General features: G+C 44.7%; 2 protein-coding genes across 2 annotated transcripts; one reads left to right on the top strand and one right to left on the bottom strand.

Annotated features, from left to right (window-relative positions):
• Positions 1–28665: 28665 nt before the first annotated feature.
• FNDC11 (fibronectin type III domain containing 11) lies at positions 28666–29556 on the top strand (the record flags this gene model as incomplete). The annotated part of the gene is made up of 1 exon (XM_082272879.1): positions 28666–29556. The coding sequence occupies one exon, from the start codon at positions 28666–28668 to the stop codon at positions 29554–29556; it is 891 nt and encodes a 296-aa protein (XP_082129005.1).
• Positions 29557–43752: 14196 nt separating this feature from the next.
• HELZ2 (helicase with zinc finger 2) lies at positions 43753–126437 on the bottom strand. The gene is made up of 20 exons (XM_082271525.1): positions 126316–126437; positions 121065–122019; positions 113181–113364; positions 108545–108661; positions 106688–107220; positions 101557–102186; positions 92030–92807; positions 83766–83841; positions 77864–81257; positions 76682–76767; positions 73077–73208; positions 70129–70299; positions 66240–66381; positions 61461–61577; positions 54526–54718; positions 53048–53182; positions 50998–51210; positions 47415–47568; positions 45431–45598; positions 43753–43884 (listed from the first exon to the last, which is right to left on the bottom strand). Exons 2-20 carry the CDS (start codon positions 122009–122011, stop codon positions 43766–43768), a joined length of 8289 nt encoding a protein of 2762 aa, XP_082127651.1. The 5' UTR covers positions 122012–122019; positions 126316–126437; the 3' UTR covers positions 43753–43765.
• Between the last annotated feature and the right edge of the window lie 17742 nt (positions 126438–144179).

Raw genomic sequence — 144179 nt, 5'->3', positions numbered from 1 at the left:
TCACTTTGCCTGTGAGGGGCTGACTGCCGACGTAAATCGTCGTTAGGCAAGTGGATAAATACCGCCAAAAGAAAGCTCTATTTGTTTGAAAAAAATGATAAAAATGTCATTTGGGTACAGTGTTGCATGACCGTGCAATAGTCTTTCAAAGAGCGACAGCGCTGATAGCTGAAAATTGGCCTGGGCAGGAGGGGGGTTTAAATGCCCAGTAGGCAAGTGGTTTAAAAAAAAAAAAAAAAAAGATTTTCTTAGTTTGAGGGGGGGGGGGGTTGCATGCGTCCCAGCATCCCAGGAGCAGGGCCATCTTACTGAATGGGCACGCTGGGCAGTTTGATTGGGGTGCCCCACATGCCCAGCGTCCCAGCCCCAGTCAAGCATTAGTCCTGATTCCTGTATGCATTCCACCGCTGAACTCAGCAGGTTGGGAGCGCCCATCGGCCCTGCGCTGCTGTCAGGCCACTTGGGCTATGGAGGGGGAGCCCGCAACTGCAGGAATGCCTGTCCGCCTCCACGGGAACAGGCACACACAGGACAATAGAGTCTGACTCCCATCTGTGTGTGTGTTCACCAGACCCAGACCCCCAACTTGGAAGCTGTCATTAGCCTGGCACTGCTGTACCCATAAATATCGCCTTATCAATGATTTGCATTTTTATTCTTGTGGGTGATTGTGTAGGCGGGGCCCCAGTGCATTACATTGCCCGGGGGCCCTATAATGCTCTTAAGATGCCACTGCCCAGGAGAAGACAGGGATTATCGCTAGTGGCTATAGGAGCTGCTTGTAATAATCACAAGTGACTCCAGCAGGCTGGTTGTACCCAAGTTAATCGATCAACTTGGTACATTCAGCCTGCCCGTTAATGGTTCAAATCTCAGTCGGTTCCTGCTGAATCGGCTGGGATTCAAACTGTGTTTGGCCGGCCTTAGATGTATATTGTTGCACCCCCACCTCCATCCAGCTTTATTTACAATGATACTTACACTGGGTACCCTTAAGCGGAGTTCCAGCCATTTACTCACCTGTCCAACGGTCCAGCGATGCGGCCGCCCGAAGCCTCGATCCTCTCCCTCGGCGCCGGCATCACTGCTGTGGGCACCCGGCTGTTACAGTTTGCGGCTTCACAGCCGGGTACCCACTGCGCATGCGCGAGTCGCGCTGCGCGCCGTGATTGGCCAGCAATCTTCTGGGACCTCTGACGTGTCCCAGAAGATTGCAGGGAGGGAGGGGGAGAGGAGAACTTCCGCTCAGGGCGCCGTGGCTCTCCCCCCCAAAAAATGACATGCCAAATGTGGCATGTCGGGGGGTCAGGACTCCGCTTTAGTAGGATAGTTCTACTAAGATGGATGCTGGCTTTGGTTGCCCTGGTGACAGTTGCTACCAATCAGTGGCCTGACCTCACACATGGAAGATTGGTGTGGGAGATCAGGCGGTTGACAGCAACTGTCAGTTCAGACGGCCTCTGGGATGGGGATGGTTGTGCTGCCCCACATATTGGTAAGTTTTTCATGAGATCTTATGAGAATCGGGTAAACCATATTTGCATATTTCTGGGTATTTAGTGCTAGAAATTGTATATATTGGTCATATCTGAACTCTTTTCTACCTTGCTGGAGAATCATTTTTTTTGCAGATGAGCTTCTGGGAAATGCTGGTAGGAAAATCCTTTGATTATAATGCCATTTGTCTGCTGATCCTCAATAATGTGACCACCCTGCAATCATATAAATCACATTAAAATCCCAAAGCGCACACTTTGTTGAATAATGGATTTCAGTCATTGATCATCCTTTTTTTTTTTTCCAGTATTCAGCATATATTTTTTTTCACTGACCCATGTCCCCACCATGCACTGCCTCAGGGGATATCGGTGGGCTTTTGCTGGCATCAGACAGGTTTTGGGTTCCCATACAAGTCTATTGAAGTGCAAAACCCGCTTGAAGGAGGTGCGGGCCTGCTGACCACGGCTGAAGAAATAGGTGGAGAGGTGCCACAAAAATCTCCAACCCCGCCACCTCCACTGTATACATTGGCAGGGCAAAGGGGGTGGAGTCAAGGGTGTCAAATTGAGGTTTTGCCTAGGGTGTCAAAAATCCTTGCACCAGCCCTGACTACGTGACTGGTTTTTCTAACTGCTGCCTCTTGGTAGTTGGAAGGGCATGCACAGAGGTCACTACAGAAACGTCATTTAGGGGTGCATGTAAGACTACCACTCCTCTGAAGAGCAATCCCTGTTCAGAACGCTTTCAGAGGGTCAGATGGCATTTGCAGCTTAAGGGGGGGGGGGGTCAGTGGTGCTAAAATCACTGCTCAACTGTTCTATTTTTCTGTACCCCCCAACTGCATGTCTAAGTTAAGCTTGGCTTTGGATTAGCACCGCCTAAAGAACACAAGCGATTTTCTTTCGGGAATAAATATTGATGGCCTGCTTTAGACAGGCCATAGATGGAGCGATTTGCTTTCCTGTGACCAGGGCTGGGACAAGGGGTGGGCAGGAGGGACGGCTGCCCCAGGGCACTATGGTTTTCATGTAAGACAAGGGGCACCACAAGAGAGGATGTGTACTCGGAGGGGGGGAATTTTGAGGAGTAGAGGATTTGTGCTTTTTTTCTGTTTGGGGGGGGGGGGGGGGGTTCAGAAGGGAGGCAGATTTGTCCTGGGAGGAGGGGAAATTTATGCTTAGGGGGTATACATGCAGATTAGAGCTTAATTATTCTTTCTGGGGGGTAGGGGGGGATATACATGCAGATTAGAGCTTAATTATTCTTTCTGGGGGGGGGGGGTCAGGGTATACATGCAGATTAGAGCTTAATTATTCTTTCTGGGGGGGGATATACATGCAGATTAGAGCTTAATTATTCTTTCTGGGGGGGGATATACATGCAGATTAGAGCTTAATTATTCTTTCTGGGGGGGGGGGGTCAGGGTATACATGCAGATTAGAGCTTAATTATTCTTTCTGGGGGGGGATATACATGCAGATTAGAGCTTAATTATTCTTTCTGGGGGGGTATTTTTGCTAACACATAAAGCTCATATATCATGGGGGGGGGGGGGGAGCAGTTTGGCATGTTCGCCCCGGGCTCTAGATGGCCTTGTCCGGGCACAGGTTGCAGGAAAGAAAATAGCTCAATTCCGCCATCAACACAGTCCTGCTCCTGCAGAGCCATTGTGTTCTCCCAGCAGGGGGAGCTGTCCCCACCTGGAGAACACAATAAATACTGCTAGCAGCTATAATAGCAGCTAGCAATAATTAATCACATGTAAATTCGGACAGGCTGGTTGTACCCAAATTGATTGACTGATCACTTTAGGTACATTCAGTCTACCCATACATGGTCCGAACCTCGACCGGTTCCTGCTGAACCAACCAAGATTCTAACTGTCTATGGCCGGCTTTAGCCCTAGATGGGACTGCATTTATTTTATTTTCTTTCTCAAGTAAATTTTCTGCAAGTCCAAAAAAAAAGGTGGATTCTGCCAGAAATCCTCCTTGGGCATTCTCAAGCATTATCAGCCCTGCCCAATTCACCTCTGCCACCTACAAGACCACCTTCTCTATGTTATGGGGATGAGAAGGGGAGGAGTTTGATAGTTTAAACCAAAAGCAAGCTACCTAGGGTCAAAGTTCCATTGTCACACCCTAGGACTGGAAGTGCGTTAGTCACAGATCACCTGGTTCAAAATAAAAAAACATCTAAGGACTGGTAAGCCACACTACATTAAATATTTGACTTTTCTTTTACTTGCTGTTATTGTACCATGCCTTTTCTTCAATAAAGTGCAATCCTTGTTAAATTAAATTAAAAAATAATTGTTTTGCTTTTAGATATATTGCAACAACTGAGCTCTTCATCCTAATTGGCACTCCAGCTCTTCTCTAATCTAACCTGCTCACATCTGGTAAGAAAAAGGTGAGTGAGTCTTCCAGCGAGCAACTCACATACACTATATTGTCAAAAGTATTGGGACGCCTGCCTTTACACACACATGAACTTTAATGGCATCCCAGTCTTAGTCCATAGGGTTCAATATTGAGTTGGCCCATCCTTTGCAGCTATAACAGCTTCAACTCTTCTGGGAAGGCCGTCCACAAGGTTTAGGAGTGTCTATGGGAATGTTTGACCATTCTTCCAGAAGCGCATTTGTGAGGCCAGGCACTGATTTTGGAGAGAAGGCCTGGCTCGTAGTCTCCACTTCATCTCTAATTCATCTCAAAGGTGTTCTATAGGGTTGAGGTCAGGACTCTGTGCAGGCCAGTCAAGTTCCTCCACCCCAAACTCACTCATCCATGTCTTTATGGACCTTGTCCATATCATTTGGTGGAGGGGGATTATGGTGTGGGGTTGTTTTTCAGGGGTTAGTGTTCCAGTGAAGGGAACTCTTAAGGCATCAGCATACCAAGACATTTTGGACAATTTTATGCTCCCAACTTTGTGGGAACAGTTTGGAGATGACCCCTTCCTGTTCCAACATGACTGCGCACCAGTGATCAGCTTTTATTCATAAAACCTTCATTCTAAAGGGGGAAAAAAAAGCATTAGATGGAGTTTAGCTTCAATTCATTGTTGTACCTAAATCTGCTTAGTAAATCTAATACTTCCCTACCCCCAGGCTGACAATGCTGCTGTCCAAATGTGCCTCCTGTGCTCCTTCATCCAGATCTGGGCACTCTAATGTGTTACTGGCCAGATTACCAGGTGAAAGCATAGGGTGCAAAAAGCCTAAAAAAGAAAACCAATGCAGCCACACATCTATTAATTGGTAAGCTGCAATATATGACATTTTGGGTTTAATAACACTTTAAGCCTTCTATATATGTAGCAGCTTTGTATGTTTTCACTCTGCTTTCAGCTGCAGCACAATGGACGGTATCTAATATGCCCCAGCACATTTGCTGTCCACAAGAAGTGAGGGTTACCAATTTTTGCGCAAACAAGTTTTCAAGGTTGCAATGGAAATTGATTGAAAGTGCCATTCAACTAGCATTGCAATTTAGTTTTCATCATCATTTGGTTGCTGGAAACAGGGAAACAATTAAAGCCATGAGAGGTAGGTTACATGCCACAGGGCCACATGTCTAGTCCAAATGACGAACACACCAGGATAAGGATATCTATTTTCACTCAGTGACAGGTATTTTCAGCCGAGTCCAATGAAAATGTAAAATTGCAGTCACTAAATGTAAAGAAAAATAAAGATCCTTAATCCTTGTGTTAAATCTTTGTGAATTGAGCTATGCTGACTGTTGCGAATGATAACCGAGTCGGTTCTCATGTTGCTTCGCCAGCCTGTGCCCTGGGTTCAGCGCTGCCCTAGTTCTTCCTGAACCCTCAGTAAGGACATATTACACTGATTGAGATTTGCATTGGCGGAGGGGAGGGATGATGGAGAGATGTTCTGATCCTTTATTTCTCCCCCTAATGGGACCAAGCTCCTCTCTGGCACAGATTCAGGTACTGTCTGTCCTGTGCAGTCTCCGGGAGAGATAAAACCCAAATGTGCAGCCACCATAAAGGGGGTTGTGTACACTGGCAGAACTGGCCTCACATGGCACACTGACCCACATACATTCCTAAATATAAACCTAGCACAGGCTGTCACATAGACCTGGCATGATGACCCAGTTACCAGTTCTGCAGATACTTTGCTGCCCTCTGCTGTTCAAAAAGCAAAATGCGTTGCTTGCGTGAATTATATTTTATTTAGGTAAAAGCTTTTTTTTTTTTTTTTGCGTGTTTTTGGTTATTATTTTGCCTGCCTTCTTTTATTAGTTTTATTCTTTTCTAGAGTTTTTCTTTAAATGGAGGCTTTTCATTGAAATAAAACCTCATAAAGCAGAACTTTAGCAGGATGACTTTCTATTGCAGAAGAAATATATTACACAATTTTTTTTCTTTATACCTTATAATCAGTGCTTCTTATAATCAGCTTAGTGTACAATCTTGGAATACCTTGGTGCTAGTCCAATACCCGCGATGTCTCTTAAAGCGGGTATTGGTCTCTTCCGCTTCCCCCTCCAAAAATTAAAAGTCAGCTTAAAGCGGGTATTGGTCTCTTCCGCTTCCCCCTCCAAAAATTAAAAGTCAGCAGCTACACATACTGTACACATACTGTAGCTGCTGACTTTTAATATTAGGACACTTACCTGTCCAGGAGTCCAGCGATGTTGGCACCACAGCCGATGTTTCCATTGGCTGTCGGGTGCTGCCTCCGCCATTGCTGGTAAGGGAACCCGGCAGTGAAACCTTGCGGCTTCACGGGCGGGTCCCTACTGCGCATTCGCATTCAGACTGGCTCGGCGGCGAGGGAAGGAGGAGGACCCAAACTTCCGAGGGGCGGCACTGTCTCCAGGAAGTGGGGAAGGGTACCTGTCAAAAACAGGTACCCGTTCCCCCCTGAAAGGTGCCAAATGTGGCACCTGAGGGGGGGGGGGGAAGCAAAAGAGCGGAAGTTCCACTTTTGGGTGGAACTCTGCTTGAACTGTGATGGCACCTTCTGCCCGGCTTCTTCTGGGTCCCGGTCTTTGGCCATCTTGATTGGCCGCATGTGTGCCAGAATGTAAACTGAACTGCGCATGCGCAGCTCAGTGTGTATTCTACAAGGTATTGCGAATAGGCAGGTAAGTGTATTTTATTGCAGAAGAGACATTCTTGGCGGTATTCTGATGGAAGCCCATAAGCACAGTGTGGGTCGCGGTTCCGTTTCATAGGGGAACACAACAATGCCCACTGGGAGAATCAAGATGCCATGTCGCTTGTTCAGGGTCAAAACACATTTAACTGGATGGATTTTAACTCTTGGCTTTTTCCATCTTCAAACAGAGCTTCTATACTCTGAGTCATCCCCTTTTTCATGATAGAGCAGGTAATTCTCCAATTTCTGGAATATAAGGCATTCACCAACTAAAAAAAATACTTAAAGTGTAACTAAAGGCAAAACTTTAACCTTTGGAAAGCGTGGAGATGGATTAGAACCCCTATCAGTTTTTATTGCCATCTGTGTCCCCTTTCGGGAGAGTCACCCTCTCTATTTGTCCTGATTACCATTATCCTTGAAAGTAAAAGAAAATTTTGGTTGTCCCCAGAAAAGTAATAGAGGGGAAATGTTCCAATGGGGCCACTAGTTCTGGTGACCTGGGGGTCCCCAAGGAATACCCTTAATTTGCAGGGATTTCCTCTCACTTCCTGTTTGGCTATGGGACAGGAAGTGAAGGGAAATATCCAAAATGAAAACAATTGGCTTGCCCTGGGTCACACAGCTTTCACTCAGATGGGTTTGAACTCTTTTGAGCAATTACATATTAGCTATTATCCTTAACCTGTGAGCTATCACATCCTCTCAGCTACAGACCTATTTATTATTATTATTATTATTTTTTATTATCTTCTAGATTGTAAGCTCTAGCGAGCAGGGCCCTCTAATTCCTCCTGTATTGAATTGTAACTGTATTGTCTTCCCTCACATTGTAAAGCGCTGCACAAACTGTTGGTGCTATATAAATCCTGTATAATAATAATAATTATCCTGTTTCTGGAAAATAATGAATTACCCAATTAGACAAAAACTAACAATAGGGGAACACAACTACAGTGGGTACGGAAAGTATTCAGACCCCCTTAAATTTTTCACTCTTTGTTATATTGCAGCCATTTGCTAAAATCATTTAAGTTCATTCTTCTTCCTCATGAATGTACACATAGCACCCCATACTGACAGAAAAACACAAAATTGTTGACATTGTTGCAGATTTATTAAAAAAGAAAAACTGAAATATCACATGGTCCTAAGTATTCAGACCCTTTGCTCAGTATTTAGTAGAAGCCCCCTTTTGATCTAATACAGCCAGGAGTCTTTTTGGGAAAGATGCAACAAGTCTTTCACACCTGGATTTGGGGATCCTCTGCCATTTCTCCTTGCAGATCCTCTCCAGTTCTGTCAGGTTGGATGGTAAACGTTGGTGGACAGCCATTTTTAGGTCTCTCCAGAGATGCTCAATTGGGTTTAAGTCAGGACTCTGGCTGGGCCATTCAAGAACAGTCACGGAGTTGTTGTGAAGCCACTCCTTCATTATTTTAGCTGTGTGCTTAGGGTCATTGTCTTGTTGGAAGGTAAACCTTCGGCCCAGTCTGAGGTCCAGAGCACTCTGGAGAAGGTTTTTGTCCAGGAAATCCCTGTACTTGGCCGCATTCATCTTTCCCTCGATTGCAACCAGTCGTCCTGTCCCTGCAGCTGAAAAACACCCCCACAGCATGATGCTGCCACCACCATGCTTCACTGTTGGGACTGTATTGGACAGGTGATGAGCAGTGCCTGGTTTTCTCCACACATACCGCTTAGAATTAAGGCCAAAAAGTTCTATTTTGGTCTCATCAGACCAGAGAATCTTATTTCTCACCATCTTGGAGTCCTTCAGGTGTTTTTTAGCAAACTCCATGCGGGCTTTCATGTGTCTTACACTGAGGAGAGGCTTCCGTCGGGCCACTCTGCCATAAAGCCCCGACTGGTGGAGGGCTGCAGTGATGATTGACTTTCTACAACTTTCTTCCATCTACTGACTGCATCTCTGGAGCTCAGCCACAGTGATCTTTGGGTTCTTCTTTACCTCTCTCACCAAGGCTCTTCTCCCCCGATAGCTCAGTTTAGCCAGACGGCCAGCTCTAGGAAGGGTTCTGGTCGTCCCAAACATCTTCCATTTGAGGATTATGGAGGCCACTGTGCTCTTAGGAACCTTAAGTGCAGCAGAAATCTTTTTGTAACCTTGGCCAGATCTGTGCCTTGCCACAATTCTGTCTCTGAGCTCTTCAGGCAGTTCCTTTGACCTCATGATTCTCATTTGCTCTGACATGCATTGTGATCTGGAAGGTCTTATATAAACAGGTGTGTGGCTTTCCTAATCAAGTCCAATCAGTATAATCAAACACAGCTGGACTCAAATGAAGGTGTAGAACCATCTCAAGGATGATCAGAAGAAATGGAAAGCACCTGAGTTAAATATATGAGTGTCACAGCAAAGGGTCTGAATACTTAGGACCATGTGATATTTCAGTTTTTCTTTTTTAATAAATCTGCAACAATGTCAACAATTCTGTGTTTTTCTGTCAGTATGGGGTGCTATGTGTACATTCATGAGGAAGAAGAATGAACTTAAATGATTTTAGCAAATGGCTGCAATATAACAAAGAGTGAAAAATTTAAGGGGGTCTGAATACTTTCCGTACCCACTGTATATAAAAAATAGAACATTATTTCTAAGAGTAGAACTATTAGCAAAACATTTTTTTTCTCTCATGTGCCCCAGTGCATTTAGTTATGTTGCCTTGATTTATCTTTTTTTTTTAATATATATCTAGTTTGCTAATGCATTATATTCCAGAAATATGAATGCACTTCTATGTGTATGAGATAAGATGATAGCTTAGAGGATACAAATGCTGGCTAATAAAATAAAGACTAAGGCTTCTATATACTGTATATATATATATATATATATATATATATATATATGTGTGTGTGTGTGTGTATATATATATATATATATATATATATATATAACATTTGCTGCAACAATGCCTGAAACATTCCTGTAGGTTGAAGTGAATTTCACCGCAGGTGTTCAAATTGATTAAAGAGGTTGTAAACCTCAGAAAAAAAAAATAAAAAAAAGAAAGACAAAGGCATAATAAGCTAGTATGCATCGCATACTAGCTTATTATGAAATACTTACCTTAGAATGAAGCCCCGCAGTGCTGCCAGCTCACCGGTAACACGGCAGACATGTTTTAATCCGTCCTGGTTCACGTCATCCGGCCATCTAAATGGGCCGGAGGCGCAATGACATCGCTCCCACGCATGTGCGCGGGAGCCGCTGTTCACGGCACAGGGCTTTAAAGAAACGGCACAGGTGGCCGTTCCTTCAGAGCGCAAGCGCCAATGACGTCATCGGCTGCATGCAATGTAAATATCTCCTAAACGGTGCAAGTTTAGGAGATATTTACAGTACCTATAAGTAAGCCTTATTATAGGCACAAGTCATTAACCACCTCCCACCTGGGCCATTGTAGATATACGGCCGGGTGGGAGTCTCGTCCTTCTGAATGGACATTCCGGAACGTCCTTCAGAAGGAGCGAGATCGCGCCGCCGCGGGCACGCGCAGCGGCGCGATCCCGATGTGCCTGTGTCCCTCGGACACAGCGCAACAAGATGCGTCAGGAGGGCCCTGTGATTGGCCCTCCTGATCACATGACGGCTGTGTCCAATCACAGCCGTCATGCAATGTAAATACAGCCGTTGTAACGGCTTCGATCTCTTCTCCTCCCTGACAGATCCTGTCAGGGAGGAGAAGAAGAGGATCGATACTGGAGCTGGGGTGATCAGTGAGTATTTCTAAGTACTCACTGATCACAGGGGGGGTCTGTGCTGGTAATCAGATGATTGATTACCAGTGCAGCCCTGGGGGGAGGGGATGCCAATAGAGCCACCAGGGATGCCCACCCATGACCACCAGGGATGCCCACCATGGCCACCAGGGATGGCAAACAGCCTGCCAGTAGTGCCCTCCTATCAGTGCTGCCCACCAATGCCATATATCAGTGCTGCCCACCAGTGCCCGTTATTGCCATCCACCAGTGCTGCCCACCAGTGCCCATTATTGCCCACCAGTGCTGCCTATCAGTGCCCATCAGTGCCCCCCATCAGTGCCCCCCATCAGTGCCGATCAGTGCCCACCAGTGCCCATCAGTGCCGCCGATCAGTGCCCATCAGTGCTGCCTATCAGTGCCCATCAGCGCTGCCTATCAGTGCCCACCAATGCTACATATCAGTGCTATCTATCAGTGCCACATATCAGTGCTGCATATCATTGCTACCTATCAGTGCCCATCAGTGCTGCATATCAGTGCCACCCCATCAGTGCCACCCAATCAGTGTCTCCTCATCAGTGCCTGTCAGTGCGGCGTCATCAGTGCAGGAAAAAACGTATCTATTCACAAAATTTTATAACCTAAACAAAAAAACTTTTTTTTTTTTCAAACTTTTCTGTCTTTTTTTATTTGTGCACCAAAAAAGAAAAAACCTGGCAGTGATCAAATACCACCAAAAGAAAGCTCTATTTGTGGGGAAAAAATTACACAAATTTGGTTTAGGTACAGTGTTGCATGACCGCGCAATTGTCATTCAAAATGCAACAGCGCTAAAAGATGAAAATTGGTCTGGGAAGGAAGGGGGTTTAAGTGCCCAGTATTGAGGTAGTTAAGCAGGGTTTACAACCTCTTTAACTCCTGTTTCATCAGCTCCATCTATTGGCCAAAATGAGGTATCCTTTTTTGAAATACTTCAATTAGAAAACACACTGCATTTTGACCACTAGATGGAACTGGTGAGACAATAATTAAAGTATAACTAAAGGCAAAACTTTTTTTTTTTTTTAGTTTTCCATATAGAGATAAGGGGCTAGTACACCTTTCAGGTTTTTGTTGCTGTCTGCGCCCCATTAGGAAGATTCACCCTCTCTATTTGCCTTTCTTACCTATATCACCAAAAGTGAAGGTATAAGAAAAAAAAAAAATTTTGGGTTGTCCACAGAACAGCAATAAAGGGAAAATCTTCCAATGGGTTTACTAGCTCTGATGACACTGGTTACAACCAGGTATTCCCTCGCTTTGAATGGATTTCCAATTAATTCTTGTTTTGAATTTGGGACAGGCAGTTAAGCTAAATCTCTCCCAAGGGACACAGATGGCAAAAAAAAAACTGACAGGGTTTATAACCCTCCCTTAGGCTGGCCATACATGATACAATTTTCTTTCAGTTTTCTGTCAGATTTTCTTGAAATTTACCTTCAAGTATGTAGTACGAAGGCCTGCCTAATTTGGATACAAGTGAATGTGTTGTTTAGCTTTGACCTCACATTATGTGGTTTGTGGTAGATCTGACAGAAAATTGTACAACAAAAGTTGAACATGTATGGCCAGCTTAAAGCCCCGTACACACGAGTCGAAATTCGGCCGGGAATTTTCGTCCGACGACCGATCTGCCGATTTTCGGCTTGTTAGTATGGTGCTTCCGACAACCGACTCCTACTTTTCGGCCGAAAAAATCCTGGTGTGCAGGCTATAAAATTTTTGTCGACCATCAAAACACGTCAGATTTTCGACTCATTAGTACAGATTTCAATGGGGAAAAATCTTATGAGCAAGACTAGGCATGCTCAGAGATGAAAGAACACAAAGAAAGCAAACCAACACATGACATCACTTCTGAAGTAGAATTCTGTCGTACGGGAAAATTCGTGTGCAGTCTAGAGCACATTCCAACCAACAGACACCACTCTGGACAAAAGACGGACGACCGGTCGGCGGAAATTCGTTGCGTGTGTATGAGGCTTTAGGGTATGATCGATAGATCATTCAGGTCAACATCCCAAATACATAGAAAAAAAAGAAATCCCCTAGCGGGACTTTTCCGGCCTGTCTTAGTAGTTCAAATCATAGTAAAATGTAGTTCATCAACCGAATGTAAAAGTTTAGGTACAACGTTTTTTTTTTTTTAAACATTAAAAACAATTAGGGCAGGTGTATGTTTTGGGCCAACAAAATATACAATACACAAATGCAATCAATACTATATACCACAGACTACCGTAATGTCTAGCACCATGGCATTGAAACAAAGGAAAAAAACCCGACACGTTTCAGAAAATTATTTCTTTCCTCAGGGGTGTATGCTTTAATAGAACAGAGCACTTCTAGAATGAAGCAAAAAGGAATTACTGGGTATGTAAATCCTAATAGTTATACATACTTAGTAATAGTCATTGTTCTGCAACTTGCAAAATACACTTACGTATTGATGCAAGAGAACAACATATACATCAGCCAAAACATTTATAACCACTGGTAATATCCATCATGTTGCCCCAGGAATGAGATGGTTTCAGTAGGCACAGGCCCTCAGTGAGATCTAACAAGACCTGCCAGAGCGCATACCGCGAAAGGGGAAGGCGTATAATTACAACAAACTGGTCTGAAAAAGGAAAACCGATCTACATAATAAAAAAGGAAGAGAAGGTGCAGCAATTAAAGAGTGCCAAAAAATCTATTCCTGATATTGGTAGTCCAATCTTGCCGATTTTAGGTATATATGTAAATATATGAGTAAGGGGGGCATATAAGACAAAACTGAAGCCAGATAATAGGATTGCACAAGTGCTAGGGGTACCTAATTACTTGGATACAAGTTATATACATATATATACTGTATGCAGTGGCCAATACAAATTAAAATACAGAGAAATAGTGGCTGCTGCAAAGTATAAAACACCACCACAGAAGCTACCTATAAATATAAAAATTAGCACATATGCCTAAACATAAGAGACTGCAGGTTTCGGTAAGGATCCTGGTAAGTATAAAGGCATGGAACTATATGGAAGACTAAGGGGATAAAGAATGAAGGTGCATAGAGGTCTACCTGATGGAATATGCTGCATCAGTTGTCCCATTGAGTGAAGAAAATGGATCCAGGGACAATGTGGATAGCTCCACTTTATATAGCCATCTATATAATCAATATAATCAAGAAAAAAGATAATAAACACACCTCTAGTCTACAGGATGTGCAGTGGATAAAGATGTAAAAAAAAAACCACAAAAGAGTTCAGATCCATCTGGATGAAAGTTCTGCAGCCCTGGGCCAACGATCTCACCTCTCATGTGCCGGTAGTATAGTTTTATTTCCTTGGTTTATCTATTTCCACTTTGCTAATGCCTTATGTTCTAGACAGGACGGGCCCTATCATGGGCCCTGCTGGGTCCAGTGGACCCAGGCGGAACTTTGAGAGGGGCAGCAAATTGACGCTTAAGATTTTTTTTCCAGCAGTTTTGTGAGTCATTCAGGGGCAGCACTCCACTGCCCTGTAAAAAGGCCGCCCTGCTGCCCTCAACACACATATTTATAGTTGGTGGTCGCAGGGGCCCGCTTTCTTCTACTCTGGTGCATGTGTGAGGCTAGGCACTGAACACTGTGGGAGCACTCGGAGAGAGCAACAGAGAGGTAATATAAGTTAGTTCTGTGTAAAAGGACACAAAGGGTGTCCATTTTTTCTAGTAGTGGCTGCTGATCTGCTGGATGGCCAAATGTTGCATTACCCGTCATGTTAAAAAATCACTATACAGCCCTAGCTTGCCATTATATTACCCTAGCCCGCCCCTATACTGCCCTAGCCTGTCTATAAACTACTTTTATCCTGCCCCTCTACTACCCTTGCCTATCCCTATACTACCCTAGCCTGTCTATAAACTACTTTTATCCTGCCCCTCTACTACCCTTGCTACCCAAGCCTGCCCTATAATGCCCTAGTCCGCCCCTATACTGCCCCTATACAGCCCTATCCCAGTGGCATATCATCAATGTGTTCACTGCTCACAGGCCCTGAGGGGTGGGGGGGGGGGGCACTGTGCTTGCACACACTGCCCCCATAAATGCCCTAGGGCGCCAGGATGGGGGAGTGGTAACATGGGTGTATGTCATATAATTTTGTGTATAGACAAGGTGCTTTTGCATGTAAATCTGACTTCCTGATAAATTGAATTTTAGTTTTAATTATCCTGATGTAAAATAATGGATGTGGGGGCCTTTCGGTGGGCGTGATTTTTTTTTTGGGGGGGGCAGTATTTCATTCTTGGACCCAGGCAGCACAATGTCTTGGGCCAGCCCTGGTTCTAGACATATGAGAATGAACACTTTTATGTACAAGCGGAGGTGATAGCGCAAAGGATAAGAAGGCATGCTAACAGCCTCAAAGTTCAAAGTTTTGCGACCTATGGCAAGCTGCTTCACCTCCCAAGTATCAACTGTTGTTTTCTTGACTTTAAGTTTTTTTGTTTTTTATTTGTTCTAGTTGGCTAATGCATGATAATCCAGAAATAGGAGAATAAACAAAACAGCTACTTAGAAAAGTCAATAGCTCAGGGGATAAGAACTCTGGCTAATAGAAAGTTAATGACCAAGAGCTCAAATCCATGTGAGTGACTTTTCGTTCTAGTTGACTAATGCCCTATATTCCAGAAATAGGAGAATGAGCAGCACTCTTTCTGAGAGAAGGATTTAGCTCAGAGGTTAATCTCCAATTACAGACGAAAAGATCCAGAGTTGAAAACCACCCAAGTAAAAGTGTTGCGTTACTGTGGATTTTTTTTTTTCTAGAATTCGAATACCTAAAATTCCATAAATATGAGACTGGAGGCTTAGACATATGAGCATGGGTATTTGGACTGGTGTGGTAGCTCAGCAGTAGGGTATAGTTCACATAATAGAACTTCTTGCTAATTTAACAGACCAAGGGTTCTAAACCCTTCAAATTAAATCTTTATGACCCTGGACAAACCACTTCACCTTTTGAGTCTCCTAGTGGATAGAGTTATGTTCCCTTAGTTGATGTTTTTTTTTTATTGGCCAATAATCTTTATTCTCTTATACAAAAGCAAATGCATAACCTGACAGGAGGTTATATTTCAGAGGCCAAGATCTCTGCCTCTCTATGTAAAAAAAAAAAAAATAGTTCTAATTCTTATATAGTTCCCTTAGTTTTATTTTATAACTAGTTGGCTAATTGCTTATACTCCATAAATAGGAGAATGCACAGTTTTGCAACTGAGGGGACGGAATAGCTTCTACAAGACTTTGGTTAAGAAAGTCCAAGAGTTTAAAGCCATTTGAGTGAAAGACTTGTGTCCCTGGGCAAGTATCTTCACCTTTCAAGCATCTTAATGCAATTAGGGGCGTTCCCTTATGTGACGGTATTTACCGTCACTGGAGGTGAGGAGCAGATACTTAATGGTTTGAATTGCTTCAGATGGGACAGTAATATTTGTCAGCAATATCTTCATATAGAAATATGAAGATTTAATCCTATTTTACACTGGGAGACTTAGACTGTTATAGACAATTGCCATGAAGTCTGACTCCTAGAAAATGTGTGTATTCCATGTCCCTGCATGCCAGTCAGGCTTCCCTGTTGTTTGTGTATTGAAATGGAATGTGTATTGTGTTAAAGTTTACCTGTCTCATTGTTAAATGTTAATAACCTCTCTTGTTCTGTCTGTCTTAAGGTAAACTTATTATAGGATGTATATGTGTACACTGTATGGGAGTGTAAAACTCTGTTTTCATTGGATTGTGAATGTCAGGGTCTGTTCTCAACAAGGTCCACCTGGGCGGTAACCTTGTGGGGGAAAACTGTATAAAAGTATGTTTCTTGTTCAATAAAGTGAGTTAGTTCACCCTCAATCTAGAGTCCTGTCTCTCATTGGGGGAATCGGCTACAAGGGATTGCTATGTCCTCCATACTACCTTGAATAATCACTAAGCTCTTTTAAGAGCTTGGGTAAGAGCTTGTTCTGCTGCACTCTCTGGGGAAAGAGAGGTTCACCCACGGGAACCTGGAGCCTTGTCGTAGGTCCAGGGTGGGTAGGAGACGGCAAGACCCTAACCAAGCTGTGGCGGTTCGTGGGGTCTGAAGTGGTTACGGTGTCTGGTGGAGTGCTTGGAGCCCTCGGGAAGCACTAGGAGCATTCGTCAATGGAGGTACCCGGTCCGGGTGCTGGTTGATCCATTACACCTTAGTTTTAGTTTTCTTTCTAGTTGGCTAATGCCTTTCTGTTTCAGAAATGTAAATTAAAGTCGGCCATAGACGGATCGCAATTCGGCCCGTTGTATTCTTTTAATTGACATTTTTTTTTCTTGATGTCCAATAATCTTTATTTATTAAGTATGTGAAGAAATGCATCAACACCTGACAGGAGGTTTTAGCTCAGGGGACAAGATCTCTTTCTAATGTTGGTAGGGATTTGATAGCTCAGAGGTTAGTATGCGGTCTAATAAGTAAAATTCGAAAATAGATCAAATTATTTGAAAGCTGTGGCCCTGGACAAGCCATTTTACCTCTCACATGCCCTAATAGATACAGTGGATAAAACAAACATATGAGTATGAGGTGACAGCTTAGAGCAGGGAACCTCAATCTACGGCCCTCCAGCTGTTGCGGAACTACACATCCCATGAGGCATTGTAAAACTTTGACATTCACAGATATGACTAGGCATGATGGGAATTGTAGTTCCTGAACAAATGGAGAGCCATAGTTTGAAGACCCCTGGCTTAGAGGATAAAAATACTGGCTAAAAAAAGTGAAAGGCTACAAGTTTGATTCTATCTAAATGAAAGCCTTGAGGGCCCTGGGCAAGTCACTTTGTGTCTCAGTAGATATAGTTGTGTTCCCTTGCTTCAGATTTTTGACTAATGCCTTATATTCCATAAATAGGAGAATAAACTCTCACTTTTACAGATAGAGGTATACGAGAGTATACGAGCTCTAGCTAATATAAAAAAATAAAGGCCAAGAGTCAAAGCTGTGTAGCCATGGGCGAGCCCCTTTACCTCTCACGTAGGTCTAGTTGTATTCCCTTAGTTTATCCTTTTTGCCAAAGCCTTATATTCTAGAAATTGGAGGATGAACACTTATAGCGCTTTTCCACTGATGGAACTGAACGGTTTGCTTGCTTTTGCGCTTTTCCACTGCATGGTACCACATGGTACAGTGTTGGAACGGTTCGGTTCGGTACGGTATGGCGGCGCTTTTCCACTACATGGAACCGAACGGTACGGCTCGCTTAAACAGTACCACCTCGGTTGTGGTTCCAAGAGGGCCGTACCGGTACCATATCCCACAATCCTTTGCATGCAGCCTTTACTGTTTGTCACTACTAGCCACTGATTGGTCAGAGAATCGTTGTTATACCACCCACTTACTATTAGTGGAAAAGCAAACCATACCAAACCATACCGAACCGTTCCAACACCGTACCATGCGGTACCATGCAGTGGAAAACCAAACCGAGCCAAGCAGGGCCGAGTGGAGCCAAGCCGGTACCTGCAGTGGAAAAGTACCATTAGGTGTGCAAAAGGAGGTGATAGCTCAGAGGACAAGAGTTCTGGCTAATAAAAATTATCGTGCCAGAGATCTAATACATGTAAATGAAAGCCATGCGGCCCTGGACAAGCCACTTCACCTTTTAAGTAACCCAGTGGAAACAGTTGTACTCTTTTGGATTATTTTTTTTTTCTAGTTGGCTAATGTCCTATATTGCAGAAATGGGAGAAAAGAAGAGGATATACCTCAAGGATTAAAATCTTTGTTTAAAAAAGAATTGGTCCAGCGTGAAAGCCTTGTGTCTCTGGGCAAGCCACATCACCTCTCATGTGTTTCCTTTTCTAGTTTGAAAATGCTTAATATGTGATAATATGAGAATGAAGGCATAGGGGTGTGAGAGGAGGTAATAGTTCAGAGGATAAAAATTCTGGCCAATTAAAAAAAAAAATGTGGTCTATTTATAAAAATTTTTTTGGACAAATCTCACACACATTCCTGCAGGGTGCATGAATTTTGGCTGTAATTTCCGTAATAGATTATTTAATTATACAGCACCAGTAACCCATTACCTGCAGGCTGCTGCCTCCTGTAATAATCATCCCCTCTGCGCCTGTATAGATATTGGTACTGTACTAAAATACTAAACTTTAACTTTATGTTTTATTTCTACAGGATGGGGCATGTATGCTTTGATGTGTAGGTGCCAGGAAAAGAAAATTATGATTGATTAAATTTTCTTTTTTTATTGAGGGTAATAGCTCAGAGTTTATTGACACCAGCTAATATGTCATAAAAATACTAAAAAGTACAAATTCCAAGAATAAAAGCCGTACGGCCCAGGCAAGCCACTTCATCTCATAGGAGTCCTGGTGGAAACAGTTGGGTTCCCTTGGATAAAGATATTTTATTTCTACTTTCATATGCCTTATATGTAAATTTAAGAATGAACAGTTCAGTGTATGAGAAGAGGTGATAGCTCAGAGTGTATAGACTCTTACATTTAGAAAAGGAAAAAAGTCCCAGTGCTCAAATCTAGTGAAAGCCTAGTGGACCCACTGCCTGTTTCAGTAGTCTGCAAACTGAATGTGGCCCTTTGCATGCCTTTATCTGGCTCTTGGAAAACTATTTCAACAACGGACAGCAATAATTGGACACCTTTCTCCCTATTGACACCATCAATGAGGCACTATTCCTCCCATTAAAACCAAAGATGGGCCTCTAATGCCTGGGCATTATTACTCCCACTGGCCACAGTCCGTCCCCCCTAAAGCCTGAAGGAGAGTTAACTGGCTCTTTGCTTAGAAAGTTTGGAGACCCTTGGCCTAGTGGATCCATTTTTAAGCAACCCAGTGGATATAGCTGAGTTACCATGGCTTAATGTCTTTTTTGCTAGTTGACTAATGCCTTAAAAAAGGCAAAAATAGGAGGAAGGTAAAGGAGTGGGAATGGCGCTGCCTACTAATGGAACGATAATGGTATCTAGACAGGATAGATTAAATGAGTGAGATAAGATAAGAGTATTGTATATGGACACAGAGGAATATCCACAATGTACAAAGATGTATAATATCAAAGTAACAATAAGGTGAATACTGGATATAAAGTGACCAAGTGCTTGAAGTGAGTGAATAATATAAGTATGTATCCCCAGTATATATACACACAATGAAAATTAGGCTAAACCAATAATATCAAACAATAAAAAATGGTATACGGAATCAAGCAATAAATGGTAAAGTGACAAGTGCCAACGTTAAAAGTATTAAATAATAAAAATATATAAAGTGCTAATCATAAATAAGATAAAATATGTGAATCAATAAAGTGAATAATTATAATTAATAATCAGATGAGGTGACTAGGTGACGTAAATAGTATTAATAGTCCAATAAGGTGACTGGGTGACGTGTAAAGTCCATTTAAGTGAGAAATATCTTCATAGATATCTTCTTAGAAAAATAATAAATAAATAAAAGTCAGTGTTGGGTGATGAGTGAGGTGCTAAGTGCCCCCTAGGGTAAGTAGCCCACTCACCGGACGTACCCACTCCACACAGGGGTAAAGAGGGGGTATAATGGTTAGGATAAATCCCTCCGCTGGGTCTTGTCCTCCTCCAGTGATCCTGGGATATAGGTGTACCGGGGGATGGCCAAAGGTCCTATGGAAAGGCCCAGGGAACAGGGGGGTCCGCTCTTGGATGGGGTATTGACTCCGGTGTCAGACAAAATGTAAGGGGGCCATGTAGGTACAGTTATAGCATGTGGGGCAAGAAGAGGCCAATAGTGTAATACTGCAAACACTATTCTTATTGAAATAAAATAGATGGGTACTCACAATTTGTATGAATCAAACGAGCATGTATGCGGAGCTGTGGAACGCAATGCGCTCCAATCAGATGCCGGAACTGGAAGTGATGCGACGGCGCTGTACGCGTTTCGTCATTAAACGTCTTCACGCGCATGTGTCCTCAGACAATGCACTTCTAATAGCGTTGTGTTCCCTTATGTTAAGTTACTTTCAATTTGCGAATGCCTTTTATTCCAGAATTAGGAAAATAAATGCTTATTTTTCTGAGAGGAGGTGATAGCTGAGGGGATAAGCACTCGAACTAGAAAAAGGACTTAGCTTGAAAAAAAAATGCGGTCTCTTTTCAGAGTGAAGGACTGTATGATGGCCGTCATTAATAAAGAACATATGTCTTGTATTTTGAAGGACTCTCACTCCAAGTTTCTCAAAATAAGGGAACTTTGGATTGAATACTCTTTTTTCCCATCATTACATCTGGCTAGCATTCGACGTCGCGAAAGCATTTGAACCAGTCATGAACACATTTTCTGCTCACAGCTTCCATCCCGTACACTTCCACCAACATTGTGTCTCTGTCACTGTTTTACCCAATTTGTAGCAGTATTTGATGTTCACTCGTTGCTCTGTTGCACTGTAACCCTACCTCTTATACTCACTATGTTCAACTGCCCAAAGGGGCTTACCCTGATGGTCACGTGTACTCCTTGCTAGGTGGCGCTTCTCAACATATCTCTGGTTGGCCATGTGTATGCGTGCGCACCTGGCCCATGTTGCCGTTAACATATAACTTTTTAGACACACCTCCTATGCTTCGAAGTGTGGGTACCAGGAACGGAAAATTATGATTCATTCAGTTATTCTGTTTTTAATACTTGTGTGGTGTGAAAAACAGTTCTGATATGAAAGCTGTTTAGAACATTGAAATATTTCAAGGGCAAAAACTTATATGTATAGCTTAGGATGGTTACAGTACATTCCAAACACAGCAGGATCATTCACAGGAGAGACAGAACTGCGGTCTACCTATGTAAACAAGGCAGACCGTCGGTTCTGTTAGAGAGGAAGATGGAGATCTTGTGCTTCTGCTAAGCAGAAACACAGATCTCTGCCTTCCTCCAGTTAAGCCACCCCTACACAGTGAGAAAGCACTCCCTAGGAGCACACTTAACTCTTTGATCGCCCCTGGTGTATTTTTTTTTAGCACAAGTCAGTTGGGTGTCCAATTTGTCCAACGCAATGTCCCAGTAACTGATCACTGCCATTACTTGTAAATAAAAATAAGAAATTCCATGAAAATGTCGCATACCTTGTACACGCTGTACCTTTTGTGCAAACCAATCAATATACGCTTATTGAGATTTTTTTTTTTTTTTTTTTACCAAAAATATGGCCTAAATTGATGAAGAAATTTAGATTTTTTTAATTTATTTTTTATTGGGTAGGTCAGTGATGGCGAACCTCGACACCCCAGATGTTTTGGAACTACATTTCCCATGATGCTCATGCACTCTGCAGTGTAGTTGAGCATCATGGGAAATATAGTTCCAGAACATCTGGGGTGCCAAGGTTCACCATCACTGGGGTAGGTGATCAAATACTACCAAAAGAAAGCTCTATTTGTGAAAAAAAGGACACAAATTGTATTTGGGTACAGCGTCGCACATCCGCGCAATTGCCAGTTAAAGTAACGCAGTGCCGTATCGCAAAAAAATGGCCTGGCCATGAAGGGGGGTAAACTTTCCAGGGCTTAAGTGATTAAGGGGCGTGGCAGGGGGTGTGCACTATGCCTACATATTTTTGCTAATACGTGTCCCTCATTCCTTTCTCAAAAAGTTGGGAGGTATGCAAGGCACTATGATGTCATTTCATCCTTTAATATACTGCAATTACTGTCTTTGTATCTACCTTTCCTTGCTCATGTCATAACTATTGTTTCCACTGTAGCTTGTATGTATCCTTTTTTTATTTTTATTCAATGAAAACTTGTTAAACTAAAAAAACAAAAAACAAACAGGTGTTCTCCACTCTAGCCAGAACTAATAAAAAGGTTTTGTCTGGACATATATTTTATAGCGGTACTAAACTGTATCTGAGCACCACAAGCCAAAAACATCTATTTAATTCATCTTTAACCACTTACAGACCGGAGGATTTGGCTGCTCAATGACCAGGCCCTACTTTGCGATTCGGCACTGCCTGACTTTAACGGACAATTGCGCGGTCGTGCGACGCTGTACCCAAATGAAATTGATGCCCTTTTTTTCCCCACAAACAGAGCTTTCTTTTGGTGGTATTTGATCACTGTGCGATTTTTATTTTTTTGCACTCTAAACAAAAAAAGAGCGACAATTATGAAAAAATAACAATATTTTTCACATTTTTTTATTTGAAATTCTCAAAAAAAAAAAGTAAAATCAAATTTTTTTTGACATTTTAGGCCAATTTGTTTTCTGCTATTTTTTTAAAGATTTATGTCATTTTTATTGTTTTTTTTTTTAAACTAGTAATGGCGGCGATCTGCGATTTTTTTGCGGTACTGCGACATTGTGGCGGACAGATCGGACCCCTAACTAAAATTTTTGACACTTTTGGGGGTACCAGTGACATTACTGCAGTAATCAGTGCTATAAATATGCACTGTTACTGTACTAATGACACTGGCAAGGAAGGGGTTAACTTTACTGGTGATCAAGGGGTTAAGTGTGTCCCTAGGGGCGTGATTCTAACTGTCAGGGGGCGTGGCTTGTGAGATCATCACAGAGACATGCGATCCTATATAGCAGGATCGCATAGCCTCTGTGATCATCTAAGGGAGAATGACTGACGTCTGTCTTTCTCCTTCAGCTGCGGGAGATTGTGAGTGACCAGCGGCCATCGGAGCCCCCGGTCACACGCGCTGGGTCCCCAGCTAATGAGCAGGGGCGGGAGCGCGCCGCCCCCCTACAGCCTCCTGAGCGAGCGACGTAGTACTACATCACTTTGCCCAAGAGCAGCTGCCTGCCGCAGTAAAACTGCGGCGGGCGGTCGTTATGTGGTTAATATTCAAAGCAAACTCCCCCATCCATCCATGACTACATGCTTTCATTTGAAGAGAGCTCTCTTTGAAAAACACCCCCTTTGCATTTCTAGCCGGTGCCATCTTGAGTAAGAGCAGATGTTTCATGCAGCATTTACTTTCTAGAATCCTTTTGCCCTTAGCTCAGGCATGCAGTCAGGAGGGTGTGCTTAGCTATGATAGCCTCTCCTCCCCATAAAAGAAAAAAAAAAGCCAGAAAGTCTCCTGGACTGAATGTCATCATTTTGGCCTAGGCCAAGAACCAAGAATCAACTGAGGAAATGTAGGAAACAAAAACTATAAAACAAATATAAAGCTATCAGCATAAGGATTAGACATGGTTCAAGTGGAACTTCATTCTCCCAATTAAATGTATTATTTTTAATCCTCACGTTGCTAGCATCAGTAAATAGATAGGAAAGTATATCATATTTACCGTATATACTCGAGTATAAGCCGACTTTTTTAGCATGTTTTTTTATGCTGAAAACGCCCCCCTCGGCTTATACTCCAGTCACTGTCTCACTTACCTTTTCTCCGGTCAGTGCGCATGCACCGCCGCCACTCGGGAAAGCTTGTACACGTTCGACTATTCCCAGGTGACGGTGACGTGTTGGTGCCGGGAGGTGCCATTTTTAAATGTAAGGCGGAAAGGTGAGTGAGCCTCCTCCGCAGCACTGCATGTCCTCAGGATTCTCATGTACCTGAGATTCTCCTGTGAATCTCCTGAGATTCACAGGAGAATTCATTCACAGGAGAATTCAAATGAGATTCTCCTGTACCATGCCCGCAGCACTGCATCTCCTGTACCATCTGTGCCATGCCTGTACCATCTCCTGTGCCATGCCTGAACCATCACCTGTGCCATGCCTGAACCATCTTCTGTACCATCTCCTGTGCCATGCCTGAACCATCTTCTGTACCATCTCCTGTGCCATGCCTGAACCATCTCCTGTGCCATGCCTGAACCATCACCTGTGCCATGCCTGAACCATCTTCTGTACCATCTCCTGTGCCATGCCTGAACCATCTTCTGTACCATCTCCTGTGCCATGCCTGAACCATCTCCTGTGCCATGCCTGAACCATCTTCTGTACCATCTCCTGTGCCATGCCTGAACCATCTTCTGTACCATCTCCTGTGCCATGCCTGAACCATCTTCTGTACCATCTCCTGTGCCATGCCTAAACCATCTCCAGTACCTTGCCCACAGCCCTGCATCTCCTGTACCATGTCTGCAGCCCCTGCACCATGCCCCCAGCCCGTTTTGGGTCTTGTGGTGGTCCAGTTGAGTCCAGTAGCTGCTGCATTTCCCACCCTAGGCTTATACTCGAGTCAATAGGTTTTTCCAGTTTTTTGTGGTAAAATTAGTTGCCTTGGCTTAAATTCGGGTCGGCTTATACTCGAGTATATATGGTACTTGTTTTAAACTTTTTTTTTGTTTACATTTCTTCAGTCACTTCCTGATTTATGGCCTAGGCAAGTGATGTCATAAATCCCAGGAGTCTTCAGGAGAAGAGGAGGGGTTTTCTCAGCCATGCACACTCTCCTGCATGCATGCTGGAGCTAAGGGCAGGAAGTAAAGTCTACATGAATCATTTGCCCTTACTCAAGATGGCCACGGCCAGAAATGCAAGGGGGTGTTTTTCATAGTGATTTCTCACCAAAAAAAATCATTGAGACATGGACGGATGAGGGCGTTTGCTTTGTATATTAAAAAAATATTAAATAGCCTTTTTCATTTGTTGTGCTCAGATGCAGGAAAGATCCAATTTAATGTTGATTGAGAGAGTTTAGTTCTGCCTAAAGCAGGGATCCTCAAACTACGGTCCTTCAGCTGTTGCAGAACTACATATCCCAGGCGGCATTGTAAAACTCTGAGATTCACAGACATGACTAGGCATGATGGGAATTGTAGTTACTGAACAACTGGAGGGCCATAGTTTGAAGACCCCTGGCCTAAAGGAAAAGTACAGCCAAAGCTCATTTGACTGTATTTCTCCTGTGATCTGGAGTGCAGATCGTTTTTGCACTCCTGTGACCCGTTTTCAGCAGACAGTGGGCTGAAGTCCGCTGTCGGCTGATATCACAGAGCCAATCCAGGCTCGGGCAAGATTGCGACACTGAAGTCGGGATCCGCCCATATACCTGGACCGGCACCCAGCTCAGTGTCTTAGGGAACAGCTGAGAGCCTGAACCAGCCGCTCCTACCCCCTCCACAGCTCAGCGCTCCAGTGAGTGTGGAGAGGGGACACCAGGATGCTGCTGACTGACAGTTAGCAGCTCTCTGCTCAGGAAGCTATGAAAGCCAAGCGATCAGCGGTGTTTGATTGCTCGGTTCTCAGTGTTAGAGCCGGCTGGGGACCGATGCTGCATCCAGCTTGGTAAGTATGATTAAAAAAAAACTGATTCCAATACTTCTCTTTTAACCACTTGCCGACCGCCGCACGACTATATACTCCGGCGGTCAGCCCCTCCTGGGCAAAGTGACGCTCCCGCCCCCGCTCATTCCCTGACATCCCCGCACGAGTGACCGGCGGCTCCGATGTCCGCCGGCCACTCGCGATCTCCCGCAGGAGAGGGAGAAAGGCAGATGGCTGATGTAAACACAGCCGTCTGTCATTCTCCCTTAGATCATGACAGAGACTATGTAGGATGTCCTGCTATGTAGGATCGTATGTCTCTGTTATGATCTAACAAGCCACAGCCCTTGACAGTTAGAATCACGCCCCTAGGGACACACTTAACCCCTTGATCACCAATAAAGTTAACCCCTTCCCTGCCAGTGTCATTTTTATAGTAACAGTGCATATTTTTAGCATTGATTACTGTAGTAATGTCACTGGTAACCCCAAAAGTGTCAAAAATGTCAGTCAAGGGTCCGATCTGTCCACTGCAATATCGCAGTCCCGCAAAAAAAAAAATCGCAGATCGCCACCATTACTAGTTAAAAAAAAAAACAATAAAAATGACATACAGTGGGTACGGAAAGTATTCAGACCCCCTTAAATTTTTCACTCTTTGTTATATTGCAGCCATTTGCTAAAATCATTTAAGTTCATTATTTTTCCTCATGAATGTACACATAGCACCCCATACTGACAGAAATACACAGAATTGTTGACATTGTTGCAGATTTATTAAAAAAGAAAAACTGAAATATCACATGGTCCTAAGTATTCAGACCCTTTGCTGTGACACTCATATATTTAACTCAGGTGCTTTCCGTTTCTTCTGATCATCCTTGAGATGGTTCTACACCTTCATTTGAGTCCAGCTGTGTTTGATTATACTGATTGGACTTGATTAGGAAAGCCACACACCTGTCTATATAAGACCTTCCAGATCACAATGCATGTCAGAGCAAATGAGAATCATGAGGTCAAAGGAACTGCCTGAAGAGCTCAGAGACAGAATTGTGGCAAGGCACAGATCTGGCCAAGGTTACAAAAAGATTTCTGCTGCACTTAAGGTTCCTAAGAGCACAGTGGCCTCCATAATCCTCAAATGGAAGACGTTTGGGACGACCAGAACCCTTCCTAGAGCTGGCCGTCCGGCCAAACTGAGCTATCGGGGGAGAAGAGCCTTGGTGAGAGAGGTAAAGAAGAACCCAAAGATCACTGTGGTTGAGCTCCAGAGATGCAGTCAGGAGATGGGAGAAAGTTGTAGAAAGTCAACCATCACTGCAGCCCTCCACCAGTCGGGGCTTTATGGCAGAGTGGCCCGACGGAAGCCTCTCCTCAGTGTAAGACACATGAAAGCCCGCATGGAGTTTGCTAAAAACACCTGAAGGACTCCAAGATGGTGAGAAAAAGATTCTCTGCTCTGATGAGACCAAAATAGAACTTTTTGGCCTTAATTCTAAGCAGTATGTGTGGAGAAAACCAGGCACTGCTCATCACCTGTCCAATACAGTCCCAACAGTGAAGCATGGTGGTGGCAGCATCATGCTGTGGGGGTGTTTTTCAGCTGTAGGGACAGGACGACTGGTTGCAATCGAGGGAAAGATGAATGCGGCCAAGTACAGGGATATCCTGGACAAAAACCTTCTCCAGAGTGCTCTGGACCTCAGACTGGGCCGAAGGTTTACCTTCCAACAAGACAATGACCCTAAGCACACAGCTAAAATAACGAAGGAGTGGCTTCACAACAACTCCGTGACTGTTCTTGAATGGCCCAGCCAGAGCCCTGACTTAAACCCAATTGAGCATCTCTGGAGAGACCTAAAAATGGCTGTCCACCAATGTTTACCATCCAACCTGACAGAACTGGAGAGGATCTGCAAGGAGGAATGGCAGAGGATCCCCAAATCCAGGTGTGAAAGACTTGTTGCATCTTTCCCAAAAAGACTCCTGGCTGTATTAGATCAAAAGGGGGCTTCTACTAAATACTGAGCAAAGGGTCTGAATACTTAGGACCATGTGATATTTCAGTTTTTCTTTTTTAATAAATCTGCAACAATGTCAACAATTCTGTGTTTTTCTGTCAGTATGGGGTGCTATGTGTACATTCATGAGGAAGAAGAATGAACTTAAATGATTTTAGCAAATGGCTGCAATATAACAAAGAGTGAAAAATTTAAGGGGGTCTGAATACTTTCCGTACCCACTGTATATCTTTCCCGTAGTTAGTAAACGCAATAACTTTGCGCAAACCAATCAAAATACGCTTATTGCGATTTTTTTTTTTCAAAAATATGTAGCAGAAAACAAATTGGTCTAAAATGTTAAAAAATTTTGATTTTTAAATTTTTTTTTTGAGAATTTTATATAAAAAAATGTGAAAAATATTGTTATTTTTTCAAAATTGTCACTCTTCTTTTGCTTATAGCGCAAAAAGTAAAAATCGCACAGGTGATCAAATACCACCAAAAGAAAGCTCTGTTTGTGGGAGAAAATGGACTTCCATTTCATTTGGGTACAGCTTTGCACGTCCGCGCAATTGTCCGTTAAAGTCACGCAGTGCTGAATTGCAAAATAGGCCCTTGGTCTTTGAGCAGCCAAATCCTTCGGGGCTAAAGTGGTTAATTTCCATTCTTGCAGAATACACTAAAACCATCATAAAAAAAAATAGAAATGCCTACTTTGACTAGCTTTATACTTTTCTCAAAAACCAAAGACACTTTTTAATTCCAATGTACAAATTGCTTTTTTTTAATATATATATATATATATATATATATATATATTTATATATATATATATATATATATATATATATATATATATATATATATAAATATATATGTATAAATATATATATAAATATATATGTATAAATATATATATATATATATATATAAATATATATATAAGGTTCAATATGTCTTGCCTTTATCTTGGATAGGGTTACGGTGATACAGATCCTCAAGATAAATGGCTGAAGCTCCAAGCGACAGTGACATGTCAAGCAGTGTGACATCTGTCAAAACAGAACAGGATGAAGAAGAAGAAGTGCCTGCCGTTTCAAGCTTCCGGGAGGCCTACCTGAAGCTCATAGAAGATCACATGAGCATCGCCATACTCAGACATTTTGAAGATCGGCTGGATCTGCTCAGAAAAAGTTCTTTTTTCATCATCATCCTGCCCAAAAAAATATTTTTTGGACTACAATACGTGCAAACCATAAACACATTGCTTCTATTAGACCCTGTGAGATTCAAACGTATGAAAGAAATAGGTACTGACCAGACCATGATGCAGCTGTTTCTCCTGGAGAAATACTTGGAAGAGCTGAGGAAAAGACGAGCAGAACTGGTGGAGATGGTCCCGTCAAACGACCGAGAGTTCACTCTGACAAAACAGGCCTCCCTCTATGAACATGTGTCAGGGCTAAAGGGTTTACTAAACAATTTTAAGTACTTGTTAGTGTGTGGGCCACTCTACATTAAACACAAACTCATACCACCAACTGCAGTCCACCACCTGCCCTCCTTAAGGATGTTCTTGAGCACTAAAGGGGCAGTAATGTTTGATCGATCGGAGTCAATGGCTTTTGACAACTGGGCTTTTCTGAGTTGGCATGTTTCCGGGCAGCGTCTGCTGAAAGACAGTTTTGAAGTATGCTTTCAACTGCTAAACGTACAATCAAATGAGGTGGCACACAGTGGTGAATACACTGTGAAGGACAACACTCTCAAGATCGACAATCTCCGGCCACAAAAGACGTACGAGTTTTCCATAAGGAGGACCAAGATGTGCAATCTAGTGTACGATGAGTGGTGCGATGTCATTACATTGAGTACAACGGAAGTCTGGGCCCATTAGGTGACTAAGAAAAACAACGTGACGCCTAATAAAATAAGTGAAAGTAACTGAAAAAAGAAAATGTTATGTCTGACAGTTTTTGCGCTACCCACAGGAATGTAGACTTGTCTAAAGGGTTATGAACAATAGGAACTAGCCTCATTTTTGTCTCAAACCCCTGACCCTGCTCCTACTTATAGGTGGATGGTGACAACACACTTTAAACCTGGCAGTTCTTAAGATGCCATGCCACCAGGGCTTTTTTCAGCAGGAACGCGGTGGAACGCAGTTCCGGCACCTCCAGCACTCCAGCACTGAATGTATGTAATAGCAAGGGGTGTGGGGTGTTGGAGGGTCTCTTGATGCTGCCTGCTTGGGGATCTATTGTCACTGGTAGGGAATTGGGTATTGTGTGAGGGTCTATTGTTGCTGCTGGGGGATCTATAGTTGCTTAGGGGGTCTTATGTTGTTAGGGATCTCCTGTTGAGGTAGAGGTCTATTGTTGACTTATCTATTGATAATTATTGCTGGGAGAGCCGTTGTTGCTACTGGAGGGGGTCTAATGATGCTGGGGTGGATCTTTTGTTGCTGGGTGAAGTATTTAGCAGTGCGTGGGAGGTGGGTAGGGGGCGGAACCAAGAGACAGTGCTCAGAGGTGGGTAGTGAGTGGAGACAAGGGGTAACTCAAAAGGGGGGGAGTTCCTGCACCTATTCCCTGAGAAAAAAAAAGCCTTGCATGCCACTATCCCAACTCCAATATATTCTATGGACTATTGGAGAACATGAGCAAACTAGTAATGCACTATGAACCCCCCCCACAACCCAACAACACACAAGCTTCATTTCCATTTTCAGCTGGCATGTGGCAAATCAAAATGTAGCACCCCTCTTACACCCTAAAGGCAGGATAGCACCTCCAGAGGAAGGGCGGTCTACCATTTCACGCCAAAGTCCATGGTTAAATTGGAAGTACCGAAAAAGGATTTTGGGCGCCAGTCACTTTTGTCTTTTTAAAGAGTTTTTGCAGAACGTTTAGGGAGGTGAGGGTTAGCGGTCTCAGATTCTGTAGCAGATCACTTACAGACTCTCCAGATCTATGTCCAACTTCACAGTTTAAGGACCTTTAGGCTGGTCTTACACTGATGTGGATTGGATGCGGGTAGGTAGGGGGAGAGAGCACAGAGGAGGACAGGAGAGCTGCGGATGATGGAGGCACATAAATTGACCAAGGTGTCAGGGCTCAGCAGCCATGGTATACCGTGGTCAGTTTACAGAGGGGAGGACATAGCCAGGCAGGATCAGCCAGGTATTTTAGGTGACAAAATAACATGCTTTAAGGGAACAGGATCAATATTTTTTTTTTTTAGGTTTACAAAAACGCTATAAAAATAAATTCTGCCATTTCCCCTTTAAAAATAAATACTCAAAATAAATATGACTAAGCCCCTCTCCTTCATGACATTGTCAAAAAGGGGCGGAGCATGTGTGACCTTAAAATGATGCCCCCCAGAAAAAAGTTCTGCGGATGCCCATGACTGATGGAGAACAGGGGAGCACTGAACCCCTGCTGTGGGCCACGTCCGCACACAGTGTGAACCCAGCCTTAAGCCGATCTGGCAACACTGTAAGCATGTTCCCAAATTTCAATGCATCCAGTGAGTCACCAGGCCCTTCTGAGCCGGCCTTCTACCTGGCTCTCTCCGGCAAGGGGCCTCTCTCAAGCCTCCTTCTTGGCACAGCTTTCTCCAGACCAGGCAGGACAGCTTCAGGACCACTTCAGCACACGTTAGGGCCCACGACAGGCTATTGGGCCAAACAGCAGAGCTCCATCCAGCAGCATCTCCCCAGGACTCAGCCCAGGGGAAGTGAGCAAGCACATGGCCTCTCCTAAATATGTATATCCTCCCCCAGCATGCACTAGTGCAGCCTTTTTCCACCAGGGTGCCTTTTGGATTTTTCAGGGGTGCCTTGACAAAATGCCTAACAATAGTCCTAAATTGCCCAAAAATTGTGCACAACCCAGCGGGTGGATCAAGCCTGCATTTCTGTTACAAAAGGCCACAAGTTTTCAATGTGTGGCCAGCCACAATGCATTCCAAAAAACTTCTGTTGTCATCACTTGGTACAGGAGACGTCTGGCACCTGGCAGCTCTCTCTATCAGCATTGGGTCTACATTAGCTGCGTAGTGGAGAGAAAAAGAAGAAAAACGAATGCTGGAATGTAAGTCAGTGGCAGTGTGCAAAAGTGTTTTTGCTTTGCATATATATAGATATATATATATATATATATATATATAGATATATATATATATATATAAATCATGTTATGATATTATCATGTTGTGTTAAATAATGTTGGGTGCCTTACGTGTGGGGATGCTGCTACAGTATTTTAAATCTATTAGGGGTGCCTCAAAAATTGTGCATAATTTTAAAGGGTGCCTTGACTGGAAAGAAAGTTGAGAAACACCACAGTAGTGGCATAAACCTCCTACTAGATTAACTGAAAGAAATATACATTTTAAAGTGATTGTAAAGGTTCGGGGGTTTTTTTTTTTGGTGCAAAATAACAAACGTGTTATACTTACCTACTTTTATGCAAGGGTTTTGCACAGAGCAGCCCCAATCCTCCTCTTCTGGGGTACCCTGCAGAGCCGCATCCATGGGGGCACCCGTGGGGGCACGCTCACGAATCCCATTGCTGCATCCATTAACACAGACAGCGGGACGCAGCCCCGCCCCCCGCCCCCCGCGTCACTGGATTTGATTGGCAGCAGTGGGAGCCAATAGCTTCCTGCTGCTATCAATCTATCCAATGAGGACCTGAGACAGTGGCTGGAGCCACTGGGAATGTGCTCGTCGCTGCAACGATCGTGTTCAGGTAAGAATAAGGGGGAGTCTGGGGGACAACTGCAGCACCAAAGGTTTTTCACCTTAATGCATAGAATGAAAAACCCTTAGACTTTACAGCTCCTTTAATAGCTTGGTTTTGTTTGTGAAATCTCATATTTTGACCAGTGATACTAGAGATCACAAGCCAACTTAAAGGGATATTAAAGGTTACATTTTTTTTTTTTTTAAATAAAAAACATCTTATACTTACCTGCTTTGTGCAATGGTTTTGCACAGAGCAGCTCTGATCCTCCTTCTCGAGTTCCCTGCAGGCGCTCCTGGCTACTCCTCTTCTCCGAGTGCCCCCATAGCAAGCTGCTTACTATAGGGGCACTCGTATGTGCTTGCTCCTGAGCCCTGCTCTGTGTGTCCATAATGCATACACAACGGGGCTCGGCCCCGCCCCCCGCTCACTTCTCATTGTGATTGACAATAGCCAATAGCTCCCTCTGCTGTGTCTCAGCCAATGAGGAGGTAGAGATGCGGGAGAGCAGCCGCTTTCGTGCACATCGTTGGATCGTGATTGGGCTCCGGTAGGTATTAATGAGGCTGTGGGGGGGTCGTGGGTTAGAGCTGCATTCTGAAGGTTTTTTACCTTCATGCATTCAACCTTGAGGCCCGGTTCACACTGATGCGAAATGCACTCTGAGCACAAGTCGTGCCCCATTCAGTGTAATGGAACTTGAGTCGCTCCAACTGAGTAAAAGGTTACTGCACTACTTTTGGTTCAACTTCCGCAGGACTTCTGCTAAAGAATTTGCATGCAAGTCCTGCCGAAGTCGCGCTAGAATGTCAGCTTCATCAAAGTCACGCAACTTTGAAATCGCGGCAGTGTGAACCGGGCTTTAGAACCACTTTAAGCTTAGGCAGGGCCGGTGCTAGACTATTTTATGCCCTAGGCAAGACCAGTTACTTGCGCCCCCCCCCCCCAAAAAAAAGGGAAGGGGTTAAAAACTCCTCTATGTGACCCTGATCTAAAGGTTCCTCCATGTTATGCTGTCAAACCCAGTGACCCCCATATTCCTCCATTTCACACCCGGGGACCCTAATGTCCCTCAATGTCACACCAAGGGACTTTGATGTTTTTCCATGTCACACCCTAGGACCCCAATATTACTCCATGTCATGCTGTCATACCCACTGACCCCGATGTACCTCTATGTCAGATCCTGATGTTTTTCCATGTCACATTTGGGGACCCTAATTTTCCTCCATGGCACACCTGGGGACCCTGATGTTCCTCCGTGCAGAGATGTATAGTAACGAAGTAGAACTACTTAAGTACTGTACTTAAGTACCGAAATGCAGTATCTGTACTTTCCTAGAGTATAATTTTTTTCTCCTACTTCTACTTTTACTTCACTACATTTTTTCGATGATTTCGATACTTCTACTCAAGTATTTTTTTTTTTTGTGCTGCATAGTTACTCGTTACTTTTAAAAAAATCACCACTGCCAGAACAGTAGATGGCAGGTTGCATAAAGCTCAAAAAAATGTGTATAATGTCATTTGTAAATCAGCGCATACGAAAATAAAGGCTGTGTATAATAAAAGCTGCTATACCAAATCTTTCCAATAAAAAGAAAATATGAAACAAACAAATAAATGGTGCTACAGCGCTTAAAGTGCATCAAGAAACTACTAACAAACACAGGTTAATCATTTGAATAAATCATTTGAAATAATAAAAACAATATGATGTTCATACTTTTGACTTCTTTCTTTAATAACTACATAACACAGTACTTGTACTTCTACTTTCAGTACTTGAGTAGAAATTTTTTTTCAAAACTACTGGTACTTTTTACTTTTAGTACTTAAGTAGCAAATTTTTTGAAAAAACTACTTGCAATACTTAAGTAAAAAAAATGTTGAATACTTTAGTACTTCTACTTAAGTAACTTTTTCTGCGAGCACTTCCACTTCTACTCAAGTAATTTTTTGATCGAGCACTTGTACTTTTACTCAAGTAGAAATTTCGAGTACTTTATACAGGTCTGCCTCCGTGTCACACCTGGGGACCCCAATCCCCCATGGCACACCCAGGACCCCTATTCCTCATGGCACACCTGGTGACCCTGAACCCCTGTTAAACGCGGTGGCTCCTGGTGGAGGGAAAAGTAGCAGTTAGAGAGCTCCACACATCCTCCATCACCATCCTCCTCAGACCATTCTGGTGCCTCGTCGCTTCTGCCCCAGTAAAGGTTCCGCCCTCCAGTGCCGAGCTCTGGCTCAGGTTCAGCTCTCCTCCGCTCCCTGCTTAATACCGACCCAGGGAAATAAATGGTTGCCCACCAGCTCAGTGCAGAGAGTCACTTCCTGCCGCTCAGCTCCACCTGAAGAGGATCATCATGCAGGACGCACTCTGGGGGGCTCCCTTCTTGCCTTTTGGGGCCCCTCCAACAGTGGTGGAAAGCCAGGGCCTAGTAGTTCCACCACTGCCCAAGACACTTGGCATCTTCCGCTGTCCCTTCTTTCCCCCCCACCTCCGCCCCTCGGCTCAGCTCACAATAATCATTCATGATGGAGAATTTATGATGGAGAGAGAGTGCCGACTCCTGGCTGCGTCCCTAGGTGGCAATGCGCCCTAGGCGGCTGCCTAGTTTGCCTAGTGGAAGCACCGGCCCTGAGCTTAGGGAAAAAACAGTTGAGAAACTACACAATCAGTCTGAGCTAACTACAGCCTAGCCAAAAACTAAATTGACATAGTAGTCCCTGTTTAGGATATGGGGGCTACAAATATAAAGTACATGTAAACCCTGACAATGAACTCCTTTTTTTAATACATCTCTTAGGCTGGATACACATTATACAACTTTTGTTGTTCAATTTCCTTTAGATTTACCTTCAACTATGTAGTGCCTGATTGCATACAAATTAAAAAGTGTTTGACCTCATATTATATGGTTTTGGTAAATCTAATGGAAAGTTGTACAAGACAGTTGTATAGTGTGTAGCCAGCTTCACTTATAAACACAACTTTAAAAGCTTTTTTGCTGTATATGCTCTACGAGGGCAAAATTCTGCCAGAAATCCAGTGAGCTTGTAACTTCCATTGTTCTCTGCTTGTGCACACATTCTTATTAGTTATTAACTCTAACTCTGCCCAGTTCACTTCTGTACCTTCCTCCCTGTGTATGGAGATGAGAGGGGGAGATGTGCTGTTGTCCTAAAAGACTTCCTGTCCTAGGCTGACAACACTGCTTCTCAATAGATACAGTACATTAAGTGTTGTCACCTTAGGAAGTGTGGAAGGATCACCAGGTGAAAATAAAGGAAAAATGGTGTTGTCACCTTAGGAAGTGTGGAAGGATCACCAGGTGAAAATAAAGGAAAAATGCCGGGGAAAAATAAAAAATGAATTCAGACACCCCATAGATATGAGCAATGCAGACCACACTGAAAAACAGCAATATGGCATTGTAGTTAAAATTTATTTCAAGAATTGAAATCTAAAAATACATTTCATAGAAAACAATTGTGGAAAATATTATTTTCACTGCTAGACTAAATACCAAATGCAACAGTTGCACAATTTTACAGTACACAGAAAACCCTGGTTGTCTTCAATGTATGAGTTTGAATATCATGTATGGAAAGAAGTGGACCACTATATTAAGTAGCATGTTCCAAGTCAGTTCCGGCAGCTGTTTTTATGGCAAGCTAGCCATCTGGAATGTTGATAACACGCATAAAAAATTATTCAGCTGGCCCTTGAGGAATGTATAAAGAGAGTCTGTGGCCCTAAGAACCCAAGTGGTTTCCTGCTGTGACCAACAGATAAGACATGACTGGATATAGCCAGTCTCATGTGGGGTTGCAGTAAAAAATGTCAGGGGGGCAAAGAAGGGGAGGTCAGCAGGGCTGTGAACAGGGGTCAGCAGGGCTGTGAACAGGGGTCAGCAGGGCGGTGTACAGGGGTCAGCAGGGCGGTGTACAGGGGTCAGCAGGGCGTTGTACAGGGGTCAGCAGGGCGGTGTACAGGCGTCAGCAGGGCGGTGTACAGGGGTCAGCAGGGCGGTGTACAGGGGTCAGCAGGCCGGTGTACAGGGGTCAGCAGAGCGGTGTACAGGGGTCAGCAGAGCGGTGTACAGGGGTCAGCAGGGCGGTGTACAGGGGTCAGCAGGGCGGTGTACAGGCGCAGCAGGGCGGTGTACAGGGGTCAGCAGGGCTGTGAACAGGGGTCAGCAGGGCAGTGTACAGGGGTCAGCAGGGCAGTGTACAGGGGTTAGCAGGGCTGTGAACAGGGGTCAGCAGGGCGGTGTACAGGGGTCAGCAGGGCTGTGAACAGGGATCAGCAGGGCAGTGTACAGGGGTCAGCAGGGCGGTGTACAGGGGTCAGCAGGGAGGTGTACAGGGGTCAGCAGAGCGGTGTACAGGGGTCAGCAGGGCGGTGTACAGGCGTCAGCAGGGCGGTGTACAGGGTTAGCAGTGCGGTGTACAGGGGTCAGCAGAGCGGTGTACAGAGGTCAGCAGGGCGGTGTACAGGCGTCAGCAGGGCGGTGTACAGGGGTCAGCAGTGCGGTGTACAGGGGTCAGCAGTGCGGTGTACAGGGGTCAGCAGAGCGGTGTACAGAGGTCAGCAGGGCGGTGTACAGAGGTCAGCAGGGCGGTGTACAGGCGTCAGCAGGGCGGTGTACAGGGGTCAGCAGGGCAGTGTACAGGGGTCAGCAGGGCAGTGTACAGGGGTCAGCAGGGCGGTGTAAAGGGGCCAGCAAAGTCGATGATAGAGGTCAGTAGGGCAAAGGACAGGAGCTCCTCAAAATATCAAAAATATATTTTTGTTAAAAATACATTAAAATAGACACAACCGCAACATAACGCAATACTGTTTTATCTATACAGTTAACAAATAAAGCTGTGTGTGTGACTGAGGTATTGTGGCTCATTTATATGGGTGCTGGGGTCTGTACAGTGTGAACCAGTGTTTTTTTTTTATGTGGCTGTGTGAAGGCATTAGTTACGATTTTCGGATGCAGCGGCTGTATGAACACAGCCGCAGGTCCTGATTTGACATATGCAGGGATAAGAGGCCAGTAAATTACATATTTACTGGCCCCCTTCCCCTGCTCTGCATCCTGAAACATCCCCCACAGCAGTCGGCAGGATTGAAGATGGCAATGCTGCAGGGGGAGGGACGGGGAAGAGGATGGTGGACAGATGGGGAGGAGGGGGGGGGGGATTACAGAACCGATCGCCTGTAGGGCTCCAGCTTTCAGCTGCTGCAGAGAGAAAGAGAGTCAAATAGGGAATCAGTTCTGTATTGCCCCACATCGCCCCGATCATCCTCCCTATGGGCACAGAGTCTGAGGTGGGGGGACAGAGGGTGGATCAATCAAACTATAAAACAGAACAAACAAGTTAGCATGTACGTTTCTTTTCAGAGATGTCAGGTAATTTATGCATAATAAATAAGAGGAATCCATCAAGACATAATTATGGCAGCTGTTGCTCCAGGTTGTTTTATGGAGGTGCCTAGCAAAGGTGCAAGGTGCTTACACCTTTGAAGACAAATCAGCATGCAGCATTTGCCATAGCGTTTATTCTGATGATTTCCAGTTGAAATGTGTACTTGCTGGCTATAAACCATGCAATTAAAATGGTGCATTGTCAAAGAAACCAAAAAACATTTCTAACTTCCATGCTAGGATGCCATTCCCACCAAGCTTTAGGTCATGATTAGTACATGTCAAAAAGTCAAACACACAGATTAGGATGCAGCTGTCCCAGAAGATAACATGCCCAAGGTAACGCATAAAGCTATAAAGTATAAAAGAAAAAAACAGAGGGAATCTTTACAAAACCCTTTATGAAATGATAATTAATACATTCATTTGAAAAAAGTGTTTTATTGCACAAGATTTGCTGTTCTGCCCTCCATTTTTTTTTATTGGCATAGAAAAGAATGTAATAATAGCCCGGCTAGCTCAGTCGGTAGAGCATGAGACTCTTAATCTCAGGGGTCGTGGGTTCGTGCCCCACGTTGGGCGCCAAAAAAAAAGAATGTAATAATAAGACATCCCTTTGGTGGATCCTAGTTTCCAGCCTACTATAAAAAAAACAATTAACTGCAATATAATGCCTGAGGCCCCGTTCACACTGGGGCGATCCGACTTGGGGGGGCGACCTCGGAGGTCGCGGTGCGAGCAGCGCTGCGACCTCGTAGCGGCCGGCACGGACTTCATAACATTGAAGTCTATGACGGTCGCTCCGGGTTGCCCCAAAGAAGCTCCGGACCCTTTTTCTAAGTCGGAGCGACTTGTGTCGCTCCTACTAGAACGGGTCCGCAGCTTCCCTATGGAAGGCGACCTACGGCGACCTGTGAGGCGACCAGGTCGCCTCACAGGTCGCCTTAGTGTGAACGGGGGCTTAGCCTATTGAAAATGAGACCATACTATTTAATTTATGTAAAGCTTGTTTAAGTTTTTGCTATAAATAAAGAATTTAAAAAAAAAACATACTATTTTCTTTTTTTTTTTTTTTCTTTTAAATACCCTTTCTTGGGGTTAAAAAATTAAATAATTATAAAAGAATTACAATGCATTAATACGGTAAACTATGCATTGGTTGATAGAATCAATCAACTGAAGCCTAAATGAAGAAAAATACATAAACTAACTAAAATACTTATAAACTAACTTCCTCCATACTTTATTGCACTACCGGTAGTTTATTTAAATATGACTGGGCAGTCGTATAGTCATCAGGGTGTGACCACACTGCCAAGTGAGCTACATAGTCTAAAGCTGGTCCTACGTTTTAAGCCTGAAGGGCTGAGCAAGAGAAAACACTCATTTCTCCCCCCCCCCCCCCTCATTCAATGGGTGGGATCCCTCTTGCCAGGTATTGTAGTCTGACAGCTATCACCCGTGGCTGTCTTGGGTTCCAGGGGGAGTATGGTTGCAAAGCTGAAACTTAAAGGAATTGATGGAAGGGCACCACCAGGAGTGGAGCCTGCGGCTTAATTTGACTCAACGCGAGAAACCTCACCCGGCCCGGACACGGAAAGGATTGACAGATTGATAGCTCTTTCTCGATTCTGTGTGGGTGGTGGTGCATGGCCATTCTTAGTTGGTGGAGCGATTTGTCTGGTTAATTCTCCATTCTCCTGTCCAACAATCTGATAATCGAAGGAGCCGGGCAGAAGATTGTCCGCTGAGCAGTGGTAACATTCAATCAACATAAACAAATGCAATGTGCATACACCACGTGATAACAATGATGAGTGAAGGTAGAAATTATGTTCGATCAACACTGTGACCCACAAAAATCCAAAAAGAATAGTCCAAAACTCAAATATATTGTCCACCAAGTGCAATGCCACATATACAATGAAAATAAAGATGTGCTGAGTCTACAGCCCGATGACACCGACTGTTCAATGTTTCTGCTGAACAAACTCAGTCTCCAACAAGTGGTGATGTGCAAACGAAAAATGAACTGGTGATGAAGTGATGTACCAAGTTGGTGACAGTTTCCCACCACCTTCTAGATGTGCTTCTTACCAGATAAAGATAATAAAGGGCATATATAAGTGATCGCTACCCAGAAACTTCTGATAACACCTCCAAACAGCTTAGGGTGAATCAATATCCCTTCACCAAAATTTCAGACAGCTCCTTACCAGATGTAAAGAGTTGAAGAGCATATCAAAATGACCCTTGTCTTCCTGAACTGGAATGATGGCACTTGTCATCGGTTTACCATCCACAGCATTTCCCCATGTGAAAGAAAAGCAAGGAAGGCCACAGATAGTGCATTATCCCCAGAATAAAATTTATTTAAAATGGAAATACACTTACAAAAATCTGTTGTTAATGATGCCTGTAACGATCAATACCGCAGATTGTCTGCAGCACAATACCGGCGGTGTGTAGAGTGGCGGCGCGACTCCTCCTACTTCTGACGCGGCGTTTCTCCTCAATAGGCTTCCACGGAGACAGGAGGGAAGTCAGCGCCGTCACTCATGTCCTTTTACATATGTATGCAAGTTTACTTCTGGTGTCATTCGCATTACAAACAGGAAGTGTACCATAGATTGTGGCCGCAATGAATTAGAATAATTCCTCATAGACAATCTCTTACTTCTATATATTTTGCGGACCTATATGTAAATCTTCGTACTCTTCTTATTCTAAGCTGTTTTACATGTTTTATTCACATCTCTCATATGACCTTTGCACCGGAAGTAAAATTACCTTATACATCTAAAACTTAACCCTGTCGTGGTTTTCCACAGGGTTTGAAATGTGACCAATATGCAGGGATAACCTTTAAAATAAGTGATTCCCCTTTTAAAATCTAAGGATTTAAATGACATATTAAAATCCAATACATTTACATTTTAAATATATTAAAATATTAAAACTTTATTAAAACATGTAAAAACAATAAACATGAGGAGGTTGATATAGAGAGACCATAATATCCCATTTCTGAAGGTCATGCATTAAAAGGTTAAACAACCCACCCCCCATCAACGCACCTGATTAGGAGGTGCTGATGGGTAGGGAAATGCATGATACTTCCACTGGGGACACTGATCCCCCCCCCCCCCCCCAACCTCACCATATAAATATATAAATCAAGATATTGAGAGTAGATTTGTGATAGAGAGGAAGAGGAAAAAGATTGTGTATATCTACTCAACTCTTGTTAATATATGAGTTTATGTCCCACTCGACATTGTGACCTAGAGGTCTAAAGCATTTCATTTCATAAATCCAGTAGACTTCTCTTCTGGAAATGGACCTTCTTAGGTTACTTCCACGCCAGTGGGGATTGTATTTTTCCATCACTGTAATGGTCATAGCTCGTGGATCTTTGTTATGGCAGGATGCATAGTGCTTAGGTACGCTGTGTCCTGGAAAACCTTTATATATATTGGTCAAATGTTCACCAATTCGAATACTGGCAGTCCTGATGGTTCTGCCAATATATTGCTTCCCACAACTACATGTGAGTAAATAGATTTACTCACATGTGGAAGTAACCTAAGAAGGTCCATTTCCAGAAGAGAAGTCTACTGGATTTATGAAATGAAATGCTTTAGACCTCTAGGTCACAATGTCGAGTGGGACATAAACTCATATATTAACAAGAGTTGAGTAGATATACACAATCTTTTTCCTCTTCCTCTCTATCACAAATCTACTCTCAATATCTTGATTTATATATTTATATGGTGAGGTTGGGGGGGGGGGGGGGGGAGATCAGTGTCCCCAGTGGAAGTATCATGCATTTCCCTACCCATCAGCACCTCCTAATCAGGTGCGTTGATGGGGGGTGGGTTGTTTAACCTTTTAATGCATGACCTTCAGAAATGGGATATTATGGTCTCTCTATATCAACCTCCTCATGTTTATTGTTTTTACATGTTTTAATAAAGTTTTAATATTTTAATATTTTAATATATTTAAAATGTAAATGTATTCGATTTTAATATGTCATTTAAATCCTTAGATTTTAAAAGGGGAATCACTAATTTTAAAGGTTATCCCTGCATATTGGTCACATTTCAAACCCTGTGGAAAACCACGACAGGGTTAAGTTTTAGATGTATAAGGTAATTTTACTTCCGGTGCAAAGGTCGTATGAGAGATGTGAATAAAACATGTAAAACAGCTTAGAATAAGAAGAGTACGAAGACTTACATATAGGTCCGCAAAATATATAGAAGTAAGAGATTGTCTATGAGGAATTATTCTAATTCATTGCGGCCACAATCTATGGTACACTTCCTGTTTGTAATGCGAATGACACCGGAAGTAAACTTGCATACATATGTAAAAGGACATGAGTGATGGTGCCGGCTTCCCTCCTGTCTCCGTGGAAGCCTATTGAGGAGAAACGCCGCGTCAGAAGTAGGAGGAGTCGCGCCGCCACTCTACACACCGCCGGTATTGTGCTGCAGACAATCCGCGGTATTGATAGTTACAGGCATCATTAACAACAGATTTTTGTAAGTATATTTCCATTTTAAATAAATTTTATTCTGGGGATAATGCACTATCTGTGGCCTTCCTTGCTTTTCTTTCACATGGGGAAATGCTGTGGATGGTAAACCAATGACAAGTGCCAGGAGAAACTTCCCATCATTCCAGTTCAGGAAGACAAGGGTCATTTTGATATGCTCTTCAACTCTTTACATCTGGTAAGGAGCTGTCTGAAATTTTGGTGAAGGGATATTGATTCACCCTAAGCTGTTTGGAGGTGTTATCAGAAGTTTCTGGGTAGCGATCACTTATATATGCCCTTTATTATCTTTATCTGGTAAGAAGCACATCTAGAAGGTGGTGGGAAACTGTCACCAACTTGGTACATCACTTCATCACCAGTTCATTTTTCGTTTTCACATCACCACTTGTTGGAGACTGAGTTTGTTCAGCAGAAACATTGAACAGTCGGTGTCATCGGGCTGTAGACTCAGCACATCTTTATTTTCATTGTATATGTGGCATTGCACTTGGTGGACAATATATTTGAGTTTTGGACTATTCTTTTTGGATTTTTGTGGGTCACAGTGTTGAGCGAACATAATTTCTACCTTCACTCATCATTGTTATCACGTGGTGTATGCACATTGCATTTGTTTATGTTTATATTTATATGAACACCTATCACATTGTAGCGCACCAATTATTTTTCACAAACATTTATTTCCACACATTGGATCTTGGTAGCAGCACAATTTTACTGTCAGCGCACTTTTTTCCATTAACATTCAATCAAGTGCTCTGTTTGGGTGCTCTGACAAGCCCACCCATTGCCTGAATTTTGGCCGGATTATTAGGAACCATCGGGAATTTGCTATGTGTATGGCCAGCTTCAAAGACCTGGCCAGACACACCCACTTACGTCCTCAGCACTACAAGTCTGTGTGAGGACATCCGAGGCGTGTAGACGAAAACCATCTACGACAGTGATGGTGAACCTTGGCACCCCAGATGTTTTGGAACTACATTAGCCATGATGCTCATGCACTCTGCAGTGTAGTTGAGCATCATGGGAAATATAGTTCCAAAACATCTGGGGTGCCGAGGTTCACCATCACTGATCTACGACAGCACAGACCATGGGAGGGGAATGCAGGAAGGGCAAATGTATTTAAGGAGAACTCCAAGTGGAAATTGCGATGAAATGATAAAATACGGCGGTACAAGACTACAAAGAAAAAAAAAAAGCGTGAGATTTAAATATGGCTAAAAATTTGCTCTTTTGTACCCACCACCCTAACCCTGTAGCATGCATTCTCTGAAACAGTGTCAGACTTTATTGTACAGGTGACCAGCACCATTATTTGGGGGTTTTCAGAAGCTGAGAATAGGTGAGATTTGTTTAGCGTCGGCGGTTTTGCACAACCGTGATTTCAGCAGCACGGACACGGGCCCCCCTCTGGTTGTAGTGCTGCAGAAGTCTCTTCCATAGAGGACAGCACCATAACAGTTTAGAGTTTCCTGTGGAAAATAAATTTAAACATTTTTTTTAATGGCACAAAACAGAATCATAACTCTATGGGTTATATATTACATTGATAAAGAGAATTAGTCACAGATATGCTTATGCAACTATCCAAATATTCAGTATTAATTACAATTGTGCAGACTAATTTATGAAAGATTCATATTTGCTTCACTTACTTTGTCTTAGGATGGTACACCAGCTTGGGAGTCAGGGTCAAAAGTCATTTCTCATGCTCATATCACTGCCTGACCTTGTAGCTGCCTCCCAGCCTCTGAGCGTGCATAACAGAATCAAATATTATAGTGCTGTTTTTTCATTTTTGGTTAAGCAGAGTTGGTGCCCAGACTTTGTATTGTTTAGATTTTTGTAACTTTTTAAGTGCCTTTTTGTATAATTTTGCATTAAAATCAAAATTTAAAAAAATAACGTGCTGTAGTTGTTTACGTTTTCCTTAAAGCCAAACTCTATGATCAGCATATATCATTTAATTACAAGGGGCATTTACTGTATATGCTTATTTGAATCTTGGTGAACTTTGTATATTTCTTCGATACATATGTGCAGTAATCCAGTGTGAGACTTTTCCTCTAAGCAGGAGCCTCCTGTAATAAAGACCTCTCACTACTGCTCTCCCTCCTTGTGCAGGGTGACTGGTTTGGTCTCCACCCCTCCTGTAGTTTTCAGCAGGGAGTCTGTGGTGGGTGGAGCCTGTTGGGCTCCTCCCACAGCTCTGCTCTCTATACAAGCTATGTACAGCACAATGATGTCACTACTCTTTTTACAAAATAATTTCTGGATTTGCAAAGGTGCACAAAATTGATTTATATTCACTGAGTAATATATTTTAAAGGAACATTTTGCACCTAGTGTTCTACTTTAACAACAGGGCCTTGATATTTGATAGAATTAAGCAATCACAGGAGCTGGGAGTCAGGAAAGGAGGCTAGGCAGATAAAAAGACAAGAATTTTCAAACTGGTAGCCTCTGACTTTCAAACGGAAGGTCAGAGGTTAGTTAAAGTAAAGCCCGATAGAGGGGCAATTATTATTTTTATAAACCAGTTTTATTATGATAATTTTAGATTGAGTATTTCAGTTCTTGTATGAGACCAGTGAATGTTTATTCCTAAAAGAAAAGGAATTGGCAGCACTCCAGGTTGAGTCAAAATCCAGATTTATTGACTGGACATCCAAATTATGACAATCGTGACAAGGTAGACGTGTTTCACACACTGACTGTGTGCTTAATCATTAGGTAATGATTAGGTAATGATTAAGCACACAGTCAGTGTGTGAAACGCGTCTACCTTGTCACGATTGTCATAATTTGGATGTCCAGTCAATAAATCTGGATTTTGACTCAACCTGGAGTGCTGCCAATTCCTTTTCTTTTATCAAGTTTCCACGGAGGCAAGCCGGGGCATGCACCTGCGTGAGTCATCAGGCAATTACACCACCTTGAGCAGTGAGTCCTTGTCTCTTCAATGTTTATTCCTATATGGTGCTATATACATGAATATCTAAATGTGTCACCTCTCACCTAGTATACAAAGGCCCTCCTTGGCTCTGGTAAGTGCAACGTTAATCTGGTTTGGATCACCCAGAAATCCAAGATATTTCCGCTGCCAGCCGATGGTGGGGCGACTGTCCAGATCTTGAGCGGAAGCAGAGCGCACAGTGGAAAAGATCACATATCGCCACTCGCTCCCTGCAGAAGTAGACAGACGGGTGAGGAATCATAGCAAAAGAGAAAGAAAATGATAACCCTTTTTAAAAGTGTCTAGAAAGCTTTCCCTGTAGCTGGTTTTATCTCAGTAACAAGGGTGCTAACTTTAGATTTGAACCATCTGTGGCTGGCTTTAGTCTTTCAATGAGGAAGGAGGAGGGGGCGGACATGTCATCGGAATGCTGCCGGCTCCTCCAGCTTCCAGTGCGTCCTGAAGATGTCACCAAAGAAGATGGCGGCGCGGGACCAAAGGGAGGGGGAAGAAGAGAAGTCAATCTCAGCAGGACAACGCTGGATCTGCTAGGCAGGTGAGTGCCTTAATTTTATTTTAGGACTGGAAACAGGTTAAGCAGGGGGGGGGGGTTAAAAAAAATTGAGGGGGGGGTACCGAGTGAAGATCTGCTTTAAATTTGAATTAAACATTTATGCCATAATGTGTTTGCCTTACAGACTTACCAGTATCTGTCAAAGAATGCCCTTTAGTACTGCAGTCATTGCTCAGGTACTTCCATCTTCCAGGCTGCAACACTTCGCACATGTGCACGGCAGTCACTTCATTACAGTACAGAGTGGGTGCTGTAAATGTACTCTGAGCTACGCATGCACAGCTCAGTGTACATTACGGCTTACATTCACAGGGAAGCATTTATGACAGAAGAGACCATTAGGTCAGAAAAACCCTGCCTGTCACTGTTTATGTAAATTTGCATTAACCACTTAAGGACCTTATACTGCAGCAGGCAGCCCCTCCTGAGCCAACCGCCGTATGGGTACGTCAGTCGCGCGCCTGGTGCTGGGGGAGGTGAGCGTGCGCTGCCGGCGGCACGCTCCCGCACCCACTTGGCAGCAGGGATGCCAATATATGGGGCCGGCGGCCGCGATTACCACCGGCCGCCCGCGATCGCTCCCCGATGAGAGAGAAGGACTGTCAGCTGTTAAAAACACAGACGACCGTTCTTCTCTCTAGAATGATCACAGAGCCCCTGTGCTCCTTCTATGTAGGTCACAGGTCTCTGTGATCATTTCAAAAGCCCAACCCCCCACAGTTAGTAAACACGTCCCTAGGCTTACATTTAACCCCTTTGATCACCCACTAGGGTAACCCCTTCCCTGCCAATGTCATTACAGTAACAGTCCATATTTTTAGTGCTGATTACTGTAGTGTCGCTGGTCCCCCCAAAAGTGTCAGTTAGGGGTCTGATCTGTCCACTACAATGTCGCAGTCCCGCTAAAAATCGCAGATCGCTGCCATTACTAGTAAAAAATAAATAAATAAATAAAAATTACATAAATCTTTCCCCTAGTTTGTAGACGCAATAACTTTTGTGCAAACCAATTAAAATATGCTTATTGCGATTTTCTTTACTAAAAATATGTAGCAGAAAACAAATTGGCCTAAAAGGATGAAAAATTTTGATATTTACATTTTTTTTTTTGGGAATGTTATATAGCAGAATGTGAAAAATATTGTGTTTTTTTTTTTCAGAATTGTCGCTCTTTTTTTGTTTATATCACAGAAAATGAAAATCGCACAGGTGATCAAATACCACCAAAAGAAAGCTCTATTTGTGGAAAAAAAGGACATCAATTTTATTTCGGTACAGTTTTACTTGACCGTGCAATTTTCCATTAAAATAACACAGTGATGAATCGCAAAAAAAATGGCCTGGTCATTAAGGGGGAACTGGTTAAACACTGTTTTAAAGGTAACGCTACAATACTCAGAGTATACGCTCTCTAAAAAACACACTATACTTTTATAAGGAAAATGCACGGTAGTATACAATGACACACTAACCTTGGCTCTTCATTACAGTGGACACGGTCACATTGTTCAGTCTCATGTCCTGCAGCCTCTTGCTGATCTCTGACACCTGTGCATTGTAAGCGGTCAGTATAGCAATTTCACTTTGTTCTACAGACTGAGAAACCAGCAAGAATGCCAAACGAACCTGGCACAAAAAAAACAAAAAAATAAAAATTCACTGATCAGACTGGAAATTGGCATGTTAGCAATGACATGTTTATGCAAACATACATATAGAGGAAGGTTGCCTATATTAAAACCCTAGCAACACTCAGTCCCCATTATAGTAGAAAAAAAAACAAATAGAGCTTAGCTCATGGGACTTTTATGAGTGGTGCATGATAAAAATTCAACAGCATATATAAAAAAGTACAACATTTATTACAACATATTGAAACAAACTAACAAAAAATATGTAACATTGATATAGCTCATAGTCATGTCATCAATATCCACATAGACATGTAAGCACAAATGTAGCGATCATGATTATTTAAAATAAAACAATGCACAATTCATGAAGATGTAACGTTTTCAAGCCCTCTACGTGTTTCATGAGGCAATGCCCACTTCTTCAGGAGACAGACTAGATATGATTTTTTTATATGAATAAATGTGCAGGAAGAACCATGTCATAAACAACCATAAATAGAAAATTAAAAATTGGTGCATTTTAACCACTTAAGCCCCGGAAGATTTTACCCCCTTCCTGACCAGGGTTTTTTGTGCGATTTTTTACTGCGTGACTTTAACGGACAATTGCACGGTCGTGCAATGCTGTACCTAAACAAATTTTTATGTCCTTTTTTTCCCCACAAACAGAGCTTTGTTTTGGTGGTATTTGATCACCTGTGCGATTTTTTGATCATGCGCTATAAACAAAAAAAGAGCGTAAATTTTGCAAAAATAACCATATTTTTCACATTTTTTTATACGAAATTCCCCCAAAAAAATGTAAAAATTTAATTTTTTTAACATTTTCGCCAATTTGTTTTATGCTACATATGTTTGGTAAAAAAAATTGCAAAAAGCGTATTTTTATTGGTTTGCGCAAAAGTTATCGCGTTTACTAACAAAGGGAAAGATTTTTGTCATTTTTGGTGGTTTTTTTTTTAACGGGTTTAAAGATTTTTAGGTGACAGGGTCTCTTTAATGAGACATGCTTGGTCTAAAAGACCCCCAATGTCTCCCCTGGGCTCCACTGAATGTATTGAAATTCCCATCTCATTCTAGCGGGGGACACAGAGGGGCTGACCGGGAAGTGATGTCATAGACATCGCTTTCCGGATCACAGCAAGAAGGGGAGGAGAGCAAACATGTGTGTTCCCCTTCCCTTCCACCCGCCAGCACCTGCCTTATCAGTCCCAGGCCCACAGATAGGCAAGTGGAGCCCAAGTACATTGGTGGGGCACGTGGGGGGGTTCGTTGCAGGCACTGGGGGTGTGTGGAGGCAATAGGGTGGCAGGACAGGCAGGAGTCTGCCTGTCACTTTTACATTCAATCCCAGTGGCTGTAGCCACTGGATTGTGTATGAAACATCCCGCTGTCTGATTCGTATGACTTACTGGCAGTGAAAGGGTTAAAGAGGGAGCAAAAACAGAGCAAACGGCTGCACCCTATGGCTAGGTTTACACATGTGACAATGCTTTCTGAGGCGGATTGCTTTTCAGAGGCATTTGACAGGCGGTGAGGAGGAGATATCGCTCCCTCACTGCCTATTTTAACCTTGTAAATGCCACAATGCAACAAGGTTTGATTTGGCATCAGCCTTTTGCAATCCCTTGGACAGAAGAGCTTAGACTGGGAGAGGAAGAAACCGCACAAGGCCCAAATCAGCTGTGCTGCAGCGCTCATGTGTCAACAAGGGACATTAACTGTTCACTTAGAGACAAGAAAAACAAGACCTGTAGGAAGTATTACTTACATATACCCAGTGAAGGGACTATCCTCATGTGATACACAGAGAATTAAAAAAAATCCTCCTTCATAAGTTGTACCTGTCTACCTGCAGTATCCTCTTTTCTACATCCATTTAATGTGCTGAATTTAAAAGCTTGTCTGAAATTTCAGAAAAAAGGGGGCAGAGAGCTGCAGTTACACTCTGCAGACCTCAGTGAGGAGAGCTCTGAGAGCTGATTGGAGGGAAGGGACACACCTCCTCGAAACAGTACACAGGAACAGTGCTGAGGCTGTCAATCTGCTGGAGGTCCTTCCCCTGTCACCTTTTATCTCTTGGTGTCAGGAAAACTTGTGAAAAGTGACCTATGCAGATAGCAGAGGAACGAAGCAGCAGACAGAACTGACACTTAAGCCCCGTACACACGTACCGATCGTCGGCCGAACGATCGGCCGTCTTTTGTCCCCGGGCTGTCGTGTCCGCTGAAAAGTGCAAAAGACTGCACACGAATTTTGTCCGCCAACAACAGCCGACTGCAGAAGTGATGTCATGTGATGGTTAACTTTCCCTGTGTTTTTTCTTTTCTGAGCATGCCCAATCTTGCAAATCTGCTGTCTGTCGGCCGAATTCTGTACTGACTGGCGAACAATCGGCCGTTCTGGTGTCGGCATACAAAAATTTTAATGCTTGCACGACAGATTCTGTTCGGCCGAAAGTGCGCTGTCGGCTGTCGGAAGCATCATACTAACAAGCCGAAAATCGGCCGATCGGTCGTCGGCCGAATCTTTTCGGCCGACAATCTGCACGTGTGTACGGGCCTTTAGTGCTTTTAATTGAGACAAGTACACACTATAGAGGAAACTGCTTTGTTCAAATTTCATGTCTGAGGTTTACAACCACTTTAACTGCATTGAAGAACTGCAAAGACTGTGCTATGTACCACAGCTGTCTAAATCTCAAAGGCGAATGGAAAGAAATACATATTGATTGGCAGGTAAAAAGTCCCCTTATATTTATCCATCTGTGTATTAAGCTGTCTGGAGCCTGCCATTAAAGTGTTACTAAACCCAGGAGCCTGCAGTCACTATATCTGGTCTCCCACAGAACACAGAAAATGGAAATGCAATTATTTTAGTAAATATAAACTTTTCTCATCAAAAATACCTTTTCTCATCAGCAGTATATAGCAGTCTTGTGACTTTTATCAGTGCCTGGTTAAAGCTTGTAGGAGGTGTTTTCATATTGCACTGGCTGTCCTATCAGGATGCAGGACCCCTGACCCTCTGTCTGGACAGTGCTGATTGGCCCTGTGCTGATGACATGCACTCTCCCGAGAAAAGAAAAAAAACTCTCTACCGGTAGCAATACAAACTAAACTGAGCATGTGCAGCCTGACTCCAGTAACTGTGTAATATCTGGACATGTTTTCGGGACAATGCACGAAAGGGAGGCTCTGTGCATACAAGCTCAAGCAGCCTTTTTACACAATGCAGAGGATTAACCCCTTAAGTTCCACAGCGAGTATAAAAAGCATGCTTTACTGCATATACAGACTGATTTTACTGTTGTGGGTTAAGTAACACTTTAAAGTCTAATGGTCATTTAATTGAGATATTGCAAAAAACTAAGAAGACATCTAACAAGGTAACAAAGACAACATAACATATCTATGCATACCGCTTCTTTGGCCTCTTCTAGGTTCGCCTTTGAGCTAATGTTCCCTTCTGCAGTGGTGACCATCAGGCTTTGCTCCTGCCCATTCACTTCCCCAAATAATATACGGTGGGACATTCGTGAAAAAAAGAGGCTGTTAGGCAGGTTCATCTGGGGGCTGGTACGGAGGCGATTATCATAAAATTCCCGAGATGGAAACGTGCAAATATCTAAATGCTGGAGATAAAGAAGACACAAAACTGGGGTTAGCTACAATGCACAGTCACAAATGTCCTCATCCCCAACACATACCCCCACCCCCTGGAATTTAATGGAGACGAAGATTTGTTTGTAGCAGTGGTGGCTGGTGCATTGGGGGCGCAGGGGCGCCGCCCCCCATCCATGAGTCCGGCCCCCTAATCTACATGCAGGGTGCTGGACGCATGGAGTTCAATTGGGTTTTTTTTTTTTTTTGAAGCACGTGATTAAAACCAGAGGCTCTAATAGGCTTCAGAAAAGGGTGGGCTCAGGACGCAGAGCACTGCGCCCTGAGCCCACCCAGTTGTGTGACAATAGCGAATGAATATTTGCTATTGTCACATGGATCCTCCTCCTGGCCAATCAGGAAGCGGGTCCTGAGACCCGTTTCCCGATTGGCCGAAAGGAGAAGCCATGCCATTGTCCCTAGAGAAGGAGGGAGGAGACACAGAATACTGAGGGGGAAGAAGCCACCGCTGCCGATGCTGCTGCCTGCCCTCCCTCCATATGTCCAGGCAGGGTGAGTGAGCCGGTGACTGGGGGGGGGGGGGTATGGTGTGCGGGCTGGTGTGGTCCGGGGGGGGGAGGTATGGTGTTGTGGTCCATCTGCTGCCATTAGGATAACAACCATGGCTCCCTCCAAAGATACAGTACAGTGAGTGAGCAGTTGTCACCCTAGGACAGGTAGAGTGTAATTCCCAGGATTACCAAAAAAAAAAAGTTTGTATAGCTACAATATACAGTATGAGTTTTTTGGTGTGGATATGTCTTCAAAAAAATCAGAGATATAAATACAAATTTAACATTTGAAGACTAGGCCTAATTCTGACACTGAATCTGCTTTTTTTTTTTTGCTAGAAAATGACTTAGAACACTGAGGATTTAGTCCCACCATTATCCAAATTATTGTTGGTACATTTATTTTTCCTTGCTCGCAAACTCATAGCACAGAGATGGCTGTCTCCTAGTCCCCCCACTTTCAGTGCCATCTTAAGAGCATTAAAGGGCCCCGGGCAATGCAGTGCACTGGGGCCCTGCCTACACAATGACCCACGAGAATAAAAATGCAAATTATCAATAAGGCGATATTTATTGGTACAGCAGTGCCAGGCTAATGACAGCTTCAAAGTTCGGCGACTGGGTCCGGTGATCACACACACGGACGGGAGTCAGACTCGCTTGTCCTGTGTGTTCCTCTTCCCGTGGAGGCGGACAGGCATTCCTGCAGTTGTGGGCTCCCCCCTCCATGGCCCAAGTGGCCTGACAGCACCGCAGGGCTACCAAGCTTGCCACCTGCTAAGTTTGGTGGCGGGATGCACACGGGAACCAGGACTAATGCTTGGCTGGGGCTGGGTCGCTGGGCAGGTGGGGCCTCCGAGCAACTTCCCAGCATGGCCATTCAGTAAAATGGCCCTACAATAGCGTAACACAGTCAATCCCATATTAGAAAGGGAAAAATGAATGTATCAGCATACAGGTTGCCTGAAGAAATATAAAAAGATACGGTCCTCCCCAGGAAAGAAAATCCCTCAATTCCCCTATCAACACAGTCAGTGCTGATGGGGGAATCCCTCCCACAGAGCCCTTGTGTTCTCCCAGCGGAGGGAAGGAGGGATGGGGTGATCGGTTGCGGGTGGGCATCCCATAGCCTCCAATGCCTATCCAAGTTATTAACCCTCAATAAATATCAAGTCACGGACTCTGGAGTGCCTGTGAAAATTCGGTGTGCCTGGCTGTGCAGGAGTGGGGGATCCTGTTCATCTGCAAGCTCCTAAGGGGGTGCACTACATACATAAGATACAGACATGCTTCTTACCATACGATACTGAGTGTCCAGAAACAGCGCCCTGTCCTCATACCTCTCGAACAGCGAACGATCCGTTTTAAGAAGTTTACAAACTTCATTTATTACTACAGGGCGAAGCTGACGATGGTCCCCAATCAGCACAATCTGGGACAAAAAACAAGAAAAAAAAAAGATTAACTTTCACTGTTTTTGAAGGACTTAAACTTTTTCGGCTTTTTCCCCCCTTTATTTTCACCTGTTGATCCTGCCACTAACACCTACTCAGCATAATGTACCTTTGAAGGAGCAGCTTTGTCTTTTCACTAACATAAATGGAGGTGTTTTGTAGTTCCCAGAGATAGCTGGTAATGGTATAACTCAGAAGAATGCAGCAAAGGCAGAAAGGACTGGAAGTTATCACTTACAAGATTTCTGAAAGGATCAAGGTTTTTGTTGCAGGTCACAGTCAGGTGCAATGGAAGACTTTTATTGAAGTAATGCAATACCAGTTCACAACAAACACTGTGGGAAGGCTGCCCAACTGGGAAAACTCAGGGTTTTCAATAATGTGAAGAGAGCAAGTTTCAGCGGGACTGACAGCTTTTGTGAAGAGAACAGAATGAGGCCTTGCTATCTCTTGCCCAAGCGGGACGATAACCAAAAAAATCTACCCTACGCTTTCCTTCCTTGTCAGGAACCTTTCCCTAGTACTGTCCCTATTAAGTTGGGTACCTTTGCCTGCACTACGTACTTGCAAAAAGCGTGCCAAGCCTGGGAGCTAGGGCTTTAAATAGGTTCTGCATGACCCAAGATGGCTACCAGAATCACATTGGGGGGCAGCATCCAACCACATTGCTTTCCTAGTGACCCAGGAAACCATAGAGGAACCATGTTCTTCTTGACTTCCTCTCCAGCTTCATGGCTGGGATGAATGAGCGCCGCCTGTAGTGGAGAAAGTAGACTGCACCTGCCTACCCAGAGGTCACAGCCCAACACACAACAAACTGCAATGCCCTTTTTTTTCTGTTTTTAATACATCAACTTCAAGAACAACATTTTTACTTGCTTCCCAATATATCCCTCCCTGTTTCAGATGCCATAGTAATGGGATAATCAATGTTATTCACATAACCTGTCAGTGGTCAGAAAATTTCAGCTGATCAGTGTATATTGGCTTTGGCCTTTAGCTTCTGAATGGCTCACTAGTTCAGTCTGTCAAAATATTACCAGTGTGCTCCCTGGTTTCAGAAACCCCTCATTCGCACAGATGGGAGCAAAAGAGGGAGATGGCACAGCCTAAAACATGGTGATAAGATGCTGCTGTCCTAACCCAGAAGTCATGTGGGAGGTCTGCTGAAGGCAGCTGCACTGGATTTCAAAAGTATAGCTCAAAGCCCATTCCCAGGCAAATTAGTTTTCCCCTCAATCCCACCCACTTCTGTCCCAATATTATTATTTTTTACCAAAAATACCCTATTTGCAGCACAGCCCATGGCGTTTCCACTTACCGACTGTACACCTTTGTGGCTGACAAGTGGCACAAGAGACTCCGGCTCGGTGCACATCCCGCACTCGTCAATGACCACCTGCGTGATAGGCACCTCTGTCAGCATATTACTGGAAGATGCCACGCAGGTACACAAGATGATGTCATGATGTTTCAGCTCCTCTTTGCGGGCAGCAGATATCAGGCCCTTGTACCTGAAACAGGAAGAATAAGACACAAATTAACATCTTCAAAAGGGCAATAGGGTTGATCTACTAAAATTGGAGAGTGCAAAATCTGGCGCAGCTCTACATAGAAACCAATCAGCTTCCAAAAATGAATCGAACAAGCTGAAGTTAGAAGATGATTGGCTACCATGCACAGCTGCACCAGATTTTGCACAATCCAGTTTGAGTAAATCAAACCCAATGTAAGTATAGCGTGCTCCCTAAGGGGCCACTAGTGAAAGGTGATCCCCCACCCTGCACAGCCAGGCCCACCGAAGTTCCACAGACTCACTTAAGACAGGAAACAGTCCAGCAACTTTGTTTTTTGTATTTTATTAGGGGATAATATACTTGGATGGGGATGGGATAATTATGGGATGTCCACTTGACTGGAACAAACTTATTTAGGGGCACTTCAACTATATACACTATCTGTATACACTTGCTTGCACAAACAACACAGACCCATAGGTGTACATAGCCTATTGCATTACGGTGTGCACCCAAAAGCTCAAACAGACATGCCTTTCTCTGCTGCCAAGCCGCTTCTTGTTTATTCACAAACTGAAGCATAAAAAACACAGTTTACTATGCTTCAGCTGTGAATGAACACAGTGAGTGAGTGGGATCACTGTGTTCATTTAGAAAAGGAAGCCCCCCCACTCTCCATCTCCATCCTGAAACATCCCCTGCAGCAGCTGGGGGGGGGGGGGGGAGTAGGGAAGCCAGATGCACTGTGGGGCAGGAAGGCCAACGTGGGGGAATCAGCACTGCACCTAGTGATTAGGGTGTGCACACCTGGCATACCCCCTGCGCACGCCTATGCACAGACCCAGCAGGAACAGGGTTTCATGGATCTGGCAAAGCACTCAGCCAGTTAACGCAAAAAGCCCTTTACAGGCAGGCACAGCAGGCCCCTTTGGTGTACAGAGAAAAGTCCAGTCTTCAGCTACATTCCTCTGGTTACTGATCCCAGCACCACAACTTCAGGCACTGCTAGCCCGCCTGGCTACAGCTGCCTCTCTCACTAGCTACTTCCCACAGTCCTCTCAGACTGCCCACTCGGCTGTCTTCTCTCTGGACATCTCCTGGATGTGCTGGCTGGCTCCTGCTGTCCTCACTCTTGCTCCAGTGCCTCTAGACAGGACTCTGCTGTGTGTATTGAGAGGATCCCTCCAGTACCTGAGCCCCAGGCCTGAGTTCACATCCCAGTTTAGGGGGCTATCCTCAAGGGCCACGACAGCCTCCTCAGCACTCCATCTCCAGCTTCCACCCAGGCCCGTCGCGTCAAAGCAGGCAAAACAAGCAATTGCTTGGTGCCCCCAGCTGGCCTGGGGCCCCAAGACCCAAGACACAGACTGACATTATCCCAAAAACACAAACGCTGCGGCCGCACGCCACGCCTCACACACACAGGCCGGCCTTACAACACACAGGCGGCCTGTGACAGGCCGGCGGAGGGACGGACAGCGGAGGAGCGGCATGACGTCACGCGGCGTCGACTCGCTAGGGGGAGAGTGTGTGCGGCGGCGGAGCGCATCTGCGCAGTGCGCACCAGCCCTGCCCCAGCCTAGGCGGCCTAAAGCGCGCGCGGGAGTGGCGCCACCCTACCAGGCCCGCAAACTTCGCCAGAGAGAGAGACACACCACGAGTCATCACATCCTCCTTACACACGTGGACCGGACCAGGCCAGCGACAGGTATGATCACACTGACAGTCTGTCACCCCATTTTTTCGTGCAAAAATTGGATGTTAATGTGAGTGTATGTGTGTGTGTAAGTATGTTAGATTTAGTTATTGTGCACTTTTTAATGTATATTTGATTTTATGGTACTGTAGTGTTTTTTGCAAATGTTCAATTGTTGAAAATGTTCAAATTTCAAATATTTTTTCAAACAGTATTTGCACTGTACTCATTTTTTATTTATATAAAGTGTGGGTGAACTTAAACTGTATGGCTATGCTGTGGTTCCTGTAGGCTTTGCGTGTGTGCGGGGGGCCTCCATGTCCATTTTGCTTGGGGCCCCCAAATTCCTTCAAACGGCCCTGCTTCCACCTGACTCCACACTGCCCCTGCTGGCCCGGCTCTGAGTATTTAATCACTTGCCGACCGCCGCACGACTATATACTGCGGCAGTCAGCCCCCTACAGGCAAAGTGAAGTAGGGGTACGTCACTCGCCCATGAGCCTGTAGGGGGCGAGCGCGCGCCACTGGCAGCGCGCTTCCGGCCCCGCTCGTTCCCTGCCTAGCCAGCGCATGTGACCGGCGGCTCCGATGTTCGCCGGCCACTCGCGATCTCCCTCAGGAGAGGGAGAAGGACAGACGGCTGATGTAAACACAGCCGTCTGTCATTCTCCCTGAAGTAATGACAGAGGCTATGAGATCCTGCTATGTAGGATCGTATGTCTATGTGATTACTTCACTAGCCAGGCCCTCTAACAGTTAGAATCACGCCCCTAGGGACACACTTAACCCCTTGATCACCAATAAAGTTAACCCCTTCCCGGTCAGTGTCATTTTTACAGTAATAGTGCATATTTTTAGCACTGATTACTGTAGTAATGTCACTGGTACCCCCAAAAGTGTCAAAAATATCAGTCAGGGGTCCGATCTGTCCGCCGCAATGTCGCAGTCCCGCAAAAAAAATCGCAGATCGCCGCCATTACTAGTTTAAAAAAAACAGTAAAAATGACATAAATCTTTCCCGTAGTTAGTAAACGCAATAACTTTTGCGCAAACCAATCAAAATACGCTTATTGCAATTTGTTTTACCAAAAATATGTAGCAGAAAACAATTTGGCCTAAAATGTTAAAAAATTTAGATTTTTAATTTTTTTTTTTGAGAATTTCATATAAAAAAAATGTGAAAAATATTGTTATTTTTTCAAAATTGTCGCTCTTTTTTTGTTTATAGCGCAAAAAATAAAAATCGCACAGGTGATCAAATACCACCAAAAGAAAGCTCTGTTTGTGGGGAAAAAAGGGTGTGAATTTCATTTGGGTACAGCATCGCACAACCGCGCAATGGTCCATTAAAATCACGCAGGGCCGAATCGCAAAATAGGGCCTGGTCATTGAGCAGTCAAATCCTCTGGGGCTTAAGTGGTTAGAGAGGACAACCCCCTGCCAGCCCATTAGCTAGGCATTGGCTGGAGCCTTCCTCAGTACTCCAGGCAGCTCTTCCTAACCTCCCTCCCATTCTTCTGGAAGCTTCCCCAAGGTTCCAGCAAGCAGGGGGAGGTCTCAGAGGTGCTGCCTGATGAGTCATCCAGCCTCCCTGAGTCACTCACCATGACCCAGATTAAACACATGCTTGGTTGCTAGCACATTCTAGCACACTAGAGGGTGCTACATAAGCAAAGGGGAGGTAGAAGTGTTGGGAACCAATCAGAAGCCATCCCAGCATTCAGAACAATTAAATTTGATTTACCGATTGGTTGCATTTGCATTACCTCTACACATAAACCTCTGCACTATATGGTAGGAACACCAAAAACAAATATTGGTTTTTGATTGGCGCTGGAAGAGCCGACTCAACTGCCAGTATATACTTTTAGAGAATTCTGTAGTAAAATTATCTTGCTGACATTAATGTCTTTGGCCCTCCTACAAGGGTATAACAAAGATTTGGTGTTAGATTAATTCCACTTTAGGTGCTAGGCTGCTTCCAGTCTATGAAGAGTAGAACATTTTTTTCTGCATCCCCCTGGGACTCAAGGCAGGTGTCCTTTTTGCAACCTGGCATAATCAAAGCAAGAGAATAGCTAATTTTGCCTTTTTTGGTTCTTCTGAAATGTTGCATTTAGATCTGTACTGTCACCATTTGCAATTTAGGATTTCTGTTTCAATATGTTTATTGTTTTGAAAATGAACAAAAAAATTAAAGTAAGCTTAGGAATAGCCCGTGCAGGTGCTAAATCATGGTTACATATTACAAAGCGCAATAAAGAGTGTAGTTATGTCAATTGAAGTGGTTGTTAAGCCACTGAGTGTTCTTTCTACAATCCCCTCTGTTATAGTAAATGATGTGCCCCAGCGTATGTGGTTAAATCACATGTGCCCTGGTGTATGTGGTTTAAATGATGTGCCCCAGTGCATGTGTTTTTTTTTTTTTAAAATAAGCCGCTATATACCTTTTTCATATCGCCGCTCGGTGCTCACGTGACCAGTCGCCTCTCTCCTCTCTTGATTTGACAGCTATAGCAGATGGTGCTGACATCAGCCAGGAGGAGCAGAGAAGCAGGAGAGTGGCGGGCGGTCACGTGAGTGCCGAGCGGCACTACGAAAAAGGTTTACGGCGCCTTTTTTTTAAAAAAAAAAACACATACACTGGGGCAAATCATTTACTATACCAGAAGGGATTGTAGAAAGAACACTCAGTTATGATAGCAGCAGGAGGGGAGGGCTGGGGAGCGGGCGGAGCTGACAGTCAGGCAGGGGGGAGATGAGGACAGAGGAAAGCTGCGGATGATGGAGGCATGTAAACTGACCACAATGTCAGGGCTCAGCAGCCATGATGAACCATGGTCAGTTTACAGGGGGGAGGGCAGAACCAGGCAGGATCAGCCAGGTATTTTATATGATACAGGGGGCCAAATTACACAGCAAAAGCACTGTGCTGTTGTTCATGCTTTAAAGAAACAGGATCCATTTTTTTTTTTTTTTGGGTTACAAACACTTTAAGAAAAAGAGATTCTGGAACATGGGGATGTTAATAAAACACTGAAAATGCAAAAATGCCATGCCCCCAAAACCAACTCACAGTCATCGGGGTGAGGGCTCTTCTCCTGCAACCAACCCCGCCTGGGCGGAGACTGTGTGAGATTAGAAAGAATGAGTAATGGAGAGAAGAAAAGAGCACAGACAAGAGAAAGGAGTAGGGAGGGGGTGGTTCAAACTTGGAGACCCTGGGGGGAGCGGTCAAACAAGGCCTGAACAGGGTGGTTGGCAGAGATGTATAGTAACTAAGTAGAACTACTTCACTACTGTACTTAATTACCGAAAGGCGGTATCTGTACTTTCCTAGAGTAGAATTTTTTTCTCCTACTTCCACTTTTACTTCACTACATTTTTTCAATAATTTCAATACTTCTACTCCAGTATTTTTTTTTTGTACTGCATAGTTACTCGTTACAATTATAAAAATTACCACTGCCAGAACAGTAGATGGCAGGTTTCATGAAGCTCAAAACATGTGTATTATCAGCGCATACTAAAATAAATGCTACTGTATGTATAAATAAAAGCTGCATTTGAAATAATAAAAAACAATATGATGTTCAAACTTTTGACTTCTTTCTTTAATAACTACATAACACAGTACTTGTACTTTTACTTTCAGTACTTGAGTAGCAATTTTTTTCTCAAAACTACTGGTACTTTTACTTTCAGTACTTGAGTAGCAAAATTTTTAAAAAAACTACTTGCAATACTTAAGTACAAAAAATGTTGAATACTTTAGTACTTCTACTCAAGTCACTTTTTGATTGAGCACTTCCACTTCTACTCAAGTCACTTTTTGGTCGAGCGCTTGTACTTTTACTCAAGTATGGGTTTTGAGTACTTTATACAACTCTGCTGGTTGGAGTGAAGGAAATTCATAAGAGATCCATGATTCCCAGATCTTGATAAACTTGGCATGTGAATGATTCACAATACTGGGCATTTGTTCATGAATCATCATTGTGGTCAGGTGCATATTTACCCCCTGGAAGGCTACATTTTGGGTCTTCTCGGCTAAACGGGCCAATTTCTGCTGTGATGCATATTGGCCGGGAATTGAACAGTGTAATAGGGCCAGCCTGGCGGCCCTGCGGATCGTTATATAAGGGTCTGGAGTAAGCCAAAAACCCTGGACCAGAACCTCACTAGTCTTGGGCAGGATGCAATTTAGGATTTCAAGCACGATTCATGGATTGTATGATTCTCTGTAGGATGGATGATTCGGCATGCACATATAGAGGTGATTAAAACAAGATCTAAGTGTGTTTATCACCAATAAAGACATTGTTTCATCACAGTCAGGATCCCCTAATATTTATTTTATACTATATGTGAAGGGGGGGGGGGGTGGAAACATTGGGTTGCTTTGTAATCAGAGATGTATAGTAACTAAGTAGAACTACTTCACTACTGTACTTAAGTACCGAAAGGCGGTATCTGTACTTTACTAGAGTAGAATTTGCTTCTCCTACTTCCACTTTTACTTCACTACATTTTTTCGATGATTTCAATACTTCTACTACGACATTTTTTTTTTGTGCTGCATAGTTACTCGTTACAATTATAAAAATTACCACTGCCAGAACAGTAGATGGCAGATTTCATGAAGCTCAAAAAAATGTTTATAATGTCATGTGTACTTTTGACTTCTTTTGACTTCTACTTTAATAAACTTTTGACTTCTTTCTTTAATAACTACATAACACAGTACTTGTACTTTTACTTTCAGTACTTGAGTAGCAAAATTAAAAAAAAAAACTACTTGCAATACTTAAGTACAAAAAATGTTGAATACCTTAGTACTTCTACTCAAGTCACTTTTTGTTCGAGCACTTGTACTTTTACTCAAATATGGGTTTTCGAGTACTTTATACAACTCTGTTTGTAATGGACACAACATCTTAACAGAGGTGAGTGCAAAGGAGTTGAAAGAGAGGGACAGGAAAACACAGAACACAGTGAAAGAAGATGTATGAGATACAAGTAACCCCTTCTGTTTTTCCTTACATATCTATGTCCTCTTGGCTCATCTCTTCTCCGTTACGGATTCTTTGGTCCATGTCTCGAATTTGTTTGCTGTAGGGTTTTGAGGGCTCCCGGATCAAGTGATGCAGGGTAATAGGTCTGTTTGGACAGACAACCATCAGTCACCTTGCAGAACATTTTAACCTGAGCACTAAGCCCTAATGGCTACAGAACTTACATCCTCTAGAATTTGGAGAGCATTACAATCATTTATATCCAACATCCTGTAAAACAGCCTTACAGACTCTTTATAGTAATATAGCCTCCAAATGTTATAAGGGGCTACACGCTTAAAGCTGTATTAAACCTAAAAACAAATATTTTATTATATTGTTAAAAGTATATATCTTGCATGTCAAATCCAAATCTCTACAGTCATAGTATCCCCGTCCCACAGGACCCGCTAATGATGGAAAACCACAGCTGCTTGCAGTGCTCACATGGCTGGAGGAGATGTAGGAAGTTCTGGGACCCCTGTGAACCAGCTTGGAGCGCAGGCATGGGTAGAGGCCAGAAGTTGTGTCAGCTTGGGGACGGATTGCCTATACATGTCTATACATCTCCTCCAGCCCCGTGAGCACCACAAGCGGCCATGGGTTTCCATCTTCAGTGGGTCCCGCGGGATTGGGATACTATAACCATGCAGATTTGATTTGACATGCGAGATATGTACTTTTAACATGTGAGTTGTTATAACATTTTTTAATAAACTGTTTGCCCACTTAGATAGAGCTTCCCTGTCTTTCTATACTGGGGTCACACAAGAGCGGTGGGGTAAACAGCGATTCAGATAGGAATCATACCACGTTCCTGTTCAAATCACATGAGATTTTTTGCACTGCAATTTGAGCCCATTTATTTTGTATGGGCTCAGATCGTACCGAGAAGTTATCCGTGCTCAGTATCAGGGAAGACTTGAGCGAAAGTATCGGTACTCGTACTCGCCAGGAAAAACGGTATCAATACAACTCTAATTTTTGGTTTTGGGTTTAATACCCCTATAAAATCTTGCAGAGCATTAAATTCTCCAGCATTCAACAGTCTGAAAAGATGGAAATCCAGTCCTGCATAATTCTATTCTATTTTGAAGTTATCGGTACTCAGCATCGGCAAAGACTTGACCAAAAGTATCGGTACTCGTACTCGCCAGTACAAAAGGTATCAATACCACTCTAATTTTTGGTTTTGTGTTTAATACCACTATAAAATCTTGCAGAGTATTAAAGCGGAGTTCCAGCCATTCACTCACCTGTCCAACGGTCCAGCGATGCGGCCGCCCGAAGCCTCGATCCTCTCCCTCGGCGCCGGCATCACTGCTGTGGGCACCCGGCTGTGACAGTTTGCGGCTTCACAGCCGGGTACCCACTGCGCATGCGCGAGTTGATTGGCCGGCAATCTTCTGGGACCTCTGACGTGTCCCAGAAGATTGCAGGGAGGGAGGGGGAGAGGAGAACTTCCGTTCAGGGCGTCGCGGCTCTCCGAGCGGAAGTGGGAGCGGGTACCTGTAAAAACTAGGTACCCGCTCCCCCCCCCCCAAAAAATGACATGCCAAAAGTGGCATGTCAGGGGGTCAGGACTCCCTAAAGCGGAAGTTCCAATTTTGGGTGGAACTCCGCTTTAAATTCTCCAGCTTTCAACAGTCTGAAAAGATGGAAATCCTGTCCTGTATAATTCTATTCTATTTTGAAGTTATCAGTACTCAGTATCGGTGAAGACTTGACCGAAAGTATCGGTTCTCGTACTCGCCAGTACAAAAGGTTTCAATACAACTCTAATTTTTGGTTTTGGGTTTAATACCACTATAAAATCTTGCAGAGTGCTAAATTCTCCAGAATTCAACAGTCTGAAAAGATGGAAATCCTTTCCTGCATAATTCTATTCTATTTTGAAGTTATCCGTGCTCAGTATCGGCGAAGACTTGACCAAAAGTATCGGTACTCGTACTCGCCAGTAAAAACGGTATCAATACAACTCAAAATTTTGGTTTTGGGTTTAATACCGCTATAAAAAATTGCAGAGCATTAAATTATCCAGCATTCAAAAGTCTGAAAAGATGGAAGTTACTGGTTTCAAACTCAGGTGGGAACTTTAATATACATATATGTAAATGGTATGACTGGCTCTTTTACATGTTGACAAATTGTATTGTAATGGTAGCAGTGGCGTAGCGTGGGGGGTGCAGGGGGGGCCACTGGCACCGGGCGCAACATTTAGGGGGGCGCATCCCACGCCCGCAATCGGCGGGATCAAAGTGTCCCTTTATTCTGAAGTTGCCCGTCCGGCGCCCGCCCGCACTCTTGGCTCAGTGGCCGCCGCTTTGTGCAAGACGAGCGGCGGACCGCTGAAGGTGTCATGCGGCCAGGGGGGCGGGGCTGGTCGTGGATGAAGATGCCAGTCTGTGGCTCGGTGCATGTGCAGCACCGCTTCAGGAGTCTCCCCCTGCTGTCCGGCCGGCCACAGACATGCTGTCTCTCCCCTCCTCGAGTCGCCAGTGTATTGGCACAGTACAAGGTAAGTGATGTCTTGCCTGCCCCCAGGGCCCAGGGAAGTGGGGGGGGGGGGGTGTCAGTGTAGTAGGGGGGTCAGCACAGGTGTCAGTGCAGGGGAAGTGGACATGGGAGGGAGGGAGGGGGCGGGGTCAGTGTAGGTGTCAGTGTATGGGGGGGTCAGTGTATGTGGGAATGTAAGGGGGTCAGTATAGGTGTCAGTGTAGCTGTCAGTGCACGGGGGGGGGTCAGTGTAGAGGAGGGTGTGTCAGTGTAGGGGGGTCAGCATAGGTGTCAGTGTAGGTGTCAGTGTATGGGGGGGGATCAGTGTAGGGGGGGTCAGTGTATGTGGAAATGTAGGGGTGTCAGTGTAGGTGGGTCAGTATAGGTGTCAGTGTATGAGGGGGTCAGTATAGCTATTAGTGTAGGGGTCATTGTAGTGGGGGTCAGTGTATGTGGAAATGTAGGGGGGAGTCAGTGTAGGGGGTCAGTGTATGTGGGAATGTAAGGGGGCCAGTGTAGGTGTCAGTGTATGGGGGGGGGGGTTCGGTGTAGAGGAGGGTGTGTCAGTGTAGGGGGGTCAGCATAGGTGTCAGTGTAGGTGTCAGTGTATGGGGGGGGGATCAGTGTAGGGGGGTCAGTGTATGTGGGAATGTAAGGGGGTCAGTATAGGTGTCAATGTAGCTGTCAGTGTACGGGGGGGTCAGTGTAGGTGTCAGTGTATGGGGGGGGGGTCAGTGTAGAGGAGGGTGTGTCAGTGTAGGGGGGTCAGCATAGGTGTCAGTGTAGGTGTCAGTGTATGGGGGGGGGATCAGTGTAGGGGGGTCAGTGTATGTGGGAATGTAAGGGGGTCAGTATAGGTGTCAATGTAGCTGTCAGTGTACGGGGGGGGGGGGTCAGTGTAGGTGTCAGTGTATGGGGGGGTCAGTGTAGAGGAGGGTGTGTCAGTGTAGGGGGGTCGGCATAAGTGTCAGTGTAGGTGTCAGTGTATGGGGGGGGGGGATCAGTGTAGGGGGATCAGTGTATGTGGCAATGTAGGGGTGTCAGTGTATGTGGCGGTCAGTGTAGGGGGGTCAGTATAGGTGTCAGTGTATGGGGGAGGTCAGTGTAGGGGGGTTCAGTATAGCTATTAGTGTAGGGGGTCAGTGTATGTGAAAATGTAGGGGGAGTCAGTGTAGGGGTCAGCGTATTGGGGGTCAGTGTATGTGGGAATGTAAGGGGGGTCAGTATAGGTGTCAGTGTAGCTGTCAGTGTAGGGGGTGTCAGTATAGGTGTTAGTGTAGGGGTCAGTGTGTAGGGGGGTCTGTATAGGTGTCAGTGTAGGGGGTGTTAGTGTATGGGGGGTCAGTGTATAGAAATGTAAGGGGGAGTCAGTGTATGGGGGGTCAGTGTATGCGTCAGTGTAGTGGGGGTAAGTGAAGGGGGGTCAGTGTAGGTGTCAGTGTATGGGGGGGTAGGTCTGTGTAGTGGTCTAGTAGGTTTGTGTAGGGGGCGCAAATGACTTGCCTTGCCCCGGGTGCTGACAACCCACGCTACGCCACTGAATGGTAGCATTGATGGATCATTACAAGGTATTGTAAATTTGCAAATTTAAAATGAGATTTTATCACAATGTCAACAGAATATCCAAAATTAAAAAAGACGTATATAAAATCCCTGTCTGTTTTTCCTTGCCAGTAATACATTTTCCAGAATTGATCTGCTTGGGGTCTTAACACAGAACAAACAAGCATCATGCAATATGATCCAAAAGCAGATTACTGCTGTGTTGTGTGTGACACACTTAGGCCCCTTTCACACACAGTAGTCTGTCGGCGGACTCCGTTTTTCTCAGCGGGGGAACGATCCGCCGATCCCCCGCTGAGCAGGCGGATGACAGCTCTGTCTCCACGCTGTGTGCAGAGACAGAGCTGTCAGGTCCCCGCTGTTCACTATGGGGGAATCGGATGAGAAAGAACCGCCGATCCGCTGGACGGATGGAAAATAGGGTTTCCATTCGTCCAGATTTGACGGACCGGATCGGATCGGATGTCAGCGGACATGTCTCCGCTGACATCCAATGCCCCATAGAGATGCATGGGGCATCCGATCAGATCTACCTGAATGGTCCGCTAGTGTGAAAGGGGCCTTACTCTCTAGAATAGAATCTTTATGGGTTAACCCCTGCAACCTCCTATTTCTATCCTTGTGATTGTGTTACAGCGTACCTTTGATGGTGTTGAGGCTAAAATCCTTACTACCACTGGTGCCATGACTGTTCCCCCAGACCACTTACCTCAATGTGTCATTGGGCTTCCCTTCTCGGAGATATCCGGTAACTTTGAGATTGCTTCCAGGATAGGGAAACTCACTCAGCTCCATCTGTTCGCTGTACACACGCACTGGTTGGAGTTTGTCACGTAGTGGGAGTAGCATTTCTGAAAAATATAAGGAATAGCAGAGTAATTAATGTAAACAGGTGGTGATTAATATAGCATTTACTAGACATGTGCATGACCAAAAAAATGTGTTTAATTTCGTTTAGATTAATAACCACTTTTGGACCGGAAGGATTTGCCCCCTTAAATGACCAGGCCATTTTTTGCGATTTGGCACTGTGTTACTTTAATGGACAATTGAGCAGTTGTGCGACGCTGTACCCAAAATAAATGGATGTCCTTTTTTCCAATAAATAGAGCTTTCTTTTGGTGGTATTTGATCACCTCTGCGATTTTTATTTTTTGCGCTCTAAACAAAAAAAAAGCGTTGATTCTTATATATAAAACATATTTTTTACATTCTGCTATATGACATTCCCACCCAAAAAAATTTAAAATCAAATTTTTCATCATTTTAGGCCAATTTGTATTCTGCTACATATTTTTGGTAAAAAAAAAATATCGCAATAGGCGTATTTTAATTGGTTTGCGCAAAAGTTATCACGTGTACACGCTAGGGGAAAGTTTTATGTTATTTTTATGGGTTTACAACAGCTGCCAGTCCTTCTCTCTCAGCGGGGAGCGATCGTGCGTGGCCAACGGCAATCGTGGCCGCCGGCCCCGTGCATCGGCATCCCCCCGCAGCGGGGGTGGGAGCGCGCCGCTGGCAGCGTGTGCTCGCCCCCTAACACCAGGCGCTCGACCAAGGTAGTACAACATCGGTTCGCGCAGGGGGGCTGCCTTCCGCAGTAAAACTGCGGCGGGCGGTCCTTAAGCGGTTAATCTAGTTATTTTGTTTTGTTAAATTCGGTTGATTCGTTCAATTTGTGCTTGGAATTCATTCTATGTATTTTTCAAATTTTCTTCAAATTTACCGATTTTTTCTCTATTAGAAACGTTTGAATCGTTAAATTTCAAATGAGTCGAATCGATTTCAGATTTTTTTTTTCGGTTCGAATGCGGCAGCCCAGTAACCAAACATCTGATTGTTATTTATACACATTGATCCTGCTTGTATTAATAATATGTTTATTCAAAATATGCAAAGTGTTCTAATAAATAAAAGTAGTAACTTACTTTCTTCATTTTACTATGTACAATACTGTGCAGAAGTATTAGCCAGCTGAAAAAAAATAATGTCAAGTACAAATGCTTTTAAATATTTTTATTTTACTGTTTTCTTTTTATCAATTTTACACTTACAAAGTGAACGAACCAAAAAGAAAAATCTTCATCAAATGATTACAATGACTCTTTAAATCCCCCGCTCCATCGCGGTTCAGTTTTTGCAGTCCCGGTATATTGCGGTTTGTTCTGTAATGTTATTTTACTATATAAATCATTAAAAGTTAAATATTTTTGCGTTTTCCATAGCTTTTGCTCTGTCTCTCAGTATCTTTTATGTGTTTAAATGAGTTTCTATTGTTTTAAAAGTGTGTTCGAAGACCTTAAAATGCTTTTAAAAGTACAGTGACAGTAAAAAAAACATGCCTACAATGCATTTTAATAGGGTTTTTCTATTTCTCGGATTTTCACTTTTCGCGGCTGGGTTCCGGAACGTAACCCCCGCAATGGGGGGGGGGGGGGGGTTTGCTGTATTTTGAAATGGTACACTAAAAACAAACACAGTCTTTGATTATAACAATATGTTAAGGCTGCATTCACATGTCAGCGTTTGGATCGCGGGCAGAACCGCCGCGGTTCCGCCCGCGATCCGGAGATTATTGCAAATCGCAGGACGCCTAGCGTTGCCCGTTGATTTGCAATAGCCCCCCAAACGCCGAGCGATGTTGCCGCGATTTCCGCCTGCCGAATCGCGGCAACATCGCGCAAACAAAATCGCGGGACGCAATACGCTCCAAAGAAGCTCTTGTACTTCTTTGGAGCGTATTGCGTCCCGCGATTTTGTTTGCGCGATGTTGCCGCGATTCGGCAGGCGGAAATCGCGGCAACATCGCTCAGCGTTTGGGGGGCTATTGCAAATCAACGGGCAACGCTAGGCGTCCTGCGATTTGCAATAATCTCCGGATCGCGGGCGGAACCGCGGCGGTTCTGCCCGCGATCCAAACGCTGACATGTGAATGCAGCCTTACAGTTCGAATTCAAACAGAATTTGATTTGAATTTCACTTTGAATTTCGGAAATTCAGACTAATTTCTTTAGTTATTCAGAGAATTCGGTAAAATTCATCACTGGTCCCCCCCAAATTCGTCTGTACTGTAATTCAGGGACTCGGATATCTCCAAGTAATTAAATATTTGTTTGAATAATTATACGGAGCGAAATGAACCGCACATGTCTAATTTACACAATCTCCTGTACAGATAAGCACAAAGGTTGGAGCACGTCTGACACAATGGGGTTGATTTACTAAAACCAGAGAATGCAAAGTCTGGTGCAACTCGAGCGTGCAAAGCTTAAAGCGGTTGTAAACCCTAAAAAAAAAAAACCTGCAAGACAAAGGCATAATGAGCTAGTATGCATCGCATACTAGCCCATTATGTGTAACTTACCTTAGAACGAAGCCCCGACACGGACCTCCGGACATCGCTGCGGGCGCTGCCATGATCCCTCGCCGTCTCTTCCGGGTTTGGTGGCTCCGGCACGGTGATTGGCCGGAAGAGACGGCTCCGGCGCGATGATTGGCCGGAGCCGCGATGACGTCACTCCCGCGCATGCGCGCGGGAGTGATTTTCCGGCAAGCTCCCGGCAAACAAAATTTAAGGTCCCCCCGGACCTTCAGAGCGCATGCGCCGCTCACGCGAGCGGCTGCATGCACTGCAAATATCTCCAAAACCATGCCGGTTTAGGAGATATTATTTGTACCTACAGGTAAGCCTTATTATAGGCTTACCTGTAGGTAAAAGTGTCAAAAAGCGGGATACTACCGCTTTAATGGAACAAGCTGACCATTTTGTCTTGCAGCCTAAAGACCCAAACCTCAAGTTCTACATTAGAGAAAATACAGCTTCCTTTATAAATTCCTCTGGGGAACACACACAAAACCTTATTCACACGTGAGCGTATAGTTTTCAGGTGTTTTTTAGGCGTTTTTCTGGGCGTTTTTTCTGGCGTTTTTATGGCCCCTTTAACACATTTTTTTCAGGCGGATCTGAACGGATGCCCCATGCATCTCTATGGGGCAGCGGATTTCAGCGGAGACATTTCCGCTGACATCTGATCCGATCCTGTCCGCCAAATTCGGACGGATGGAAACCCTATTTTCCATCCGTCTGGCGGATCAGGTCGGCTGAAAACGGACAGACGGTCCGTTCTCATCCGATTCCCTCATAGGGCACAGCGGTGATCTGACAGCTCCATCTCAGCACACAGAGTGGAGACGGAGCTGTCATCCGCCTGCTCAGAGGGGATCGGCGGATCGATCCCCACGCTAAGCAAAATGGCTCCATCGACAGAACGGAGCCATGTGAAAGGGGTCTTAGGCTTTTTTTAGGCGTTTATTGCAGGTGTTTGGAAGCAGGCATTGACATCTAACAAAAACGCCTGTAATCTGCCAAAAAAAAAGCTCTTGTACTTTTTTGAGCTTCAGGCGTTTTGCTTCAGGCGACAAAATGCTCAAATGTGAACAGGGGCCATTAAAATGAATGGGATTTTGCTTGTTGGGCGTTTTGAGACTTGAGGGTTTTACGAGCTGAAAAACGCTAAGGTGTGAACAGGGCCTAAAGGTAAAAAAGAAGAGTCTCTATGTGATTTTTTACATAGGAACTCTCCAAAGTCATGTCTTACCGCTTACAACATCCACCGACTTGTTTGATGGACCACAGTACATGAGGACTCGCCGGCCATTCACCTCTTCCTCCTCGGCTTCATTGTCATTGTCAGTGGATAACTCTGTACACTGGTTTATGTGATGGAACCAGTAAGCCAGATGAACACCAACCACGGTTTTACCAGTGCCTGATGAGAAAAAATGTCCGTTAGCTAAGTGATGGAAACGTTCCTGTTTCCCATGGGATAAAACTGGGGCTTTGCTAGCAGCAATCTACAGCCTTGTGTGCTTGAACTGATTTTCCTTTGCTGTTCTCTCCCTGCAGAAAATTTTTGAATATAGACCCAGACAATAAAAATATTTTTGTACTCACTGTGAAACCCTTTTCTTGGAGTCATTGAGGGACTCAGGAAGTCTTTACCTTCAGGTTATGCTACCCAGCAATACTAACAAACTTTCAGGTTCAGAAAACTTAGGTTTGGACCAAACTCAGGCTCATCACTACCCACATGAAACCCAGTGCCTGAAGGGCCCTTCCAAGCTAGGGATGGCGTCACTTGGCACAGTAAAACATGATGTCACCCCTCCGCGGTAAAACATGGTGTCACCTTCCAAACCCTCCTGCACATTAAAGCATGGTGTAACCCCCCCCCCCCCCCCCGCAGTAAAACACGTTGTCCTTATCCTTCCCCGCCCCTTCTCAGAGAACATATTTTTTTAAGCTTGGGCACAGACACCATTGAATATTTAAAGTATCTCACAAAAGTGAGTACACCCCTCACATTTTAGTAAATATTTTAATATATCTTTTAATGTGACAACACTGAAGAAATGACACTTTGCTACAATGTAAAGCAGTGAGTGTACAGCTTGTATAACAGTGTAAATTTGCTGTCCCCTCAAAATAACTCAACACACAGCCATTAATGTCTAAACCGCTGGCAACAAAAGTGAATACACCCCTAAGTGAAAATGTCCAAATTGGGCCCAATAAGCCATTTTCCCTCCCCGGTGTCATGTGACTTATTAGTGTTACAAGGTCTCAGGTGTGAATGGGGATCAGGTGTGGTAAAATTGGTGTTATCGCTCTCACTCTCTCATACTGGTCACTGGAAGTTCAACATGGCACCTCATGGCAAAGAACTCTCTGAGGATCTGAAAAAAAATAATTTTTGCTCTACATAAAGATGGCCTAGGCTATAAGAAGATTGCCAAGACCCTGAAACTGAGCTGCAGCACGGTGGCCAAGACCATACAGCGGTTTAACAGGACAGGTTCCACTCAGAACAGGCCTCGCCATGGTCGACCAAAGAAGTTGAGTGCACATGCGCAGCATCATATCCAGAGGTTGTCTTTGGGAAATAGACGTATGAGTGCTGCCAGCATTGCTGCAGAGGTTGAAGGGGTGGGGGGTCAGCCTGTCAGTGCTCAGACCATACGCCGGACACTGCATCAAATTGGTCTGTATGGCTGTCGTCCCAGAAGGAAGTCTCTTCTAAAGATAATGCACAAGAAAGCCCGCAAACAGTTTGCTGAAGACAAACAGACTAAGGACATGGAGTACTGGAACCATGTCCTGTGGTCTGAGACCAAGATAAACCTATTTGGTTCAGCTAATGTCAAGCGTGTGTGGCGGCAACCAGGTGAGGAGTACAAAGACAAGTTTGTCTTGTCTACAGTCAAGCATGGTGGTGGGAGTGTCATGGTCTGGGGCTGCATAAGTGCTGCCCGCACTGTGGAGCTACAGTTCATTGAGGGAACCATGAATGCCAACATGTACTGTGACATACTGAAGCAGAGCATGATCCCCTCCCTTCGGAGATTTGGCAGCAGGGCAGTATTACAACATGATAACGACCCCAAACACACCTCCAAGATGACCACGGCCTTGCTAAAGAAGCTGAGGGTAAAGGTGATGGACTGGCCAAGCATGTCTTCAGACCTAAACCCTATTGAATATCTGTGGGGCATCCTCAAATCGAAGGTGGAGGAGCGCAAGGTCTCTAACATCCATCATCTCCGTGATGTCATCCTGGAGGAGTGGAAGAGGACTCCAGTGGCAACCTGTGAAGCTCTGGTGAACTCCATGCCTAATAGGGTAAAGGCAGTGCAGGAAAATAATGGTGGGCACTCAAAATATTTACACTTTGGGCCCAATTTGGACATTTTCACTTAGGGGTGTACTCACTTTTGTTGCCAGCGGTTTAGACATTAAAGAGGTTGTAAACCCATTTTGTTTACATTTACCTATAGGTAAGCCTACATTAAGGCTTACCTATAGGTGCTATAAATATCTCCTAAACTTGCACCGTTTAGGAGATATTTACAGTGCATGCAGCCGATGACGTCACCAGCGCATGCGCTCTGAAGGAACGGCCACCCGTGCCGTTCCTTCAGATCCCAGTGCCATGAACTGCGGCTCCCGCGTGCATGCGTGGGAGTGATGTAATCGCACCCAGGGCCAATCAGATGGCCGGAGGACGAGATCCAGGAAGCAGGACGGCCGGACATGTCGGCCGTTCTGACGGCACTGAGGGGGCTTCGTTTTTAGGTAAGTACTTCATAATGAGCTATGATGCATACTAGCTCATTATGCCTTTGTCTTTACAGGTTTTTTTTTTCACATTTTTTTAAACGGGTTTACTTCCTCTTGAATGGCTGTGTACTGAGTTATTTTGAGGGGATAGCAAATTTACACTGTTATACAAGCTGTACACTCACTACTTTACATTGTAGCAAAGTGTCATTTCTTCAGTGTTGTCACATGAAAAGATAGAATAAAATATTTACAAAAATGTGAGGGGTGTACTCACTTTTGTGAGATACTGTGTATATATATATATAAATATATATATATATATATATATATATACAGTATATATACATGCACACAAACACAATCTAGGGGGATATATATATATATATCTAGGGGGTCCAGTATATATACATGCACACAAACACTTACCAGGGGGTCCTTGGATAAGGGTGAAGGGCTGAGTCAAGGCTTTGCGCACGGCTTCTGTCTGACTGGTATTGAGCGGACGGGGTCTCTCTGGGATGGTAAATGACCGCTGAGTTTTAAACGTTTTGTTCATGTCTGTAAGGAAAAACAGAGAAATTGTAAAGAGAAACATAAACATGGATCTATATTCCGATACTGACAAAACAACAAAGGAAGTGGAAAGTCATTGGATCAACAGATAATAATACTATGTTATGGGGGAACCCAGAATGACATAAACTGCTGTAATAAAATTAGTGATAGACTGCATCATATATGTCGTTTGAACTTTGCCTACAGTTAAAAGCTACAGCCAGATCTGTTCTCACCAATCCAAGGCTAGAGGCGAGTGGTGCTGTAATTGTTCCAAGAAATCTGCTTTAAAAGTTGTTGAATGCTTTTTTTGCTGAACCTGACACTTTTCAGATAAGAGATTACTAGCTAAGAAAAGAAAATGCATCTTTAGGACCTCAATCATACCACTATTTTGTTCTGTATGCGTTCTGATCACAAATTCAGCTCCACCATGTTTTGAGTCCCACAGTATATCCCTAGGCTAATCTTTCCCATGTGTACATGTCAGCCTTGCCCTGATACCTGCCCTCAGGTACGGACGCTGGACAAGAAGGCCTGACAAGTAATCAGCATTCCAATTCATCCCGAAATTGTTCAATAGAGTTGGTGTCGAGGCTCTATGTAGACTACTTCTTTTTCTGATATCTGAGAGATCCTTATGTTGTTCTGATCCTTGTCCTAAATTATATCATTGATGATGATTATTTATACTGTCCTCTTCCAGATTCTACAATATAAAGCAGTACACCAGTCTTCCCCCCACCTTCATCTGGCTTGGCTTCAGCTATAGTGGCCTGTCCCCTCAAACACCTCTATCTTGCCCTGCTTGCTTTCCACAATTCCTAAAATGCTACCATCCAAATCAAAAGAATACATTATACGCACCACCAGCTTTGTGAAGAACATCAAACTTAGTTTAATAAATAAAAGGTTAAAACCACTCACAATGAGTGAAGCCTAGCAATTTACCTACCTGCTACGTCATAATATACTCCCAACATTCCCAAAGGAAGGTCTGCACACTCCTTAAAGCAGAATTCCGGGCACAAAAACATTTTTTCAATGAACATACCCCCGGGACAGTCAGGGCTAGTACATTCCACAATGGCTAGCCTCTGATCTGTCCCGGTTCGCACTTACCTGCAAGAAGAAATACTCACATTTTTTCCACAGCGTTGCCATCTCTGTTGTGGGCAACTGAAGCCAGCGCGATCCTCTTCTGCGTCCTCTTCCGCGTCTTCTTCTCCCAGAATGCGCCTTCACCGGCTCCTCTCGTCACTTCCGGCGTGGCGCCGCATTCCTACACAGCTTCTGGGCATGCCCAAAAGCTGTTTAGCAGGGAATGCGGCGTCGCACCGGAAGTGACGAGCGGGGCCGGTGCCGTCGCATTGATTCCTGGGAGCGATGACGTTCAGCTCTCAGGAATCATTGCAAACCGGAAGTGACGGCGCTGGCCATGGCCGCTGAGGGAGGAAGTGACGAAAGGTGAGTATTTCTTTCTACAATTACAAGGTAAGTAAAAAAAAAAAATAATCCTAACTATCCAATTCCTTTTCAGGTGAAGCAAAGCAAGCGGATGGGCACAAAATCGATTAGGTCGATTTTGTGCCCGGAACTCCGCTTTAAACTCCTCACAAAGAGCAACGCCACTGCTCATGCTGTGTGCATTGCAGGCTGATGCTTTTCTGGGACAATTCCTCTTTGAACAGATATTTTGGATATGAAAAACTTTTGGCGCTGCTCTAAGCAAGTGAACACTCTCCCCTTCCTTAGGTGTATGGAGTGCTGGTATGTAAATAACTTATCTAGTATTGTCAGTATTGCTACATCCCAGGCGAAACATGTAAAGGGAGGGGGGGGGGGGTAAGTAATGGTTTGTGTAGCAGAGCTGGCTGAGGCCGCTAAACATCTCTCTTTGATTAGGCACTGGGGCGACACGACTCTTTAATACTTCGGGGGGCGACTTGTGCATTCCCATGCACCACGACTTCACATAATGGAAGTCTATGCAAGTGGCTCCGAGGTCCCCCCGAAGTAGTACAGGACCCTTTTTCTAAGTCGGAGCGTCTTGTGTCGCTCCTATTAGAACGGGTCCTGTAGCGGTCAATGGACCACGAGGGAGCGCGAATTGTCAGGCTGACAAGTCGCGCTAGTGTGAATCGAGACTGAGAGAGCAGCGGTGTGTTTCGTTTGATAAACATAATGTTTTTTTTTTATTAATCAGACATAACATTACATGGGACAGTCTGTTTAGTAGTTGGTCATAGAAACAGAAATCAGGTTACTGTTGAGTTTGTTTGAGGATGCTTCTCAATCGAATGCCTTGGTAACAAGTACACAGCCTGTCCTCAAACAATGGGAACTGTTGACAGTTGGAACAGTCGGTTGTTGAGGTAAACAAGTTTATAACAAAATCCCAAATAAAAGCCAGCAGCAGGGAGATATAGAGAGGACTTATCATGCCTTAAACACCAAGGGCAGTCTGTAACCAGCCAGAAGATACCTAAAGACGCTTTCGCCTGATTTCCAGCAACAGCTTAAAGTGGAGTTCCAGCCTTTTCTGTGTTTATTAAAAGTCAGCAGCTACAAAAAGTGTAGCTGCTGACTTTTAATAAACACACACTCACCTGTCCCACAGTCCAGCGATGCGGCCGCCCGAAGCCTCGCTCTTCTCCCTCTCTGCTCTGCGGCGCCGGCATCACTGGTGTGGGCACCCGGCTGTGACAGTTTGCGGCTTCACATCCGGGTACGCACTGCGCATGCGCGAGTTGCGCTACGCGTCTTGATTGGCCGGCAATCTTCTGGGATCTCTGACATGTCCCAGAAGATTGCAGGGAGTGAGGGGGAGAGGAGAACTTCCGCTCAGGGCGCCACATCGCTCTGAGCGGAAGTGGGAGCGGGTACCTGTCAAAACTAGGTACCCGCTCCCCCCCCCCCCCCCAAAAAAATGACATGCCAAAATGTGGCATGTCAGGGGGTTAGAACTACCTTAAGCGGAAGTTCCACTTTTGGGTGGAACTCAACTTTAAGAAGCCTGAGTCCTCATGATCAATGGAGATCACAAACACACAGTAACCCGAGTTAAGTAACTTTTAAGCGTATTTCTACTGTTACAGACCATAGTTTCTGCTTATTTGCTAGGCATCTTGCTTAATATATCTGTCAGTCTTGTATTGTATTCCTAATATTGTAATAGTTTTGTATGTATAGCATTGTTGCATAGTAAAAGCACATTTATACACTGCAGAGGTCTCAGTTTCCTTGCTTATACCGAAAAGAAACCTTGCTAGATAGAGGCAAGTAAAACACTGGGATGCAGCAATACTGATATTACTAGATATACAAGTTCCTAGGCTCTATTTATTTGTGAGTAATTTTCACCTTTTATTTTATAAACTGAGTTTGATGTATTTAACAAGGCCAGTAAGCTTGTGATGTTTTTAGATCGTCATGTATTCCAGTCGGATTGTATGAGAGTACTCATAGTTACGCACCTACATCAGGAACCTGCTTTCCGAGCGCAATACTCTTTGTGAGTGCCGATGCTTTATTCAGGCCGTTAACAGCCCTTTCCTTCCGTCTGAGAAGAAAATCAGGACAAATAAATAAAAGAATGAACAGTGGAAACAGGACAGGTAGATAATCTAGAAATGAAATATAGTGACAAAGCAAGTCCAAATTAGGCAGGTCTTAGAACAAGATGTTTTACCAAGAGTAATAGGAAATGAAAGATCTACCAATCCTCATTTGTTGGTGTGCTAGGGCGTTGCACTGCCAATCCAATCCAATGTGCTGATACACGTGGACAGCTGCAGATTCTGTCAGCCTGCCATTGCTTAGTACAGGCTGAGCAGCCGCAGCTGTCCATAACCACCAGTCAGCTCAGCCTCAAGAATCAGCGGACTTCTGCTGCTGTCTGTGTCTGTCTGAGTTTATTAATCGGTGTTAAGGAGACTTAATGTATTAACAAAGCAGGTGCACAGAAATAGGTTGGCAAATGTGCTGAGACCTGACTTCACAGCTTCTATTGTGATCCTTGAGGATAAATTACTCCACAAAGTCTGCAGCTACAGAGGTCAGTAAAGGCTTGTGTTAAAGCTTCTAAATAATATGTACATATTCCTTAGCAGACAATTGTGTAAGTTCTGACTCAATCCAACACAGTTTACAATGTTAGGGCTGTGGAGGAATGGAGCAAAAGGGGGGGGGGGAGCGCTGAGAAGGTGAGTACTAAAAAGCTAGAATGAGTCTCTTTAACAAAGGTACATGCTACCTGTATGAGCAAGCCTCAACAACCAACTGCAAACTTAAGGGCCATACACACTATAAGATTTTCTGAAGACTTTTTCCTTCAGATTTACCTTTTCTATGTAGTGCAAGGGCCTGCCAGATTGCATACAAATTGAAAGTGTTTAGGTTTGACCTTATATTATATGGTTTTGGTAAATCTAAAGGAAAAAGTCTTCAGAAAATCTTATAGTGTGTATGGCCCATAAGTCCTGTATCCTAATGGGTCAAAACGAAGGAATCATTGTTAGAGTTTTTACGTCCTCGATACTGATATGAGACATATACACATACAGATTGAGGGTAAGGGAAGAGACATGAAATATAGTTGATATAATAAAAAGATAAAGAAGCAGATATACAGAAAGGTAGATAATCGTAATGCTTACATATCTGGCAACAGCTTAGGTATGATCTCCATGGTAAAGGGGTCTGTGGCCCTCAAAGCTATCTCAGGAACTTCGTGCATATTACACTGGTGTAACTGAAAGTCCACATCACCACCTTTCTCTTTAATGACGGAACTGGTATCTTCTGTTAGGCCATGGGCCACCCATGTGTAGCTCTGCAAATCAGAAAGGTTTTGTGTCTTTTCTGCTGGCAGCCCTTCCAATCGCACACACAGGTAGCAATTTTGGAAGTCCATCTCCAGATCACACTCTTTGATAATTAGAGGGGTCAATGTAAAGGTGCCTTTTAGTCCTACAGATTGTTTGGAACCTCCTTCTCGCCTCCAATTGACGGGCACATCTCTCAGTAGTATAGATGCCCCCTCCTTCACAGCACACTCTGCTGCTTCCATGGCACACAGTGGTAGCCACACATTTTGATATTCTTTTATATTGCGGTAGGTTTTATGAGGCGCTCGGTTTGCCAATTTGGAGAAGCACTCAATAGGCCGAGATGTATGCTCTAAACAGAGATGGATTCCTGGGGCCAGAGTGCAAAGCTGGGGACTTGGGCTTGGCAAACCCCGTTGAGTAACAGCGCAGAATTGGATAGGAAGAGATTGCCCAGCCCGTAGATTAATAGATATTTCCATATAATGCCCACATTTGCTGCGAATCACAATGCTCATCGGATCAGATTTCTCTCTACCATACTTTAAGGATGCTAACGCTTCTTCTGCTTCTCCTTGACTTATGGCTTTTATTGCTTCATGCCAGGCATTGGGGTTAAATGAGACTATGTCTTTCCTAGCTAGATTCCTCAGAGGTTCATCCTTGTAGTTATTGTAGGAGTACACACGACGTCTCCATATCAAAAGTAAGCCATTTTCAGTAGGTTCTGGCTGCTTCTCTGGCTGAAGATTGCAGTAATCCAGCTGCATTGGGCTGGAAAGAGAGTCTCCATCTAATGGAAAATTTGCCTTAAAACTTCGATTTCTCACATCAACTGTCATGACCACTGCAAGCTTTTGCTGTACTACTTTATGTAATGACAAAGCGAACTTCAGCGAATACGCTCTCTTTTCATATGATGATTCACGTTTAACTTTCTTGTTAAAGTCAAGGCATAGCAAGTCCATGTTCTTGGAAGTGATCTTGAAGGCTAAATCTGGGTTACCTGTGAGAATCCTTTGAAGCAATCTTTGCACCACAATGTCTATATACCGTCGGAGAGGTGATGAAGCCCACGTGTAGTCATCAACTTGAAGGGAGTAATGGCCATTGGCATTGGGGGTGCCAGAACGAGTGAAATAGGAGCGACCAAGCTGACTTCTAAATTCCCGAACTGCATAGCTCAGTTCTGGATGCAGGTCATCTGTGGAGATAAGGTCTGTAATTTTGGAATGGCTGGTAGCTAGATCCTGCAGCTGATTCCATACTGAAGCTAACATAGTAACTTTTTGCTCAGATGATGGCTTTGGTAATTCAGTTTCCGCCAACAGATGATGTGACAAATAAGCAGATAAAGGTAAAAGGTGTTCAAATTTTCTCCTCAACTCTTGGATTTTCTGAAGGCTTAGAGCATTCTGGCATCGTAGTGGTGTTAGATTCATAAATTCATCTGTGTTTGTCAAATAATCTGCCACCCAACTGTTGTACATGATCATGAGCTCCTCAATCATCATCCGGGCATCCCGGGATCCTGGCATACAGCCTTCGTCAGGCTGCTTGTAATTGGCCGCTTTCTCTAAGCGGAAGGCTCGGTGGATTTTTGCAAAGTGTTCTGCAATACAAAGACAACCCTCTACACTAACATATGTCCATGGCTTATCACGTTCATCTTCCAGAATGGAATTGGCTTCATCGTATGACAACTGACGGTTAGAGCGGATTACAGAGCGGCAAAAGTGACCACTCATAATTTCATTCGTTTTTTTCTCCACTAGTACAAAAAAGGAGATTGCCATCCGGTCACAATCTGGTTTCAAACTGCAAAGGTCAGAGCAAAGCTTGTGTGGCAGCATGTGTACTGGGGCATTCCCAGGGGAATAGAAGGTGACACCTCTCCTTTTTGCTTCACTGTCTAAGTCACCGCCTTGGGGAATTATAGCTGCAAGGTCTGTGATGTGAATGCCAATCTCATAGTATTCACCTTGCTCCCGCACAGAGATGGCATCATCTAAATCTTTGGCATTGGAAGGATCAACAGTGAAGGTTACAATTTCTCTGCAATCCTTTCTGTCATTTGTCTGTAGAATTCCTGGTAGATTATTGGCTTCTTCTAAAGCCTTTTTGGGATACTCATCACTATTTTCAAGCCCATATTCCAAGTCTAATATCTCTAGTCCCTTTTCCAAGGTCAAATTCTGTGGAAAAACTTTAGTTACAATCCCCAAAGGGTAGTAGAAACCCTCCCGCCATCGGACCACTTGTACCAGAAAAATAGTATTTCGTCTCATTTCCTGTGTTACCTTCTCAAACCTTAGAGTAGTTATATGACCATTCCGATATTCACGGATTGGAATAAAGTTTGGCTTTTCTTTAAATTTTGGACAGTAAATCTTAGTGACAGTTCGGTCAACAGGGACCATGATATTAGAGTCATAAGTATCCATGTAGCAAACAAACCTTCGAATTTCTTCACCCGCTTTCAGGACTCCAACAACTTTTCCTTTGTCTGGTTGGTCATTTAGAAACAACTCAACAACCACCTGATCACCACTAAATCCCATACCACAGTTCTCCCGTCCATGAATAACAATATGACGGGGTACATGGTCATCAAGGGTTATGGCATAGCCACGATCGAAATCTTCCTTGACCAACTGACATTTTTTGTATATGTTGGGTTGCATTTTCAAGTATTGTTCAAGTGTGTGTGTGGGAAAGCTTATGTATCTGTCTACATCCTTTTTGGTACTAACTGTTGGTCTCATTTCCAACATTCCTTCTGCAGACACAGTCACACATGCCTCATTTTTACTGTCTAGCAGTTCTTGGAGGATGGCATCTTCTGCATTGATATCCACATCGGTTGTCCATGAGTCACTGTCTTCCTCAGTATCTTCTTCTTCCTCCTCCTGTTGCCTCCAAGCTTGCAGGTCAGAAGCCATCTGCTTTATCCCCTCCACGCTGAGGTCTGGTGGATTGGCACTGCCTGACTCCATACACTCCCGCAAGTAGCTTCTCCAGATACGACTACAAGCTCCAAAAGAACATAAGGCCACTACATCTCCAACTACAATGACCTGGGCACGGGCACGTGTTAGAATGGTGTTTAGGATTCGTGGATCACAGAAAAAGTCCAGACTAAAAGTGGATGAGGTGGGAGGTTTCGTAGGGAGGCTGTCAAATGATCGCACAGTACTAAGAATGATGACAAAGAATTCTTGCCCTGCAAAGTAAATGATAAGAGGTAGACTTGTAAAGAAGAACCATCAAGACAGTAGTTACATTACATGTGATGAATTTGGCTAAAAGTGATGAATGTGGTCTATTTGGCTGTAAGACTTTAAACATAAGACTTTAAGCACATAAATATTGTGTTCTCCCGGCAGGGGGAAGCAGGGAGCTGTCTCGGCAGGGAGAACACAGTCATTATTGCAAGCCGAAAATCCGGAATGCTGGTTGTACCCAAGTCAATCAATGGATCGACTTGGGTACAATCAGCCTGTCCATAGATGGTTCGAACCTTGGTCAGTCCCTGCTGAACCGTCTGAATTTCAATCCATGTATGGCCAGCTTAAGTGCCATAAAGAATACAGTGCCTTGCGAAAGTATTCGGCCCCCTTGAACTTTTCGACCTTTTGCCACATTTCAGGCTTCAAACATAAAGATATAACTGTAATTTTTTGTGAAGAATCAACAACAAGTGGGACACAATCATGAAGTGGAACGAAATTTATTGGATATTTCAAACTTTTTTAACAAATAAAAAACTGAAAAATTGGGCGTGCAAAATTATTCAGCCCCTTCACTTTCAGTGCAGCAAACTCTCTCCAGAAGTTCAGTGAGGATCTCTGAATGATCCAATGTTGACCTAAATGACTAATGATGATAAATAGAATCCACCTGTGTGTAATTAAAGCCCCGTACACACGTAGCGATTGTCGGCCGTAAATATTTGGCCGCTGAACGATCAGCCGATTGTCGACTTGTTAGTATGATGCTTCCAACAACCGACAGCGACTTTTCGGCCAAGCAGAATCGGGTGTGCAGGCATTAAAATTTTTGTTGGCCAACACCAGAACGGCCGATTGTTCGCCATTCAGTACAGAATTCGGCCGACAAACAGCCGATTAGCAAGACTGGGCATGCTCAGAAAAGAAAAAACACACGGAAAGTTAACCATCACATGACATCACTTCTGCAGTCGGCTGTTGTTGGCCGACAAAATTCATGTGCAGTCTTTTGCAGTTTTCAGCCGACAGGACAGCACCGGACAAAAGACGGCCGATCGTTCGGCCGACATTCGGTACGTGTGTACGGGGCTTTAGTCTCCGTATAAATGCACCTGCACTGTGATAGTCTCAGAGGTCCGTTTAAAGCGCAGAGAGCATCATGAAGAACAAGGAACACACCAGGCAGGTCTGAGATACTGTTGTGGAGAAGTTTAAAGCCGGATTTGGATACAAAAAAGATTTCCCAAGCTTTAAACATCCCAAGGAGCACTGTGCAAGCGATAATATTGAAATGGAAGGAGTATCGGACCATTGCAAACCTACGAAGACCTGGCCCTCCCTCTAAACTTTCAGCTCATACAAGGAGAAGACTGATCAGAGATGCAGCCAAGAGGCCCATGATCACTCTGGATGAACTGCAGAGATCTACAGCTGAGGTGGGAGACTCTGTCCATAGGACAACAATCAGTCGTATACTGCACAAATCTGGCCTTTATGGAAGAGTGGCAAGAAGAAAGCCATTTCTTAAAGATATCCATAAAAAGTGTCGTTTAAAGTTTGCCACAAGCCACCTGGGAGACACCAAACATGTGGAAGAAGGTGCTCTGGTCAGATGAAACCAAAATCAAACTTTTTGGCAACAATGCAAAACGTTATGTTTGGCGTAAAAGCAACACAGCTCATCACCCTGAACACACCATCCCCACTGTCATACATGGTGGTGGCAGCATCATGGTTTGGGCCTGCTTTTCTTCAGCAGGGACAGGGAAGATGGTTAAAATTGATGGGAAGATGGATGGAGCCAAATACAGGACCATTCTGGAAGAAAACCTGATGGAGTCTGCAAAAGACCTGAGACTGGGACAGAGATTTGTCTTCCAACAAGACAATGATCAAAAACATAAAGCAAAATCTACAATGGAATGGTTCACAAATAAACATATCCAGGTGTTAGAATGGCCAAGTCAAAGTCCAGACCGGAATCCAATCGAGAATCTGTGGAAAGAACTGAAAACTGCTGTTCACAAACGCTCTCCATCCAACCTCAATGAGCTCGAGCTGTTTTGCAAGGAGGAATGGGCAAAAATTTCAGTCTCTCGATGTGCAAAACTGATAGAGACATACCCCAAGCGACTTACAGCTGTAATCGCAGCAAAAGGTGGCGCTACAAAGTATTAACTTAAGGGGGCTGAATAATTTTGCACGCCCAATTTTTCAGTTTTTTATTTGTTAAAAAATTTTGAAATATCCAATACATTTCGTTCCACTTCATGATTGTGTCCCACTTGTTGATTCTTCACAAAAAATTACAGTTTTATATCTTTATGTTTGAAGCCTGAAATGTGGCAAAAGTCGAAAAGTTCAAGGAGGCCGAATACTTTTGCAAGGCACTGTATCTACTTTAGGTAACAATACCTCCTTGGGGTTTACAATAAAACAGTTTGCATGCGGCATGAGGTCCTAGTAAAAATAAGTGCTAAAAAGGTGGTACTGGGGCTCACCAATGATGTTGTCATAGTTGGTCACAATGACATCAGACAGTCTTACTTTGCGTAGCTCTTGACGTATGAGTGCCACCTGCGGAGGATGAGAGGAGAGGTTTAACTATACACACATATATCCAGCTACAAAATTATTTTAGAAATCTTATAACTACCAACCTTTATCTCACCATCCTAAACTATGCCATTTTTCAATAAAACTATAAGTAGAACTGAAGGCAAAATGTTATTTATTTATTTTCATTTTGGTTAGAATAGGGATGGTTATAACCCTGTCAGTTTTTTTGCCATCTGTGTCCTATTGGGGAGGTTTCCCTTCACTTCCTGTCCCATAGCCAAACAGGAAGTCAGAGGAAATCCCTCCAAATGAGGAAAATCCTTTGTTGTCACCAAGATCACCCGAACTAGTGTACCCATTGGAAGATTTCCCCTTTATTCCTGTTCTGTTGACTACTCAAATCTTGAGATTTGTCTTTCACTTTTGGGGATAACAGTCACCTGTTACATCTCCAGGACCGGAACTGAGGAACAATTTTCTGACAGTGAAAAACAAAACCCCCAAAAAATAGGAGTCTTAACCCTTCCCATTTTTCTAAGACTAGAAAAAAAGTTTTGATTATACACCGATCAGTCATAACTTTATAACCAGTAACAGGTCAAATGAATACCATTGATTTTCTCATTACAATGGCATCAGAAAGTTGGTGGGATATACTAGGCAGAAAGTGAACATGTTGTCCCTGAAGTTGCTATATTGAAAGCTGACAAAAAATGGACATCACAAATTTTTGGTGCATTCGGCTTTGAGACGTACCACCTATTGTTGCTGACCAAGTACACCCCTTCATGGAAACAGTATTCCCTGATGGCAGTGGCCTCTTTCAGCAGGAAAATGCACACTGCCAAACTGCCAAAAAAATGGTTGAAGAATGGTCGGAGGAACACAACAACACGTTTAAGGTGTTGAATTGGCCTCCAAATTCTCCAGATCTCAATCCAATCCAGCATCTGTGGAATGTACTGGGAAAACAAGTCCGATCCCTGGAGGCCCCACCTTGCAATTTACAGGACTTAAAAGATCTGCTACTGATGGCTTGGTGCCAGATACCACAGCATACCTTCATGTCTAGTGGCATCCATGCCTTGACGGGTCAGGGCTGTTTTGCAAGAAAAATAGGAACCTACTCGATATTAGGTGGGTGGTGATAAAGTTATGGCTGATCAATGTGTATACACTTTAAAGGTGAATTCAGGGCAAGCAGCCATCGGTGATCACTTGCCAATGGAAGGATGGCTATGGAGAACATAGCATGGATACTCAAATGCTTGCATGTGTTATTCACTCACCAGCTGGACAAAGGAGAGATGCCTTGATGCCAAACCGGACGCACACCAAACAGGTAAGCGTTCTCTTAGGATTTTTTTAGGACCTTCTGAGGACCATTTTTTAATAATAAAATGTTTAATTTTTTTGTAAAATGACTAGAAATTACTATAAATTACTATATAATTAGATCCAGAGGTATATTATCAGCTTAGAATGAATTTAAATTGCATGTTTAATACTATTGAATAGGTTTTATATATTGATGATTTTGGTTTTATTTTTCAATTTTAATTTCTATTTTTAATATTTATATAATTAATCAGTAATATATGTATGCTTATATTATGTTATTAGAGTTGTCTGTATAAAATTAAATTTGTTATGCACTTATAATATATAAGGATGTTGGCAGAAGTATTCACAGTGCAATGGGACACAATGGGTTAATGTCGTTTGTGACTACCCATGCTATGTACCTCTTGGGAGCTTTAGCCATTCAATGTGATCAGTGACTGTGGGTACGATGTATCAGCATACAAATGGATAACAAGTTATGGAGGCTGGTTATTTAGGAGAGATTGCTTTGCCATGCAGCCATCCAGTGGTGTATTTTGGTTTTGTGCTGCCCTAGGCAAGACTAAAATTGGGCGCCCCCCTTCCCCATACTATGTAAACGTGCCCCACTACTTCCTTTTTAATGGATGCGACTCCCTCCAAAATTGAAGGACTCCAAGTCCCAGCATGAACTTCTGAGATCTCACGAGAGAGGGAGGGGGTGATAAGGGATGGGAGAGAGAGAGAGAGGGTATTGGGGGAGGGGGGATGAGAGAGAGAGGGGGGAGATGAGAGAGAGAGAGAGGGGGGGATGAGAGAGAGAGAGAGAGAGAGAGGGAGATGAGAGAGAGGGGGGGGTGAGAGAGAAAGAAAAAGAGGTGGGAGATGAGACAGGAGGGGTTGAGGGAGAGAGAGATGGGTGAGAGAGAGGGGGGTGGGAGAGAAAGAGAGAGGGGGGTGAGAGATGAGAGAGAAAGGAGGGGTGAAAGAAAGAAAAGGGGGGGTGGGAGAGAGAGAGAGGGGGGATGAGTGAGTCAGAGAGAGAGAGGAGGGGGGTGAGAGAGAGGTGGGAGAGGTGTCTCTAGCAACCAGTGGCCAAAAGAGTCTCAGGTGGAGGGGGGGGGGGTGGCTTTTTGCTGCCCCCCTGCAAAGTGCCGCCCTAGGCCTGGGCCTTGTTGGCCTAGGCCAAAATACAGCACTGCAGCCATCCCCTGTGATGAAGTCGGAATGACGAAATGCGTCAAGGTGTGGCTAAACAGCAACTGGAAGTGACATCAGAAGCCGATCCAGAAGTGACACACCTGATTTGACATGGTGGAGAACCGGGTGAGGCACTGATGCCTGGGAGTTATTGGATGTACTTTCTTTTATATGCTTGTTAGTAGGTTTTATCAATTTTAAATAAAGTGTTTATGCAGTATCATGCTATAGAAGTTCCCTCTTTCTCTTTATTATATGGTTGTAGAGTGATATACTGTAAGGCATGGGTGTCCAACCTTTTGGCTTCTCTGGGTCACATTGAGTGCAGAGAAATTTTCTCAGGCCTCATATATACTATAGTTAAGGTATATAAGTAATAAAATGCCGCAGCGCCCTTCCCGCGTGGCCGCACCCCCCCCCCCCCCCCTCTTTAATTTAACACAACTAGAGGATGATCAAATTAAATGGAATCAGTATACGGAGGTTTATTCTTCTATTAAAGGAACACTCTAACCACCATGACCACTTCAGTGATTTGAAGTGGTCATGGTGGTAGGAGTCAGGAACACTGCACATGCTCACCTCCCCCCCCCCCCTCCGAGGCAGCCTCTGCCTACCATTAGTTGGAAGCCACTGTGGCCGTGCCCCCAACCTAACCTCCTCCCAGCAACAAAAAAAATTGTCAGGGGGCAGTGGCCCGCATTGCCTGGGGTTCCGGGCCGCATGTGGCCCCCGGGCCGCAGGTTGGACATGCCTGCTCTAAGGAGAAGAAGCAGTTGGAGATTTATGCATCTAAAAAGGGTGCGTGATTCCACATTGATAAAAGTGCTGCAAGCCAATCATTGTTATGAGAGCCATGTTGAATTGGTGAATGCCTGAGTAGAAAGGTGTGGATGAGCACAGTACCTTAACCACTTTGCCACCGGAGGATTTTCCTGCTAAAAGACCAGGGGGTTTTTTGCGATTTTTTACTGCGTGACTTTAACGGACAATTGCGCGGTCGTGCGACGCTGTACCTAAACGAATTTCACGTCCTTTTTTTCCCACAAACAGAGCTTTCTTTTGGTGGTATTTGATCACCTGTGCGATTTTTTGATCATGCGCTATAAACAAAAAAAGAGCGTAATTTTTGCAAAAACAACAATATTTTTCACTTTTTTTTATATGAAATTCCCCCCCAAAAAAATGTAAAAATCAAAATTTTTTAACATTTTCGGCCAATTTGTTTTACGCTACCTATGTTTGGTAAAAAAAAATCGCAAAAAGCGTATTTTGATTGGTTTGCGCAAAAGTTATCGCGTTTACTAACAAAGGGAAAGATTTTTGTCATTTTTGGTGTTTTTTTTTTTAACGAGTAATGTCGGCGATCTGCGATTTTTTTGCGGTACTGCGACATTGCGGCGGACAGATCGGACCCTTGACTGACATTTTTGACACTTTTGGGGGTACCAGTGACATTACTGCAGTAATCAGTGCTATATATATGCACTGTTACTGCAAAAATGACACTGGCAGGGAAGGGGTTAACAGTATTGGACAGGGAGGGGTTAAGTGTGTCCTAGGGGCGTGATTCTAACTGTGCAGGGACAGGTCTACTAGTGTAAAAACAAAGATCAACAGTTCTACATAGTAGAACTGTCTGATCTTCACTTTTACACAGGGAGAACTGACAGGCGGCTTGTTTACATAAGCCGCTCTGTCTTTCTCCCGCTGTACCGGCGATCGTAGTGTGATCGGCGGACATCGGGTCCGCCAGTCACACTCCCGCACTCCTCCGTGAACGAGCCGAGACGGGCGCACGCCGAGGCGGGCGCGCGCCCGCCCGCTATTGGCTCTAGAAGGAGTGACAGGCGAGCGACGTAGACCTACGTCACTCTGCCTGGCCGGGGCCGACTGCCGCAGTAAATATACTGTGCGCAGTCGGCAACCAGTTAACTATGAAGAGCGTCTGCAATCGCTCGATTTATTCTCCCTGGAGAAGCGACGTCTGAGGGGGGACATGATAGCAATTTATAAATATCTTAATGGGGATCCCAGAAAAAAAGCTGTTCATTCGAAGGGATTGCATGAGGACTCGAGGACATACAATGCGATTAGAGGAGAAGCGTTTTAACCTCAGGCTTACTGTTAGGGCTACAAGATTGTGGAATTCTCTACCAGAAGAGGTGGTTTCTGCGGGTAGTATGGTGGCTTTCAAAAGACCCTTAGACTTACATCTCAAGGATCAGAACATTCAGGGGTATGTGAGATGATTACAGCCACACACACCTACACAGGTTGAACTGGATGGACTATTGTCTTTATTCAACCTCACCTACTTTGTAACTATGTAACTATGTATACACGTGGTGATCCAAGATGTCACTTGGTGGAGGAGTAGGAGATTAAATAAGTCAACAGTATGGACAGTATTTATGGATATTATTTATGAACTTTAATTTCTTTATTGATAACATCATATCACATTTGAAGACACTAGATATGGGAATTTTTTTTTAATCTTTTATGGTGGTGGCAGATGATCTGAGTTTGTATGTTATATTATATTTTATATATTTTTTCAGGGCTATCTTTGTGCCACAGAGTTTATTTGTTTGTGTATTTTACATTGTATAATACTGTATATAAAATCAAAGAGATGTATTAATCTGTGTCTTTTTTTATTAAAACACAAAAAAGGTTCAGGCGCTATTCCTAGGCACAATGTTCCTGTGATGTCCTGACCCAAAGGTTGCAAGACTGATATGACAGTATATAGACTGCACCGCTGATCGCCTAATCCTTAACACGGGATGGTGTATGGAAAGGTTCAACAGAAAAAAAGGATGGCGCTCTGGCGTGCATGAATAAGAGTAAAACACCCCAAAAAGAGTTCACATATATAGTCTTAAAAATTTATTATACACATCCAAGGTAAATTAAAACAATTGTCATACTTTCCAGCCGAACCTTGAAGCCTCTGTATCTCCTTAGCGTGCTGTGAGAATCCCTGGTGAAAGTCATGGGACACAAGCACCTCAAAATCCCAAACGAGAAGAGAAGAGGGCACTCTCTGGTGGAAAAAGCCGGTCCCCAATAGCGAAGGCTCGCACGGTCCAGTGTGCGGCCGCTTCCTGAGACCGGGGCCAATGTGTTAGACTCCCGCTGTGTCCGCCGTAAACACTGGAAGTCGCACTCAGATGACGTCACCAAAGGGGGACGGAAGTCACCCGCGGAGACGAACAAGAAGCCGGGCGGGACGGAGAAAGTAATGCACTCGCTTCTATGGAACCACCTGTTGCCACAACTACATGTTTCGCTACTGTGTAGCTTTATCAATTTCCCAGGGATTCTCACAGCACGCTAAGGAGATACAGAGGCTTCAAGGTTCGGCTGGAAAGTGTGACAATTGTTTTAATTTACCTTGGATGTGCATAATACATTTTTAAGACTATATATGTGAACTCTTTTTGGGGTGTTTTACTCTTATTCATGCACGCCAGAGCGCCATCCTTTTTTTCTGTTGTGTCTTTTTTTATGTGTCTGAAGCTTAGCTTTAACACCTCACTATAAGACTGGTGTTCATATCAACTGAACACATGGACCATGAACAATAGTTAGGTGGTTTACAAATGGTTTATCAATAAGTCATTGTGCACTACAGTGATAATGCCCAAGTAGGAGGGCGAAACGCGTCGACGTATTTCCGGTACGGCGCTTTGACTACGTCACTCCCGGTTACGCTTCCTGGTTTGCCGTGGAATGCACGCCGATAGCGGCGTTCCCAGAACCATTTACAGCTGTTCCCTGCTTCTAATATTACCACGTTTGTGAGTATATTTTTTTGCCTAATATTATTAAACTTTTTAAAACGGGCTTCACTATTTCTGGTATCTCTTTGGCATTATTTCATTGGAGCCAATCAGGACCACCATATCATAAGGATATCCATATAGCCCCCCTTTTTATACCAAGGAGAAGATCTGGTGTACAAACTATCTACTCATACATAGGCTCTCTTGACCCTTATTAGGGTCCATTCGTTCTGGTGAGTAAGGTTCCTGGAGGGGCACAAGTCACCTGGCACAAAGAGCACGAACGATTCTATGTTTGCACTGGAGCACCTTTTTGCACTTTATTGACTTTTTATTTATTTGAACACTGTAGTGCACAATGACTTATTGATGAACTCTTTTACAATTTATTGGACAAAATTTTTAATATTTTTTGGAGAGGATATATGCACTTTATTTTTTAACTTTTTATTACATGGTTGATTTATCATGATCTTATGCAAGCGCTGTGTTATTTTGTTTTAATATGTTTTCTGAGTTTTTTACTTAGTGAGCAGCAGCTGCAACATTTATTGATTTATTTATTATTACACTATACAGTAAAACCTTGGATTGCAAGCATAATTCGTTCTGGAAACATGCTTGTAATCCAAAGCACTCTTATATCAAAGCGAATTTCCCCATAAGAAATAATGGAAACTCAGATGATTCGTTTCTTAAGTCCTTCAGTTTATAGTCTATATACAAAGATTATAGCAATGTGATAGGTTGTGTAACCATAAAATGTCTATCCACAATATGCAGCCTTCCCAAGGGGATTAGAAGCAAAATCTAGCAGAGCTACATAATATAAGAGAGATGAGAGGCGCCTCTAAGTGTAGCAATATGGTTACATTTAAGGTTCAACATTTAGCAACTCACATGGTTGATGATTAAAATAGGCACACCTAAGTATGCAGGCATCCGGGGTAAAGCTGTCCACATAGACCATCTTCTAAACCACCGGCTCTCACCACTGTCAGTCTGCAATCGTGACCGGGAAGAATATCCTGCAGTAGAGTGATCTGAAAGTGAGGCTTTGAATCACTCATGGAGTGCAGCGGGGAATGGATGATGAAGATGGCTGTGCACAGGATGGTCTATGTGGACAGCTTTACCCCAGATGCCTGCATACTTAGATGTGCCTGTTTTAATCATCAACCATGTGAGTTGCTAAATGCACTTTAGAGGCTCCTCTCTTCTTTTTTTATACATGATGCTACTTGTATATCAAGACATCGCTTGTATATCAAGTCAAAATTGATTTAAAAAATTTGCTTGTCTTGCAAAGCGCTCTCAAACCAAGTTACTCTCAAACCAAGGTTTTACTGTATTTAATTTTAGCGCGGTTTAACATCACTTCTCGGTTTACAAATGGTGCCTGTTCAAAATAAAAATAAATGGGTAACATAAAAGTGGTATGCATAGGTTACAAATGTGATTTATGAGAAAAAATATCTAAGGAAATGTGAAGGTCTTTGAGTCCCCGTTCACACTGGGGCGACCTGTCAGGCGACCTGGTCGCCTGACAGGTCGCCGTAGGTCGCCTTCCATAGAGAAGCTGCGGACCCGTTCTAATAGGAGCGACACAAGTCGCTCCGACTTAGAAAAAGGGTTCAGGAGCTTCTTTGGGGCGACCCGGAGCGACCTGCATAGACTTCAATGTTATGAAGTCCGTGCCGGCCGCTCCAAAGGTCGCGGTGCGAGCAGCTCGCCGCGACCTATGAGGTCACCCCGGGAAGTAGCGTCGCCCCAGTGTGAACGGGGCCTCAGAGTTGTCAAATTGTGAGCACGGGAAAAAAGTACTCAAAAGATAATTAAACATTGGATACTTAATTATAGAGACTGGGAATATTTGGAAAATGCTTTACCTGAGAACCATGGGACACCACGCAAATTTTGCTCCGGTTCACTTTCCCCCAATTTTGTGGCCAATCTTGAAAGACATCTTTGACAGTCTCCACCACCTGCTGCGCTTCCAACACATTTATCCATGAATTGCCTTCAGCAGAACACTGACCATGCACATGGAACAGGGTCAGGGCCTGGCATCCTAGAGGAGGTTCCATCGGTTCGACCGCACAAGCCTCAATAACATCATCACGTCCAACGTAAAAACATCGGGACACAAAGGAGATAATGGCGGGTACAGAGCGGTAGTTCTGGTAGAAGACAATGCGGCTGTTCTTAGCTGCTGGGCAGTCTTTACTCTGATAATGGGTGAAAAGCCGAGTGAGTAGGGTGTGCTCTTCCATATTGGTCCGGTGGAAGAACCTTGGGGTCTCCTGCATGTGGTCACCAGCCACCACCACCCGTGTCTTGTGGTTCACTAATGCTAATGGTATGAGAGCTTCACTTTCCATCATTTGTGCTGCCTCATCCAGTAATATATGAGTGAAATGACCTCTGGGCACATCAAGGTCCCTGGCCATTACAGCTGTTGTTACAACAATTTGGTGCTTGTCCAGGAGACTCTTGGAGGGCTTAACAAAGCAAGACCGGTCCTCTTTGAGGGCACAGTACTGTAAAGTGATGGGTTTTGTCCTGTTGACAGGACTCCTGGTGTACTTCACTCGCAGTGGAGTAGCTTCTGGGTGACCAGATATCACATATGGATGAAAATGTTCTTCTATATAGAGATCAGCAGCACTAGGAGGAAGAAAAAAATGAATGCTGAGCTAAAAATGGATTTTTGTAAAATCTTACTGTAAAATCCTTTTCTCTTAGCTCATTGACAGACGTAGTCCTCGGTGATACAGCACCTTCGGGTTATGTTGCCTCCACAGGAGTAGGACTAGACAGGAAATGAAAAATGCTCTGGCCACACCCCAGGGGCAGTCCCCGAGGGTATATCCTCTCTCTCTCTGCCACAGCAAATCAGTTATGTCACAAAAGCAGTGCTTAGAGAATTTAACCCAACCCAACTCAAAAACAGAGGGGCGGGTACTACGTCTGTCAATGAGCTAAGAGAAAAGGATTTTACGGTAAGATTTTACAAAAATCCATTTTTCTCTATCGTTCATTGACAGACGTAGTCCTCGGTGATACAGCACCTTCGGGAAGTCCCAGAGCAGTATCACAAATGAGGGGTGGGAAAATGGAAATCAAATCCAAATCTAGAAGAGCCAACCGGTGCCTACCAGAAGTTTACAATGCTCATCCTTAATGATGAGACTCAACAAAAAAATTTTCAAACAGAAAAAAACCCTCGAGGAAGACCACTGGTCTCCTCAAATTGCGGCCTGCAAAACCTTGCGGCCAAATGAGGCATCCGCCGATGCCATCACATCAATTTTATAAAATTTTGTAAAGGTATGCACCGACGACCAGGTGGCCGCTTTACATACCTGGACCACTGACGCCTGATGGCGAAAGGCCCAGGAAGTACTGAGCGCTCGAGTGAAGTGCGCCCTAACAGGGAATGGAGGATTCCGACCCTTAATAGAATAAGCCTGTACCACCGTCTGACTGATCCATGTAGATATGGTCGCGGCAGACACAGGCAACCCCCTTCAAGGGCTATCCGTGATCACAAAAAGTGAGTCCGTCTTACGAAAACCACTTTAGGAAGGAAGGATGGATTCGGAAGAAGAACCACCTTATCCCTATGAACCACCAGATCTGGGGAACGACAGGATAATGCGGCCAGTTCTGACGCCCTGCGTACAGAAGTAATGGCCACCAAGAAGGCCACCTTCTGGGAATGTAAGCAAGGGAATCTCCCTAATATCTTCAAAGAGAAGTTTCTGAAGAACCGACCACACTAAATTAAGATACCAGGCAGTAAGGGTGCGCACACTGGCAGAGCCAGATGTCGCACCCCCTGGATGAAATTCCGCACCAAGGAATGATTAGCCAAGGGTTTCTTGAAAGAAGATTGCTAACGCCGAAAACCTGACCCTTGATCGTGCTCAAGGATAGTTTCTGCTCAACCCCTTGTTGCAGACAGACCAAAATTCGGGTCACCGAATAGGTCTGTGGGGGAAATCCAAAAGATTCACACCATGCAATATAAGACTTCCATGTGCTGGAAGTCGCTTTCCTTGCTTTAACTGGAGGTAGGAATAACTGAAGCTGACACTCCCTTGTCCTTCAGTACCTGGGTCTCAATGGCCAGGCCATTAAGCCAGCGACTGTAAAGCAAGATGGAAGATCGGTCCCTGAGACCGCAAATCCTCCCTGAGAGGAAGTCTCCAAGGAGCGTCCGCGACTAGCCTCGCCAAGTCGGCGTACCAGGCTCGACGAGGTCAATCCGGAATTTCCAGAATAACTGGAATTTCCTCCACCTCTATCCTGCGAAGAAGTTCCCGCAGCAACTTGAGAGGATGGAAGGCATGCCGTAGCTGATACTGCCCCCACGGGGCGATCAGCGTTTCTGCTGCGTCCGCTAGAGGATTGTGGCGCGAGCTACAAACCTCCACACCTTCCTGTTAGGCCAAGGTGCCAACAGATCCACATCCGGGATGTCCCAATGAAGGGACAGCTAGGGAAAAACCTCTGGATGAAGAGGCCATATGCGATTGGATCCGAATCGGGCTGCTCTAGAACTGCTCGATCCAGTAAATCAGACAAAATCTGATCGCTCTCAGTTCCGATACCCTTATTGGTAATCTGGATACTATCGGAAGAAATGACTTCCCCTGGTTGAGCATCGGAGACTTCCTGGTCCGCTCGCTCAACCGGATCCGATTGTCCAGGGAATCGGAATTCTGATTCCATTAAAAAAGAATCTCCTTCAGGAGAATTCGGGTATGAGACTGGGTATACGGTACTGCCTCTAAGAAGGCCACCATCAGTCCCAGCCAATTGACGGACAGCAACATCCGAATCGTTGACTGAACCTTCTGGAGTTTCCCAGCAAGGAGAAACTCTCTTGCCCAGGATGTATCCAACCTTAGGCCCAGATAGTTCATTCTCCTGGTGGGAACCAGGGATGATCTTTGGGAAAGCGAAAAAATGCTGATGTCCTGCGATGATGGGGATATAAAGATAGGCATCCTATATGTCTATGGACGCCAGGAAATCTCTTTGATGCAGGGAGGCCACCACTGTACGGATGGACTCTATTTCTTCCCAAGTCCAGATTTGGACGCACCTTGCCCTCTTTCCTGGGCATTGTGAATAGGTTCGAATAGAACCCCTGAACCCGTTCAATGTTAGAAGGGAAGAATCGCACCGGTGGAAGTGATCGAAACTCGATCCTGTGTCCTCCAGAAACCGGTGAAGACATCCCCCCCCCACCCTAGAGATGGGTAGGGGCGCATCAGGCTATATTCTTCAGGCTTGGCTGAGCCGGACTCTTTGTTTACCCGACCAGCGCCCTTTGAAACCCCTCTAAAGGGGCTTTGGAGGGTTTCGCCTTATCGCCCGCCCTCGCGGAACGAACAACTCTATATGAGCAGAAAAGGAAGGTCCTCGTTAGTTACGAGGTCTTTTTATCCTAACAGTCTGTGGCAAGACAGCAGGTGGTACCGTCTATCCCATAAAGAGGAATTCCTCAAACGGATAGCACCTAGCCATGCGTTTGGAAATAACAGGGGTTCGTTTCTAAACGACCCCATTTGGGTAAAGGAAAATCCTTCGCCCTTTTGGTAGGCTAACAAGTACCAAAAAAGGAATCTCAGTTTCAGCTACCTCTGCCGGTGTAACCTCAAGACTAAAGGTTTCCCGGACGGACACAACTAGTGCATCCACCACTCTTGTGCTATGGCGGAGGCAGAAACGTGCTCCTCACTGCTGAGGAGATATTACCTGAGACAACAGCCCCCTAAGAGGGACCTGCAACTGCATTGACCAGTTCCGAATCCGTATCTGAAGTATCTGATAAACAATAGGGGTAGGCGGGGGTCGCTTCTTGATCCCCGTCCCTGACAGGCCACCTCCACCCGGGATACCAAAGACTCCAAAACTGCCGATAATGCATTAAAAACAAGTGGGGTACTGGAGGGTCCTGCGGCCACCTTGAGGGGATCAGGTGGGGATACCTATGCGGCAGGGTCAATGATTATACAAGACACTTGCCAGCGACAAAAAATGACAAAGTAAAAAAAAAAAAAAACTTTTTTTTTTTTTTTTTTTTTTGTGTCCCCCAGTCGCAACAGCGCCCCTCAGTGTTACCTGCCTTTTTGGACCCCACAAAGAGAGAGAGACAGACCCCAAGGCTCATCCCTGATGCACAGAAGTTTTCATCAGCTTGCTCAGTGCTTGTCTTGTTACAGACAGGAAGTCTTTGGCCCTATTTCCTGGGTAAAAGAGGCGGCTCCGCCCCTTAACACGCCTGCCGGCTCCTCCCCCTGGCTCCATGAGGTGTTTGAGTCACCTCAAACATGGCCGCCCCCATGCTGGAGACACAAGGCTACACCAAAATGGCGGCCTCGTGCGATCTACATGTCTGCAGAAGGATCTCGGCCTCACAACCCTTCACCCTCATGGTGGTCAGCGTGGTCGGAGGTACCGGACCCTAGCGGGCCGTATGCGGTCCGTGGCCGTCGGGAGGCATCTGCTTAGCTGGAGGAATGATCTGGAATGCAGTATACATGTATAGACATCGCCCTGTGGCTACTGACAGGTAGGATACCTTATACTATCACAGTAAAGTTCTAGTACTGCCACTGACTACAATCATTTACACATTTTTACAATTAGATTGTCAGCTCCCAAACCAAGCCTCCTGGCTTCTTGTACACAAAAATCACACTCAATTAGGGGGATCTGTGACATGTTGTAGGATAGAGGGGAACCCATCCTTACCATTACAGAGAGGGGCCCGCGTTCACCACAAGACCCGTCAGGGGGAAAGGGGGAACATACTACTCACCATACCGGAACCAGGCGGGCGCCAACTCCTGACAGTACCCCTCTCCACCGAGGTAGGAGGGCTGTCGACCAATACGGGCGCCGTGACTCATGGTCTTTGGCGTTTCAGCGAGACGTTTAACTCGCAGGGTCAGTCCCCGTCCAGTGGGACTATGTCGCGGCCGACCCAGCGCGGAGCTATGGCCTGCACGCGCTCGTAGGCTGAACTGGGGTGACCACTGGATCTCAACATCCCGCCCGTCGCCCAGTTCAGCTTTCTTGCTTGAAGATCTCACAGGAACACTGGAGAAAAAAAGCTGTCTTAAAAAATTCTTTTCTAAGAAAAAAATCCTGCCAGGACCGAAGATCCCAGCAAGGTATCTAGGTCCTTACTCCTGACTAGACAGAAAAAAACTGATTTGCTGTGGCAGAGAGAGAGAGGATATACCCTCGGGGACTGCCCCTGGGGTGTGGCCAGAGCATTTTTCATTTCCTGTCTAGTCCTACTCCTGTGGAGGCAACATAACCCGAAGGTGCTGTATCACCGAGGACTACGTCTGTCAATGAGCGATAGAGAAAATAAGAGAAATGTATGCGGAACTAAAATATGAGGGAGGGACATTTTGTTTTATAGTAAGGGGAGAGAGGCGCCAGGCTGCCAATAGTGCAGCAAGATTTTATTCATATAAAATGTATAAAATGCACTTACAAGTTTCAGTGTGAAACAGGCATAGAATGAGCTTAATGTAAAGCTTTCAGTAGTCCCAACTGGAGCCGCTGGGATCATGGAGAGGCAGTAGATGCCGGTGATAAGATCCAGAGAAGCTGTCAGAGAGCCGCCGCAGGAACCTCAGAACTGTCAGATAGAGCTGTCAAAAGCCTGGGTGCTAGTAGCCAATCAGGAACTGTTTCAGAGGCAAAACCACGCCTCCTTCCTAAGTTTCTTCCTTCATCAGCTGATGAGGTTCCTGTGGCGGCTCTCTGACAGCTTCTCTGGCTCTTATCCCAGCATCTACTGCCTCTCTATGATCCCAGCTCCGGTTGGGACTATTAACACTACTGACGGCTTCACACCACGCTAATTCTATGCCTGTTTCACACTGAAACTTGTGAGAGCATTACAATTGTTTTGTTATTTCTGTTGGTTAACATTAGCCCCCCATACACTATGCACTTTTGATTGCACTGATTCAGATCTGATTTTTAGCAAGTGAAGTGCTGATTTCTTGTTCCCTTTTTTTTATTTTATTTTTTTAATAATTTAAAGTTGCATTTCTGTTTGTCAAAAAAACAATATTCATGTAACCAAACTTGGTTTTATTAATAAAGAGATTATATATACCCAACAGGTAAATCTGTGTCTCTAGTGCAAAAAACTAAATACCATAAATCATAATGTTATTAGAATTTTACTCCAGGAGTTTGGAATTTCCAGAGAAATGCTTAAATAATTCATTACAATTTAAAGTGATATTAATGTCTTGGTTTTTTTTTTCATTTAAAAATAAAAACATGTTATACTTACCTGCTCCGTGCAGCTGGTTTTGCACAGAAAAGTCCAGATCCACCTCTTCTCTGGTCCCTCTTTGCTGCTCCTGGCCCCTCCCTCCTGCCAAGTGCCCCCCAACAGCAAACAGCTTGCAATAGGGGCACCCGAGCCGCTGCTTTGTGTGCCCATTCAGACACGGAGCTACGGTTTGGCCCCAACCCCTCTCTATCTTCATTGGCTCACTGACTTTCACTGACAGCAGTGGGAGCAAATGGCATCCACTGCTATCTCAGCCGATGAGGAGGGGGAGTCCCAGATAGCCGAGGCTTCCGTGCAACATCGCTGGATTGAGATGGGGCTCAAGTAAAGTGATTGTAGTCTCATTTTTTTTTTTTTTTCTTAAACAAACATGTTATACTTACCTGCTCTGTGCAGTTGGTTTTGCACAGAGCAGGCCAGATCCTCCTCTTCTCGGGTCCTTTTCTGTGCTCCTCCCTTCTATTGAGTGCCCCCAGAGCAAGCAGCTTGCTATGGGGGCACCCAAGCCGAGTGGCCCAGTTCCTCCTCTTCTTGGGTCCCTTTTCTGTGCTCCTGGCTCCTCCCTTCTGTTGAGTGCCCCCACAGCAAGCAGCTTGCTATGGGGGCACCCAAGCCGAGAGGCCCAGTTCCTCCTCTTCTCGGGTCCCTTTTCTGTGCTCCTGGCTCCTCCCTTCTGTTGAGTGCCCCCGAGAGCAAGGAGCTTGCTATGGGGGCACCCTAGCCGAGTGACCCAGTTCCTCCTCTTCTCGGGTCCCTTTTCTGTGCTCCTGGCTCCTCCCTTCTGTTGAGTGCCCCCACAGCAAGCAGCTTGCTATGGGGCACCCAAGCCAAGTAACAGCTCCCTGTGTTCATTCAGACACGGAGCTGTGACCCGGCTCTGCCCTCCCTTTTTCCTGATTGGCTGACTGACTTTGATTGACAGCAGTAAGAGCCAATCGCGCCACGCTGCTGTCTCAGCCAATAAGGAGGGGAGTCACAGGCACCTGAGACACTCTTGCAACATCGCTGGATAAAGATGGGCTCAGGTAAGTATTAGGGTGACTGAGGGAAACTGAAGTGGGCTGCTGCATGCAGAAGGCTTTTTATCTTAATGCATAGAATTAGAACCACTTTAAACCAATTAGATTTTAGTCGACTAAAGTGATTTTAGTTGGCTAAAATGTATGGAGATTTTAGTCAACTAAAACTAAAACAATTGCAAATGAAAAATTTGATGTCAAATTAATACTATCTATTAGTCTGAATAAAAGAGATGCTCCATGAATGATCCATGTAAAGAAATGACACCGCACATTAACCACTTCTGGATCGGAAGATTTTCCCCCCTAATGACCAGGCCATATTTTGCAATTCGACACAGTGTTAATTTAACAGACAATTGCGCGGTTGTGCGACGCTGTACCCAAATAAAATTGATGCCCTTTTTTTCCCATAAATAGAGGTTTCTTTTGGTGGTATTTGATCACCTCTGCAAATTTTATTTTTTGCGCTATAAACAAAAAAATTTTTTTTTACATTTTAGGCCAATTTGTTTTCTGCTACATGTTCCTGGTAAAAAAAATCAAAATAAGCGTATTTTGATTGGTTTGCGCAAAAGTTATCGTGTCTACTAACTACGGTAAAGATTTATGTAATTTTTATTGTTTTGTATTTTTTACTAGCAATGGCGGCGATCTGTGAGTTTTAGCGGGACTGTGACATTGCGGCGGACAGATCGGACCCCTAACTGACATTTTTAACACTTTCGGGGGGACCAGTCACATTACTACAGTAATCAGTGCTAAAAATATGCACTGTTACTGTAATAATGACACTGGCAGGAAAGGGGTTAACACTGTGGGTGATCAAGGGGTTAAATGTGAGCCTAGGGGAGTGATTCTAACTGTGGGGGGGGGGGCGTGGCTTGTGAAATGATCACAGAGACCTGTGTTCATATATAGAAGGATCACAGGAGCTCTGTGATCATTCCAGGGAGAAGAACGGTCAGCTGTGATTACAACAGCTGACCATTCTTCTCTCTCAGTGGGGAGCGATCGTAGGTGTCAGGCGGCAATTGGAGCTGCCTGCCCCGTGCATCGGAGTCCCCGCTGCCGAGTGGGGGCGGGAGCGCGCCGGTGGCAGCGCGCGCTCGCCCCCTAGCTACAGGGGCATGACCGACGTAGGTCTACATCGGTTCGTTCACGCAGGAGGGCCGCACTGCGGCAGTAAAAAGGCGGCGGGCGGTCGGGAAGCGGTTAAGCAATAATGCTTGGACTGGATTTCTCATACTCTTCCTGCGGCTCATTGTACAATCGGAATTAATGTGATTGTAAAGCCTCCGAGTGCGAGTCAAGTTGCAGGTCCGTGTGTCCATTCAGCCCCCTCTCTCTAATGATTGGCTAACTGAATTTGTTTGACAGCCACTGAAGCCAATGGCACCGCTGCTGTGTCTCAGCCAATCAGGAGGGAGTGCCGAGGGACTCGTGGACATCGCTGGATAGAGATGGGGCTAGGTAAGTATTAGGAAGGCTGAGAGGGGCTGCAACACACATAAGGTTTTTTATCCTAATGCATAGAATGCATTAAGATAAAAAACCTTCTGCCTTTACAACTCTTTTAAATTGCTAGCATATAGTCTCTTCTGCAAAAAAAGCCCACCTGCCAGCATTTTTTAACCGGTTCAGGACCGCCCACCGCATATATACTGCGGCAGGCTGGCCCACCTGCACGAACCGATTTAGGGCTATGTCAGTCGCCCGCTGGCAGCTAGGGGGCGAGCGCGCACCACCAGCGACGCGCTCCCGCCCCCACTCAGCAGCTGGGACTCCGATGCACGGGACAGTGCTCTGGAAATCTAGTGTCAAGGGTGCGTCTTGTAAGGTAGCCCCTTGTCCAGATACCAGGCACCACTAGGTGTCACTAGGTGTCTAAACTTCTTAGCTCAGCTGGTTTCTCCTCCCCCAGTGACGGTGTCTCTTTAAATATTTATTTGTAAAACAACATTGTTTCAGTTTAAAATACATAAAACAACATTTTAAAAACTTTTAAAGCTAAAAATAGATTGTCTTTGATATACAGTTTGCTTAGAGTCAGTACCTGTTGTTGTGAGTGCAGATCAGCACCCTGGTTCCGGCTTGTTTGATAACTTGCAGTGCAGCTTTGGCCATGGTTGACGTTTTTCCAGTCCCGAAAGGGCCATAAATGACTAGTGGTGCCACAGGTTGTTTGCCTGTCACTGTTCCGGTTATGTAAGAGATTGCCATTTTTTGCCTATCGTTGCCCCAGGACATCTGCTCTTCAGAGGTCGGCACGCAACACCTGCTTAGGTCAGGCAGCAATAGGGCCACATCCCAAAGGCGGTCTATGGCTTCGTGATATATACAGAATGGCAGACGGTCAAGCTGGAATTGGATCTCCAGTTTGACAGAGGATTCCGGATGAAGAGACAGCTCACGGCAGCACCGTTCTGGGAATCGGAGCACAACACTGCCATCTAATTCACTGCTGAGCTCTACGTACACTTCATAGACTTTGTCTCCCTGCTGTGGATTGGAAGCCACCAAGGCAGAGGACACAGATCTCTGTAGTAAATATCCTTCCTCTGTGTCTTTCGTCAGGCCCTTAGGAAGTGGCACCTTTGCAAAAAGCTCCCCGCTAGGGCAGAACTTCGTCTCATTATGTAATTCTAGCATCCTGGTCAAGGTTACATCAGTCTTCAGGTTTAACCTAGAGAATGCAAAGATGGCGGTCAGAAGAAGGTATTCGAGTGGAATTCCATGCAAACAGTTCCCTATATTAGCATGCTGAAGGTTTTGTGATTATGCAGGATTTTACACTCTTGTCACAACCAAAAAAGATTAATCTGCAACTTTTTGGTTTAGTTTTACTGCTAAATGGATCTCCACCCTGGTAAGCTGGAGGTGAGGTGCAGAGCACTAATGAACTTAGGCAAGTTTGGACACAAGTCCAAACCCGCATGAGCTATCCTGCCAGGAAGCTGTAACTGTTATGTTATGATTAAGCGAATTTGACTTTGTGAAACGCGTTAACTATGCTCTGTCTCCTGTCTCTGATTATTTTGTCTATCATGGATTTTTGGATTCTTCAATACATTTTTGCAATTTTCAAGTCGGAGTGCAGTCCTCTACTTCCAAAGATTAAAGCTGTCACTGCGGACAGGCAATCAAAAGTGGCCGCGACATTCCCCAACCCAAAGCCATATGTATACACAGGGCTTTTTTTCAGCGGGAACGCGGGGGAACGCAGGTCCGGCACCTCCAATGGGTGCTGGAGGGTCTACTGAGGCTGGCTGCTGGGAGATCTATTGTTGCTGGAGGGGATCTATTTTTGCATGGCAATCTATTGTTGCTGGTGGAGGATCTTTTGATACTGAGGGCTAATTGTTGCTAGAATGGATCTACTGTTTAGGGAGGGGTCCACTGTTGCTGGCTACTAGAGAGTCTATTGATGTTGGCTGCTGGGAGATCTTCTGCTGCTGCTGGGGGTCTATTGCTGCTGGGGGGGTCTATTGCTGCTGGCTGAGGGGGATCTATTTTATTGCTTTTCTTGTTATCATACCCTAATCCTATACATTCCAATACAAAATTATACTTGGCTCTATATTCTCTAAAAGGGGCTGTACTGGAAGCTGGGTAGGGGGTGGAACCAAGGGTCAGTGCTCGGAGGTTGGAAGGGGTGGAACCAAGGGTCAGTGCTTGGAGGTTAGAAGGGGTGGAACCAAGGGTCAGTGCTCGGAGGTTGGAAGGGGTGGAACCAAGGGTCAGTGCTCAGAGGTTGGAAGGGGTGGAACCAAGGGTCAGTGCTCGGAGGTTGGAAGGGGTGGAACCAAGGGTCAGTGCTCGGAGGTTGGAAGGGGTGGAACCAAGGGTCAGTGCTCGGAGGTTGGAAGGGGTGGAACCAAGGGTCAGTGCTCGGAGGTTAGATGGGGTGGAACCAAGGGTCAGTGCTCGGAGGTTGGAAGGGGTGGAACCAAGGGTCAGTGCTCGGAGGTTGGAAGGGGTGGAACCAAGGGTCAGTGCTCGGAGGTTGGAAGGGGTGGAACCAAGGGTCAGTGCTTGGAGGTTAGAAGGGGTGGAACCAAGGGTCAGTGCTCGGAGGTTGGAAGGGGTGGAACCAAGGGTCAGTGCTCAGAGGTTGGAAGGGGTGGAACCAAGGGTCAGTGCTCGGAGGTTGGAAGGGGTGGAACCAAGGGTCAGTGCTCGGAGGTTGGAAGGGGTGGAACCAAGGGTCAGTGCTCGGAGGTTGGAAGGGGTGGAACCAAGGGTCAGTGCTCGGAGGTTAGATGGGGTGGAACCAAGGGTCAGTGCTCGGAGGTTGGAAGGGGTGGAACCAAGGGTCAGTGCTCGGAGGTTGGAAGGGGTGGAACCAAGGGTCAGTGCTCGGAGGTTGGAAGGGGTGGAACCAAGGGTCAGTGCTCGGAGGTTGGAAGGGGTGGAACCAAGGGTCAGTGCTCGGAGGTTGGAAGGGGTGGAACCAAGGGTTAGTGCTCAGAGGTGGGTAGAGGGCGGAGACACAAAGTAACTTTGAAGGGGGAGTTCCTGCGCCTATTCTTTGAGAAAAAAACGCCTTTGTATACATGCCCCTTGTATATGTGAGGCTGTGGGGCAAATAATGCCTTGGCCACTGGTGATAAGCTGTCCACAGTGACAGCTTCCTGACAGGACAGCTTATGTGGGTTTGCATGAACACGCCTGAGCTCATCCCTAGTGGAGTGGACACAGAGATCTGCCTATTTAGGGTGGCTGATGCGTGTAAATCACAAGATTGGCTGCACAGAATTAAATTGTTTGTACTTTTTTAAAGTCAGTGACATAGACAGTATTGAAGGCAAAGCATGCCTTCTTTGCAGACAGTTTTTTGATCCAGACCCTAACCCCAGATCTCCACAACATTGCATTGCTTGGTCAGGAACACACTCCCCAGCCTGCTGATTTGTTAATGAGGAAGCAGCAGCAGGAGCACACTCATGATTCAACACAGTGCTTACTCCACTCTTTCCTTAGATCAGCATGCTGTTCATCATCACGTGTACTGCAGTTGAGGCAAATTGGCTCCATGGTGTGAGTTGATCCTCACTCTTTGATTCTGAATGTCGCTGTGCAGAGGAATACAGAAATATATACTAACAGCATTTTTAATGAATACATAACTTCAAAAATTGGTGTTGACTGTTGATGATGCAGGCAACATATACCCGACCTCTTCTAGCCTGAATGATCCCTGCACAATTATCCACGTTTTTATAAAAAATAAGAATATTTACATGAGTATGCTGTGAAAGATGAATGGCAAGATGGAAACTAGAGCCATTCAGCAATAAGACTGGGACTTGTGAACCATGCAACGTTATCATATGGGCAAGTGTCAACTGGCATTGGGATTGTGTCCATGACCTCAGTTTGACATTATGGTACTGACCTCATAGAGAAATTAATAACAGGCGCATTTGGCCTCCTTCTTACATGCCTTTGACCTGCTTCAAGTTGGTTTTGCATTCCTATAGTCTTGCACGGGAATGAAAACCCACCTGATCCAAACAAAAGTCTGTCTACACAGGCTACAAACATAATCTGCTTGTGCAATCTTCTTTAGAAGGTTTACCAACATCCAGGGCTTTTTTGCAGCGGGAACGCGGGGGAACGCAGTTCCGGCACCTTCAGTACTGAATGGTACTATATTTAATGGCAAGGGGTGCTGGGGCGTGCTGGAGGGTCTATTGATACTGGCTGCAGGGGGATCTATTGTTACTGGAGGGGATATATTTATGAATGGTTGTTTATTGTTTCTTAAGAGGTCAATTGTTACTGGTTTGCTGGAGGGGGCTTATGACGCTGGGGAGTCAATTGTTGCTGGATATGACCTGATGTTGAGGAAGAGATCTATTGATGATGGTTGCTTTAAGATCTGTGGTTGCTGGGGAGGGTCTATTGCTGGTGGCTGCAAGGGATCTATTTTACTGCTTTTCTTGCTATCATTACCAAATTCCATACAAATTACTTAGCACCACAAAATGATACCTGGCTCTGTAATCTCTAAAGGGGGCAGCACTGAGAGGTAGGGGAGAAGGGGTGGTTGAATCAAGAAACGGTGTTCGGAGGTGGGTAGGGGCAGAGACAAGAATTGACCCAGAAAGGAGGAGTTCCTGCACCTATTCTCTGAGAAAAAAAGCCCTGCCAACATCTATGTAGTAAGAGGGCTTATGTGGTTGGATAATAACAGTATGGAATGGTTTACATAGGCATTCCCTGTTATGACAAGATTGTTAGTAAATCTAAGGAAGACTATACAGAGATTATACAATAACACTGGAACGTATTTGGCCAGCTTACGTTTTAGGTGTAGCCAGTGCTGTATTTTGGCCTAGGCCAACAAGGCCCAGGGCTAGGGCGGCACTTTGCAGGGGGGCAACAAAAAAGCCGCCCCCCCTCCACCTGAGACTCTATTGGCCACTGGTTGCTAGATCCGCCTCTCTCCCCCCCTCTCTCTCTCTCACCCCCTCTCACCCCTTCTCTCTCTCTCTCTTTCTCTCTCATCTCCCTCTCTCTCTCTCTCATCCCTCTCTCTCTCTCTCTCTCTCTCTCATCCCCCTTTCTTATCCCGCCTCTCTCTCGCTCTCTCTCATCCCACCTCTCTCACTCTCTCATCCCCCCTCTCTCTCATCCCAGCTCTCTCCCCCTCTCTCTCTCTCACCCCCCTCTCTCTTTCATCCCCCCTCTCTCTCTCATCCCCCTTTCTCTCTCATCCCCCTTTCTCTCTCACCCCCCCTCTCTCTCATCCCCCCTCTCTCTCTCTCACTCTCACCCCCCTCTCTCTTTCATCCCCCCTCTCTCTCTCACCCCCCGTCTCTCTAATCCCCCTTTCTCTCTCACTCCCCCTCTCTCTCATCCCCCCTCTCTCTCTCTCACCCCCTCTCTCTTTCATCCCCCCTCTCTCCATTCCTCCCTCCCTCCCTCACCCCCTCTCTCTCTCTCCCTCACCCACCCCCTCTCTCTCTCCCACCCCCCTCTCACCCCCCCTCTCGTGAGATCTCAGGGGTTCATGCTGGGACTTGTAGTCCTTCAATTTTGGAGGGAGTCACATCTGTTAGAAAAGGAGTGGGGCAAATTTACATAGGAGGGGTGGCGCCCAATTTTAGTCTTGCCTAGGGCAGCACAAAACCAAAATACACCACTGGGTGTAGCTATCCTTGTATGTCACCTAACTTTACCTGGCTATCATCTCTTCTCTAGCGGCCTCTTCTTGAAGAACTTTAATGTGCATCACATCCTGATAATTTTCTACGGTCAGCGCCTGTTGCTTTGCGGTTCTCCCACCATAACTTGGATTCATAGAGGGAGGTTTGTACATGTTCAAGAGTTTTTCTTCCTCATGCGTTCTCTCTTTGCATGGAAACCACAACTGCTTTCCTGGGATCCAGCGTTCAGAAGATGTCAATGGGCTGTTATCCTGTTCTGGAGTCCTTTCCAAATCACTCCAGATTTCTTCCTGACATCCCACCTGCACAAAGATCTTCTGTAGCAAGACGGGCCGGATTCCAAAATCCATAGTCAACCATTTCTCAAAGACCCCAAACACTGAACATTCAGCGTGCACTCCGATTTTATAATAATGTGTCCGGGAGCTCTTAACGTGGAAACAGTGGCCAGGGGCATAATGGCAGGAATCCGGCAAACCTTGTGCTGTTAATGAAAAGGCGGCTCCAGGATCCATCTTCAGCAAAGCCACATGTAAGAGGGGCATCTATAGCAAAAGTCAACAGTTAAGGCGCTAAAGATAGTCAAACCCTACATAACTAAAAAGAAGAAAAATACCATTGGAAAAGGCTAGGTCATATCGTTCAAAACCATTTAAATAAATTCAGCCTATCTGATAACTCTAGCTGATGACATCACTGAGAATGTAGATTATTCGTTAACTAAAAACGGGTGACATCACTTTAGACTGCAAACTGACTGACTGACTACACTAAAGGCAATACAGAATTTATTCACTGCACTGGGTTTTAACCACTTAAGCCCCGGAAGATTTTACCCCCTTGCTGACCAGGGCCTATTTTGCGATTCGGCACTGCGTGACTTTAACGGACAATTGCGCGGTCGTGCGACGGTGTACCCAAACAAATTTGATGCCCTTTTTTTTCCCACAAACAGAGCTTTCTTTTGGTGGTATTTGATCACCTGTGCGATTTTTTGATCATGCGCTATAAACAAAAAAAGAGCGTCAATTTTGCAAAAATAACAATATTTTTCACATTTTTTTATATGAAATTCCCCCCCCCCCCCCCCCCAAAATGTAAAAATCAAAATTTTTTAACATTTTAGGCCAATTTGTTTTATGCTACATATGTTTGGTAAAAAAAATTGCAAAAAGCGTATTTTGATTGGTTTGCGCAAAAGTTATTGCGTTTACTAACAAAGGGAAAGATTTTTGTCATTTTTGTTGTTTTTGGTTTTTTTTAACGAGTAATGGCGACGATCTGCGATTTTTTTTTTGCGGGACTGCGACATTGCAGCGGACAGATCGGACCCTTGACTGACATTTCTGACACTTTTGGGGTTACCAGTGACATTACTACAGTAATCAGTGCTATACATATGCACTGTTACTGTAAAAATGACACTGGCAGAGAAGGGGTTAACTTTTTTTGAGAGGGAGGGGTTAAGTGTGTGCCTAGGGGGCGTGCTTCTAACTGTGATTGGATGTGGCTACTGGTGTAAGAACAGAGATCAACAATCCTACATAGCAGAACCATGTGATCTCCATTCTTACACAGGGAAGAATGACAGGCGGCTTTGTTTACATTAGCCGCCTGCCTTTCTCCCGGTGTAACGGGCGATCACGTGTGCCCTGATGTCCGCCGGGCACACGTGTGGGGGGGGGGGGTCCGTGACCGAGCGGGAGCGCACCTCCGGCGGCGCGCGCTCGCTCCCTAGAGCCTCACAGGCTAGCGACGTAGCCCTACGTCGCTTTGCCTGTGAGGGGCTGACCGCCTCCGTAAATAGTCATGCGGCGGTCGGCAAGTGGTTAAAGAAATCTTTCATTTTGTTGCATTTGCATTCCTTACCTTGGAATGGACAGTAAAATTCCACACAGTTTTCACTGGCTTTTGTTTGGATTGAATTTTGAAAGGACTATCGCACGAGACTTTAATACCTTCAATGCCTTCACCTTCTTCAGAGAGCTGTGGGGAAAAATATATTTCTAAGTATTCTTAATACATAATAATGATCCGAGTTTTGATACATTTACTGCAACCAGATTGCGTGAGCTCTCACTAGAATTTCTAGGTAGTTCTGTGCTGTGTAGCTTTCCTTTCTTTCTGGGAAGCAACAATGGATGTCAATGGGAATACCCAACCTGCATCTACAGTACATGCTGTGAGCAAGCCTGCTGGAACGGTGCACTACCAAAACACCTGGATGAATAAACGGGAGCCCTGAGTAGACAGGTTGTCTTTCTTACAAGATATTGAGGAATTGGGTCTCATCTCTGAGTGTTCCTTGAAATCATAGAAAGTCATATGTCTTTGAAAAAACAACCAGCAATGAAGCATCTGTCTTTCATTGAGTGCTACCTATCAGGCAAGTTATATGTAGGGTCAGAAAAAGACAAAAAGAAAAGCGCTCTAAGTGCAGACAAATTTATTGTAAAATAAGAACAATAGCTGTAGCAACTCACAAGATGCCACGGTATTCAGGCTTTTTTGCATCAAATATGATATGAAGCTCCTCTAGGTGGAGTCTTTTTTTCCTATATAAACTCCCTGAATACTACGGCTCTCCAGCACCTGATGAAAAAGCGCACATGTCCGATCGGGACCCTGCGCATGCTCAGAAATGCGCGTCGTGCATGCCGATCATCCAGCTCCCTGGTGACGTGGCCGCATTCTTCTCTCCTTCATCTCCACACCGCAGTTGCCTCCCCGGACGCCGCTAAGAGATAGCCGGCTCTCTTCCTCCCATGTGGCAGACGGTGTTTCAGTGTATACTGCCTGTAGTGTGGATAGATGGCACCACCTAGAGGAGCTTCATATCATATTTGATGCAAAAAAGCCTGAATACCGTGGCATCTTGTGAGTTGCTACAGCTATTGTTCTTATTTTACAATAAATTTGTCTGCACTTAGAGCGCTTTTCTTTTTGTCTTTTTTCTGCTTCAGAGTCTTCCTCACTTCTGAGAAGAGCTGCTCAGTGCCATTGGACATCCAGATTTGGGACTTTTATTCATTATCTACTGGTATTTATTTTATATAGAAGTCCCTTTTTTTTTTTAGATTTCCCATTCCCCTTCCCCCTCCCCAGTCTGGTAGTTTTGCATTCCCCCTTCATATGCCAGTGGTTTTTTAGCGCTCTACATTTGTGTGTTTATATGTAGGGTCAGAGGTCACTTGAAATCCAATGGCCTCTAGCTTGTCAAGCTGCCTGAGCCTGCATGCTGTCAGCTAGCTTCTCAATATTAGTGCAATGTGTTTGGTTGGGCACTTGATAGGCAGCAAGACTTCTTTTCCTGGTTGGGAAAGTAAAGCCTAGTACACACGCAACGAATTTCCGCCGACCGATCTTCCGTCTTTTGTCCAGGGTTGTGTTTTGTTGGTTGAAATGTGCCTAGACTGCACACGAATTTTCTCGCCCGACAAAATTCTACTTCAGAAGTGATGTCATGTGTTGGTTTGCTTTCTTTGTGTTCTTTCTTCTCTGAGCATGCCCAGTCTTGCTCATAAGATTTTTCCCTGTCGAAATCTGTACTGACTGCACGAAAATTTTATAGCCTGCACACCAGAATTTTTTCGGCCGAAAAGTCGGAGTCGGTTGTCGGAAGCATCATACTAACAAGCCGAAAATCGACAGATCGGTCGTCGGACGAAAATTCCCGGCCGAATTTTGAGGTGTGTGTACGAGGCTTAAGACTCCTGAGTTGTTTTCAAGGCACAGAATGACACTCTGCTATGGGATGTGTAATTCAGCAAAGACCTGGAACAGCCTTCTGATTTGGAAGACCTTCTCCCAGACTCACAAGTACATCCCGACTTATATATGAGACCTTTGATATCTCTATCTGTGTCACCCTGCTTCAAAATCCCGGTGAGTATAAAGCAAATAGTGGATAACTTTACTTAGGAGGCCCCAGAGGCCTACGAGTCACTTGCAGCTCAACCAACATCTAACCATCCAGAGTTGGAACACACTTTAAAGGCAATGCTCTTATTTATAAGAAAGGAGCTGCAAAATGAACTGAGGTAAACATTACACAAGTGAAAACACAGATTGAGCAACCCGGGGAAAGAACTGGCTATATAGAAATATGCAAAAGTCCACAGAGAGCTACTAGATGGCTCTGAAATTAGTTTCAATCCAACTACTTGTGAAGGTAATGCAACAATGCACTGGAAGAATTCCAGTGAATAAAATATTTATCCTTCCCAAATATACTTTACCTCTTCTGAATGCCAATCACCATGTCTACAAAGTATCTACAAATATGAAAAGCTAACTAAACAATTAGATCTGAGGAAGCAAAAAACATCCTTTAACAAAGCCATATGTATAGGTTTTCCAAACCTATCATACTGGATTAGGCAAAATCCTGGTGGTCTCCAGAATGAAGTGAACTATGAAAACAAATTGAACAAACAACCACCACAAATGATCACAGAGTTTTACTAGGAGCTAGGCCACAAACTTGATCTTTGCTACTTGGATACAATACTAGTGACCATCAAAGTATGGAAATCACTACTTACCTGCCTTAGACAACTCCACGCTGATATTATTACAAACGGTCCTCCGAAAACAATGGAAGTATTACTCCATCACTTGGATCTAGAGCTGTGGTGGTCAACTTTCTTGATATAGGGAGGCCTGAAGTGCAACCTCTGACATCACCAAAGAGCCACGCATAACATTCAGTGAGTATTCATTATCAGAGACAGCAGAAACACGACAGGAAATACGTAGTCAAAGACTAAAGCCTCGTACACACGCACCGATTGTTGGCCGACCGATCGGCCGACTTTTGTCCAGTGTTGTTGTGTTGGTTGAAATGTGCTATAGACTGCACACAAATTTTTTCGGCCAACAACAACCAACTTCAGAAGTGATGTCATGTGTTGGTTTACTTTCCGTGTGTTTTTTCTTCTCTGAGCATGCCCAGTCTTGGTCATCTGATTTTTGTCGGCCGAAATCTATACTGACTGACGAACAATCGGCCGCTCTGTTGACGGCCAACAAAAATTTTATAGCATGCACACCAGATTTTGTTCGGCCGAAAAGTCGCAGTTGGTTGTCAGGAGCATCATACTAACAAGCCGACAATCGGCCGATTGGACGTTGGCCGAAAATTTACGGCCAACAATCGGTGCGTGTGTGCAGACATAAGATCGGAGTTGGTCAGACATTGGCCATCTCTTGTATTATGTCTTCAGAGACTGCAGACATAAGATCGGAGTTGGTCAGACATTGAAGACATAATACAAGAGATGGTCAGAGACTGCGGACATGCTTTAGGAGAATGTGAACATGGTATAGGAGCTGTTGGAGACTGGAGATGTGCTTCAGGAGACAGTATTAAGCCTCGTACACGCGTCGAAATTCAGGTGGGAATTTTCGTCCGACGACCGATCTGCCGATTTTCGGCTTGTTAGTATGATGCTTCTGACAACCGACTCCGACTTTTTTTGTCCTCCGTCAAAACACTGCCGATTTTTGTGCAGTCAGTACAGATTTCGACAGGGAAAAATCTGATGATCAAGACTGGGCATGCTCAGAGAAGAAAGAACACAAAGAAAGCAATCCAACACATGACATCACTTCTGAAGTAGAATTTTGTTGGCCGAGAAAATTCGTGTGCAGTCTAGGCACATTCCAACCAACAAAACACAACTTGGACAAAAGTCGGACGATCGGTCGGCCGATAATCGTTGCGTGTGTACGAGGCTTAAGGGCATGATACAAGAGATGGTCAGAGACTTTACATAAGATCGGAGTTGGTCAGACATTGAAGACATAATACAAGAGATGGTCAGAGACTGTGATCATGCTTTAGGAGATCTGATAGATCCAATAGATATGACCCCTGAAGTCTTCAAGACATACAATGAACTGTTATGTATGTAAAGTAGAACTAAAGGCAAAACTTTTTTTTTTCATTTTGGATAGAGCAAGGGAGGATTTTAGCCCCTGATGGTTCATTTTTTTGCCATCTGCGTCCCATTGGGGAGATTTGCCTTCACTTCCTGTCCCATAGCCAAAACAGAAAGTGAGAAGAAATCTTGGTAAATAAAGAGAATCTCTTGGGGTTCCCCAGGCCATTGTCTCTATTTGAAGATTTCCCCTCTATTACTTTTCTGGGGACAACCCAAAATGTGGAGTTTTCTATTACATTCACATTCAATGATAATGATAAACAGGATAAATAGAGAGGTTAAATCTTCCTAATGGGGGCACAGACAGCAATAAAAACTGACAGATGTTCTAATCCCTCTCCACTCTGCCCACAACCAAATAAATGGTTTTGACTCTAGTTATACTTTAAATTCACCATCATCTACTAAAAACTAAAAATTGAGCTTTGGGTGGACTGACCCTTTAATTGGTTAACAGAGGAAGCTTTGGCCACAAAGACAAGAGTGAATATAATGTTTAGCATCCCTTTGTAGTAGGATGATGAGATTATGGAAGACCATCCTCCTGATGTGTTACTTACCACCGGCATGTCAACACTGCTGTGCTGATATTCTTGTAGCAGTCGGACCCGGTAAGATAGCAGACCCTCTTCCTCCACCACCTGCCTGTTCCGTCTGTTTACTTTCACCCTTAGGATCCATTCCTCCAGTTCTTCCTGGCTGTGGGCATTCCCACAACCCTCTCCGTAGATGCACTGTGATGGGCTTTAAAAAAAAAGTGAGTCAGGACAAAAATTACTTATAAACTCAGATGCAATATATGCACATTAATAATATAAAAGAGAGGTTACTACAAAAAAACACACCAAAACCGAAACTGCAGGACATTTTTAATCAATTTTCTATTAATTCCAATGGAAGATGTGTTTTTGGTGCACTTTTGAAAAGCGCACAAAATGCGACGCACCCGCAGTACACTGGTGTGAAGAGTCCCATAGGATTTAAAGGGAAATATTTTTATTGCACTTTTTCTTATGCTTTAGCTAGGTAGAATTACAGCAAACATGCATCAGTGTGCACATAGGCGTGCGCAAGGGGTGTGCTGGGTGTGCCTGGGCACACCCTAATAACCCTGTGAGGTGCAGATTGCCCCTGCTGCCCAGGACCCCCCCATGTCTCCCACCTTCCCCTGCCTGCTTACCTACACTTCTCTCCCACCAGCTGCTGAGGAATATGTTTCAGAATGAGAAACAAGGGAACTGGACAACAAATATGTCATTTACTGGTCCCTTCCTTCTCTTAATGAACACAGTGAGTGATCGATACGGATCACTCACTGTGTTCATTCATAACTGAAACCATAGTAAAATGTGCTTACTATGCTTAACCGCTTGCCGACCACCGCAAGTACATATACTATGGCGGTCAGCCCCTCACAGGCAGAGTGACGTATCGGTACGTCACTAGCCAGTGAGGCTCTGGGGAGCGAGCGTGCGCCGCCGGCGGCACGCTCCCACGTGGTCACGCCCCCCCCTGCGCGCGTGTGACTGGCGGACCCGATGTCCGCCAGTCACTCAGCGATCGTCGGGGGAGAGGGAGAAAGGCAGGCAGGCTGTGTAAACAAGCCGCCTGTCATTCTCCCCTGTGTAGGAACAATGATCATACGGTTCTACTATGTAGGACCGTTGATCATTGTTCCTACAGCTCAAGCCACAGCCAATCACAGTTAGAATCACGCCCCTAGGGACACACACAGCCCCTCCCTCTCAAATAAAGTTAACCCCTTCACTGCCAGTGTAATTTTACAGTAACAGTGCATATGTATAGCACTGATTACTGTAGAAATGTCACCGGTAACCCCAAAAGTGTCAAAAATGTCAGTCAAGGGTCTGATCTGTCCGCCGCAATGTCGCAGTACCACAAAAGAAATCACAGATCGCCGCCATTACGCGTTAAAAAAAAAACAACAAAAATGACAAAAATCTTTCCCTTTGTTAGTAAACGCAATAACTTTTGCGCAAACCAATCAAAATACGCTTTTTGCGATTTTTTTTACCAAACATATGTAGCATAAAACAAATTGGCCGAAAATGTTAAAAAATTTTGATTTTTACATTTTTTTGGGGGGGAATTTCATATAAAAAAATTTGAAAAATATATAAAAATCGCACGGGTGATCAAATACCACCAAAAGAAAGCTCTGTTTGAAGGAAAAAAAGGACGTCAAATTCGTTTAGGTACAGCGTCGCACGACCGCGCAATTGTCCGTTAAAGTCACGCAGTGCCGAATCGCAAAATACCCCCTGGTCTTTCAGCAGCCAAATCCTCCGGGGCTTAAGTGGTTAAGTTTATAAATGGACAGGGAGCTGCTCAGCACAGAGCACTTCCTATTCATTCACTGGCCAGTGCAGCTGAGACTGCAGAGAAAGGGACTGAGGAATCTCTGTCCTCAATTCCATTCTCTGTTTTAAATATGAGACATCAAGGACCTCTTTTGACCCCTGATATTTCAACAAATTCCCCAACAGGGCTCCTAAAAATATACATATACATATATATATATATATATATATATATATATATATATATATATATACTGTATATATATATATATATATATATATAAATAATTGAAAAAGACGTGTGTTTGAGCTTTTGGGGTGCACACCCTAATGCAATAGGCTGCGCACGCCTATGAGTGTGCATTTAAAGTGTTACTAAACCCAGATCTTGCATTCACAATATCTGGTCTCCTACAGTACACAGAACATGGAAATGCAATTATTTTAGTAAATATAAACTGATAAATACCGTTTCTCATCAGCTGTATATAGCAATTAGAGCAATCTTGTGACTTGTATCAGTGAGTGCTGATAGTTTGTAGGAGGAGTGTAGCACCCTACAGGTAGGTGCTGGGTAAAGTATATGGTGGGCCTTGTCTGCTTAACAGCAGGGCTGTGATTTGTTAGGTAGGGTGTCAGGACTTCCAGATGTGCCTGCTGAGGGGAGAAGTATCCCCACTGGCTCCTGTGAGAGGATTCTCATAGGGCAGTGTGGGAGGCCCAATCAGGAGACACATCCCAGCTTGTAACTACCCCAGGGCAGCTATCAGAAATTTTGGGGCCCCTTACACAGCTTTAGACCTGGGCCAGTCTAGGCATGACCACCAACATTCTTTGGGGCCCAGCCTCTGGCTGTCCCACCGAGTGTACACTGGGCATCCCACCAAGGCTTATTGTGCACCCACTTTTATTTTAGCACTTTTACAACTTAATATATGAAAATTAATCCAATCAAGCAAAGAGACATCCCCATATATTCAGCAAAGAGACATCCCAATCCAACAAAGAGATGGCCTCATTTATTCAGCAAAGAGAAAGTGCAATTCAGCAAAAATACATCTTCTCGGATGCATTGGCTTACTCTGTGGCCATCCTGTTTTACTAATTGCTAGTTACTACAACAGCAACAACTCAATCTCAATGGTTGGGGCCTGTTTGGCTGGGTCCCACAGGATGGCAGGGCCCCCTACATGTGTATGGGCTGTCCCCCCCCCCTGATGGCGGCCCTGAACTAACCCAGAAGGCAGATTTTGCTGCAAAGGATTCTGGGAGTGGGTATAAGTCTGGGGGAAGTTCGTGGCGGGTTGTCTTTGGCGGGAGCAGAGTCCCAGGAAGGAGAGTGCGGCTTTCTCTCCTCCTGTCTGAGGAAGTGGATGTCTCAGGGAGTCGCCTAAGTATCCAGAGAGTGCTGAGTGGAGCTGAGGGGATCCGGTGAGCCGAGAACCTGCGGAGAGAGAGAGAGGGGTCCAGTCCCAGGAAAGCCTACACAGGTCGTGAGTACTGAGGATTGCCCCTGGGGTTCGCCTGAAGTGTTAGAGGGGACCACTCCGGAAGAGGTTCTGGGATCCAGTGTCAGCTAGCTGTAAAGGGGGTGCCTAGGAAGAGGACCCTGAAGTTGTAAAGGGCAGGGGCGTAACTACAGGGGTTGCAGGGGTTGCGATTGCTACCGGGCCCCATGCTCCAGGGGGCCCAGTAGCAAACCAGTTGGTGAACTTCCAGGATTGCAAAAGTCACACTTGCGACCGGGCCCTGGCATTGCACCACTGTGGGGAGGCCCCAAGATTGCAGGAAGGGAGCCCGCTGCAGAACTTGTGAAAGGATCCTGCTGCGGGACCGTAATAAAAGGCCATGCAACGAGAGTAAAGAGCCCCAGGATTAGTGGGAAGAGCCCTGGGCTTGAAGGGAAGGGCCCCGGCCAGGGACCTGGGGGGGCCCTTCATGTTTTCTTGCATCGGGGCCCTGAAGGCTCTAGTTACGCCTCTGGTAAAGGGGGTACCGGCAGTCTGGGCCCTGAATTGTACAGAGAGTATCAGTGAAGCAACAGTTACACAAAGTTCTACAAGATTCTACCTTAAAGCGGAGTTCCACCCAAAAGTGGAACTTCCGTTTTAGGTAGTAATAACCCCCTGACATGCCACATTTGGCAGGTACCTAGTTTTGACAGGTACCCGCTCCCACTTACGCTCAGAATTTTTATTGGGAATGTTTTATAGCAGAAAGTAAATAATATGGCGTTTTTTTTCAAAATTCCTTTCGTTCTTTTTTTGTTTATAGCGCAAAATTTAAAAACCGCAGAGGCAATTAAATACCACCAAAAGAAAGCTGTATTTGTGGGGAGAAAAAAGGACAACAATTGTTTTTGGGTACAGCGTCGCACGACCGTGCAATTTTTCGTTAAAGTAACTCAGTGCCGAATCGCAAAAAATGCGGGTAAAACCTTCCGGAGCTGAAGTGGTTAAGCTAATACTAAAAACAGAACAATCAGCACAAAAGACATAACTTGCAGTTAGTATGATCTGTCCTTTGTTCAGATTCTTCTGCTTGCAATAGAAACCTGTTTCCTTTCTCTTATTCCCCCCTCCCCCCTCCCCACCTCAAACGGGACACAGCAAGATTTCTAACCGTTCATAGATCAAAATTTGGCCGGTTCAGCAGGAACTGGCCGAATTTTAATCCGTGTATGGGCAGGGTGGTTGCACAAAAGTCAATCTACCAACTGCCGGCAATAAAAGAGGGGTTGGGTTTCATAATCTTGTCTTGTTTCTGTTCTGATACAGAAAGTCGAGTTCGTTTTGTTTTCCTAGGGCAGGAAGTATGTTACTGCCAGGATTTCCATCTAAAAATAAAAGGAAAAAAAGCCTAAAAAAAAACACTGTAGTCACCACATCTAAGGACCGGTAAGCAGCAATATATTAAATTTTTTATCTTGGGTTAGATACACTTTAATTACTTCAACCCCAGAAGGTTTTACCCCCTTAAAAACCAAGCAGTTTTTTGCGATACGGCACTGCGTTACTTTAACCACTTAAGCCCCGGAAGATTTTACCCCCTTCCTGACCAGGGCCTATTTTGCGATTCGGCACTGCGTGATTTTAACGGACAATTGCGCGGTCGTGCGACGCTGTACCTAAATAAAATTGACGTCCTTTTTTTCCCACAAACAGAGCTTTCTTTTGGTGGTATTTGATCACCTGTGCGATTTTTTGATCATGCGCTATAAACAAAAAAAGAGCGTCAATTTTGCAAAAATAACAATATTTTTCATATTTTTTTATATGAAATTCCCAATAAAAAAATGTAAAAATTAAAAAATTTTTTGCATTTTCAGCCAATTTGTTTTATGCTACATATGTTTGGTAAAAAAAAATCGCAAAAAGCGTATTTTTATTGGTTTGCGCAAAAGTTATCGCGTTTACATACAAAGGGAAAGATTTTTGTCATTTTTGTTGTTTTTTTTTTTAACGAGTAATGGCGGCGATCTGCGTTTTTTTTGGCGGGACTGCGACATTGCGGCGGACAGATCGGACCCTTGACTGACATTTTTGACACTTTTGGGGGTACCAGTGACATTACTGCAGTAATCAGTGCTATACATATGCACTGTTACTGTAAAAATGACACTGGCAGTGAAGGAGTTAACTGTATTGGAGAGGGAGGGGTTAAGTGTGTCCTAGGGGCGTGCTTCTAACTGTGATTGAACATGGCTACTAGTGTAAGAACAGAGATCAACGGTCCTACATAGTAGAACCGTCTGATCTCCATTCTTACACAGGGAAGAATGACAGGCGGCTTGTTTACATTAGCCTCCTGCCTTTCTTCCAGTGTAACGGACGATCGCCGGGCACACGCGCGGGGTGGGGGGTCCGTGACCACGCGGGAGCGGGAGCGCGCCTCCGGCGGCGCGCGCTCGCTCCCTAGAAGCCTCACAGGCTAGCAACGTAGTACTACGTCGCTTTGCCTGTGAGGGGCTGACCGCCGCAGTAAATAGTCGTGCGGCGGTCAGCAAGTGGTTAACTGACAATCGCACGCCGTGCGACGCTGTACCCAAATAAATGAATGTCCTTTTTTCCCACAAATAGACCTTTCTTTTGGTGGTATTTGATCACCTCTGCAATTTTTATTTTTTGCGCTAAAAACAAAAAACAATCCAAAGGCCCTTTCACACGGGCGCTCCGTATGTCTGCAAATCATCCTATTTTTTTGCGGATGATTTACGGACATAATGCTTGTCAATGGCATTGCGGATGTTTTCTTCCTTTCAGTTCTGTTCCGTTTTTTGGAACGGAACAGAACCCTATTTTTCCTCCGTTAAAAAAACAGAAAGGAAGCAAAATCGGATGTCAGCGGTGTCATCCGCTGACATCCGCAATGCCCATAGACATACATTATGTCCGTATATCATCCGCAAACGGATGGGATAATATGCGGACATACGGAATCCGCTCCGTGAAAAAAAAAAGGACCGGAGCGGAGCCAAAAACTGAACGGCCGTGTGAAAGAGCCCCAACAATTTAAAAAAAAAAAAAACAATATTTTTTACTTTCTGCTATAATACATATTCAATAAAAAATGTAAAAAAATTACATTTCTTCATCAATTTATGCCAATATTTATTCTTCCACATATTTTTGGGTATAAAATCCCAAAAGGGGTATATTGATTGGTCTGCGCAAAAGTTATCGGGTCTACAAACTATGGTTTAATTTTATGCATTTTTTTTTTTTTTTTACTAGTAATAGATCAGCGATTCTTAGCAGCGGACCAATCAGACATCTGACGCATTTTTGGGGACCAATGATATTATTACATTGATCAGTGCTAAAAATATGCACTGTTACTGTACTAATGACACTGGCAGGGAAGGGGTTAACATCAGGTGCGATCAAGGGGTTAAATGTGTCCTTGGGGGGGCTTGCTGTGTGCTCTGACTGAGTGAACACAGAGATCCGTGTTCTTGCTTAACAGAAACACAAGATCTCTATCTTCTCCCCTGTCAGAACGGTGATCTGCCTTTTTTACATAGGCAGGCAGCCGTTCTGCCTCTTTAGGGAACGATCACGGATGGCTGGCAGACATTGGGTTCACCAGGCCCGCTGATTGGCTCCCCCTCTGTCTAATCAGCGTGCAGTCGTGCCTCCGGCGGCGCACCCGCGCCACCTAGTGGCTGTTGACGTACAGGTACGTGATTTTGCGTAATAGAGCCACTTTGCCAGAGTAAATGTACGTTAGGCAGTCGGCAAGTGGTTCATTTTTCGCAGATTATCATTTCTTAGATGTGCTGGGTGCATTAATTTTCTTTTTTCAGACCTTTTTTTTCATAAATTTTACCTGGTAATCTTGTAGACCAGTGTTTCTCAACTCCGGTCCTCAGGGCACACTAACAGGCCAGATTTTAAGTATTACCTTAGGGAGATGCAGACTAGAATACCGCAATCACTGAGCAGCAAATGATATCAACTGTGGATGTATTTCTGTTTTCTTGCAAACCTGGCCTGTTAGTGTGCCCTGAGGACCGGAGTTGAGAAACACTGTTTTAGACAACACACTTCTAGTCCTAGGGTGACAACAGGGGAGGACTGGGCCAGGGGGCAGGGGGGCAATTGCCCCCTGGGCCGCTCTGATGTCCTGTAAAAAGGCTGCACCACTAGGATTCCCGGTGAAGAGAAGTAAAAAGTCCCCACCACTGACCTACTGAGTGCGGGTTGAAGACAAGGACAGAACCCAGGCCTCCCTCCCAGCATTGATGGTGTAAACTGCCCCAACCGAGCTGTCCCAGCTCCCCCCAACCGCCCCCTGCTGGCCAGGTTGGGAACCCGGATACAGCCGGTGAGTAGAGAGTACCTGGAGCAGAGCTTTAGCCTGGAATGGGGGTCAGGTGGAGGACAGAAAGAGGGCCGAGTTGCTGCACCATGGCCCTTTGGTTTGTTTGTTTGTTTTTGACCCCCTGGGCCAAAAGTTGCCAGTCTGCCCCTGGGTGACAACACTCATTCACTGTACTGTATCTTTGGAGGTCAGGTAACCATGGTTGTCACCCTAAGCTGCTTTCTTGATTTGGACATGGTTTTACTCTTGGAAGTCTAGCAAACAATGATCTATCAGTTTTAGGTGGACATGTGTACTTACTTTTCACAGAGGAGGAATCTTTTCTTGCCATCTGGCGGGTCACGGTGATTCCACACTGGTGATGAATCGGCTTTCAGCATACGTTCGTGTTCCAGTGAAGAGCAGTGGGCTTCGAAACTTTCTTGAGTGCTTGCCCTAACCAAGCAGAGGCGGCAGTAGAAACCTACGTCCTCTCCACCATCCTCCTGTATAAGACTCCGGTTGAGACCATATTTCATCTCTATCTTCCACACCGCAAGCTCAACCTCGCTGTGCGCTTTGGGGCAGTGCCCCATTTCCTCCCGACACAGGAGACCCCTGGAGCTGTGGGCACACAGTTTAACATGGGGCATATAAGGAACAGGTCGGATGGCATTGCATTGTTTCCTGTTATTGTCGGTAACGATGTGAGCAAGAAGAGGCACTGGGCGAGGGTGGGATTGGCACAAGCTGGTAAGAGTGACCTTCCGAGGGCTTTGATAGAAACACTGTTCACAGATATTCTGAAAGCGTCCTCCAAACTCGCCTAAGATATCTTCCCAGCTACTGAGCTCCTTGAGGCTAGCACCTGCAGTGGGCTTGTTTAGTAGAATTGATTGCAGGTGGCTCCTCTCTAGATTATGGCACTTCTCAAAAGACCAGACATGAACTTCTTCCTCAGTCCAAGCAAAATTGCATTTTTGGTAGTGCAGGATGCAACCCATTTTGGGTCGGTAGTGCCAGCAGATGGCATAACGTGCTGGCACTGGGTAAGCAGGGCGACGCCTTACCTCGTGCCATTCATTGAGTTCTTTAGCATTCTTTGACCTTGAAAGAAGTAGGTTGGCATTGCAGCTGTGAGGGACAGGGTTATAGGTGTAGGTGATCTCATAAAGCCTCTTGCTGCACTTGGTGCATGCCAGGCGGAGCTCCACAGTCGCAAGAAGTGGCGTCACATCTGGTGGAACCAATAGTGTAAACTGTCCCATGGCTAAGCCTTTAACAACAGTATAAATGAACAATCAGAAAAGTAGAACTGGTTATAATGACATACAGTATACTAAAACCACAAGTCCCCCAGCATGGACCATTAGGACTTTTAATTTCACAGTGACTAGATACATAATAGCCAATACCCAACCAACCCACCAATCCAGCCACCCAACATCAAGGTCTACAGAATTGTCCTCTTTTCCTCAAAAAAACATTAAATGGCCCTGCTCATGCCAAAAACTTTTTTTCTTTACATCTTTTGCACCATCTAGGTCATTGATGTCAAACACAATTTCATCAAGGGCCGCATTGCCATTATGGTTGCCCTCAAAGGGCTGGTTGTATCTGTAAGACTATGTATGCAGTGTTCAGGAGTGTGCTACATACAGAGTGCAGGGTTCAGGAGTACGCTCTATACAGATTGCAGAATTCAGGAGTGCGCTACGTGCAGAGTTCAGCAGTGCGCTACATGCAGAGTGCAGAATTCAGGAGTGCGCTACGTGCAGAGTTCAGCAGTGCGCTACATGCAGAGTGCAGAATTCAGGAGTGCGCTACATGCAGAGTTCAGCAGTGCGCTATATGCAGAGTGCAGAATTCAGGAGTGCGCTACATGCAGAGTGCAGAATTCAGGTATGTGCTACATACAGAGTGCAGAGTTCAGGAGTGCGTTATGTACAGTGTGCTGAGTTAAGAAGTGTACTGTGTACAGAGTGCAGAGTTAAGGAGTGTATACATGCAGGGAGATCCTTGGTCGTCATCTGTTCCAGCCATGAATGCTTGCAGGGCAGGCACGTATATGTGAGAGCCGCGAGTCACCAAGAGGAAAGCTATACTTGTAAACACAGAAGGCTTCTGTGTTTACAAGTGATAGTGGTGAGCAGGGAGCAAAGGACAAGAGCCAGAGGTGGCGGAATAGAGTTCCGCTATGTTCTGGCTGAAAAAAAGCCCTGGCTGCAAGGGCCACATGAAATAGCCTGGAGGGCCGGATTTGGCCCCCGGGCCTTGTGTTTGACACATGTGATCTAGGTTGTTAGCTGGAGTTAAGGTTACTGTACATGCTGGCAAATACAAAAGGAGAGGTAGTAAATGCTGAACTCCAGGCAGATAAAAGAATACACCCATTAATGCAACTCTGTGCTCATTAATTAATACCATTACCCAGTGGTCTTCAAACTATGGCCCTCCAGTTGATCAGGAACTACAATTGCCATCATGCCTTGTCATGTCTGTGAATGTCAGAGTTTTACAATGCCTCATGGGATGTGTAGTTCTGCAACAGCTGGAGGGCCGTAGTTTGAGGATCCCTGCCATTACCAGTAGAGCTCAGACGAGGAAAAGAAACAGTCAGGCGGTGCTGTTACCCTTATGTTACATTAAGGAGCATGCTACAAAGTTACATAGGTAGTCAGGTGGAAAAAAGACCATCTAGCTCAACCAATTAAAAAAAAAAAAAATGATAGAAGGAGAAAGCAAAGCTAAAAAGAAATGAGCTCATCAGTCTGCTACTTCTCCTTTCACTGTCCAGTCACAGACTGGGAAAGGGACAAGACCTAAAAGTTTTACTTAAAGTGCACCTTCCCCCCTTCCTTTCTCTAAATCTCACAACAGCATTCATCTCTGCATGTTAAAGTGAAATTGCCTAAACACCTTCTTTTTTTTTTTTTTTTACTGACATTTTTTCTTGGGGGCAGTGGTGCCATAACCCTGGCTGCACAGATGCCCCTGGGAAGGCAATATTATCACTGCCTTCAGGGAAATCCTGTATCTAAACTGCGAGATCTCACAGTATTGTCACCAGTGGAGGCCCGTCCATTGGGGACACAGGGGCCCCCCCTATCCATGCGTCCGGCCCCCTAATCTACATGCAGGGCGCCGGATTGCAATGGGTGTTTTTTTTTTTTTTTTGAAGCACGTGATTAGAGCCAGAGGCTCCAATAGGCTTCAAAAAAGGGTGGGCTCGGGGCGAAGAGTTAAGGTTTAAGATTCCTTATGGTACTTAAAGTGGTAGTATCCCGCTTTTTGACACTTTTAACTACAGGTAAGCCTATAATAAGGCTTACCTGTAGGTACAATTAATATCTCCTAAACCAGCATGGTTTAGGAGATATTTGCAGTGCATGCAGCCGCTCACGCGAGCGGCGCATGCAATCTGAAGGTCCGGGTCGACCTTCAGCTTTCCTTGCCGGGAGCTTGCCGGAAAATCACTCCCGCGTGCATGCGCGGGAGTGACGTCATCGCGGCTCCGCCCAATCACAGCGCCAGAGACGCCGAGGGATCATGGCAGCGCCTGCAGCGGTGTCCGGGGGTCTGTGTCGGGGCTTCGTTCTAAGGTAAATAATACATAATGAGCTAGTATGCGATGCATACTAGCTCATCATGCCTTTGTCTTGCAGGTTCTTTTTTTTTTTTCTTTCGGGTTTACAACCGCTTTAATAAAGAATTAGTAAAGATTAATAAATAATTAAAACATTTTCCCCAGCTGATAAAATAAAAAGAACAAAGGTGTTTTGAAGTTTAACAGATCTTCAACCTTTCCTCAGAATTATAAATATAGCTCGCCACTCCGCACAACCCTTGACATATATTTTTTCAATTATTTTAACTTGTTTTAATATGTGTTTGTAATTCATATATACAGGCATACCCCGTTTTAAGTACACTCACTTTACGTACACTCACGAGTACAGACACAGCTTGTTCAGCTTGGCATGGCACTACTCCCGGTTTTTAAAATTGGCGTGTATAGAAAATCTTGGTCAGCTTGGCATGGCACTGCTCCGGAACCATAAGTGACAGGGACACCAAACTTGGGGAGCACTGAGAGGGGACCCAGGACTACAACATATTCTATTTTGTGGCCAGCCTTCTTGCCTAGGTAATCTACCATGTCATAGTCCTGGGTTCCCCTAACGTGCTCCCCAAGTTTGGTGCCCTTGTCACTTATGGTTTGGGAGGAGTGCCATGTCAAGCTGACAAATGTTTCCCATTGAGCTAGTGTATATACATGCATTAAGAAGTGGAAAAAGGTATTGCTTCACTTTAACCACTTTACGTCTGCTCACAGTAATATTACTGCGGCAGAGTGGCTCGTTATCGTCTGACGACGTAGTACTACGTCGTCAGACACTCCCCCTTCTGGGCGGCGCTTGCGCCCCGCCGGAGGCTCGCTCCCGCTGTTTTCATTCACAGCGGGAGTCGGGCCAGGGGAGGAGCAGCGGCGATCGCCGCTGCTCTTACCCGATCGTCGGGGATCGAGTCTGGAGATCCGCCCGCTGTGTGTAAACACAGCGGGCGGATCTCCATAGTGACAGGGACTGACAGATCGGACTGTTCAGCATAGCTGGACATCCGATCTGTCCATGACTCACTCAGTCACCTCCCCCCCCACACGTCAGTAAGCACCAGGCATACATTAACCCCTCCCTCTCCAATAAAATTAACCCCTTCCCTGCCAGTGTCATTTTTACAGTAACAGTGCATATATATAGCACTGATTACTGTAGTAATGTCACTGGTACCCCCAAAAGTGTCAAAAATGTCAGTCAAGGGTCTGATCTGTCCGCCGCAATGTCGCAGTCCCGCAAAAAAAATCGCAGATCGCCGCCATTACGCTTAAAAAAAACCCACCAAAAATGACATAAATCTTTCCCTTTGTTAGTAAACGCAATAACTTTTGCGCAAACCAATCAAAATACGCTTATTGCGATTTTTTTTACCAAACATATGTAGCATAAAACAAATTGGCCAAAATTTTTTAAAAAAATTGGTTTTTACATCTTTTTGGGGGGGAATTTCATATAAAAAAATGTGAAAAATATTGTTATTTTTTCAAAATAAACGCTCTTTTTTTGTTTATAGCGCAAAAAGTAAAAATCGCACAGGTGATCAAATACCACCAAAAGAAAGCTCTGTTTGTGGGAAAAAAAGGACGCCAAATTCGTTTAGGTACAGCGTCGCACGACCGCGCAATTGTCCGTTGAAGTCGCACAGCGCCGAATCGCAAAAAGTGGCCTGGACGGAAGACAGCAAAATCCTCCGGTGGTAAAGTGGTTAAGTACATTTTCGTTTTACATACATGCTCTGGTCCCATTGTGTACTTAAAAGGGGGGTATGCCTGTACTGTTCTTTTAAGACGGCTTTTTCCAAATAAAAATGGGGAAGTTTCTGGATACAAGCTGTCAAACTCGGGGATGTCCCTGGCTTAAAGAGACACAAAGATTACTGTATTGTTCCTGCAGAAAGCAACAAAGCTTATAACAAATATTTAAAAGGTATTTAAAGGATCTCAATGAATTCTTACCAAAAAGACAGGAGGCTCACGTTGCCTGGGGAGGACAGCATCCAAAATAACTCTGCGCCTCTTCTATGTGTGCTTTCTGATCTGGTTTCTCATCATGTGAGTTTCTGTCTCTTACAGTTTCGTTTCACTCAATGGCTTTCAGGGCTGTTTACAGCTCTGACGTCACCACAGCCCCACCTCTTTCATTGCAAGTTGTCAGCCAGGGGACTGATGCTCAGGGAGCTGCAGAGAGATGATAGGGTGAGGGCTTGAATGGGCAGGGTGTATGGTGGTGCTAAGGGAAATAAAAGGCCTCATTTGCACAGGAGTACAAGCGGTTGCAGATTAACCCCTTATGTAGCAAAACTAAAACACACCAGTTGCACTGCCTCCGAAGAAAAACAATCAAATTATAAATGATAAATAATTGGCATCAAATCCATAATCAAACGTAATAAACTAAAAGTGATTACGCTAAAGCAACCTTTTTCAACCAGGGTGCCCGGGCACATTGGGGGGGCCTTGAGGTCTCTTCAGGGGTGCCTTGGCAAAATGCCTAAAAACTTCCCAAAAATTGCTTACAAGCCAGCAAGTGGATGAAGCCTGCCTTATAGTTACACAAAGCCACAGGTTTTCATTGTACACCATTATGACCTTCTAGTTGCTCGCATCCTAACAACCAATCACATCATTAGTTGATAAGGATGATGTCGTTTAACTGCACGGCAAATTTTTTTGGACCCACCCCTTTGCGGTGACGTAGTATTGGCGCCGGGCGGCGCGATTTTTAAATCGAAAGCGGCTCACTGACAGGTAAGTGAGACTCCTCCGCAGCCCCTGCATTTCCTCATGCAGTGCTGCAAGCATGGTACAGGACATTCTCCTGTACCATGCCCGCAGCACTGCATCTCCTGTGCCATGCCTGTACATACTGTGCCATGCCTATACCTACTGTGCCATGCCTGTACATACTGTGCCATGCCTGTACATACTGTGCAATGCCTGTACATACTGTGCCATGCCTGTACTTACTGTGCCATGCCTATACCATCACCTGTTCTATGCCTATACCATCACCTGTGCCATGCCTATACCATCTCCTGTACTATGACCTGTGCCATGCCTGTACCATGACCTGTGCCATGCCTGTACCATCACCTGTGACATGCCTGTACCATGACCTGTGAAATGCCTGTACCATCACCTATGCCCTGACCTGTGCCATGCCCTTACCATGACCTGTGCAATGCCTATACTATGACCTGCGCCATCTCCTGTACCATGCCCGCAGCCCCTGTTTTGTGTCTTGTAGTGGTCCAGTTGGGTCCAGTAGCTGCTGCATTTCCCACCCTAGGCTTATATTCGAGTCAATACGTTTTCCCACTTTTTTGTGGTAAAATTAGGGGTATCGGCTTATATTCGGGTCGGCTTATACTCAAGTATATACGGTAGGTTATGCACTGCGTATGCTAAATTCAGTATGCCTATCGGGATAACTGTACGTTACAGTTGCCAGTTTGCTGTTAGCTTTCATAATGTCCAATGGCCGGAGTCATAGCTGATCACATTGTGCAGGATAATTGCAACTGCACATCTAAATAGATGGCTTAGATGGTCTCCTCATTAACTGCAAAAGAATAGGAGAGTTTTGATTGTGCTATTTATGAAATGGCTTGACCTTAGAAGGGTAGGCATTTATTAAGCGGGCTGCACATTTTACAGTCTTAGGGTAAAGCCACCAAAAATCGGGGCATTTAAAATGTCAGTCCTCACATTAATCACCTGAGCAGGACAATTGCAACTGCACATCTAAATAGGTGGCTTAGATGCCCCCCCCCTTTAACTGCAAAAGGATAGGAGAGTTTGGTTGTACTATTTATGAAATGGGTTGACCTTAGAAGAGTAGGCATTTATTAGGCAGGCTGCTCATTTTACAGTCTTAGGGTAAAGCCACCAATAATCGGGGCATTTAAAATGTCAGTCCTCACATTAATCACCTGAGCAGTACAATTGCAACTGTACATCTAAATAGGTGGCTTAGATGGTCCCCCCTTTAACTGCAAAAGGATAGGAGAGTTGGGTTGTGCTATTTATGAAATGGCTTGACCTTAGAAGGGTAGGAATTTATTAAGCAGGCTGCACATTAAGGCCACCAAAATTCGGGGCATTTAAAATGTCAGTCCTCACATTAATCACCTGAGCAGGACAATTGCAAATGCACATCTAAATAGGTGGCTTATGGCTCGTTTCCACTGAGCTTTCTGGTACGGTTCGGTACGGTACGCTATTTATGCCGTTTCCATTATGAATGGTACCCTAATTCCGAACCGTACCGTACCACTTTTTGGTACCCTTTCGTTGGGGTACCAAGCACATTAGTACCGTACCAAACCGTACCAACAGGGTGGAGCTACACTCTGCAGAACTTTGATTGGTTGACAGAGAATCGTCTATCATGAAAGGGTACTATTGGCAGTGGAAACGCAATGTGTACCGTACCGAACCGTACCGTACTGAACCGAACCGTACCGTACCACAGTGGAAACGAGGCATTAGATGGTCCCCCTTTAACTGCCAAAGGATAGGGGAGTTGAGTTGTGCTATTTATGAAATGGCTTCCCCTTAGAAGGGTAGGCATTTTTTTAAGCTGGCTGCACATTTTACAGTCTTATGCTGGCTATACACGCACAGAATTTTGGCCGTTTGCAGACTGAATGATTATTCAACAGTCGAAAGCGAGTTGGCCACTAACTTACAGAATAAACTCTTTTACATAATCGTTTTCATGATCATAATGATTGTTTAATAACATGCACAATACGAGTCAGAATATTATTTTCGTTTTAATTTTACCATACACATAAAAACTTTTGTAGAAACGATAAAAGTTTTCGCTATGGATCCATCGACATTAGCCGGGCACATGATCGAAATCGTCGGTAAACTTGTGTTCACTAACAGCTCGATTTTCGAACAATCTTTCCTAAAACAACCATTTCCGGCTGAAATTCTGTGCGTGTATGGCCAGCATTAGGGTAAAGCCACCAAAATTCGGGGCATTTAAAATGTCAGTCCTCACATTAATCACCTGAGCAGTACAATTGCAACTGTACATCTAAATAGGTGGCTTAGATGGTCCCCCCTTGAACTGCAAAAGGATAGGAGAGTTGGGTTGTGCTATTTATGAAATGGCTTGACCTTAGAAGAGTAGGCATTTATTAAGGAGGCTGCACATTTTACAGTCTTAGGGTAAAGCCACCAACATTCAGGGCAATTAAAATGTCAGTCCTCACATTAATCACCTGAGCATCAGCAGCAACACTTGCCTGATGCGGAAATGGAGCATGAGCTGTGCTTCAAGGAGATTTTCTAATGAAAGAAGAAGTGTAATTGGTCATCCAAGGCAACTTCATCAGTTTTCCTATTGCTTTCTTTGCACCAGTCTTCATAAGGGCTAACAGCATTTCAGATGAAAAGCATTTTAAAAGGTTAGGAGTACTTTTATACCAACCACTCCAATCAAAAGGGGCCTCAATTCACATCTACTGTATATGCTTCTCTCTGCCAAGATCAATCCGACAAAACACCCTTACTATACAAATTAGCATGGCAAAAAAAACTTAGGGTATATACCAGGAGAGGTGTTGCAGACAAAAAGGCCCATAAGGGGCAAACTTAATTTCACGTAGCAAACCTAAATCCTAAATTGGACTGCCTCCTAAAAACAAAATCTCAAGTTATAAATTATCAATAAATGTCATTAAATCCATAATCAGACTTACCAATGTTTTCATCCACATAGCTCCTACTAGCTTATGCTGAATTCAGTTTGCCTTTAGGGGTAACTGTTACAGATGCCAGTTTGCTGCTAGCTCTCAACAGTTCAAACTGTCCCATGACTGCAGTCATAGCTGATCACATGTGCAACACCATTGCAACTGCACATTTAAAAAGAGGCTAAGATGGCCCTGTCTTTACCTGAAAAAACGAAAGGTTGGTTGCACTTTTAGGTAGGGTAGGCATTTATTTAACAGGCTGCACATTTTATTTTATAGTCTTAACCGCTTGCCGACCGCCGCAAGTACATATACTGCGGCGGTCAGCCCCGTGTAGGAAAAGTGACGTATGACGTCACTCGCCTGTGAGCCAATAGGGGGCGAGCGCGCTCCGCCAGAGGCGCGCTCCCGCCCCCGCTCGTTGACGGACAACCCCGCGCGTGTGCCCGGCGGACCCGATGTCCACCGGTCACTTGCGATCATCAGTTACAGAGGGAGAAAGGCAGGCGGCTAATGTAAACAAAGCCCCCTGTCATTCTCCCCTGTGTAAGTGCAGAGATCATACGGTCCTGCTATGTAGGATCGTATATCTCTGTAGTTACACCACTAGCCACATCCCTGCACAGTTAGAGACACGCCCCTAGGGACACACTTAACCCCTCCTTCTCCAATAAAGTTAACCCCTTCCCTGTCAGTGTCATTTTTACAGTAACAGTGCCTATGTATAGCACTGATTACTGTAGTAATGTCACCGGTACCTCCAAAAGTGTAAAAAATGTCAGTCAAGGGTCCGATCTGTCCGCCGCAATGTCGCAGTCCCACAAAAAAAATCACAGATCGCCGCCATTACTCGTTAAAAAAAAAACAACAAAAATGACAAAAATCTTTCCCTTAGTTAGTAAGCGCAATAACTTTTGCGCAAACCAATCAAAATACGCTTATTGCAATTTTTTTTACCAAACATATGTAGCAGAAAACAAATTGGCCAAAAATGTTAAAAAAATTTAGATTTTTACATTTTTTTGGGGGGGGGGGAATTTCATATAAAAAATGTGAAAAATATTGTTATTTTTGCAAAATTGTCGCTCTTTTTTTGTTTATAGCGCATGATCAAAAAATCGCACAGGTGATCAAATACCACCAAAAGAAAGCTCTGTTTGTGGGGAAAAAAGGACGTCAAATTCGTTTAGGTACAGCGTTGCACGACCGCGCAATTGTCCGTTAAAATCACGCAGTGCCGAATCGCAAAATAGGGCCTGGTCAGGAAGGAGGTAAAATCTTCCGGGGCTTAAGTGGTTAAAGTACAATTACCAATTTTCAGGGAATTTAAGATATCTGTGAGCTCTCACATTAATTTCCTGAGCGTCAGCAATGAGAGCAGAGCAAGAGCTGTACTTCGAGGAGATTTTCCAACAGGCTGGAAGGTTCTTCTATGGTTAACCCCAATGTGGTTGAAAATGGTACGTTTCGATTATCAGAAGCACCGCTTATCCGCCTGCGCCAAACTCTGCTACTAAGCTGAGGTTGTGGAAGACTGTTTCATGTCACAGGTTATACACCATGGCAAGACTGAGCACAGCAACAAGACACAAGGTTGTTATATTGCATCTGCAATGTCTCTCTAAGGCCAAGCACACTTGGGTTTAAAGATGTGCTGTTCAAGCTCTTTTGAAGAAGCACAAAGTAATGGTTAAAGTTGAGGACCGTAGTCGCAGTGGTCAGCCAAGGAAACGTATTGCAGCAGATGAAAGACACATCATGCTTACTTCCCTTCCACATTGGAAGATGTCAAGCAGTGCCATCAGCACAGAACTGGTGGAAACCAGTGGGACCCAGTTACACCCATTTACTGTCTGCAGAAGTCTGGCCATCTTCATGGAATAAATGCAGCCAAAACCAAAGCCATACCTTTGACGTAGGGTATGGGTTGGTACCTCACGCCAAGTTAGGTGGGACTTTTGAGGCAGGTAAAGTAGTAAACAAGTATGTAAAATTTGAAATTTTAATAAAGGTTTAAACAATTAACATGATAAGTTTAGTTCATAATAAATGGTGGTGGGTTATAGACCCAAGTGAATAGGTGTTTGAAGTTTAGAAGTTTTGTGACATGTGTTTAACCACTTACCGCATACTGACGTACCCATACGTCGGCAGACTTTGCGGGGTTATACCGGGATGATGCCTCTAGCTAGAGGCATCATCCCGGTACCGTGGTTTGAAGCCGACGGTCGGCTTTCCGTCGGTAACGTCCGATGCGGCTCGGGAGCCGCTCAATCGTTACGCGGGTGAGCGAGAGGGGACGTCCCCCCCCCTCCCGCCGCCTTCCGTGGCTTTGCTCGGGGCTCCCGTCCCACCGGGAGACCCGAGCACCCAGCCGGCGCATCCGCCGGCTGGATGGAGTCCCGATGAATGCTGGAAATGGCATTGATCGGGTCTCCGATGACGTAACCCGGAGGCGGCGTCCATGACGTCACTTCCGGGTTACTCTGCTGAAAAAGGCGGCAAATTAAAAAAACGGCTGTATGCAAAAACGCCGTTTTCGGCGTTTTGCATACATGGAAGTGTAGTGGAGGGGTCTAGGGTCTTTTAGACCCTCGATCCCTCCATAAAGAGTACCTGTCACTGCATATTGGTGTCACAAGGGATGTTTACATTGTGACAGCAATAAAAGTGATCAGATTTTTCTTTTTTTAAAAACCTGTAATAAAGTTAAAAAAAAGAAAAAATAAAGAGGAAAAAATAAAATAAAAATGTAGCCGCCCCGGTCACCGTTAGCTCGCGCACAAAAAAAAACGTATACGCAAGTCGAGCCGCGAATGAAATCGCTGTTCAAACCACACATGTGAAGTATCGCCGCGATCGCCAGAGCGTGGGCAATAATTAAAAAAAAGAGCTACAATCTAACTCTAAACTGGTAACCGTTAAATAAATTTAAAGCGTTGCTGATTGAGATCTCTATTGACCGTAGTTTGTCGCCATCCCACGGGGGGGGCGCAATTTTAAACCGTAACATGTTGGGTATCTATTTACTCAGCGTGACATCATCTTTCACAATATACAAAAAAAATGGGCTAACTTTACTGTTTAGTATTTTTTAAATGCAGTGAAATGTGATTTTCCAAATTTTTTCCAAAAAAATTGCGTTTTAAAGACCGCTGCGCAAATACCGCGTGACAAAAAATTTTGCAATGACCGACATTTTATTCTCCAGAGTCTTTGCTAAAAAATATATATATATATAATGTTTGGGGGTTCTAAGTAGTTTTCTAGGAAAAAATACTGGTTTTAACTTGTAAACAAAAAGTGTCCGAAATAGGGCTGGGGCTTAAGTGGTTAATAAGGTGACTTTTCATTTGAGGATAGGTGTCTGTCTTTCCACGCTGTGTGGCTTGGAAATTTTGATCAGAGAGCTTTTCCTACACGTTTCGGCTACAAAGTGAGCCTTTTTCAGGGATTGTGGTCACCAATAAGACGTTTTTTTGTGTTCCATGTGTGATTCCTATTGTTCCCTGTTGAACAGCGAGAACCTAGGCTGCATCATGGTGTGTTTTTTAGGAAAAAACATACAGAGTTTTTGAAACGTTGCAGATTGGGTCATACACGGCATATGGTCCAAAGGTCCAATTCAATCCAAAGATGTAAATACTTTCTTTAGCTCTGTTGCTAGGTATGCATCTTCATATATCCAATCGGATCTTATTCAAGGATCGGTGAGTATTCCCTGGATGTGGGTGAATGCAACATAAATATTTAAGGCAGGGGAATTTTTCATCCAGAACTGGATTGATTTTGGGATTCCGTTTTGCAGCTGCTCCTAAACGTCCTCTCTTATCCCTCTCAGCGGGGGAAGTTTGACGTAGAAACAAGGCTAAGTGACTCAACTATGCAGGAAAACATAGGAACTGGGGTGCATAAAAATGGCAGCAGGTGCTCTGGATTGAAGAGTCAAAATGTGAAATATTTGGTTATAGCAGGAGGCTGTTTGTTGGTGACCAATTTAAGGGTCTGTGCTGACGGGCGTTAATCATTCGAATGCAGGCCAAATGCATTTCTGAACTGCCATGTGTACTGCTCAATTAATGTCAATGGGACTGTTAGCAAAAAGTCAGTGGGATTGTTAGCAAAATCCCATTGTCTTTAATCCAGCAGTACATATGGCAGCTCATAAACGGTGTCTTTCCTGCAATAAAGTATATTTACCTGCCTATTCGCAATCCTCTGCAGAATGTATATTGAGCTGATACCATGCCGGCAAATCAAAACAGCTGAAGACCGGCATTTGGAAGAACCTGTGGAGAAAGAATTTGTCCCGTTAGTTCCACTTTATTGTGCATTGTTTACAGGCAAAACAAGTTAAAGGCAGCCTTTTCTTGTCAACCGATAAGTTTTTTCTTGAAGGTATGTATTTTGACACATGTCAAATGCAGGAAAGCTATGCCTGTTGATATAAGCCCTAAAGCAAACTTGTGATTTGCCGGTTCAAGGCAAAGGTTGACATACTGTATGTAGCGGATGATAAATAGGGCAGTGAGGCATGTGGTGGAAGATCTGATTATCTTGCTGCAACAGGTGCAGAGGAATGGTCAGATGATCCCAGAGCAGGGGTCTCCAAACTTCCTAAACAAAGGGCCAGATTATTTTTCTTCAGATTTTCGGGGGGTCGGACTGTGGCCAGTGAGAGTAGAAAATGCCCTGGTGTAAGCAATTTACAGGCTTAATTGTCAGTGAGAGTAAGAAAATTACATGTCACCTGTGATCAGTGGGAGGAGAAATAGTGCCCCATCATTGGTATTGGTGGGGGGGGGGGAATACTGCCAAGTTTTGGTATCAGTGGGAACAATAGTGCCCCATCATTGGTATTGGTGGGAGGAATATTGTCAATTGTTGGTATCAGTGGGAGGAATATTGCCCCATCATTGGTGTCAGTGAGAGGAATAGTGCCCCATCATTGGTGTCAGTGGAAGGAATAGTGCCCCATCATTGGTGTCAGTGGGAGGCATAGTGCCCCATCATTGGTATCAGTGGGAGTAATAGTGCCCCATCATTGGTATCAGTGGGAGTAATAGTGCCCCATCATTGGTGTCAGTGAGAGGAATATTGCCCCATCATTGGTGTCAGTTGGAGGAATAGTGACCCATTATTGGTATCAGTGGGAGGAATGGTACCCCATCATTGGTGTCAGTGGGAGGAATAGTGCCCCATCATTGGTGTCAGTGGAAGGAATAATGCCCCATCATTGGTGTCAGTGGGAGGAAGAGTGCCCCATCATTGTTGTCAGTGGAAGGAATGGTGCCTCATCGTTGTTGTCAGTGGAAGGAATGGTGCCTCATCATTGGTATCAATAATAGAAATATCACCCCCATCATTGGTGTCAGTGGGAGAAAAACTGTCCCATTATTGGTGTCAGTGGGAGGAAAAGTGCCCCAAGGGCCAGATAAAGGCAAGCAAAGGGCAACATCTGGCCCACGTGCTGTAGTTTGGAGACCACTGTTACAGAGTGATAGTTTGAATTACAGGATTAAGATGGTTTTTGAAAAAGATATTTAGTGTGCTAAGCATAATAATGGGTCTCTTGTATTGTAGATTGGGCTTGATGTGATAACTTTGGGGTAATAGATTTGGTACAACATCTTCTTGGGGTGACACAGGTAAAGATCTGGGAATTGGCATAATAAGGCTAATGATAAAGCATATACAGTGGAAACAGAAGTTTATCAGAGGAGTCAGTTGATTTTTTCCTGTGAAAGCAAAAATACACCCCTAGGCAAAGGCAAAACATTAAAAAAATCTTAAGGATAGTGTTCATGGGTTGGAAAAAAGTCAAGTAAAGAAATAGGCCTAACCCCTGGTGGCAGGTCCCTCAAAGTAATTAAGGCATTCCATATTCCTGTCAGAGGATACCTGCAGCAAGGCACTATTATATTCTACCCAACAGCCTAGGGAGACACAGGGTCCTGCTCCGATATCTAGTGCAAAGCTGGGTCTAAGAGGCACCTTGAATGTATGAGAAGCTACCAGATGAGAAGAACTGGTTTCCCGAGGATTATTCTTAAAGGGAACAATGTGGGTCAGACTGAGATTCATGGTATTGTTCACCACAAGAACCAGACCACTTGCTCTGATGGAGGAAGGACTTCTCAGTGGTGAAGACAGCAGTACCTTGATGGTGTTAGAATCTGCTGCAAGCAGGATCACATGATGCAGAAAGAACCAACCATTTTGGAGGACAAGAATGGTCCTCAACACCTGGTGCAAAGAAGCAGAAAAAGTAACTATCTGTCTGGAGCTGAAGGCAAACATGATGTGGGCCTTCCCAAAGAGGAATTGTACTAGCTAGCTACCTTCTCCTACAGGTGATTTTCCAGCAATAAAACCTGAAAAGCCAGATCCAGCCAGGTCTTGAAGGCATAAAGCCATACAGGTACTGTATATGTTGTCCGCTAAGGTGCAGGGTGAAGTTGTATGTGTATCGCACAATGGGGATGCCAGGAAAGGAACTGGGCTAGACACAAGGGTCACCATTCAAAGATGTATCAGATATGCATAGGTGATCTATCAGGTTGAAGATTAGCTAAAGCTGGCAATAGACTTAGTAGGTCAGAGGATCCTTTTGCGAGGGAAGACACTGAGGCATACCAGGGGCTACTGAGTCTTACATGCCCCTAGGGAAGAGAATTTTTCTGAGGAAATAGTAGTGGCCCACAAAGGACACAGCTCCAGAGGTCAACCTGAAACAGTAACTACAGCAAGGGTTCTTAGGGAAAGGAGAACCCAAGGGGACCTAGGAAGGTGTATTAATTTGTGTTGTGGAACAGGGAAGTAGCGCATGGGCAGCTGAAGAGAATGCCATAGGCACAGATTGGCCTCTGAGCCTAAAGGGATGCTCTCTGCACCAGAGTGCCTGAAGTGCAAACTAATACAGACAAGGATTAATAACCAGCCCCGCACTGGGAAAAGTGAGGGTCCACGTTCATGCTACAGGTTTCTTAGAAGGTTTTATCAGATTTCTTACTGCTAGCCTGTGAGCTGTTTGAGAAACAGACCCTGGGGGTCTAGAAACACCCATTCCAGAAGCAGATTTAGAAGGGAACTCAGGAGTCCCAAGTACGTAAGCAAGTACTTAAATTATATTTATCAAAATATGTCTGTGCAACAACCTACCTGGGACTCTGGGTTTAATTAATGAAAGGCGGGGATATTCTATCTCCCATTTACTCCCTCCTCTCTTTGTGCACCCCATATGAGATGAATATATCGTATAGTTCCTTTTAAAAGGATGGAATTACATCCTAACACCACAAATAACATATTGGTAACATATTGGATCTACATTAGTCCACAACCGACCCTTCAAGCTGTGTCTCCCTTCTTTTATACTCCTGCACATGCCCCTTGCTGGTTTTATGGTGACCTGACACCAGTATAAATCGCAGGCACAAAAAATTAGCCTGTACTGCTCTCTTGAAGAAGCAGAAGTTTTCAGAGAAAAGCATTGAGAGAAACGCCCATTCCACCTCCGAATTAGCAGATCTCATGAACATATTATGATGTAGTAGGTCTGAGGACCATATAAGTCAAAATAGCTAATGTGTGTACAAGTGCTGAAGCTTATAATGAGATGAAAAATGTTACTGTGCATAATTTAAACTTAATGTAATCGTAAAGGCCAAAGATTTTTTACCTTAATGCACTAAGGTACAACAGCAGTGACCCCTAGCTGAAGGAGACTCCAAAGAGGTAGATTCTAAGACCACAGGGTCACTGGATTCCAGTTTGCAGAAGGTATGAAGTAAACATCCCTGAAACCACTAGGAGAGTGATGAAGAAGCATTCCTGTGAAAGGCATTGAGATACTACATCACCTCCACAGCTCATCTTAACTGAAATTGTAGCATATATGTGTAACACCCTCTAGTGTGCTACTTGTGCAAGTGCAGGAAAATTTATGTTTGGCCCATGGTTAACTTATGAGACTTAATTGGGACTTAATTGGGTACTGGGTTTATTGCACATCAGGCTGGATGGCTCATACAGGCAGGTCTCTGGTGCTGGAGATTTGGAGAAATTTCTAGAAGCTGGAGGGTGGAGGACAGGAGGGTTGATCTGCATACTTAGGGGAGTTTGGCCAATCCCCAGGCAGTGGCCAAGCCAGCCCTTACACATGGATGAGTCATGCCAGCAAGGGAGTCAGGTGGAAGATGGAGTGCTGAGGAGACTGTCGTGGCCCTTAAGAGGAGCCCCTGTTCTGGGGGAAGCTCTGCCTTAGACTGGAGCTTGGGCTGGTTTGGGAACATCCTGACAGCATCATGGTTTGAAAGGAATCTTGCCTAAGAAGCAGCGGGAGCAAGGAGGAAAGAGTGAATACATCAGCACACCTAGGAACACACAGGGGGAGAGACTGCCAAACGTAGCAAGCCTTTCTGGAAGACAGCATTGTGATTAATCTTTCCTTTCTCTTGTCCTGGAAGATCTTTGGAACAGCCGAGCAGGCTGGTGAAGAAGCTGCCAGATGGGCTGGTATTTCCTACAGTTAGTAGAGCTGGGATCAGTGTCTACGGGGGTGTTGGAAATACTCCGGAATGAAGCCTACAACACTTTGTGCTACTTTCTAAAGGGACTGAGAGTTCCTAGACCTTAAGGGACTTTTGCATCTTTTATTTGTCAGAGACTTTCAGTGTTCGGGAAGGGAGTTGTCCCTGTTTTATTGCCAGTTCAAGTTGGTTCCTATTCCCCATCCAAGTTATTACCCCTAATAAAACATAAAAACCAAGCTCAAAGACTGTTCCATGTGTCTGGATGAAAGTGGAAAATGCTTACTGCCTGGCTGTGCATGAGTGGGGAACCCAAACATCTGCAACCCCTGTGGGGGTAGTGTTCTTAAACATCGGTGGGTCAATGTTTTGGCCTTCTTTCTGGAGAGGTTAGATGTGTATGTATATATTTCCTTTGCCTGATGCTATTTTACTAGTAATTAACCTCTTATGTAGAGTTGAAGTAACACCAATAAAGGTTGTTATTACTATATCTTATGCATGTGAGCCTTTCCTTCTTAAGAGACAACCCACCAACACAAAGTCCTGCAATACCGGTTTGGCTACCCTGATTAGGAACCGTTTGTCTGTTTATATTTATCTAGGATGTGGTGCTGGTTGGCTGTCTGTGCAACCCTTGGCTGATTATTGATGGAACTGTGCTTAGAACCTTTGTGGTCAGTATCCACAAGGAACTGGGTTGTTTTTGCAACAAAGTCCCGTTTGACAGCAATAGAGGCCACTGACTTCAGGACAGAGAAAGCAGCCTCACCCAACAAAGATAAAGGGGACTCCAATGAGGTAGATTCCCAAAACACAGGGTCAATGGTTTCCAGTTTGCAGAGGGTATGAAGTAAAACATCTCTGAATCCACTAGGAGAGCGAGAGCAGGAATCACCTATAGTTTCAGGACTGTCCCTTCTGTGACTAGATAGAGATCTATTGCAAAGTAGGAGTAATGCAAAGAGGCTCAAGGGAAGACATAAGTCCTCAGGTCATGGGCGTCTGCAAGGGAGGGCAAGTGGGGGGCAGGTCCCCCCCCCCTGGAAATTTCCTGGCCTGCTCTAAGAGGGGAATCTATGGGGACCCTGCTCTAAAGGGGGGATCTATGGGGGACCGGGCCTAGCCTGGCCTGCTCTAAAGGGGATCTATGGGGACCCTGCTCTAAAGGGGATCTATGGAAGACCCTGGCCTGGCCTGCTCTAAAGGGGGATCCATGGGGACCCTGCCCTAAAGGGGATCCTTGGGGACCCTGGGCTGGCCTGCTTTAAATGGGGATCTATGGGGACCCTGGCATGCTCTAAAGGGGGTCATATTAGCTAAATATATATATATATACATATATATATATATATATATATTCTTTGCAGAGAGAGCCTGGAGTACCTGGTGGTGCAGGAAAACCTGGTAGCACGGGGAATATAGGTGAAAAGGTAAGACTAAAGAGGGATCTATGGGGACCCTGGCCTGCTCTAAAGGGGGATCTTATGGGGGACCCTGGGCTGGCCTGCTCTAAAGGTGGATCTATGGTGACCTTGCTCTAAAGGCCTGGCCTGGCCTGCTCTAAAGGGGCAAAAAGGGGTGGAGCATGGGTGACCTTAAAATGATGCCCCCCCCTGAAAAAAGTTCTGCAGATGCCCATGCCTCAGGTAGTGACAAACCCAGGCAGCTTGTGGCTGATGAAGGTCAGATGGGACAGAGGTGACAAGAGTCACTGTGGGTGGGCAGAATTAACAGTCTAGAGATCAGTTACTTTTACTGAAATGTATTAAGTAGAAGCAGTACACAGTTGAAGTAGAGACAAAAGGTATTAATACACAGTGTACAGATATTCTTCCCTAAATTTAGGGCTAGGATGACAATGGCCTAATAACATAGTATAACACGGTCGAACATTCACAAGAACTGTCAAGAAACAGCACCAGGCCAATATAATAGAAGCAATATCCTTCTTTTTATTCCATTGGCATCCTAACAATTCTGCAGGCAAAAAAGGAGGTTTGAGCAGTTGCTAGACATGTGCAATTCATTTTGTAATGAATTTCAACTAATATGAAAGAAATAACAAAAATAAGGAATTCATTCGACATGATTCATTCATTCGTTAAAGGTCTAATGAAACAGCAGGTTAAATCTTACAGCCCAATCAGCTGATTCATTTTGTGCTGGAGGTTGGATTATTAATACTGGCAAGTGGCAAAGTGCATTCCTGAGAACTGAGTGAGAAGGGTGTTGTATTTGCAGGCCCGTCGCGTCAAGGCAGGCAAAACAAGAAATTGCTTGGGGCCCCGAGCTGGCCTGGGGCCCCAAGACCCAAGACACAGACTGACATTATCCCAAAAAACCAAAACACAAACGCGTGCCGCACCTCATACACACAGGCCGGCCTCACAACACACAGGTGGCCTGTGACAGGCCGGCGGGCGGGCGCACAGCGGAGGTATGATCACACTGACAGTCTGTTACTCCATTTTTTCATGCAAAAATTGGACCAATTGTCCAATTGGGAACAATACCTACCTGATAACAGACAGCTGGATAGTCCCCTAGCATAAGAAAAAAATCCCCCTGGTATCATCTAGGGCACATGGTGGGGGAAACGGGAGGGGCGATAATATCTGGCAACTTGTTGTATAGGGATCACTTAAGTTTAATGAAAAATATAAAGCTGTATAAGATGATCAGAGATCTTAGTGGATACCAGTCTGCCTTGCCTTCTACTGCCCTCCTTCATAGCTCTTTATTACTATATCAGTGCCCGCCTCAATTACTGCTTTCCCTCCCTCACTGCACCAAATCTGTCAGTCCTTCTCGCATTCTCGCAATAGTTATTGTGCACTTTTTAATGTATATTTGATTTTATGGTACAGTAGTGTTTTTTGCAAATGTTCAATTGTTGAGAATGTTCAAATTTCAAATATTTTTTCAAGCAGTGTCACTGTACTCATTTTTTATTTATATAAAGTGTGGGTGAACTTAAACTGTATGGCTATGCTGTGGTTCCTGTAGGCTTTGCGTGTGTGCGGGGGGGGCCTCCATGTCCATTTTGCTTGGGGCCACCAAATTCCTTCAAACGGCCCTGTGTATTTGAGCAGAGAAAACGAGTTTTGAGAGGTAGCAGATGTGTGTGTGTTAATGGATTCAAGCTCTAAACATCAGGTTCCTCCTGGTACCAGCAGCAGTGACACAGCACAACCACTGGCAAAGTGCATTCCCGAGAAGTGCATTGTATTGCATTTGAGCAGAGGAGACGAGTTTTGAGAAGCAGCAGAAGAGACATTGTCATTGTGTGTGTGTGGTAATGGATTCAATAAACAAACGACTTTCAGAATTACAATTCTTTATCACAAATATATACTGTATACATAAATGAGGAATCACCTGAAAACTAAACAATTAAACAAAAAAAGAATTGATTCCTTATAATGAATATCTATACTCTACAGCAGCCTTTTTCAACCCGGGTGCCCAGGCACCCTGGTGTGCCCTGAGGTTTCTTCAGAGGTGCCTTGGCAAAATGCCTAAAAATTGACCAAAATTTGCATACAAGCTGGTGTGTGGATATAGCCTGCCTTTTAGAGACACAAGCCACAGGTATTCATTGTGCACCTATACAACCTTCTAGCTGCCAGCGATGGCATTATTAATTTATATAGAGGATGTCAGTCGCCTGCACAGCATTCTTGTTTGCCCCTCTCCATCAGTGTTGGGGGTCTACATTAGCTGAGTGATGGAGAAAAACTGAGGGAGAAGAGAAACATTGGAATACTAGTCAGTACCAGTTTGCAAAAGTGTATTTGCTTTGGAAGAGTAAATCATCTCTAACGCTGGGTAGGCAGCAGAAACTGGTGAACCACTGGAATCGGAGGGAAGGCATAGGCTCTTCGGAACCTCCATCGGTTTGTGAGGGCGTCCACCCCTAATGCTTGGGGATTTCGGAACCTCAAGTAATACTTTGACAGCTTGTTGTTGCATGGGGAGGCAAAGAGGTTCAACCTCTGGGGAGATCCCCAGGGTCAGAACCCACTATAAGGACTTCCTTGTGGAGGGCCCACTCATGGTTGTCCAGTCAGACTCGAGAGGTCTGGATTCTTTCCTGGGTGTACTTAATATACAGTAAGTGGGTACTAAAAATTTCTTTTAGGTAAAGTTGATCCAGGAAATATCCGATTCCCTCTCGGGGGATCAGGAAGGAATTTTTTTCCCCTGCTGTAGCAAATTGGATCATGCTTTGCTGGGTTTTTTCACCTTCCTCTGGATCAACTGCGGGTATAGGATTGTGTATATGGTATTGTATGGTTGGGTTTTCAATACTGTTTTTTTTTTTTTTTCTTTTTGTTGGTTGAACCAGATGCACTTGTGTCTTTTCTCAACCTGACTAACTATGTAACTATGAGAGAGGAAGTCTGCCTGCACATTCTTGGCTCTGGGAACATAGATAGGCGATAGGTTGGACAGGTTCTTCTGCGCCCAGGTCATAATCGCCTCTACTTCTCGCAACAGAGAGAGACTGCGAGTTCCCACTTGTTTCCTTATGTAGGCCACCACCGATGTGTTGTCCAACCTGAAGATCCCATCGTTAGATGGTGGAAGGCCTGAAACGCTTGAAACGCTGCCCGGAGTTCCAGGATGTTCGAGACTTTCTTACTAGGGAAAAAGTTCCACTTGCCATGCGCCATTTTCAAAAGGCAGTGGGCGCCCCAACCTATATTGCTGGGATCCAAAGTCAAGACGACCCATGAGACAGGGGCTATGGAGTAGCAGTTGAGGAGATTCTCCCACCAAAGCCACCAGAGAAGACACCCCCTCATGAATGGGGTTAGGAAGATGCATTGGTCCATGTCTTCTGTATTCCACTGCTGAAGGAAACCTCTCTGGAAGTGCAGCTTTCTCCACAGAGCCCATTTTACCATGGGAGCTGTGGCTACCATGGTCCCAATGACCTTTAGACACTGCTGACACGGAGATGAGAGGAAAAGAGGGAGAGAAGTATCCTGTCTCAGACCACTGGAATTTTCTCCTTGGGCAGAGAGATGGTGCCTTTCACCATGTCGAACCAAGCCCCGAGTAATATGAGTGACAGTGTGCTTCCTGGGTTGAGCCCGTTTCCTATTCAGTAGGCACCGGTCTTGGGGAAGGGGCCCCGACCTACCACCCGTTATAGCACTATCTAACTTATTCCCGAAGAGGGAAGAACCCTCAAACGGGATACGGCACCACACCTGCTTGGATGCAGGGTCAGCTACCCAAGATCGAAGCCAAAAGGCACACTTGGCGGTGACCGATGAGAGTAGGTGGATGATGTCGATAGAAGCCTCTCCCAAGAAGGCTGAGGCCATCTTCAGCTCCTAAATAGGAGAGCTTCTGGCTATGTCTTTCGAGACACTCCTAAGGCTCTCATCCCCGTTGTCTGCCCATATATCCATCGCTTTGGACATTGCTGCTAGAGCTAAGGCCAGTTTGCAAGTCATGCCGGCTGTTAGATAGACTCGCTTGAGGTTGGAGTTAATCTGTCTTGGAGAAGCAAGTCCTACCTTACTACCACCTTCATGGAGCCTGGGAAAGTCGCTGCCTGGCC

This window comes from Pelophylax lessonae (genome assembly GCF_965119305.1).
Source record: "Pelophylax lessonae genome assembly, chromosome: 11".
NCBI classification, from domain to species: domain Eukaryota; kingdom Metazoa; phylum Chordata; class Amphibia; order Anura; family Ranidae; genus Pelophylax; species Pelophylax lessonae.
This window is presented reverse-complemented; position numbering and strand designations above follow the sequence as displayed.

Coding starts and splice junctions, on each gene's coding strand:
- HELZ2 (XM_082271525.1), bottom strand. CDS start 122,011: ATGGGACAGTTTACACTATTGGTTCCACCAGATGTGACGCCACTTCTT. Junction 76,768..77,863: donor CCTAAGCTGTTGCCAGATAT/GTAAGCATTACG, acceptor TTTTCTTCTCAG/ACGGAAGGAAAGGGCTGTTA. Junction 66,382..70,128: donor GTCGGTGGATGTTGTAAGCG/GTAAGACATGAC, acceptor TATATTTTTCAG/AAATGCTACTCCCACTACGT.